The sequence below is a fragment of the Microcaecilia unicolor genome, chromosome 1, assembly GCF_901765095.1.
Source record: "Microcaecilia unicolor chromosome 1, aMicUni1.1, whole genome shotgun sequence".
Taxonomy (NCBI): domain Eukaryota; kingdom Metazoa; phylum Chordata; class Amphibia; order Gymnophiona; family Siphonopidae; genus Microcaecilia; species Microcaecilia unicolor.
Genome location: NC_044031.1, coordinates 240245057 through 240387143, shown reverse-complemented (window position 1 = coordinate 240387143; position 142087 = coordinate 240245057). Strand labels below are relative to the sequence as shown.

At 43.1% G+C, this 142087-nt stretch overlaps 2 protein-coding genes across 2 annotated transcripts in view; both read right to left on the bottom strand.

Annotated features, from left to right (window-relative positions):
- Positions 1-28196: 28196 nt before the first annotated feature.
- EXOC3 (exocyst complex component 3) lies at positions 28197-99808 on the bottom strand. The gene is made up of 12 exons (XM_030205017.1): positions 99488-99808; positions 92444-92663; positions 83871-84552; positions 78795-78912; positions 66379-66504; positions 62292-62392; positions 59966-60076; positions 51159-51309; positions 43472-43594; positions 36953-37114; positions 32460-32587; positions 28197-29186 (listed from the first exon to the last, which is right to left on the bottom strand). The coding sequence occupies exons 1-12, from the start codon at positions 99629-99631 to the stop codon at positions 29015-29017; spliced, it is 2238 nt and encodes a 745-aa protein (XP_030060877.1). The 5' UTR covers positions 99632-99808; the 3' UTR covers positions 28197-29014.
- Positions 99809-124219: 24411 nt separating this feature from the next.
- AHRR (aryl-hydrocarbon receptor repressor) overlaps positions 124220-142087 on the bottom strand; it is a 392606-nt gene continuing 374738 nt past the window's right edge. Inside the window, exons 9-11 of the mRNA XM_030190015.1 lie at positions 140450-140556; positions 139581-139722; positions 124220-125381 (exon numbers count right to left, since the gene is read on the bottom strand). Coding sequence (XP_030045875.1) covers positions 124316-125381; positions 139581-139722; positions 140450-140556 — 1315 coding nt within the window. The 3' untranslated portion in view covers positions 124220-124315. The remainder of the gene's footprint in view (positions 125382-139580; positions 139723-140449; positions 140557-142087) is intronic.

The window sequence follows — 142087 nt, the reverse complement described above, 5'->3', positions numbered from 1 at the left end:
CCCCAGCATATCAGACCACTTGTTGGCCAGAGAGACAGTCGTTGCACTGGGCATTTTTGTTTTGCCTAGGTGATACCAGCTTGAAAGCTTATTACTTCCCTCTGGCATCTGCTTAAATATCACATCTAAGGCTGTAAATGCAGGAATCTGCTTATCATTATTACGAACTGAAAGGATATAATGCCTAAGCTGCATATACGAAAAGAAAAATGATTTGGGTATATCCCATCTATTTTGACACTCCTCGAAGGATGGACTAACAACTGCCCCCCCTCCCTCTGTCCTACAAATCTACAACCCCTCTGAGACCAGGCTCGAAAAGGAGAGATACCCTGCCCTGAGGGGAAATCGGGATTATTTTGGAATTCTATGAATGGGGAAGGACCCCTAGCCTCTCCCACTTTCTGTCTCCACCAATCCCAAGCCATACTAAGCGGTTTCAATAGAGGGGACAATCTTGCCCCCTCGTCCTAGAATGAAGGGCATTGAAAACTGACCATGGATGAGCTGCATTATCCCATACCTCCGGTGGTGCAAACTTATAGTGCCCCATATATTTCATGCATCCATCGGATAATTGCAGCTACATTGTACATCCTAAGATCTGGGAGATTGACTCCCCCTCCTGCCTTGCCCGAGTAAGCTTTTGGAACCCTATTCTAGCCCGTCGCCCTCTCCAGATAAAAGACGAAATCACCCCCCGATAGGCTGCCTCATCTTTGCTAGCAATCCACAGCGGCATCATTTGTAGAGTATATAAATCTTGGGAAACAGCACCATTTTGACTAGTGCCACTCTTCCCAGGAACCACTGGGACCTCCCGCCATTTAGTACACAACTGTTTAACTTGATCCAATTTTTCGCAAACATTCTTCTTGTACATGACCGCACAGTCTAAGTGTAAGTAGACTCCCAAATATTTCATTGCCCCTTTTGCCCAAGCTAAGGGAAAGTCGGGTTGCTCTCTACATGCGCAACTAGCAGACAGTGCCATAGCTTCCGACTTGTCAAAATTTATGCTTAACCCTGAAAAGGTTCCAAATCGTTTAATAATATCTATTAGTGGGTATCCCTTTGGACGCCTGCCCTAAGAATATTAACATGTCGTCCGCAAAGAGATTAATTTTATATTCGCTCTTCCCCACACTAATACCCTGCACCTCCTCTGATTGTCGGATTTTACTTGCTAAGGGTTCCAAAGCCAGTACAAAAAGCATGGGTGACAGGGGGCATCCCTGTCTAGTACCTCTTTGTAACTCAAATGACGGAGAAAGCGTATTATTAATTAAGATTTGTGCAGTAGGATTCCTATACAAGGCTCGAATCCCCTGTAAAAATTCCCCCAAGATTCCAAACTGCGGCAACACCCAGAAAAGATGATCCCACAGTATCTTGTCAAACGCCTTTCCGCGTCTAGGCTCACTAGCAGGTTATCCCCCTGTCTACCCCCCATTTCCTGAAGCACACTCATGGCCCTTAGGATGTTAGTGGAGGCATACCTTCCTGGAACAAACCCTGTTTGGTCTGTGTGTACCAACGAAGGTAATACCTTTCCCAGGCGGGCGGCCATAATACCAGCAAAAAGTTTAATGTCTTGATTTAAGAGGGAAATTGGGCGGTACGATCCTAACAGTTCCTTATCCCTGCCCGGCTTTGGCAATACTAAAATTGAAGCATGCGTCAGAGTACCTGTAGTTCGCCGCTCTTGACAGAGTGCCTCACACAGGTCACTAAATGGGCCTGTTATCTGCCCCCCCAGTATCTTATAATATTCTGGGCCCAGACCATCTGGGCCTGGGGCCTTGGCTAATTTGAGTCTCTTTATTGCTTGCTGTATCTCCTGGCCTTGCACGGGTGCATTAAGGCCATCCCTTTGCTCTTGAGTCAATGAAGGAAGTCTTAGATCTTTAAAAAGGTCTCTCTCTGGTCTCTATCATAGTGCCCCTGATCATAGAGGGTCTTATAAAAATCTACAAAGGCTTTCTGAATGTCTTCCTCCTTGTCCACAAGCTTCCCATTTCCTCCCTTAATGCGGGTTATCACTTGTTTTGCTGCTCTACCTCTCACCATATTAGCCAGCAATTTCCCAGTTTTGTTACCCCATCTGTGAAGACGGTATTTATATAGTTGAATGTCTCCCAACGCCCTCTGATTAAGTAAGTCGTTGATCTTGGTTTTTCTCTTTAAATTTATTCTGGGCTGCTACATTTCCTCTTACTGCTGCTCCTCGTGCCTCTTGCAACTGAGTTAAATTCTCTATCAGCTCTTTTTCCCTCCGTTTGCGAGAGCTCGCTGTGTATGCTATGATTTTCCCTCTCATAACTGCCTTCCCCGTTTCCCAGAGTATTAACGGGTCTACCTCCCCTTTCTGATTATCTACTAAAAAGAGCTCCCATTCCCGCAGTATATACTTCCTGAAGTCCGGATCCCTATATAAGGTAGGGTTCATGCGCCACCCTTGCTGATTTCTCACTCCCCCTGTTCCAAGCTCCACCCATATTAAACTATGATCAGATACTACTTCCGCCTCAATTGCTGCGGCCCTGCTCACGGAGAACAGTGATGGGGAAATCAATATGTAATCTAATCTGGCGTGGCATTTATGTACATTTGAAAAATAGGTGTATTCTCTTTCATCAGGGTGCAGTGCCCTCCATATATCTACCAGACCTAAATCCCTTTTCAGAATTCCTATACCCCTCTCCTCCATTCCCTTAGGCCGGCTCTTTGGTGGTCTGCAGTCAATCAGGGGATCCGCCGTTATGTTAAAGTCCCCTCCTACTATTAATTGATATTCTTGTAACTGCATTAAGGTCAACAGTACATGGGAATAGAACTTCTTAGAGTATGTTAGGGGCATAAACCGAACAGAATGCTACCTTCATACCCTGGACCCACCCCCGCCCACCACCATACCTTCCCTCAGGGTCCTGGATGATTTTATGACAAACTATCTCTAGTCCCTTGCGCATAAGGATGGCCACACCCCTCTGTCTACTATTATATGAGGAGAAGGCTATGTCTCCCACCCAGCCCTGTTTAATTTGTGGTGTTCCGGTGCGGATAAATGGGTTTCCTGCAGCATAAAGATGTCTGCTTTCATTTGCTTTCCATACTGCAATATTTTCTTTCGTTTAATCGGGGAGTGCACTCCATCTACATTGAGCGATGTCACCCTAACACCCATTTTCCCAATCCTTCATCACTTCTCTCTTAAGCCAGTAAACCAGTGATTCCGTCAGGGATCCGTCCCAGCATCGGTTCCCCATTAATATCCCAACTTTCCCCCCTTTGCCCACGAAGGTTCCTTTGCATCCTCAATGTGTGTCATTCCTCAGTCTCCCCTTAAGTAAGTCTCCCCCCATCCCCTTCCCTTCATTCCCCCCCCCAAACTCTTCTCGAGTCGGCTTTCCACTCACCCCCCTCATCCCGATGCCTCAATGCTGCGAATTCTCTCTCATCACTCGCACCCCCACTTGACCACTCCACATTCGCTCTATCCCACACATACCCCCCGTTTGCATGAACCATCCCACCAGACCTAACACAAGCACACAACCCACCCACTTCCCCTCCCCCTCCCCTGATCAGTTGAAAAACCCATTCTCAACCCTCCCACAAACTAGACAGCAACATGCTCCCTTCCCCCTGCTGCCCCTCTCTTCCCCTCTGCAGTATAGGCACCCAACTATAGCAAACCTTCCATAATTCTTCCTCAGTAAATCCCTATCACCTAACACTTTTTAATGTACACAAAACTGTACAAAATTGCAACATAACCTACTAAAACAGCTTAAATCACTGTGCTGTACCACTTTTATGCTGCTGCTTGCTTAGTTCAAACGTTCTGCACTGAGCAGGTCAGTGTCAGGCAGGTATCGGTAGGTGCAGGCTCTCAGGGAATTTTATGGACAAGCCTTTACTGATCCAACCTCCAATCCTGCACTATTTCACAGATGAAATCAACCTCTCATACCTTGGGCCCTCTGCTATATTTGTGGCCAGCTGTTTGTTATTTGGCCAAATCAGGCTCATCTGTCCTTTGTGGTGCAAATGCAAAGTTCCAAAGGAAGGATCATCTGCAAGCCTCTGCACTCTGACACTTAGCTGTTAATTACTCAAAACAATTTAACTGCAGCCTTTTCAAGTCAATTGCTGCTCACAACCATAACTCACTCACAGTTCACTGCTCCCCTGTCTCCTTTGATCGTTCGGAACTTTATCAAGAAAGGCTCGCAGCTCCTCTGCTTTTGTCAGTGTGCAAGTGTTATTGTTGTACGTAATCCGCACTCTGGCTGGGTACTGGAAAGCAAATTTGATGCCTTTCTCGTACAGTTTAGTGCAGTACGGGGCTAACACTCTCCGCTGTTCCATTACTCTGGGTGAGAAATCTTGAAAAAGCAGGATCCTTCCGCCCTTGTACTCCACCCGTCGTAGCTTTTTGAATTTCTCCAACAGCGTGGCTTTAACCACATAACTCAGGAACCTGGCAATTATCAGTCGTGGCCTGCCTTCCTTTTCTCTCCTTGGACCTACTCGATGTATGCGCTCTCCACTTGTCCCGACCAAAGTCTGCACTCAGCCCAAGCTGCTGCGGGAGCCAGCTTTCTGCGAATTCTTTGAGCTCTACCTCTGCAACAGATTCAGGTAGCCCCCTATGCGGATATTGTTCTCTGCCTCTATTTTCTTGATCCTCTATGCGATCTCTCAGAGTGTTTATTTGTTCTTCCATCTCCCGGATCTGGCCTTCTGCTGCCAACATGTGCTCTTCCTGCGAGGCAATTCTTTCTTCCGCTTCCTGCAATCTAGCCGCGTGGGTAGTGATGCATTCCTTTATTTCATCCATGCCCTCGTTTAATTTTGCCAGCTTGTCATCTATAGTTACTATGTTCAGGGAAATTTGCACCATTTCTTCATGTACCGGGTCGGGGTCTGTGGCTGTAGCGGGGATAATGAGTTCGGTACACTTGATGGGCTCAGCGACGCCATTTTTGTTTTCAGCACGCTGCCCTTCTCTTTCCCTGTTTTGGCTGATCTAATTGGCATTCCGCTCCCCCTCCAGCCGATCTGGACACCGATCACTGCCTCCTGCTTTCCTGTTATGGCCAATACGTTTTCCACCCCGTTTAGGGTGTTGTAGATACCATCAAAAGGGGAATTAAGGCACAGGGGAAGCGAGCTTACAGACGTCCGATCAGCCCTTCAGCATCACGTGACCCCCCCATGTGGTCCTTAATTCCAATACCGAATCTCCTACACATACTGATCTACATGCTTTTAATGCTTTCTCTTCCATTCTAGTCCCCTTTTGCTTCCCCCTCTCCTCTTTTCTGCTGTTCAGATTCTCCCTACCCAAAGGAGCTAGCTCTGTGGTTGTTTCAGCACTTCCAGTATTGAACAAACTCCTTGGCTGTGTCAAGGGAGAGGTAATTTTGTTGGGTGTAGCACCCCCAATAATTTTGAAAAGTTGGCTCTTATGTCCGTACCTGCTCTCCTTTCACTATACCTCCTCTCCCCACCCTTTCTTTTACAGTTCTATGCTGAGGTTTAGCTACCAATGATCAAGCCCACAAAATGCCAGGGGCCATGGGATGGTAGGGATTGCCTCCTTCAACCTGCCAGAGAACAGACACAACTCGCACCCCAAACAGGACAGAGAAGCAGCACAACTAAAATAGTAGTGCGGGGCCTAGCAGTGGCGTTCCTAGAGGGGCTGACACCCGGGGCGGATCGCCAATACGCCCTGCCCCCCGGGTGCACGCCGCTGGGGGGGGGGGGGTGCCGCACGCCGATCAGCATCGTTCATTTCCATGCTCCCTCTGCCCCGGAACAGGTTACTTCCTGTTCCGGGGCAGAGGGAGCATGGAAACGAACGACGCTGACCGGCGCACGGCACTCCCCCAGTGGCGTGCACCCGGGGCGGATCACCCCCACCGCCCCCCCCCCCTTGGTACACCACTGGGGCCTTGAAGCCTGTGCAGTGTGCTTAGCATCTGCCGGTCTTGCCCTCTCTGATATAACATGTCATATTGTAGGGGGCAGGACTGAAATATGCTAAGCATGTACACAAAGGCTTGAAGGCCTCCTCCTGCTATTTTTTTTGTTTCTTCTTCAGGACTCTGACAGCATAGGGATGAGCAGAGGCAAGATGCTAGATGAGGGATTAGAAGGGGCATTTGGGACAGATGCTGCACGGGGGAGGGCTAGAAGAGAAGGTAGGTGCAAATGCTAGTCTATGTAACAAGGGATGATTGGGAAACATGCTGGACATGGAAAAAGTGGAAGAGGAGATGGGGATGATGCTGGGCATGGGAAAGATGGAAGGGAAGATCGGAATGCTGGGAAGGGATGAAAGGGGAGTTGCTAGACAGGGGAAAGGTATAGAAGAGAGATGCTTGACATGGAGAAGAAGGGAAAAGAGATGGGGATGCCTGACATGGTTGGAAGAGAAAGGAAAGAGAAAGGGGAATACCTTACATGGAGGGGAAGGAAAGAGCGAGGAGAGATGTTGGACATGGGTGGGGCAGAAATGGAAAGCTATTGATACTAGCAGTAAGAAGAGGAAGCTGAAACACTGGTTGGTGAAATAGAGGGATAAAATATGAGTAGATTGTCACAACTGCCTGGAATAGTAAGCCCTTGGACCAAAGCTGGAGCCAGACAAATCACCTGGGCTGGCACAGGCAGGAATCAGAACAGACTGGATTAGGATAAACTAACAGACTCAACAAGGCAGGTCAGCGGTAACTAAACACAATGGACAGCACACAAACTGGACCCAGACGAGGCAAGGAAAAGAAGGCAAAGGGCCAAAACTGGAACCCAGACAGGACAAGGCAAGACTTGGAACTGGATTAAAACTGGGACTGGGACCCAGAAATGCAAGACAAGCGAAAACACGGAAGTAGATTAAAACTGGGTCCAGAAAAGGGCAGGTCAAGGCAAGGACTGGATCCGGACAGGACTAGACTGAAAGAGACAAGACAAAGCATAACTAGACAGGCAAGACAGGGTAGGAGCTAGGCAACAAGAATAACAGAAGCAAGATAATAAACAAGGCAGGAACAGGATTCAGAATTCTCGAACAGGCTTGGCTTGGCAGGGAACTGGGACAGAACTAGCTCAAACATAGAGCAGAAGCAGAACCTGGCTCAAACACACACAGGAACAGAACTTGGCAGAAACAGAGCTCAAGAGCCAGGAAGCAAACATGGCTGGAATTAACAGACAAGAACTACACACACTGGAAACAGGTTTTATTCATCGAGAAAGGTATGATTGGCCATTTTAATGCTTTCTGACAAACCAGTTTTAACATCATGGGTGTGTGTAAAGTTAAGTTGCCTATTGTTCTCCTTGGAGCATTAATGTAGCAGTGCTGACTACAGTCCTCAACATAACAAGCAGCTATCTTTTTTTTTTTTTTTTTTTAGCTGTGGGCCTTATTCCTAGATCTCTTTTTTTTTCTCCCCCTAATGTTAATTAAAAAATTAAAATGTGTACTTTTTCATAAAAACATGATAACTATAATTAAAAAAGAATATGTTCCTTCCTTTTCAGCTGTTTATTATATTTTTATTTCACATTTGTCAGCATGGTCTCCACATGACTCTGCTAAAGGTTAACACAGCAGCACTGCAGTAATACTAGTGGAAATGGCTAACTAGGAAAATCTTTCAGAAATAATAATTAAAAAAAAAAAAAAGCCTTTCCCTCTACATTATGCAAGGTTTCAAACATACATAGAGAAAGCAGTAATACTCCCATTATGTGAATTTGAAATGTGGCTTATCTTATTATTTTAAATGAATTCCTGTAGCCTCCTAAAGGCCGGGAGCCACATTGTTAGCAGAAGTCACAAATAACCTCCTACTCCTTTACTATGAATCACATATAATGATCCTGCCATCACAAGTTGTATCACGTGCACTGCACCAGTCATCCAGTGATTTACCTGTTCTGAACTTGTCTGAACTCAGGGGAATAGCAGTGGAGTTGCTTAAAGAATGTCAAATGATTTTTTTTTTAAATTTTGTATTTCAAGGCTCAAACATCAAAGTACATCAGGGAGTAATTCTGTGATTGTGCACCTATATTTAGGTGCCCATTCTATAAAATAAAGCAGGTGCTTGCTTTGATTTATGCCATACTAGAGTTACAGGTCAAATGTATATGTATGTGTTTAGGCATAAGCACTTTGGTTAGCCATAGAGCTGGCATAAGTGTCCATGCCTAAATGCTAGAGCAGCCACTCCCAACCCAGTCCTCGGGGCACACCTAGTCCCATCGGGTTTTCAGGATAGCCATAGTAAATATTCATGATTTAGATTTGCATGTAATTGATATTCATTATGGATATCCTGAAAAGCCAATAGGACTAGGTGGGAATGGCTGTGCTAGAGATACATCTGCAATTTATAAGTTATGGGGTCCTTTTACAAAAGTGCGTTAACGGTTTTAGTGAGCACTAAAATAAGCGTTCGTTAAACGCTAGAGATACACATATATTCCTAAGGGCGTCTCTAGCATTTACCGCGTTCTAATCATTAACATGCACTAAAAACACTAACGCAGCTTTGTAAAAGACCCCTATATGCGTAAGTGTGAGTCCCCTCTCCCCATGCTCCACCCAGACTCCACCTATGTACATGCCAGTATTCTAGTCATTTACGCACATAATCAGCACATAAATGTTGGCACCTACTGTATAGAATTATCTCCTACATTATGCCAGTTCACAGGAATAATTTAAGGGTGAGGTTTAAAAAAAAAAAATGCGAGTTTTGCTATATGTAGTGTGTAACTTTGTAAGATAATTCACAGGACACATTGCCAACTGAAAGAAAGTTGTACCAAACAAAATTGGATGCTGCAGAGAGAAAAATTCAGAGTGGTGGGAGAAAGGGGGAGAGCTGGAGCAAAGAAGTCTCTATTATACAACAGCTTCCACCTGGTCACCAGCTTTAGGAATCATGATTACAGTATTCTGTAAGAAGCCCTGGTACATCTTAGCCAATGGCTGTTGCCGCATTGGCTGCACTAGATGATTTAGGAGTAGATATAGGAAGGAGGGGAAATACAGTAGGTTGTTGTAAATAAAAGCTCATGGCGCTAGTCCTAACTCTTTGGTTAAGTACATAAGTAATGCCACACTGGGAAAAGACCAAGGGTCCTTCGAGCCCAGCATCCTGTCCACGACAGTGGCCAGTCCAGGCCAAGGGCACCTGGCGAGCTTGGTTGTGATTTAAGCTAGATTTAAGTGACTGCCCTCCGCCCCACACAAAAAAGTCTACACAACGATTGCCTACGTATTTTGTAACAATATCAGTAGACTTGTTAGTCTGCTTTCCTTCATCAGTCCTAATTATGTTTTCTACCAATTGACACTTGATCTGTGTTTTGTTTTTCCTTTACAGGCACTATGGTTGGTTCCTGCTTACTTTCTGGAATTAAAGGACAGAATACTTTTTTACTTATCTGGCTTGCTGGCTTGCTTTTCCTGTTTATTAACTGCTTCATTTTGGTTCAGATGATCACTTACTACAAAAAACAGAAACAACCAAAAGCATTCAAGCAACAGTAATAAACAATGAATAGTCCTCTGCCTGATTCAGTTGCTCCTACTACTAGTAGTTTAGACAGTTGTTTTGCATATCTATGTAAATTTATTTTTGTTGACAAGTTAGATTGAGTTAAGCACACATGTGAGTGACATTATCCAACAGTGCTAGGACAGAACTGCTGTCACAGAGCTCAGAACAGAGTGTAGAGTTCTGAGCTTGTACAGCCCTTCCCACATGCAGTGGTCTCCTCAACTCCTCAGTTTTGCTTTTTTGTCTATTCAGCCAGCCAGCTGCAGAAATACTACTACTAGTATTACTATTAGCATTTATAGCACTACCAGACGCACCTAGTGCTGAACAATTGACATAGAGAGACAGTCCCTGCTCAAAGAGCAGACAGACAAGACATTACAGGCAAGGGAAATAAAGCTCTTCCATTAAACCCAGTAATACTTGTCTTTTTTGTGATGATGCTCTCATAATTTATACCTTTTGTGCTTTGCTTTTGAAACAAGTCTGAATTTTGTCTAAGCCTGAAGTGTGACAGAAAAATCCAAAATGTCTCTCTATGCCTGGTTCTTGACCACAAGCAAAAGGACTGTAAGCATTGTGTTTGAATAATGCCACGAACATGAAGAGAGCATCTTAATTGCATGAGCATTTTGAAGCTGAGAAAAAGCTCCTGGAAAAATATCACAAGAACCCCATTGCAAAGAAAGTATCTACTCTAGAGCAAAGCAATCAAGAATCTTCTAGAGAAGAGGCCATAAATCTTTCAGCGCAGTGATCCTAAGTGTCCAGTCACCCAAAGGGGAGATTCTCTTGAGGAATACAGAATCACAGTGCAGCTGGTTCTAGAGCACCTGTAAAAGGTTGAAGAGAGCGAAGAAACAGCAGATCAGTGTGGTGAAGTTACAGCGCTGTGTACATCTACTAGCGCTATAGAAATGATTAGTAGTAGTAAGCTGAATTTATTTACTGTAAACAAATTAAAAACATAAAACATGATGTTTGCAGAGAATAAATTCTGCTTAACTACCACGCTGGTCTGCTCTATTTCTTCGCTGTTCTGGATCTTGTGGATCGCTTGAAAGTCTACTTGCTGAGATTCCGTCTATCATTACCCCGATCTTCAAGACCCTGATGCAGCAGTGCTAATTTGAGCTAAGCGAAATGCTGGCCAAAGTTGGTCTGGGGGACTGGTTGAAGCTGGAATAATGACTTCAGGAGAGATGACTTTTTGAGTTTTCTGAGCTAAGTACTAACTCAGAAGTTTTTGAACTCTGCACGGTGTTGGATTTAGACATTAGAAAACATAAGCAATTCGTGTCCTTGTTGACGATATGCACTTTGGATATCTTGATGCAATTCATATAGTAATTTACACAGTAATTCTTTAAGCACTAGGAAGGTTTTTTTATGTTTAATCATTTTTTTGCAGAAAAATATGACATTACAATAACGCAATTATCACAGACTTGTTTTTATCAACATCCCCCCTACCAACACCCTCCTTTCCTTACCCTTCCCCTCCCTATCCCCCCATCCTATCTTATATCCCCCTCCCTCCCTTTATCCCTCCCGCCCTACTTATGCAAACACTAAGGTACCCTTAATAATTAACAAGTCTGCTTCTGGCAGCCGGGGTCATTGTATTGAGGAAAGGGCTCCAGATGTTCTGAAATTGTTGTCCAGCTTTGGATTTGAAGTCTGCTACTCCCAATCTTTCAATTCTCAACAATGTTATCATACGTGTCCGCCACTGGGAGTAAGTGGGATCTTGTCGGGACATCCATTCTGCTAGTATCACTTGTTTAGCTACTATGATAGCTTTCTGAACGAAAGCTACAAACCCCGTCGGGACAGGATGTATAAGTTTTGGACGCCCCAGTAGTAGGGCAGAGTCATATTTCCAATCTGTCTTCCAAATTTTTGAAATGTATTGAGTCAAGTTTGTCCAAAAACGAACCAAGCCCCCACAAGTCCAGAGCATGTGTCCCAGTGTGGCTCCATCTCCCCCACACTTAGGGCACTCCCCCCAGGGGGAAAGTCCCATGTGGAAGGCTCTTCTCGGGGAAATGTATAAACGGAGCGCAACTTTATATTGGGTTTCCCAATGCGAAGTTAAAATAGACTGCTTGCATATCGCTAGGATGTGTGCTTTAAATTGTGAGACCGTCAGATCTATTTGTATGTCCTGTTGCCACATGTCCAACATTTAGCATAATCTAATTCTTCAGCAGTATCTCTGATATGTCTGTGGTGAAATTTAAGTGGGACCCTTTGTTGTGCCGCCAGAGAAAAGGCCGATGCCAACTCCTCCTGAACATCCTCTGCTAGGTCCTCCCATGGCAGGGACTGTACATAGTGTCTCAGCTGGAGGTAATGGAATTTATCTGTTGGAAGTAATGCAAATTCTTTCTGCAGTTCTTGAAACGACTTGAGCTTTCCCTCCGAGGTGATAACATGGGATAAAAACACCATCCCTTTCCGCCTCCATCGCTGGAACGCTGGGTAGAGTAGGCCAGGCCTGAAGTCTGGGTTTCCACATATTGATAAATACGGAGTGGTTTTTGCCGAGAACTTATGAAGCTTGCAAATCCATTTCCATACTGCTTTTGCTGCTCCCATTATTCCAGTTCTTCTCAATATGTAAGGTATATGGGAACCCTTTGTGTGCAGGTAGCTACTGAAATGAGTTCCAGGGTATATCTGCAGCTCCAAGGACGTGTTTGTGTAGTCTTGCGTGTCTCTAAACCAGTCATTTATGTGGCGCATACCACTGGCCACAGTCATGTACTTAATGTTCAGGAGTCCCAGACCGCCATATTCTTTCGGTATACACAATGTGGGTAAGGAAGTCGAGGCCTTTTCTTTTTCCATATAAAAGTCTGTATGATTTCTACCAGCCTTTGTTCGTCAGTCTTCTTTAGGAACAATGGGAGAGTTTGAAACGTGTATAGCCACCTGGGGACTATGACCATGTTGACCAGAGCAATCCGTCCCAGCAAGGAAAGCGGTAGTGGCCCCAGGCTAGCAACTGCTTGCTGGTTTCTCGTAATAACTGCAACACATTCTGTTCATAAAGCTTGGACAGGTCCATGGGGATCAACACTCCCAGGTATTTCAGTGAGGTCTGTGCCCACTGCAGAGGGAAGGTCCCAGGCCATGTCGTGCGCACCTCCGGGAACGCTGGGAGGGCAGTGGATTTATGCAGGTTTAATCGGAAGCCTGAGTATCCCCCATATATCTCAATAATCTCTAACAGTTTCCGCAACGTTCTAGTGGGCTCCCTCACTACCACCAACAAATCATCTGCATAAGCTAAAATCTTTATGGTGTGACCCGCCAGTGTGACCCCCTGTGGATCTGGAGCTGCGAGGACCGTCCGTATCAGGGGTTCCAGAGACAAGAGAACAGCAATGGGGACAGGGGGCATCCCTGTCTTGTACCCCGCCCGATCTGGAACTCCGGCTCTCTAATGCCATTCATTAGTACTCCCGCTCGAGGTTGTTCATAGAGTGTTCTTATAGCTTGCATAAACCATCCCTCCAGGCCCATTACTTTTAACGTTTGAAACATGAAGTCCCACCCGACCCGATCAAAGGCCTTTTCGGCATCTAGGCTCAGGATCAAGGTGGGCACCTCAGCTTGCTGACTGGACGCTATAGCCAGCAGAGTCTTCCTAACATTGTGAACTGACTGGCGGCCTCTCACAAACCCCACCTGTTCTGGGCCTATCAGCGATGGCAAGCATTGCGCCAGACGCTCTGCCATCATTTTTGCCAGTATCTTTATGTCAACGTTTAACAAAGATATCGGCCTATAAGATTCTACTTTATCGAGGGGCTTCCCTGGTTTTGGGATTAATGTTATCAGCGCTGTGTTGGCGTATCTTGGGAAACTTCCCTCCTCAATGACCTCCTGGTAGTACTCCAAGAGTGCCGCCAGTGCTTCCCCTGGTAAGGTTTTATAGTATTCCCCGGATAACCCGTCTGGGCCTGGCGCTGACCATAGTTTTAAAGTTATAATCCCTTTTTGTAGCTCAGACAGTGCTAGGGGTTTGTTTAAGATCGCCAACTGCTCCTCCGTCAGCTTGGGAAGGCCTATCTTCTGTAAATATTCTCGCATTTTTTGTTCATTGGAGGGCGAGTTTGCCTGATAAAGGCCTTTAAAGTACTCTGTAAATGTTTGCCCTATCTTTTTGCTGTCTGTGATGAGGTTACCCTTGGAATCTTTAAGTGAGGTCACCACTCTTGGCGCACCTACATTTTTTATTAGACGTCCCAGCATTCTACCTGTCCTGTTTCCAAATCTCTGCAGCTTATACTTGTAGAACAAAGCTGATTTCATTTCTCTCTCATGGAGCAAGCTATTTAATGCTATTTGGGTGACTTTCAATTTTTCTAGAGTGGTGGTCGTGGGGGGCGCAAATGTCCTCTTTTGGCCTTTTGTAACTGCCTCTCTAATAGTAGAATGCTAGCTGTTTTCCTTTTGTTTTTGACGCTGCAATAGGCTATTATAGCACCTCGTAAAACAGCCTTGGAAGCTGACCAGAATAGTTCAGGCTGGGTATCTGCATGAATTTTATTGTTTTCTATATACTGTCCCCAGCTTTTCTGTATATGCTCCCGCAAATGAGGGTCAAAATGCAAATGAGCTGGGTATCTCCACCCTATCCCCCCTCCTGGGTCTGGCGTAAGTTTGAGGTCCACCCACACTATAGAGTGGTCCGATATTACCTCTGGGCCAATGACTGCTGTGTCTACCAGGTGAAAAAGAGAGCGAGCTAACATGATATAATCGATTCTAGCAAACGTGCCATGAGCCCTTGATCTGTGCGTATAATCGCTCTCTCCGGGGTGTAATATCCTCCACGGGTCTACCAGATCAAGGGTTCTGTTAAAAGTTTGGAATTCTCGAGCCCGCGTTCCTCGGTACTGAGAAGCCACAGTGTTTGTACAATCCTGAAGGGGGTCTATTACTGCGTTAAAGTCTCCCACTACTATCAAGTTTCCTCCCCCACTCTGCAAACATTTCCCAGCTAGAGTTTTAAAGAATGTTGCATCAAAGTTATTAGGCCCATAGAGGACCAAAAACAACAAATCCCTCCCTGACATCCATACTTTTAGTAAAATGAAATCTCCTTTGGATCCTTTTTCCAGCACTGTAGCCTTATATGGCAGTCCTTTACGAAATAATACAGCGACTCCCCCTTTCCTACCCTGAGGAGGGGCCGCAAACACTTCTCTAACCCATAATTTTTGTAATTTAAGGTGCTCTCTGTCAGGCGTGTTTCTTGTAGGCATGCTATGTCAGCTTTATACCTTTTTAGCGTAGTTAGAATTTTGGATCTTTTAATCGGGGAGCTTATGCCACCAACATTCCAGGATATTATTCTAGTGGTCATAAAGTCCAATTTTGCTGTCCTCATCAAATTTACCCCTCATTGTTTTGGCTCTACTCCCTCCCCTGAGATTTTCAATGGTCCCCCCAGCTCAAGGTTCTCTCATTCCATCTATCCCCTTTAATATTGGCCCCATTGTAAACTCTTATGACCCCGTTCTTGCCTCCTGCCCAAACTTTTGGTACCTCTAACTTCTTTATTTGACCATTCCCTGGTTCCCCCCCCCCCTAAACTCCCCCCTCTCTGTCCAACCCTTAGCCATCTGCCGGGCCAAAGCCTGGTTTCGGCTCGAGATCACCTGATTAGCAGGGAGCCCTCACCTCCATTCAACATGCAACTTCTTACTTACTGTAATTATTTTATATTAAATCGCTGCCTCACAGCCAGATCTAAGTGTGCCCTCAGTCCTCCTCAGAGATGCCATGTTCCTGCAATCCAACTTTAGCCTCCTCTGGAGTTTTAAACAAGCGCCATTGTCCTTGTATTGAGACTTTCAGCAATGCTGGATACTGGAGTATAAAGCGAGTTTGTTTCTGCGCTAATGCGCATATTGATGAAATTTTTTCTGTTGCTCCTGGACCCCGGCGGAGTAATCCTGAAACATAAGTACTGGTCGCCCCTCGTGTTTTAAATCTCCTCTGCGGATCTTAAATCCATTTAGAACTTCCAATTTGTGGCGATAATTAAGTATCCGCGCCACTATCACTCGTGGTCTTGTCTGGGTATCATTTTTACGTCCCACGCGGTGCGCGCGCTCAAGCACCAAGGGCCGCAGCGAGTCTGACAGTGCCAGTTCTTTGGTTAACCAATCTGTAAGCCATGTCACTAAATTTCTATCTGGAATATTCTCTGAGATACCCACAATTCGTATGTTGCTTCTCCGGGAACGATTTTCTAGGTCTTCTAGTTTATCTGCGTGTTCCCGGAGTTGTTGCTTTATTTCACGAATATCTGCGCTGTATCCCTGTGAATCGTCTTCTAGGGCCGAGACCCTTGTTGCCAGATCTTCCATACGTGTTTCCAATCCTTCTAGTTTGGTATGGTAGGCGTCTATCTTAGATTCTAGAACGTCCCATTTAGGCTGCCAGGCCCTCGCTACCGCCGTTGTCAATTGTTCAAGTTGCGATGTTGAAAAAACCGGGTCAGCCTGCAGCGGTTCGCCCGCCATTTTGAACTCCGGGGTAGGCACTTTACTCTTCTCTTTTTCCTTTTTCCCAGTGCGCAGCGCCATTCCGACTGGAGTTTATTTATATATTTGTCCATCTAGTCTCGCCGCGGCCAGCGATCGATTCAAACTGCTAATAAAGCGATTGCAAATGTAAGTCAAGGTGAGGGGCCCTCGAGCTGCAGCAAAACACGTCTGCTCAGCTCATTGCACCACGTGATCTCCCCGGAAGGTTTTTTTTAAAGCCAATGATGAAGAACAGATCGTTGTGATCGTCTTTAGCTCTATATATCGGTTGATCTGGAGCTCTTTGAGGCTTTTTCCTTCCTTTTTTTGTACATTCTTTTTATTCACACATATTTTTGATATTTCAGTGGGTCATTTTTTGTTTAGATGGTTTAACTTAATTGACTCCACATCCTTTTGAATTATTTTTTAGTGGATAAGAAATTTAACTCAGACGGCACCCTCACCTGCTGCTTGGCTGAACTTGATGAACGAGATGGCGATTTGCACTGCTTTTCAGTATCGGCCTCCCATTCCTCAAGGCTGCCAACAATATTGTGAATTGTGGAAAAGGTTTTTGGAACTGCAGATGACCTCTTAATCTAATGGTCAACATTTCTCATTTCTTTTTCTTTCCAGTGCTGTATGGTGAAGCTTGTGGGTGTAGAGGGGGGTTTAGATTTAGTATGGGAGGGTGGGAGTGGGGTTGTATGATAGTTTTTATTATAAAATACACCGGTGGCCCCTGTTGGGCCCTAAGGACACTGTCTCTATATTGCTGGGTAAATTGATGTTGTCGCTTGGTATTGGGTTGTTTTTGACAGCATAGCTATTGTTTGTACTAGTATGGTGCTTTACATGGTGCTATTGATGTCAATAAAGATATTTTTTTTAAAAACCCAAAAAAACAAGTACTCACAGTTCCACCACTCTGTAGCCAGTGCAGCAGCACTTCTCTACAAGAAGGTTTGAAAAATCTTCCATGCTGTGAATGGTGCTAGCTTATATAACTCTAGCAGAGGTCAGAGGTTAAGCGTAAAATAAAGGTTTTTTTTTTTTTTTTTTTTACTCAAATCAAGATGTAGTTTCATGAAAATAATGTATTCATCAAACAGGTGTGTATATAACATTCAGAATATACTTATCTACTCAGAAAAAATCTACCTCTTGCATCCCCAGCCAGGAGGGCCCACTTATTCACCTCGAGGAACCCATTCAGGTGGACTTTTCCCCTCTCTCTTCATAGGAGAAGCACAGTCATCAGACGCTGAATTTTTGCTTTCATTGTGATGAGAGTGGACACTGTGCACTTAAGTACCCAAGCAAGGCTGGATCTTCGAGCTTAGTTGTGGCTGGGGGCGTAGCACTGGGATCACCTCCCAGACTCCTCACACGCAATTCCTAGTTCTGGCAGTGCTTGATGTAGTCCAAGGGAAAAAGAGTGTCAAGATCCTCTTGGATTCTGGAGCAGGCTGGAATTTCATTTGCAAAGCTGTTCAGCATTTCAAAATCCCTACCCAGGATTTGTCTAAGACCATTCCAGTCTCTTCTGTGTATAGGAATATTCAGGGGCATCTTATAAACCCAGACAGTTCCTCTGTGCCTTAGCATAGGTGACCACAGTTTGGACATGACTCTTTATGCCCACCAGACTGTTATAATTCTGTATGATTCTGTTAGAATTCTGCTAGTTGGGAAGGGGAATGCTTGGAACCCACTCCTGATTGGTCCGTCAGGGGCTGAGCTGATGTCAGTCTGTCTACTTAAGCTCACCTCTCCTGTCAACCCCTGCTTGGCGTTTACTCCAAAGCTGCTGAAGCCTTCCTTTGCTCTGGTTGAGCTGTTAGCTCTGTGCTCATGTGCAGTTGTTACTCTGTCCCTGGTTGCAGTTTCTATGCTCTGTCTCTACGTGTGTCTAATTACCTCTCTCCCTACACCTGGGGATCTCTGTTTAGGTCTGGTGCTGTTGGTGAGTTACTTCTCGTTCTGTTCCAGTTTGTTTTCTTCCTTTCCTTCAGAGTTCCCTTCGTGCTGTTTGTTTCTGCCTGTCAGGTCATGCCCTTTGTTTCTCTCCGTGGGGTTGTTGTTTTTTTTTTTTTGTACTGCAGATTAACCTGTTGTCTGCAGTATTCCCTGCCTCTGGTTTCTGTTTGTGTGGAGAGCTGGGTTAACCCTTTGTCTGCAGAGCTTCTCTGCCTCTGGCAGTTATCTGTTATTGCAGTCTTCCCTTGGTGACTGTTCCAGTACTTCCTTTACTGTACTACCTCCTGTATTACTGAGCCTGTCCCTTTCTGTGGTAGTGTGTGACTTTTCCCTTCCCTGTTTTGCTGAGGGTCTCTGCCTACAGTATCTTATCTCAGTCCCTCACTTGTTTCTGTGTATGCCACCTTTTCTCCTTGATACCAGCACCGAGGGTGTTGCTGGTGCTCCGTACCCCATGGGGGGACACCGCGCTTAGTCTCTTTCTCCCTTCCCTAAGTATGACTCAGTTCCAGGTAGGCTGTGAGGCCTGCATGCTTGACTTCTGACTGAATTGGTTCCTGATAGGGCATACCAGGCGGGCCACATGGCCTATGTTCCCCTTTCTGGAAGTGCAAGATTGGTTGTGTGTGCAGGGATGGTAGCTGGGGTCGTGTATAGTACCTGTTCAGCCCATCTTAGGCCTTGGCCTAAAAGCTATACTAGGCCTCGGCCTAGGTCCAAGGGCTCATGACCAGACTAACAGACATTGTGAATCCCATCTTCTGGGGTTATCATGGCTTCAGAAGCACAACACAACCTTAGACTGGGAGCCAGGTGAAATTACCACCTGGAGTGAAACCTGTCTCAGTGTTTGGACCCTGGGATACCTGCTGTTACCCTAGCCAATACTAGTATTCAAGATGATTTGCCCAGACCAGTGGGATTCAGGCTAAGATGTGCCTTGAGCAGGAAGCGGAGACACATCCTTGTCTGGAGAACAAGTGCTGTGGATCTCCCACCAGGAAGAAGACTTGTTCAGGATCGAACTTGCTTTTCGCATCAAGATCCAGGCTAGGGCTAACTACATGGTTAGAGATATTCCAGAGGAACCTCCTCAACAGATGACATCTTTTACCAACCCTGAAGTTGTAAGAAGAGAGAGTCTGCTTCAGAACTGCCTCAATCCATTGATCTTGGGAATCCTTCTATACCACCCTCCACAGGAATAGTAGTCCTGCAAGTAATTGCCACCATCAGAGCATCAACCTCGGGCACCTGGAAAAGGTCATCTCTGTATGGAGCAATTAGCAGGTAGAGGCTACTAAGAGCTTTTGCATTCCTGAGTTTGACCTCAGGAAACTCCAATTCAGCAAGATCATGATGTGCAGAATCTTGTGGAGCAGGAAAGCTTTGGACAGCTTAAGAATGCCTTCCAAAATGGGTTCTCCATTCATATGCTCCAAATCCATTGGTTCAGAGATTTGCAGAGCCTCCAAGACCTGTGAACTAAAAGCCAAACTATCCTCTTATGGAATAAGTGCAGACTGTGGACAGCTTGTCCTCCTCCAATGACTCCAAGGGAGAAAGATGTTTCTCAAATTTCTCTAAAGAACCAGCCACAGAGACTGGTATCCACCAGCCAATCTAGAGCTACCTACATGAACGTTGCCCATTTGGAACTGGGCCCCCCCCCTTTCTTTCAAGCAACTCAAACAGACTGATCTCCACACAAGTCCTTACTGCTGAGGCACCAATACTCTGCATCTGACAGCTTGGAACATTAACTGCACAAACTGAGAAGAAAAATCCCTGAGACCCGGAGATGCAAAGGCCAACATTAGAGGACTTTGGGAAACTGATCACAACTCAGCTAAAGGTCTGACTCCAGAATGGAAGATTGTTGTGGCTTAGATAAATGGAGTTTCCTGCCCTATGGTGGTACAAACCTCTTCCCACTCATGCTGCTTCCTGGGCAGAAGAGACTGAGAGGCATGACCATCCAACATCACTGAAAAAATTACAAGAGGACCTTACGAGACTGGGCATCTAAATGGCAGATGACATTTAATGGAGCAAGTGCAAAGTGATGCATGTGGGAAAGAGGAACCTGAATTATAGCTACGTAATGCAAGGCTCCACATTAGGAGTCACTGATCAGGAAAGGGACTATGCGGCGCATTGATGATATGTTGAAACCCTCTGCTCAGTGTGTGGCAGAGGCTAAGAAAGCAAATAGAATGTTAGGTATTATTAGGAACGGAATGGAAAACAACAATGAGGACATTATAATGCCTTTGTATTATTCCATGGTGTGACCGCACCTCGAATATTATGTTCAATTATGGTCACCGCATCTTAAAAAATGATATAGTGGAATTAGAAAAGATACAGAGAAGGACAATGAAAATGCTAAAGGGGATGGGATGACTTCCCTATGAGGAAAGGCTAAAGCGGTTAGGGCTCTTCAGCTTGAATAAAAGATGGCTGAGGGGAGATATGATAGAGGTCTATAAAATAATGAATGGAGTGGAATGGGTAGACGTGAATCGCATGTTTACTCTTTCCAAAAATACTGGGACTAGTTGAAAATGATAAAGGGGATAGGATGACTTTCCTATGAGGAAAGGCTAAAATGGTTAGGGCTCTTCAACTTGGATAAAAAGACGGCTGAGGGGAGATATGATAGAGGTCTATAAAATAATGAATGGAGTGGAACGGGTAGATGTGAATGGCATGTTTACTGTTTCTAAAAATACTAGGACTAGGGGGCACACAATGAAGCTACAAAGTAGTAAATTTAAAGTGAATCAAAGAACATTTTTCTTCACTCAACATGTAATTAAACTCTGGAATTCATTGCCAGAGAATGTAGTAAAAGCGGTCAGCTTAGTGAGGTTTAAAAAAAGGTTTGAATGGCTTCCTAAAGGAAAAGTCCATAGACCATTATTAAAATGGACTTGGGGAAAGCCACTGCTTATTTCTGGGATAAGCAGCATTTGTGTTGAAAGATGGGTGCCCTTCTCTTTCGAAAATAAGCCTGTTAGTGGTTTGTTCTCTTGTTTCATCACCTTGGTCTTTCCCACTCATTGGCTTGCTTGTGCTGACTTTGTGGGATTGTTTGTCTTTTCTTTTGCCTTCGCACATGATTAACATACTAAATACATTTTATGGTGACCTTGATAACAAGCGCTGGACACAGACTTTTTGTATATAAATATTCCACAGAGAGAAGCTCTGGTTATTTTGGAGAAGGTTCTGAAAGAAAGAACTATGCATCTCGGGGTGCCAAACTGTTTCATTCTTGCCTTTGCTACCATTGCCCTTACTGAAAATTATCTTTGTTTCCAGAACTGGTTTTCCCCCCAACAAGTTAAAGGCACAGCAATGGGTGCTACCATGGCACCAGATATGGCTAATTTGTAAGTGACCCAATTTGAGGAGGAGTACCCTTTAATGACAAAGTATTATTATACAAATGCTACACTGATGATATATTTCTTCTCTGGAAAGGAAATTTAGAGAGACTTAATAAATTTCATGTGTGGCTGAAATCCAGAGACCCACATTTAAAATGAATCACAATTCTCACAAAATTTCATTCGTAGATATTTTGATTAGGAAAACACAGCAAGCTTTCAGTACAACCATTTTCAAAAAAAAACAACTGACAAGAATGCCTATCTTCACTTTACCAGTTATCACAACAGGAGTTTAAACAGGATCTTCCCTACAGCCAATTTTTAAGATTAAAAAAATTTGCTCTAGTGTTTGGGATTTTCATATGCAATCACGCATATTGCTGATAGTTTCAGACAGAGAGGATACCCTGAGAAATGTATTAGATCAGGATTCCAGAAAGGAAGAACACTATATAGGGATGGGTTATTAGCATGTGGATCACCCAATACAACTGGATATTGTTTGCACCTTATGTTTTTCACATCAGGATAATCAAATGTGCAGTCATTAGAAAACATTGACACATTCTAGAGGGGCATCCTTGTTTTAATGACAAAAGCCCACTCAAAAAACAATCATTGTCTATTCACACTATAGAAATTTAAGAGAGAAATTAAGCTTCTCCCTGGTTACCCAAACTCACAGAGCAGAAAATTCATACACGGGTCATTCCCTGTGTGGTTCCTGTTCAGTTTGCAGACACACATTTAATCTATCAGTGTTTACTCATCCAGTCACTAAGAGGCCTATGACACTACATCACAGTAACAACTGTAACTCTACTCATGTTATTATATATGTAATCATCTGTCCCTGTAAATTACTGTATGTTGGCAAAACAAAACATGATAAAAACAAGAATCAGAGTATAGGAGTTGCATCTCTAGAAGGGTGACCTCTGCACAATTAGTCACACACTAAAAATTGTTCAACCTCACCATATATTTACAGTTCGTTGTTAACAGGTAAATACACAGCTGGCAGCGTGGTGGGGACATTGATCGGATTTTGTTAGAGGAAGAACAAGACTTATTTACAACCTTAACACAATCAAACCCAATGGTTTGAACATAGAGTTGGATCTTCAACCATTTTTTATGACTTCCTGTCTTTTATGGCATAAGTTAATTCTTCATGATACATTTTATGTGATTATTGAAAAGGGCAATTTTGTAGCAATGACCATGCACACTGTTTTTAAAAAAATTATATTTCTTTGCAGTGTTTTAACCATATGTTAATTCATTTTTAAAATAGCACATGATTTATAAATCATTTTCATATGCATAAATATGATCTAGGTTTTTATAGTTTTTAATTTATGTATTTATGCATTCATATATTGTTTTAGCTTTTATCATTTTTAATGTAATATTTATATAGCCATACATTGTTTTTGGTATCTAAGCATATACATATATGCACATCCCATCCATGTCAGTCTGGTCATGTCTTTGTTTTTATTCACTTTTTATACATTTTGAGCCTTTTTACATTTTTAGATAGTTTTAAGGCATCAACCCCACTTTTTTTAATGTACCTTTAGCATTTGAGTGTTCTTAACATTGTGGTTGAGTGGACTATATTGTAGTGGCTTTTTTCACCCTTTCCCAAATCTGATAACATCATTTGCGTCACTAGCATGCAAAATATGGCTGCTGGAACACACAAAGGTTTTAGCATTCCAGTGCACCTTCCAAGCTCATTTGTCAATGAATTTTATTTCTAATAGCATTTTAAGGCAGGCACATCTTCCTGGACCAGAATACACACTAGTTAAGGTTTCACTTTTGAAAATCACTCCCATTTTCCATTTCTGGGCAATACTCATTTAGGGCCTCTTTTACCAAACTGCTAGTGATTCCTGCGCGGCAATGCTGACGAAGCCCATTCAAAGAATTGGGCTTTGTTGGCATTGCCACATTGGGAATCACTAGTGAGGTTTAGTAAAAGAGGCCCTTAGTTATGTATTTTCAAAGGAGGTTGGGTACACCTCTTCCAGTTCATTTTTACTTTCATTCCCATTTCCATTCTATGGATTTTTAAATTTTTTGGCATTCCACAGTTAAAAAAAAAGGGGGGGGGGAGTTACCCGTGACCCCTTAAAGCAGTTTAGCTACTGGCTTGGCCACGCTATGGCAGATTCTTCTACATATTCAGTGAAGGAGGAATGCTGTTGGTATGTTTTTTATGTGTGCTACAATTTTAGGTGTTGCTTATACTTTTTGGCTCCTCCTGCCTTTATCGTCTCAGTAATTATTTAGCTCTCATTCCTTTTCCTGTTTGTATTTGTTTTTTTTAGATTTATTCTGCTAAGGGAAAAGGCTATTTTTGTTTTCCCTAAGATATACGCCTTTTCCAAGATGTATCTCCCTTGTTATAAGTATTGTTCAGTTCACTTCAGCTTATGATATATGCACTTGCAATGCCTGAGATGAGCCAATATTTGTCAAAACTGCCACTGGTTTTGCTTACGATCACTGTGCAAGTCATATTGAAATATCAACACCTGTACTGCCCTGCATGCCCCTCACCATAATCTTGGAAGCCTTTTTTGCAAACTTTTGCATGTCAATTTGATCTAATTGTTGGATTTTCTCAACCTGAATCTTTCCAGCTTGGATAATCTGTGCACTAGTAATCTGATTCACATTGACTTTCACAGAGATCTTCATCTTGCTGCCATATCCCCCTTTTTTTTCTCCATAAAGGTCTTTCACTGTATTGCTTCTAGGCTACATGTTACTCTATGTCTCACACATCTGTTTGTATCTATTCTTATGTGTTATTTTGTATTCTCTCAACTCACACTGTCCTGCATGCTGTTGCTTATTGTTATATATTTTTTATATATCAAAGATATTAATGCAGTCTCTATTTTTACATCTATATATGTTTTATTTAGATCAATATATTGTAGACTCCTGAGGCAGGTGTTATCACTGAAACATTCCATATGTTGAATCCCTTCTATGGTCATGCGCCTCCCTCATACAGTTTTATGTAAATTTGTTTATTAAAGTTTTTAAGCAGTGCTTTGGCTATACCTGGTCCTTGGTCAGCTCCGCTGTCCCTTTGCTGTTGTTTCAATTGTGGAGATAACTTACAAACCAACAAGGAAGAAGCAAACAACAATACATTTTAACATAGTTTTATGTAACATTCGCTGCTATTATTTTAGCTAGGGCAGATTCCATGGCATCTCATTCTGAGACCTCATGGCTAAGGCAAAGGTCTTGCTCCCAGCATTATCTATGCTTTATGTCTGAAGCCCTCAAATCCCATAAGTATCTGTACAGAGCAACAACTACTACTATTTAGCATTTCTATAGCGCTACAAGGTGTACGCAGTGCTGCACAAACATAGAAGAAAGACAGTCCCTGCTCAAAGAGCTTACAATCTAATAGACAAAAAAATAAAGTAATCAAATCAATTGTGTACAGGAAGGAGGAGAGGAGGGTAGGTGGAGGTGAGTGGTTACAAGTCAAAAGCAATGTTAAAGAGGTGGGCTTTCAGTCTAGATTTAAAGGTGGCCAAGGATGGGGCAAGACGTAGGGGCTCAGGAAGTTTATTCCAGGCGTAGGGTGCAGATATACGTAATAGAATGTTTTAATTGATAGTGAAGGGTAAAGCAAAGATGAAACATACAGAGAGTAAGAGAAGTTAGAAAGTAAGGTGACTAAGTTAAAGAAAGTTGTACATGAGGTCAGAGAGATGGATGAAAAGTATCTGTACAGAGCCACAACCAAGTGTTTAGTAAAAAAAAAAAAAAAAATAGTCATCACAGATACCTTCTAGATCAGAGGCTTCATATCGGGTCATTTTCCAATAAATGTTTTCTACTATACCGTTGGTACTCCAATGTGATCAGTTTCCAACTCCTTGACTACCTTGTTGTTCTTGTTGGGTCACTGCCTCTATCTTGGAACTTTATAAGGAAGCCCTACCAAAAAAATAAACACTGCTGGTTCAACAGTGTGTTTTGTTTGTGGGGGGGGGGGGGGGTGTTTAGCATTTACTCCTTAACCAGTTCCCTGCACGGTGTCACTGCAAGTTCTCGTCTACTTATTCCACTTTTGGTTCCTGGTCTTATCTCTCATTCCTGCACCACGGTTGGTTTCTGCTCCACACCCAATTCCTGCTTGACCTGTGGCTCCTGATCCAGCCATGTTCAACCCCCCGACTTGGACCTACCTTCTCCATCCACATTCTTGCACAGTATAGGCCCTTCACAAAGGGAGGGGGGAGAGAGGAGGCAGAATACACACAAACACACACGGAGGCACACTAGTGGTTGTGGGCAACTGCTAGGAGACTGGTGCAGTTTAGGCAATCAGTGGTCTAGCCTCTTGTTCCCTTCCCTCTTCAACTAAGCCCTAGGAGAAAAAAAACAAACCCAAACAATTTGACCTCAGGAGCTCAACCAGGGCTGCTCAATTCCAGTCTTCAAGGTCCATAGGCAGGCCAGATTTTCAGGCTATCCACAATGAATATGCATGACAGAGATTTGCATGCACTGCCTCCTCCATATGCAAATCTCTCTCATGTATATTAATTGTAAATATCCTGAAAAACCTGGCCTACACGTGGACCTTGAGGACTGGAGTTAAGTAGCCCTGCCTTAGACCATTGCCTTGGAAGAGATAGCACTTGTTCCTGCAGGAGGGACAGCCCAGAGGGTGGTGCCCTGGGAGTTCTCACTGCCTAACTCTAGTAGCACTCTAGAAATGTTAAGTAGTAGTTCTCAACTGGAGGACACGGACTTAAAGCTACTGCTCTGGGAAAAGGACCAGTCACTGTTCCATCTGCAGATCTAGGCTCAGGGAGCCTTAATCCTGCTTCACCAGAAGAAGAGTGTGCATCAAAATCAGCTGGAGCCAGGTAATACTGGCAAGTAGCCTAATTACACAGCCTCTTACAGGTAGTGATAATATCACTGCAAAGCTGCATACTCTGTCTCTATCATCTGTTGGCAGGAAGATAAAAAAACTTTTGTCTAGCAGGATCAAGAAAGTTAAGTTGGACCTCTCTTTAATTCCTGTAGCAGAACTTTTTCCTCTTCATTTAGAAGGTTGGCTTTAAGACATGTCTTAAAATGTTGTTTAGTAAGAAAATAAGCTGAGCTTTGATTTCAAAAGTCTGTTATCAACATCTGAGGATACTGGCAGGAAAATATATATCAAATGAATGGAACTCTAGTATACAGATGACAATTTCAGATTTCCTGTTGAACAACATGGTAGAACACAGCATTTCTGCTTGTACTACATATGGTGATATATAATTTGATATTGTGTATTAGTGATATAATCTCACCCCTGCCAGATGAAATAGTTTGGTCAGATATGCCTGACAGATGATGCTGGGGAGGATGCAAATTAAAAAGTACATTTAAATGTATTGGAGAGATTACTATATGAAATAGTTTTGGAAAATTGTGCTGAATAAATATGCAATATTATAGAGCAGAAGCTGCCACTAGACTTGCAGTAATGCTTTGAAGTAAAGATTATGATGTTTGGGAAAAGGAATTTGGTGGTTTATTTATTGTTGGCTTCAAGACTGATAGCTACATCTGTGTAGAAATAAAATGTATTAGGTATCCTCTCCTACGCAAAGATCAGAAACATTCAAACATTTTTCCTTTTTGGTGAAAGAAGAACTGTCTTCCTTTAATAAGGAACAGCCTCCATTTCTGAATTATGCTGATCAGAATTATGTTGCCCATACATCCAAACTGAGTTTTTATATTTTGATATTGCATTTTCTTTCATTGTTAAACTACTATTTGTGCAAGATGAACCTCTGTTACTGTTTTATAATTATTGTTACTTATTAGGATTTATTTACTGCCTTGAAAGCATTCACTCAAGGCAATATACAGCAATAATAAATCAAACATAAGCCAATAGACAATTACAGCAGTAAAAATATTCAAACAATACAAAGTATGGTATCATAGTATGTTACATTACAATGTCAACACAATATACAATAAAACATTTTAACAGATAGCTTAATCTTTCCTTACACCCAATACTATTAAGTGTTTAACACGCTTTAATAAAAGGGCCTCCGAGTGTAGTATATCACAGTTATCTGAAAGTGTACGAATTATTCCACATCTGTATTTTTGTGTAAGGAAAGGTTTCACAGTGTTCTGAAGTGCTTTGAAAGTGCACAGTGAGTAGAAAAAACTGAAAACACCCAAGTACATTTTACTTTTTGGGTCCTATTTTCAAACAAGTTGTGCTTTTTTGTCATATTAAGTTTGAAAGAATGAATGAACTGTGTGGTCCTTATCTGCTCAATTTTGTCTGCAGTCCAGCAGACGTTTTGGATGGTAGCTTAGTTCATGTGCCAAAACCGATGGCATCAAATTGTGAATCAAAACATGGAAGAAAGAAAGCCAGTAACTTTTCCTATAGTTATTTTATTTCCTGTTTTATCTGTAAACCACTTTGATTCACAATTTGAAAGGTGCAAATAAACTAAACATTGCTGAGCCTATAGTGCCTTTGACTGATGATGCAATGCTCATCTTGTAAAGCAGAAAGCAAAGCAAATAAATGTTTAAATCACTTCACTCTAGAATGTGCATTAAAAGAAAAAAAGCTCCTTAAAACATATCACTCTTTTTCTATGTAAACCTTTATCGTGCTAATTAGGTGTGACCAAGAAACAAAGTCATACAGTGGTTGTAAGGAGCCAACAGCTAAAGCTCTAGGTTTCTGCATTTGACAAATGGTGGCCCCTTACAACAGAAATCACATAGAATGACTTAAAACTATCTGCACAGCTGGTCAATTAAAGCTTTTTCTGGTGAATAAAAATACATCTGAGATGCCCCATATTCATACAGCTACTCCAGGTTCCACCACATTTTATTCAACTGGCAGTGCTTCAAACACACTTTTAAACAACAGTGCAAAATCAAGTGGTTGTAAAAGTTCATCGTAGCACAAACTCTGTACATTACATATCAAAGTTCTTTTTCATTTCTCTAAAATGATATATGACAATTAGTACATTTTATAGACTAAACTTTTCTAGATTTCATAACTTAATGTTCATTGGGATTTTGAAAAGCAACTGTCTAAAGTGCACACACAAACTAGTTTCCTCATGACATACACACGTTTCTGCAGTTATTTCAGTGCTTATCCACTGATTGACGATGTAGCTAGAAAGCACAAGTATTATTGTACAAAACCAAAACAGGGCTATCAGACAGGTGTCGTCACATATCCCATTTTTAATTCACCTGGATGCTTTTTTGGAATTATGATTACAAATGTTTATCAACAGTGAAACAAATACTGTACAATGCCAACAAAGAGTTGAAGTATGCTTATATTTTCTCCTCCATGTCTTTTTTTTTTTGACACAGACATTTCAAAGGATGAAGTTTAGGTAAAAGAAGCGATAGGTGAAGCTGGGCAACAAAAGAGTTACTTGAGAAGTTTTGGCACAGTCAGTGTTGGGACTGGAATCTCTTTAAATATTGGCACATAATTTGGATTTGGTTGGTTTAAACCTTGGTCAAGGGTTTCAATGATGGTCTGTTTGATATCCCTGGTGGCATCTCCTCTCACTGCCAGAAGTGCTGCAATGTGGTCATCCCTGCACAGTCAATAGAAAAAGAGGGTACAAAATTCAGTATTACTCAGAAAATACTGCCATGAATATGTAAAGGAGGAACACTACTTATCAATTTTAATTGATTGTCCCAGAAAACATTAACACATTTTAAAATATGTAATCAGTGTTTCATACAGAATCCATATTAACATAGTAAATGATGGTAGATAAAGACCAGAATGGTCCATCCAGTCTGCTCATGAGTGATCGGTCCACTTTAAATAGATGTGCATACAAATTTCCCTACAGAACCCAATACCCAGCCCTTCTTCACCTGTATCCCTTATCTAAACCTATTGAAGTAGTAGGAAACAGAAGGTAGTGGTAAATGGAGTTCACTCTGAGGAAAAGAACATTACCAGTGATGTGCCTCTGTCCAGCTCTTTTTAAGATCTTTGTCAATGATATTATGGAAGGTCTGCCTCTTTGCAGATGATATCAAACCCTGTAATAGGATAAATACTCCCGATGGTGTAGATAGCAATGAGGAGGGATCTACCAAAGCCTGGTCCAGAAACTGGCAGCAAGAGTTAATGCTAAAAAACACAGGATCATGCATTTGGCCTGCAAAAATCTAAGGGGTGAAGTACTTCTGTGGTTTTTAAGGTGGCCAAAAAGGTGATGGCCAAAGCCAGAAAGATGCTTGGGTTCGTAGGGAGAGGAACAGCCAGCAGGAAAAAAAGGAGGTGATAGTGCCTCTGTATAAGTCTCTGGTGAGGCCCCATTTAGGGTACTGTGACCGCACTTCAAAAAGATATGAACAAGATGAAGTCGATTCAGAGGGAGACTACTAAAATGGTTAGCAGTCTCCATCATAAAATGTATAGGGACAGACTTAAGAGACCTCAATACGTATAACTCTAGAAGAAAGGCAGGAGATATGATAGAGACAATTAAATATCTCCTGGCATAAATACTGAAAGGAAGCTCTAGAATGAGAGGGCATAGCATAAACTTATAAGTTAAGGAAATATTTTTTTATGGAAAGGATGGTTGATGCGTGAGTGGCCTTCTGGTGGAGGTGGTGGAGATGAAGACTACCTGAATTCATGAAAGCTTGGAACAAGAACTCGAATCTCTAAGGAAGAGATACAGATATATAAAGGCATATGGCCTATCCAGTCTATCATCAGTTTTCTCTTTTTCTAAGTTTCTATTGTCTTTTAGGGTTGCAACTGCCATCTGAATGCTTTTATGTGGATCCACTGATTTTAGGGTTGCAAACGAGACCAAAATGATTGTAGGGAACTTCTGACCGAGACATCTCTAATCCACAATAATGTCTTGGATCAAATAAAGTGTGAAAAATATTCCAACCACTAACTTATTTCTCTAATGCAAATAAACTTAAGCAGCACTGCATCAGTGTGAGTTATCCATATTTTTTCATATTTAATTTCTATATAAAATATGAGTATTTGGTGGCTAGAAGCATGTCTCTTCTTCCTCTTGGTGACTTCTTTTGTTCTGATAGTGTGAGCACGCTCTCTTGACAAAGTTTATGCTTGGCAAGCAGCTACTTCCATTTTCTGAGTTCATACTATAAATGTTGGGCCTCTAATATATTTTCATTATGCAATTACAGCATAAGAAATTGAAACTTTGATATCTGGGAGACAAAAGGTCCTAAGGTTCAGGTTGTCAAAACAGTAACATAGTAAACAGCAGATAAAGATTCGCACAGTCAATCCAGTCTGCCCAACAAGGTGGCCAGAGCCACACCCACCAATCTGTGTGGCCCCAGACACCCATGCTTAAACGCTGGTTGTCAAGTCTCCATCATCCCAACCATATAGGCAGCCAAACATGATGGAGTCTTGGTTATACCCACAACTATATAGGGAAACTAGTGCAGCCATTTAAAGGAGCAATATTCAAAGTGATTTAAGCAGACAGGAGAGGCGCCTGCCTGCTTAAATTGTGCTCAGCGGGACAGCCACCAACACTTAGTGGCATTTAACTGGGCAGTGCCACTGAATACTGGTCCTACCCAGACATGTTGAAAGTGGGCAGGAGAGGGGCACTACCTGGGGTGGAGTAAAGGAGGAGCTGGGAGTTACCCAGGTGTCAGCAATATTCAGTGCTGGTGCCTACATATCTAACTGAGCATGTAGGACCTGGGGTTTTGCCGCAGAAGCAGCTAGTGTTAATTACTCTGGTTTCCTCTTTAATACTCGATTAGACTCTTGCTATTCTTCTTTTCTGTCCTATCTGCATTTTGTAGTTCTTTTCCTTTCTATTTAAATTTTGCTTATTGTAAACTGCTTTGATTGAGTTTTCTGTGGAAAGGTGGTACATCATTTGATGCCTAATAAAGCAAACCATTAACCATTTATAAGGGGATGAGCAATTCCCTCCCCCCCAATAACGGCGTCCCTTCCTGAAACTACTACACATGCAGAGCTGCCTTCCTATAAGCACACCACCACCACCAGATGACCCCCCTGGGGCTACCTTACATTTGCTGGTGGTCTTCCACTCACTCCTGCCCATGCAAATTCCAGCCTCATAATGGCTGCCGTGACCTCTAGCAGTAGTTGCGGGGTAGTGCAGTGAGGCTGTGGCAGCTGTTTTGAGGCTGGAGCTCCTCTTGGAAGACCACCAGGGACTGTAAAACTAGGCCCAAAGAGGCCTTCTGGTGATGGGTGGGTAGACGGTGGGAGTGCGGTGCTTTTAGAGGGAAAACTGATTTGGGGTAGGGCAGGAGGGGGTCAGCTCTTAGTTGGGCACGGGAAAGAGAGGAGCACAGACCAACGTGACCCAGAAGCCATGAGGGTGCTAGTCCATATTCAGCACCAGCACTTGAAAGGCTAAGCAGGCAAAGATAGGACTAGCTTCTGTGCAGTCCTATCTACCTACTTAGCTATATGGGCACTGGCACTGAATACTGCTGGTACCTATATAACTGCTAGCTCCTCCTCGGACCACCCTTCTACTGCTCAGATTTGGCATGGCCTATTAGCACCAATATTCAGCAGCACTATACAGTTATGTGCTACTGAATATTCGTGGCTGGCCCACTGAGCTTGGTTTAAGCGTGCAGGACCCTCTTCTGTCCACTTAAATTATTTTGAATAAGGACCTCAGAACGAACATTGCTATCTGTTAGAAGAACGTCTGGGCTTCTCTAAGTGTGACAGTAGTGGAAGTTACCAAAATGGAAGTACTCTACAACTAACTTGATATTTGTAAAGTAACAATTATACAGTTAAAAAAAAATACAACTTTCAATTGTGAAAAATATGAGTATACTACCTGATGTCTGGGTATTTACTGACAAGAGTTGAGAATTCCAGGTACAGCAAGGATGGGTCGGTAAGCTTAATCACTTCTGCAATGGCAATGATAGTATCACAAAGTCCATCTGTGTCTTCCTCTGACCCCTACCAAAGATAAAGCTCATTGTGAACCTTCTGGGAAATAAACCCATGATCAATATTATAACAGTGTTTCTTAATTTAATTAAAGTTTACAATTTTCAGATAGTTCATTCATGGGAATTATAATTAATAGCACAGGCGTTAAATGGAGTCACTTTCAATAGGTTGGATTTGTGTGTGCAGTAACACAGAGTATGATAATGACCTTTAGTCCCATTCAGTCTGCCCAAATTCATTCTTCATTCAATAGAATGGAGTACAGCTACTAGTAACTTGGGGTCCAATATTCAGCCGTTGGGCAGTGAGCGCTTTGCTCACATTGACAGCGTTATTTCCAGATATTCAAAGCCAATACCCAGTTATTTTTAAGCCAGTTAAAGACATAGCTGCTTAAGTCGATATTCATTGCTTAACCGGCCATAGGTTACTGGATAAAAATAGGACAGACTTTTATGCGCTCTTATTTATGCAGTAAAGCTGGCCGCTTAAGGGCTGAATATCAGCAATTAAACAGCCAAGTGCTGACACCACCCCCGAAATGTGTTTGATGCTAACCACAATAATCAGTGGCACTTAGCCGGTTATGGGCTGCTGAATATTAGTGGCTAGCCCCAACCAAGCAATTTAACCGGTCAGTGGCTGGCTAAATCTCTTTAATATTGGGCCCCTGGATATTTAGTTGATCTTTTCTTGTAATGCTCCAGGTAGCTTACAACAATATTAGCATAATATGTCTTTGCCTTAAAGAATTTACAGTCTAAGTTCTTCCCGGAGACGGGAAGGTGGTGGAACTAGAGGACATGAATTGAAGTTGAAGGGGGGCAGACTCAGGAGTAATGTCAGGAAGTATTTTTTCAAGGAGAGGGTTGCGGATACAAGGAATGCCCTCCCGCGGGAGGTGGTGGAGATGAAAACGGTTAATGGAAATCAAACATGCGTGGGATAAACACAAAGGAATCCTGTTTAGAAGGAATGGATCTATGGAATCTTAGCGGACATAGGGTGGCGACGCCGGTATTTGGAAACAAAACGGGAGTTGGGCAGACTTCTACGGTCTACGCCATGATCATGACTGAATAGATAGGGATGGGCTGGAGTGTAAATTTTAAGGGGCTTCGATGTTAGCTTCAGAACTTAGTACAAGAACAGTACTGGGCAGAAAGGCAAGAACAAATCAAACTCGGGTATACATATAAAGTATCACATACCATGTAAAATGAGTTTATCTTGTTGGGCAGACTGGATAGACTGTACAGGTCTTTATCTGCTGTCATTTACTATGTTTAATATTACTGAGGATGGGCAGACTGGATAGGCCATGTGGCCCTTATCTGTAATCATGTTTCAATATACCACGGGTTCACTGTTCATTCATTTCATTTATGGAGATACCTTCTTTTCTTTAACATTGCTTCACTTGTTAAATATGTATATCAGATTCGTATATATATATATATATATATATATATATATATATATATATATATATATATATATATATATATAAATAAATATATATATAAATAAATATATATATATATATACACACACATATAGATAGATAGATATAGATACACACATGTATATATGCATTATTACTCGCATATTTCATCATATTAATTTTAGGTTTCTTTTTAGTGGCTTATGCCATTTGCACTTCATTCACATGGAATATTGAACATTGTTAATCATAATCATCAATTCTGGTAGGCTGTTTACTCTGTTGGTGCTAGTTTTCATAGCTTTTATTTTCACCATGTGTTTATGTAGTTTATTTCATGTATTCTTCGCTTTTTACTTAAAAAAAAAAATCTATCTATATATACACATTATGGTTTATGTTTTTTTTTTTCTCTATTGTGGTCATGTTTATAGAATTGTCAACTCCTGAGGCAGGCACTTTTACACTGAAATGCAGATCTACGTCGAGCCTATATAACAAATCTACTTACGTTTTTGTAATAAAGACCATCTTTTAAATATTTATTCTATAAATTAATTTAGTTCACCCTCGTGCTGGAACTGGATTGGTCTTCCCCCATTTTCTCTTTTTATTTTGCTGTTATTTGTATTGGCGGGATCTTTTTTGTGTTAATGATTTGTTGGAACATCCCCCTCCTCCAGATGCAATAATCAGGCACACATTAAGACTGAGGAAATTATGGTTTGGCTGCATGCACTGTCAGCATTACATCTTAGACTAGTAAGAGACAAAATACAGTAAATACTCAACTAGATCAATCTCATTTGAAAGTCGAGGGCAGTTTGGGGACTAAAAATGGCCAAAACTGGTTTAACTTGTGTATAAGTTGAGGCCACACACATACACTTCTCCCTGTCTCACTCACACTCCTTCCTAGCCAGCATGTCCTTCTCCCTGCCTCACACCCCACCACACAGATCCAGCATGCCCTCTTTGCTGTAACCCCCTCCCCCCTGCATGTCTCTTTTTGTTGTTGCAATAGTTTTTTATTCAGAAAAAATACTTCAAAGTTAACACCATAGAAGCCAACTTTTTAGAATTACTGGGGTGCTAAACCCAATGGAAATGACCTCTCCTTTCACACAGTCAAACAGTTTCTTCAATACTGAGGATGCTCAAGCACCTACAGATATGGCTCCTAAGGTTAACATAACAATAAAGACCAAATACAAATTTTGTTTGTTCTGGAACAATAAAGTCTGTCCCCTTGAAACCCCAACCCCTCCTACACTCTACTGCTGCTGCGTACCTTCAAATCACTCCTCCTTAAGGCATTGGCACTACAGTGGTACACCTAGGCCGCTCAAGGTCTGCCCTGCACGGGCAGGACAGGCCAGAGGGAGCACCGGAGCACACCTCAGGCGGTCTAGGTGTACTGCTGCAGTGCTGGTGCTGTATGGGAACAGCGCTCAGAAGACATACGGTGTGGGAGGATGATTGAGATGCTGAAGTGTGGAGAGATTCTCGTGCCAGCGACAGGGGTGCCGGGGTAGGGGGAATTAAGTTTCATAGCGCTATGGGGTAGTACAGGTAGAAAAGATGACCCCAGTTTTTCAGATTTTTTTTTAGCACAAATTTCTCAACAGTTGTGACTCGAATGGAAAAAATTTCTGCAGGCTAACCTTGTTCAGTTTTCAACATTTTCAGTTGAGTTATCTGCTAAATTGGCTGAACAAGATACTAAAGTGGCAGTGGTAAATGAGCGATTAAATAAGGTAGAATGCCAGAGTTCCTTGCTGCAATGGGCTACTGCTGCTAATGTTAAAGATAATTTATCCATTCATTTGCAACAAGAAGGTTGAAAATATGTCTAAGGCCTCTAATCTACGACTATTAAATTTTCCTGTTACTTGCTATATATCTCCTCATGAGCTTTTTATAATGTATCTAAAGAATGTATTACAGTTCTCCATGTGGGAGAAAGCAGTAATCTTTACTGCTTATTATATACCTAAGAGCTCCAAAGAGGAAAAGGAGGAGGGTGCTTTGGACCCCCTTAGGATATAATTAGAAAGAGGGCCACTAAGTGGGACATATTTTCTTAAATTTCCTTGTGAACATTTGGTTTCTTATCAAGGTAATCAATACGTATTTTTTGATGCCATGCAGTTGGAAATTTGTTTTGTGGGATAAGGAAGTGGTAAGCTAATAGATTTTCTTTATTTTTAGTTCAGGTAGAGTATGTTAAAGAGGGTTCTTGAATTATTGTATTGTGTCTGTTGGCTACAGATGATTAGATTTAATTGTATCCTATTAAAGCTTTCTTTTTATTTAGTTCAGGCTGCTTTCCGTGATGTGGACTAGATACCTATTTTCTTCTTTTTATTGAATTATGTATCTTGTCATAATTCTTTCTTATGGTATATTCTTATATTCAGTTGTAATGCAAAGATTTATAATTAAATTTTTAAAAAAACCCCAAGAAACAAATTTCTCGACTTATAGTTGAGTATATATAGATGGAATGGGGGCGCACTAGTGAGATTCTGCAAATGATGTGTGATAACATTTTGTGAGATATGTTTTAAGCTTTTAGGGCTATGTTTACTAAGATGTGCTGTAGGAACGCTGTTTTTAGCATGCGCTAACACTAGAGTCACCCACAGGAATATACGGGTGTCTCTAGCATTAGCACGTGCTAATTTTTAGCATGCGCTAAAAATGCTAGCATGCCTTAGTAAACAGGGCCCTTAATTTGTTGCTGTGTGCTTAATATGTTTATGTGCACAGTTAAGTGTGATTCTTGTGCAAGCTGGCTTTCCTATTGATTTCTGGCACTCTATATTCCTTTAATGTTTTATTGTATTTTTGATGATGTAAACAGCTTTGCACTGTATAGTTTAAGAGGTATATTAAGTCTATTAAAGAAACATACTTATACTTACTGCAGTAAGTCTGTTAAACAAAAACTTGAACTGTTCTGCTTCTTTGATCATTCGTTCTGCTCCATCTTTTCTCTCTTCTGCATTCTTAAATGAAATCCGTTTTTGCATGATTGCTTTGATGTATTCCACCACCACTCTCCGATGGGCTTCAATAGTCATTTTCTTAAGGGATAAAAACAGTACCAGTGTTACATCATTAGCCTCAATCAACATTATTATTTTCTGAAAATTGTTTTTCAACAATAAAACTTACAAGAATTTTTTCTAGGATTTGCAGATGATATTTAATCAGCTGAATGATTAAAAATATGTCTTCTTACCCTTGAGTGACTGCACAGTGGAAATATAAGGTATAAAAATTGTCTGTTGACAAGCAGGATGAATAAGCCATAGTGTTAGCACTGGCTCTCAGAAAAATCATAAAATGTTGTCCCTGGACAATGTTTTTGACTCTCATCAATATCTTCATGAGCCCCTTAACAACAATTACCCAGAAATCCACTGTATCCTTTCACTTTTATGCAGATGATATCTTGTTACTCCACTTTACCGATCCATTCAACCCTGATATTTCACTTTTATAATCATGTATTGCATACTAGTTAGATGAATATCACCTTATCCTTAATCGTGAGAAAACCGCAGCCGGCCAGGGCCGCCGAGAGACTGGGCCAGGCCCGGGACAAGGCCGCCCCCAGGCCCCACCCCCCCACCCGAGGTCGCCGGGTCCTCTCTCCACCCCCGGGCCCTCTGCACTGACCTTAAGCGCCTCACCTTTGAAAGCACAGCAACAAGCAGCGGCAGACCACTCCTTCCTTCCGTGTCCCGCCCTCGCAGAAGTTACATCAGGCGAGGGCGGGACACGGAAGGAAGGAGTGGTCTGCCGCTGCTTGCTGCGCTTTCGAAGGTGAGGCGCTTAAGTTCAATGCCAGGGAGCGACGGAGGGCGGGCGGGTCGGACTGCGGCAGTGGCACCGGGCCCCCCCCCCCTGGAGGTCCAGGCCCGGGGGGTGGAGGATGGCGGGAGGCAGAGCTGAGGAGAAAGAGAGGAAGAGAGGAAGGGAGGGGGGCCGGGGCTGCCTAAACTTTTGATTTTTTAATGCAGAGGGGAGCGGCGACCTCGGGCGGGGGGGGGGGGGGGCAAGGCCGTCCATAAAGGATGCTCCTGACGAGCGTTTTTGCCCCCTCCCGATCCTTTAAAAAAAAAAACCAAAACATTTGCCGCGCCGGGGCTGCCTAAAGTTATGATTTTTTTAATGCAGGGGGGAGCGGGGAGCAGCGGCGACCTCGGGCAGGGCAAGGCTGTCCATAAAGGATGCTCCTGACGAGCGTTTTTGTCCCCCGTTTTTTAACATTTTACTTTTTTAAGCCGGGCAGCCCTAACGAGAAGTACAGACCTCTCATTAGCTTTTCTGGAGTTTTCCAGCGTTAGGGCAAGTGGTAAACTTTGATGCATCTCATTTCAATAGGGTTTCTACACAATTTGCTCATCTGCATTCCGTTTTCGTTTGCTGCTACTGTTGTCGGAAATTGGGCTTTAATACATGCCAGGGTTAAAAACTTGTTCATTAAAGGCTTGTTTAGTTTAGTGCATCTTGCCCAGAGTGAGATATCTCATGAGACAGTGGCAGTGTGAAAACTCCCACACATGCTCAGAAAAGCCTGGAGGACTCAAAGTCCATGTATGTACTACTAGATGACATCCACATATGTGTTTGATTTATCCTGCTGTCTATGGAGGAACCCCACTACAGGTAAGAATTGTGCTTTCAAACAGGAAAGATATCAGAGACCGTTTGCCTGAGCTCTCCATAGCATGATAATGTTGTTACTAAACAGCCACTTTAGGGGAAAGCTTTCATTCATATGGAAAAAACAATTGTTCAAAACTGCACACCTTGCCTGTTTTCCTTGAATAAGCAAATAAATTACTGTTGTGATCCCTGGGCCTTCTTAAAAACTTTGATAATAAAGCTAATACAATAGATTTAAATTCAGGAGGAAGTGATGTCATCACCCTGAATTGGTGTTTAATCTCAGTGAACCTGCTATATCCTGGGATAAAGATTCTCAATCTGGTCATTGGCTTCACTTTGGCCTGGCTTAGAGCATTATTGTGTTTATTTGCATTGTTGCCATGAGTAAAAGTGCCATGTCTGTTCAGAAAGAGGATGAAAAGTCCAATTCTCAAAATTCTGACAAATTGGCCTCCCATCACGCATCTCCAGCACTGGACCCTGCATCGGATTCCGATTCTGCCCGCTCTGCGGTGGACTTTGGCTCCACCATAAAAAAGGGCCCTCCTCGTGCACTTACAAAGTTCCAAACAGAGATCAGCAATGAAATTGTGGAATAAATTGATGCAGTGAGTGCTGATTTGTGAGAGCTTGATGGGCGGAAGATTTAGAGGAAAAAATTTGAAGAGCAGGCGGAGACTGTCTACAACTCAGACTTCTGTCTCTCATTTGTCTGACAAATAGGAAGAATTACTTTATAAAATTGATGATTTGGAGAACTGAGGGCGCAGGAAGAACTTAAGGTTTCAGTGCGTCCAGGAGGGAGGAGAGACCGAAAATGGTTGCCAACAGCTTTGCCAACAGCTACTTGCAGCCGAGCAGCAGATGGAAACATTTGTTTTGGAAATGGCCCATAATGTGCTGGTAAAGTCTCCTGATAACCCACCACAAGATATCATTGCCCATTTTGTTAATTATACTGATAAAGATCTGGTTTTGCATAATGCTCGACAAAGTGCTTAGCTCCTCTTTAATGGAGTAAAAGTTTGTTAGGATGATTCTGTTTTTACACTGAAGTAGAGAACCATGAAACTGGCTCTGGAAATTTTGACCAAGGAGCACATAAGCTATTGATGGACTTTTTCGTTTGTCCTTTGTTTTGCTGTGGCCGGTAAATTGCACCAGGTGTGTATGCTGATGGCTGCTTAGAAGATATTTCATGGGGCAGACCTTACAGCAACTTCGCTCCCACCATCCTTTGTAGTGTCAAGTCATTTGCAATGCTGGCAGAGGGTACCTGGTAGGAATAGAAGGAGCCAGACTCCCTCTCTTGATGAAGTGGAGTGAGATTCTGAATATGGTCCATCTGGACATACCTTTTCTCTTGGCTCTTAACCACTGGGATCCGCAGATTGACTATTTCTTTTCCCCCTTTTTCACAAAGGACATTTGCCTGTTTCCATTTTTATTTTCTTAATTTTTTTTTACATTTACTTATGGTGGCAGGGTAATGGAGGGTTGTCATTTGGTGGGGATGACTCAGGACCTCTCAACAACAATTTGGGCCCAGATGGTCTGCTGAATGGTGGAGATGTGGATTGGGTTAGCTGGGGTAGGGGGAATTGGAGATGGATGGTTATGTAGACATTTGCCTCAGCTCTGCATGCTAACCAGGATGTCATGGGAATGGAGGAGAGAATTACCAACTTTAGAGTTGCCTTATTTGAAGATGACGTCCTCATGACTCTTATGCAACCAGTGGTTTATTTGCCCAATTTGTTGAAAGAGATCGCAGCATACTCTGAAGTCTCTGGCTTTAAGGTCAATATGTCCAAAATAGAGGGCATGCTTACTGAAATGTCTAGGGAGAGATCTGACACTTTAAATGCTTCTTTGCCCTTTAAGTGGGTTGAACAGGGACTCCGATATCTTGGGGTCCCCTCAAGAATAAAGTATAGTGATCTTTTTTCTGCTAATTGTCTGACTTTAACTCAAGATATCTCTAGGAATCTGGAGAGATGGGACACATTAGATCTGTCTTGATTTGGAAAGATAGCTTCTCCGAAAATTAACATTGTCCCTCGTATGATGTATTTATTCCAGGATTTTCTGCTTTGTTTGTCCAGGATGTATTTGTCTAAACTGCAGGACAGATTGATTAAATTTATTTGGAATAAGCATCCTCAGCTGCCTTGAAACTTTCTCTATCGAGATTGGGGGCTTTGGGGTTCCATAAGTCTGCACCAGCTAAGCTGCTGTTGAGTAGTTCCAGCACCATCCCTAAAAACTCTAGTTCAACTCGAAAAGTCATTAGTAGGCTTTGGGAAACTGCAACATTTAATGTGGCTTCCTTGTCGTATATGAAGTTTGTCCTTAAATTTGTGTCCCTATATACTGACAACTTTCTAACATTGGGATTCTTTCTTCCCTGATGCGGACTCATTTTTCCTGCCATACTCCTATTACAAACAATGCCCTTTTCTAACCAGGGTTGCAGTTGGGTGTTTTTACTTGTTGGGATTTCAAAGGCTTGTCCACTTGGAGGCAGCAGTTTGATTATGAGACCTTTGTTTGACACTTTGGCAGTGCTTATCAGCTTCCTCACCAAGACTTGTATGCCTATGTTCAGCTTAAACATTTTATTTTTGATAAGACCATTAAAAGTAAAGTGTGTAGGGAAGAGTCTTTTTTTGGAGGATGTCTGAAGATTTTAGAAGTACAACAGGACTCATTTCTTATCTTTACTGACATTTGAGGAAAGGTATACTGCCATACCTTCTGCACCATCTGAACTGGGAAAGGGAACTGAGGATTCAATATCAAGAATATGTGTGGGACGCATTGGAGAAATCCTTGGCCAAGAACTCCCTTGAGGTTAATATAAGGGAAAATGGGATAAAGGTTTTATATTGCTGGTATCTTACTCTCGCAAGACTTCATCACATTTTTCCTGCAGCCTTCTCCGCCTGTTGGAGAAGGTGTGGTACAATGGGCCATGTTTGGTGGAGATGTAGGAAGGCCCAAGCATACTGGCAAGCAGTCCAATGTCTTGTGCAATATTGGCTAGGACAACCCCTGCTGTGGGACCTGGGAATTGTTTTATTTAATAAAACACCCCTGGGATTGACTCAGAACCAATCAAAATTGGTTAAACATGCATTGAATGATGCTCGATTGACATTAGCTAGCTATTAGAAAATGGTATTACCGCCATTGTTGATTAAAAGGCTTACTAAACTAAACTTTGGTATATATGTGACATGGAATGCCTGTTGGCTGAAAACAGGTGAATTTTATTGAAATAAGAAGGGATATGGCTCCCCTTTGTGTCTCATTGTTCTTATTGATAATGTTCCCTTCTATATTGTATTTCATGTATGTATAACTTTTCTGGGGTCATCATATGGGGTTGTTTCTTTAATGCTTTGCCCTTCTTTCTTGCCTGTTCCTATTAATTATTGGGTTTGGGGTGGGGGTTCAATATGAAAAACCTTCTTAAACGAGTAGAGGTAGGATTAAGTTGTTTCTCATTTGCTACACCCTTTTGGTGGATTTTGCAGCTATTATATGAGTTGTAACATACATTAGAAGTTTTGTGTAGTGTGTAATGCTGTTTATATTCTTTTATGTTTCATTTGAGATTCCAATAAAGACCTAATAATTTAAAAAAAACAGATTTAAACTCTGTGAATACACACCCTCTGTCTTTAAGTTATGGATGAAACGCTTTTCCAAAATCAAGGTTTAAAAAGCATTTCCTACTTAGAAACTGCAGATTTTTAAAAACTCTGTTCCTGGCTCACAACAAATCAGTCTTTTTTTTTTTTTTTTTTTACCAACACTAGCACATTCCCACACGTGACTATGAACTCAGATGGTAAAGAGAATACTCTCAATGGCTGCACAGACCTTCTCCACATCTACAGGCGTAGATTCAAGAAACAGTGCTAAAAATTAGGTACAAAAAATATGGGTGCTAAGTTCCAGTTCTATAATGAAAATTGTCATTATACAATAGAGCCTAAGGGCCCTGTTTACTAAGGTGCATTAATGTTTTTAACGTGCGTTAACAATGTATGCGCATTAACCATGTACGTGCCTACAATATCCCTATAGGCACGCTAATTGTTGGCGCGTTAAAAACGCTAAAGCACCTTAGTAAACAGAGCCCTAAGTTGGAATGTTTGCCTAACTTTAGGCATGAGCACTTACGTTATGTCAAAGGCTGGTGTAAATGGTTGCACCTAAATTATTCTATAACTTACGTGTGCAACTGCAAGACATGCCCCTGATCCACCCATAGCTGGCAGAGTGTCCCACAAGCTTTAGTTGGGGGGGAGGGGAGGTCAGCTTCTGCAAATTTTTTAAAGAGGTTTTTCCACAGCCCTGTGTGGCATATTAGGCTTACAGAGCTGTTCTGACAATAATGTGGTTTATAAATAGGTCTGCATACGCACACTGTCACAGCTCTATTATTATGTAAGTACGAGACTACAGAAGAGGGAAACTCTGCTTTTTAGTGTAAATCTGTAGAATTATAAAGCCAAAATAATTTTCACAAAGTAGACATTGTGAGACACTTGGTCAGCAACCTAACCTGGATTTAAATTTTAAATGCATTTCTGATGGCTTTCTTCTATAATTTAAACCAGCATTTATACTTGCACCCTCACAACTCAATCTCTTTGTGCCTCAGCTCTGTTTTTCAATGCTTAGGCCTTCCTGTTTCCAAAGACAGATCCTGTACTCAAAAAACTTCTTTAAGGTATTATGTGTACAAATACCTTCTTATAAGGTTTTTTAATTTTTGCAAAATCGTTGAAATAATCTTCTATGGTGACGCAGATGGTATCCACGGAATTTGTTCCTCCTAGCCATTTCCTGGTCATCAAGTCATTCAGATGTTGCTGAGAAAACAATGGAAACCAGTCAGAGCACGTCATTTGCACACCCTGCTACTTCATACCACAAGCATAAAACTGAAGCTAGGATAAACATAACTCTGTCCTTATGGCTTTAAGTGGATTATTGCTGGAAGAAGCATGTAATAAACAATGCAAACCCATCATCACAAGATGAGGACTTGTGGAGTTCAAAAACATTATTGCAAAAGACTTCACTAAAGTATTATGCTTCCAAATTTCACTTTTGAATATTAAAAAAAAAATTGTCCAACCCACACTTCATTTATAATTCAACTCACTGTACTGGACTGGCTGAGTAGAATAAATCTTTCCACATCTTGCCAAGTATGGTATTCTGTTGGGCTCCAAAATGAAGACTAAACCAGTGTTTCCCAATTCGGGCCTAGAGTATCCCCTTGCTAGTCAGATTTTCAGAACATCTACAATGAATATGCCTACAAGAGATTTGCATACAATGGAGGAAGTATATGTAAATCAAGTTCATGCATATTCATTGTGGATATCATGAAAAACTGACTGGCAAGAGGGTAACTCTAAGACTGACTTGGGAAACACTGGACTAAACTACATAGCATTTCCCCGTTTTCTTCTCCTTCTCACACCAATATATAGGCCAACTGCTGTAGTGAGTTTTTGTAGATGGAACAGCAGGGCAAGTTTCCTTCGGTGGTTCTCAATGTAATTTTCAGGCCAATAAGCCAAGCTCAAAGGGCACAAGCCAAGCCTAGGAACAGAATCCTAATCCCATTAGGTAGCCCTTATTATCTCACTTCCTTCCTTTCCTCCCCCTACCCAGAGGGACCATTATTCTCTAAGAGTGAATGTAAAAGTGGTTAAAGGTTTGCGTGCATAGGCAGGTGGGTAAGAGGGAAGGATCAGCTTAAGCGAGACTAAGCGCTCAACACTTGTTTGTGATCATTCTTTATTTCGGGGCAGTGTTCCTCAACCTCTACAAGCCCAAGAAACTCCTACATCAACAAAAATGATACAAGGAACACCAGCTTTAACAAGACATGCAGTGTGGACATGGAGGATTCACATGTTCAAAAAACAATAGCTAGGGAAGCATTGAAAGTACTACCAGATTCTTTCAAATTTTAAAACTAAGGGAGAGAAGGAGTAGAAGATACACATAGACCCACCTTCTAGTGACTTAAGTTAATCCATAGCAGAGAAAAGGTATTTACATTCTTAACAGTGTTGTGAGGAAGACAGCAATTTTCAGTGAGGCCTTCTCCAGAGATAGAGGCATGTAAATACCAAGGAAAATAAATTCAGAGGTAGAAAGGGGAGTTTTATTTAGTTGGAGGTTTTCAATGAAAATAGCTTTATTAATTTATCTAGTTGTAGCCCTTGGGAGGTAATGTCCTTGCATATCCATGCATGGGAACTCCATGAACAGGTAGATGTGGAGCCTCAAACCTTGTGGCTCTTCACCAGCCTAAAACTGTCCCAACGGCAACAGTGAGGGTGAAGTCCCTTTGAGTAGTGTCCAACCACCACTTGAGAAGACTCCACATGTTTCTGTGATAAGTACATAAGTAATGCCACACTGGGAAAAGACCAAGGGTCCATCGAGCCCAGCATCCTGTCCACGACAGCGGCCAATCCAGGCCAAGGGCGCCTGGCAAACTTCCCAAACGTACAAACATTCTATACATGTTATTCCTGGAATTGTGGATTTTTCCCAAGTCCATTTAGTAGTGGTTTATGGACTTGTCCTTTAGGAAACCATCTAACCCCTTTTTAAACTCTGCCAAGCTAACCGCCTTCACCACGTTCTCCGACAACGAATTCCAGACTTTAATTATGCGTTGGGTGATGAAGAACAGTCACAACACAGCAGCTTGTAACAAGGAGAGTCCTTCCTGAGGAATGAAGGGAGATGCAAGAACAGTATTTATTTATAACATTTATATCCCACAATGTTCCCACCCATGGGCAGGCTCAATGTGGCGTACAATAGTTAATAAACAAACCATAATACAATAACATAAAGTACAGTGGACAAGGGTCACAGGAGGGAGAAAGAGAAGACTGATGAGGGAAAGGAAGAGAGGGTGCACGATAGGGTATCACAGAGTGAGCTGTGGGCTAAAAGGCTGCGGCTCCTGCAGGACTCGTGGTAAACGCTCTGACAAAAAGGAAGGTCTTGAGATGCTTCTTAAAGGTCGGGTGATCTGAAGTGAATTTGATCTCACGAGGCAGCCTGTTCCACAGTTGAGTGCTGAGATAAGGAAAAGAGGAGCCACAGATGGCCTTATATTTGAGGCCACGGGGAGCAGGGTAATGGAGAGTAAGGTACGAGCGGGCCGATCTTCGGGAGTTCCTGGGTGGTAGGTTAACAAGAGGGTCCATGTAGGAAGGGTCATCTCCATAGATAATTTTGTGCATCAATGCACAGGTCTTGAACGCGATGTGGTCCTTCACAGGAAGCCAGTGCAGCCGCTCACGCAATGGTCTCGAGCTTTCAAATCTGGATTTCCCAAAGACGAGCTGGGCAGCTGTATTCTGGGCCGTTTGCAATTTTTTTAGGAGCATACCTGCACATCTTCCGTAGATACTATTGCAGTAGTCAAGTCAGCTAATCACCATGCTGAATCCATGGGGGGAGAAGGGAAGAAAAACAGATGATGTCCCAGCCCCAGCCTGTATAGTCTTGGTCTCTAAATTTGGACCAACAATGACCAGTATCGGGAGGAGCCTGAGCTGAGGAAGGACCTGTCATAAGTACTTCCAAGTAGACTCTGAATGTTGGTCCCTAAAATCAAAAGACAGTTAACTCTTGCAGATGATGAACCTGCATAACCTGCAAGATTGCCAAGTCTGCCACTCTGCCCAAAACACCATGGTATTGTCTTGAACTATCCCTGATCAAGCAATATGAATAATCCAACCAAAGGAGCTCCTCAGCATCACTTTACCTCTATCATTCAAAACTCACCAGCTGTTAACCTGTCCAGGTGCTATTAGGTCCCACATAGGAATGTTCAAGTACTCTCTCCTCTGCATACTGTTACCTGCAAGAAGATCACCAAGACTACATCCAGGGGACAAGAGGACTCAATCTAGAGCCACTAAATATAGTTGCTTGGAATGAGAGCAACTACAGAAAAAGATATTGTTTGATGAGACAAATCTTTGCTACAAAGGAGGTCTCTGAATTCTGTGCTTCCCTCTTATTAAAACCCTCCTTCCACCCATAGATATCCAACATTTTATTCTCTTCACCAGGAAGAGAATATAAAACTCTTGTTCTTGGTCATTTTAAGGCATCACAGCCTAAGGAGATCCGATCTCTAGCTGTCAGATCTATCAAGAAGCCCTTGGGGGTAGGGGGGATTCTAATCTCTCATGGCCCATCCAACAGCTACCTGGACATTAGGCCTTAGAAAAATAAGAGTCACTAGTTTCTGCTCCCAACCAACCTCTCCACTGAGGAACTTTCTCTTTCTGAGGAAGCAATCTCCTGCAGTCTGCTGAACCAGTTATTGCCTCTTCCTCTTGCCCCAATCAGTGCTCTAGCACCCCAAACGTTGCCAAAGTCAACCTATGGTTCCTTCCATGAAGGCACAGATTAGGACTAAGAAAGGCTCAAAGCGGACTCTCAAGGTGCTGCCGAAGCAGGTAACCCAGGATTTTATCTAATTATTCTCAGGCTGCAGAATTTTTTCATGCATCACAAACATAATCTTACCTTAAAGTTACTCTGGGAAGCTTCACTTGTATAGAGAGGCAGAGACCTATTTCTGTAGTCAAATCCCACTATTGCTACCCTAGCTGGGAGTGGGGAGAAGAGAGGAGCTCTGACATAAATTTGATGCCACGTATGAAAATATTAATTCAGGAGAGAATTTGAGTTTCGCAGGCTCTGTCATTCTCAATGGAAAATATGTAGACTTCATGAACATCCCCCATTTCTCTATCAGAGATATAAAGGGCCCAGGCATGCTTTACTTCATGTATTTTTGGTGCAAAGTGGCAACACAAAAAAAAAGCTGGGGATCCCATCAACAACAACAAAAAAAGCTGGTGATCCCATCAAAACAAGAGTGCTGACCAGATCTTATTCTATGCACTCCACACAGAGGACAGCTCAATCTGGGGAACCTCTCCAGCTATACTTATAGCTTGGTGCTAAGCCTTCACAGATTGCACCTGCCTGCCTTTCTGCTCCCAAACCAGGCCAAATGCACCAGCTAACACACTCAACTGCCATGACTTACCTACAGCATATCACTTTCCTTTCTTTCCAGACATAATGGAAACAAGTGGCGGGAAAGCAGATTACACTTGCCTAGCTGTTCCCAGGCCAGGACTAATACAGACATGTGTAATCACACACATTGGGCATGTAACACATGCATTTGAGCCCCTTCTCTAGCTCACACACTTAAGTACCCTCCTTACATTAACTGGCTCCCTGCTCCCACAGTCTGGCATCTCTCTCCCCTTCTTTCTTTCCTTTCTTTTCCTACAGCTCAGCATCTCACTCTCCCCACCCTCACCCTGTGTCCTCCAACCTTGCATTTATAGCTGGCAACACTCAAAACACACTGCTTCCAGCAGGCAGAGCCTTCTCTCAGCTGTGTCTGGCCTCCTATGACACAACTTCCTGTTTCCAGCAGGTGTGACATGGCAGAGAGAAAGTTCTGTGCTGGCTGTAAACAGCGTGTCATGAGCACTGCAGGCCACAAGTGTAAGAGGAGTGGGGGAGAGAAGAACAGATGCCATCAACTTGTGGGGGAAAGAGACAGAGGGAGCAATGCTGAATCCATGGGGGGAGAAGGGAAGAAAAATAGATGATGTCCCAAGGGGGGGGGGGGGAATAGAAGAGAAGGAAGAATAGAGAGATGCTGGCCCTGGGGTAGGGGTGGCTGTGTGGAAGGAAGAGTGAGGAGGAATGGTAGACATGTGGAGAGGGTACAAACACCAAGAAATGATGCTGAACAGAAGGGGAGGGAATGGACACAAAAAGGGGAGATGCTCAATATGGCAGGAGGATAGAGAAAAGGGAAGGAATATACTAGACAGTGTAGACAGGGATTCAAAGGGAAGATGAATGATGGTCATGGAGAGAGAGGAAATGCTAATTGGACAATGGGGCCCTGGCAAGAGGGTTAAGAGAAGGAAAGCACAGACTAGGACCAAGACAAATGGAAAAAAAAAGTGAGCAGACAACAGAAGTAGAAAAAGGAATTTTATTTTTTTATTGTAATGTACATCTGCCACAACTGGTGTTTGACAGGGGCTTGTGAGAAAAACCTCACTTTATGTGCCTTCAATCTCAAACAAAGTGGTGGTAAAACCTTCAGCTTTGCAATGGGCCACCATTGTTCTCTGCAAATGTACCAGCTGACACACTAAACTGCCATGACTTATCTGCAGTGTGTCACTCCTTTATTCCCCTCCCCCCAAACACGTTAGAAGCAAGTGGAAAGAAAGAGAGGGGGAGTGCGATCACTTCAGACCCTCTGACAGCATCCCAATCTGACAAAGCACCACAGCAGACTGGGAAAAGGTTGCACTGAAGGTTTTGGGTTTTTTTTTCTCTTTTTCTCTTCCTCATCTTCCAAAAACGTTAAATCAGCCAGCACTAGGGAATGTACCTCTGGCCCCCTCACAAGCGTAGAGGAGAACAGAAACTGCCAATACAAACCCCACAAGAACCGGGGGGGGGGGGGGGCAGCACTACCAGGTTTAGCATCCCTACATTCTGTGGACTGGCCTCCACCAAGTCTAGCCTTTAGTCTGTTCCTAAGTAGGGACAGAAATCAGCCCCAAAGGGCCTGCAGCCCCTCCCAGTCTATGCTCCACTGGGAAAATGGGCCTAGGTTCTTCCTGGGAGCAGCCCACTCTGTCCACTCATGCACCAAGCCACATGTCTGCACTGCTGAAGCCAGAGAAATACTGAGGAGCCAAAGGCAGCATCAGCCCTCTATAAGGGAGCAAAGTTGTTTTTCTCTTGACCGGTTTGGCATGGATAAGGAAATGCCTTTACTTCCCCCATCTAACCCCACCCCAGCAAAAGCCTCCAACTCCCTTCTCCCAGTCCCCAGCATCAGTCTAGTCCCCAGGCCTTAGGTCCAAGCAGCTAAGGAAGTACTTTTTTTCCCTCTTGCAGCTTGCTGCACCTCTTTCTTGGGCTGCCCAGAAAATCTGAAACATAAAACGAGGCACTTCCATGCCCCATCTTGCGTTACAAATCTGTAGGGCAGCCAAAGGATAAGAAGCATCACAGCTGCAGGAAGGAACATCACGCACCTGTCACTGTAAAGGAAATCTGGTAAGGCGGTTTTTGGCACCCATAAGCTTGTGCACACCAGCCAGTACTTCATCAGCTTGCCTTTACGATGGTCCTCCTTGAGGAAAGCCACCACATCTTTGGGAGTGACCCAGATTGGACACTGCTGGAGACATACTACTGATCTTGATGGACCTTTAGTCTGGCACATTTTTAACACTTTATGAAGAACGGATTCCAAAAAAACAAAATAAATGTGAACCATTAACATTTGCCATGATAGCTGTTTATGAATTTTTCCTCTGACCCTATTAAAATTTAAGCTAGCAGCTCTACTTTGTTAGGCTGCTTTTAGCTCTTAATCCCTTATTAATCTGTTCAAACCCATGTTTCAACCATTCTTGTAACTGTAATTCCTTAATCCCTTATTTTTCCTGTTTGCCTATCTTTAATAGATTGTAAACTGTCAAGCAGGGACCGACTCTTATAGGTTTGTGTATATCGCTGCATACTTTTAGTAGTGCTATAGAATTAGTAGTAATAGTAGTAAAACACCTTTTAAATTAGCTATTTCCAAAAAGCTGTACACAAGTAGCACTCATTTGTTGTAAGCCACTGAGATAAATGGAAAGTGGCATATAAATGCTGTTAAATATATTTTGCAAACATTTTCATAAATATTTATATGTGAACTAGCCATAACATTAGCTCACTGAAAAAAGTTCTTGCTCCTGAAAACAGTTTGTAACATATTGTGATTTTTATTTTGCTCTCAGTTCTTAAATTTGGCCCAGTGTGTTCCTAGCACCATTGTATAGAGTTAGACTTGTTTTTGCTTCAACAAAAGACTGTAATTTAGTCCAGTCTTGCAATCACGTGTAGCCTGCTCATTCTGCCTCCCACCCCCACACTTCTAAGCTTCTCAGGGTCTCAGATGATATCACTTGTTTTATTCTGATATATTCCTCCGACTGTAATATGTATTTTACTTTTCAAGGCCTTCAACAGAGAACGTCCTACTTGATTTTGCTAAACATTTTTCCCCCAACAGAATACTTCCTAATGAAGGGCATACCAATTACACCCACACACAAATTACTAATACATACTACTTGCATTATTTGGTTTAAACCATTACAAAGGATTATGACTGCACAAATAATACCTTCTGTGCTTTTGGGACACATTTATTTACGCTCTGTGTTTGGCTGTTATTCTTCACCCCCCCCCCCTCCCCATAAACAGACAGAATTGCCTGTCTCATTTTTTTCAGCACACAGTTAGTAGTAAAAGAGTTCAAACCTCCAGGTCCATGAAGACTTCATCTAGCAGGCTAAGGCATCCTTCCTTGGCGATGGTTTCCAAGGTCACATCCATATTTGAGTGGTTGGTTAACACGCCCTCTTCCATGTCATTCCTTAAATACTTCCTCTTTAGACTGATGATGGATTCTCTGTGAAAAAAGATAAACTTTGATCCTTAGGAATAATACTTGACTCAGCTTTGACAATGAGATTTCAGATCAAAATTTTTATTGATTTTAAAATTAAAATACAAAACCGCAAGAATACGAGAATGAAACCATTATGAAAATAATTGGACTGATTTTCTCTAAGGTGAAAATGGTCAGGCATTTGGGAGACTACTTAAGCGTGCCAAATTTTAAAACAGTAATTCAGAGCTTGACTACTTCCCATTTTGACTATGGTAATAGTTTGTAGCTTGGGATTCCTAAGAAAACATTGAAATCTTCACAGATTGCACAAAATGCCATGCCACATATTATTTTCGGTTTATCTAAATATGATCATATTTCTCCTATCCTTCTTTATTTATTTAGATTTTGCTCACACCTTTTTCAGTAGTAGCTCAAGGTGAGTTACATTCAGGTACAATGGATATTTCTCTGTCCCAGGAGGGCTCACAATCTAAATTTGTACCTGAGGCAATGGAGGGTTAAGTGACTTGTCCAAGGAGCAGCAGCGGAATTTGAACCGGCCACCTCTGGATTGCAAGACCGGTGCTCTAACCATTAGGCCACTCCTCCACTGCATTGGTTACCAGTCAAATTTAGAATTCAATATAAAGTTCTATTATTGATATTCAAAGCAATGACTGGTAGTGTACAGGTAGCAATTTTGTCGTTTGTATTTGTATAGCCACCTAGATCCTTGTGTCTTGCCTCAGTTAATTTATTAGACATCTTTTCACTTGGTCCGTATGGAGGAATACAGAAGCTCCATTTTTTCCATCGCTGGGCCAAAACTCTGCAATGGCTAAGATCAGTAAAGAAATTGGATATTTTTAAAGAATTCTTCAAAAACTTTTATTTCAGCAAGCTTTTGATGTCTAAGAAGCTGTTAGCGGAGGTACTAGTTTAAAGCTATATAGTCTGTCTTTTTCAAGTAATATAATGTGCATTGGTTTTGTATTGAATCATCCTGTATGAGATTTTAATGTTTATTTTTATGTATATTTTTACTGTACATCTAGAATCATAGACTGAGTGGATTATGTTTTGAATAAATAATTTGATAGCAAGATGTATGCATTGATCAGAGATTTTTTCAGATCTTACTAGAATAATGTGGTTACAATGCTTGTCCAATCAAGTATGTATAAATAGAAGGGATAGGCAGCCAGAAAATGTGTTTTATTCATTTTCATTTGGCCATTTTTTCATCATGGGAGCAAAGTCATTGAGTGTGTTCTATTTTGAAAGAGAGTGTACTCTGTGCAAATAGGGCTTTACCAACACCCTTTTAAAAATCTATTTCAATACATTTGGGACTAGTTTTCAAAAATCAAGGTCTTCTGAAATGTGTTTGCTCACCTTTGCAGGAAATTTCAGCATGTGAAGGATACACACAGCCAAACCAGTTGCTCTTCAGTAGACTACAGAGTACAGCTGAGTAAGAACAACTCCCACTGAGGAGGAGGGAGGTGGACAGTATGGTATGTTGTCCTCCACTAATCAGAAAGAACAATTACATGTATAAGGGGGACCTTATTTCCCTTACTAGATACATGCCTCACCACTGGGAAGAATATAGCATTACAACAGGAGAGCTTAAATAATTTTCTAAGGCATTCCAACAAGGATGACTGTATACAGTAGAGTTCAACCAGTAGTCAGAGTGTGCCCAAGTAAATTCTAGTCAGTTCTTGAGAGTCCGAGGAAGGAGCAGGTGTGTGTGTTGTCTTTGTAGGTTGGGGGAGGTTGCAATCTGTTAAGCCTGGTCCCAGTTTTTGGGTTTCAGCTCCTTTTGCAGTAGAAGCAGACTACCCAAAAGAGACGTTCAGGGGTGTTTCTGACCCTTGCTCTGTGTTTAAAGATATATTAACAAAGGTGTCAGAGGAGAGGAGGAAGAAGTTGTAAAAGATCTGCCTGTACCAGAAATGGTTTTCAAGGGTGACGATGCGGAGGAATTGAAAGAAACATCAGTGAACCTGGAAGATGTATTGAGCCAAATAGACAAATTAAACAGTAGTAAATCACCTGGACCGGATGGCATACATCCAAGGGTACTCAAAGAACTCAAGCATGAAATTGCTGATCTGCTGTTAGAAATATGTAACCTGTCGTTAAAATCGTCTGTAGTACCTGAAGATTAGAGGGTGGCCAATGTGACGCCGATTTTTAAAAAGGGTTCTAGAAGTGATCAGGGAAATTATAGACTGGTGAGCCTGACGCCGCTGCCGGGCAAAATAGTGGAAACTATTATATAAAGAATAGAATTATAGAACACGTAGACAAACATGGTTTAATGGGACAGAGTCAGCATGGGTTCAGTTGAGGAAAGTCTTGCCTCACCAACTTACTTCATTTCTTTGAAGGCGAGAATAAATATATAGATAAAGGTGAGCCAGTTGATGTAGTGTATTTAAATTTTCAGAAAGCCTTTGATAAAGTTCCTCATGAAAGACTCCTGAGAAAAATAAAGAGTCATGGATAGGAGGCAAGGTTCTGGTGTGGATTAGAAATTGGCAATTGGACAGAAAACAAGGGTAGGGTTAAATGGTCATTTCTCTCAATAAAGGACAGTGAACAGTGGAGTGCCGCAGGGATCTGTACTGGGACCGGTACTATTTAACATATTTATAAATGATATGGAAATCGGAACAAGTGAGGTGATCAAATTTGCAGATGATACAACATTATTCAAGGTTGTTAAAACACGTGCGGACTATGAAATATTGCAGGAAGACCTTAGGAAATTGAAAGACTGGACGTCCAAATGGCATATGAAATTTAATGTGGACAAATGCAAGGTGATGCACATTGGAAAGAATAATCTGAATCACAGTTACCTGATGCTAGGGTCCACTTTGGGGGTCAGCACTGAAGAAAAAGATCTGGGTGTCGATGTAGATAATATGCTGAAATCTTCTGCTCAGTGTGAGGCAGCCAAAAAAGCAAACAGGATGCTAGGAATTATTAGGAAAGGAATGGTGAATAAGATAAAAAAATACTATAATGCCTTTGTATCGCTACATGGTGTGTCTGCACCTTGAGTATTGCATTCAGTTCTGGTCGCAGTATCTCAAAAAAGATATAGTGGAATTAGAAAAGGTTCAAAGAAGAGCAACTAAAATGATAAAGGGGATGGAACTCCTCTCATATGAGGAAAGGCTAAAGAGGATAGGGCTCTTCAGCTTGGAAAAGAGACGGATGAGGGGAGATATGATTGAGGTCTACAAAATCCTGAGTGGTGTAGAACGAGTAGAAGTAAATTGATTTTTTACTCATTCCAAAAGTACAAAGACTAGGGGACACTCGAGGAAGTTACATGGAAATACTTTTAAAACAAATAGGAAGAAATATTTTTTCACTCAATGAATAGTTAATCTCTGGAACTCTTTCTCGGAGGAGGTGGGAACAGCGGTTAGCGTATCTGTGTTTAAAAAAGGTTTGGATAAATTCCTGGAAGAAAAGTCCATAGCCCACTATTGAGGCCAACAAGGGAAGCAACTGCTTGTCCTGGGATTTCTAGTATAGAGTGTTGCCACGATTTGGGTTTCTGTCAGGTACTTGTGACCTGGCTTGGCCACTGTTTGGAAAACAGGATACAGGTCTAGATGGACCATTGGTCTGACCCAGTATGGCTACTCTTATGTTCTAAATTACTATATTTTTTTCCTTGTGCATGTGAGACGAGTATAGCCCCAAGGTGGTAGAGGGTGGAGCTGAGCTCTTAGGACAATACTGCAGGAGCTAGAAGCAACAAGTTGTTGTGGGACCTTTTAAGTGCTAGAACTACTGAGAAATACAAAGACTTTCAAGTGATGATTGTTCTTGTAGTTTAAGACCCTTATCACAAGTTTGGCTGTTGGGACTTCAAGGGAAGAGGTTTTTTTAAAAAAAATATTTTATTTATTAATTTTAAACAACATTCAAGCATAATACTTGTACAGAAAGGCTGCCTGGTTTCATTATACAATATATAAAATCAAAGTTTTACATTTAGAAAAAAAACATAAGGAAATATTTTCACCAGCTAATCCTCAAGTCCACAATTTGAGATTCAAGATGTTACATATATGGATATTTATTTCAAATAACTAAAAAAAAAACCAAAACAGGAATTTGCAGAGTCTGATTCCCTAAAAGGTTCCAGTATTATTTACACTGAACTATTCTCACCCCTCCTAATAAGCTCCTTAGGTGTTAAAAAGGCAGTGAGTTGTGGTGGATCAAAAAAAAAACCACACACTTATTTGCTTGGTATTTAACAACAAACTTACAAGGATATCTTAGAAAAATGTCGCCTCTAAATGAAGAACTCTAGGTTTCATCATAAGAAATTGTTAGCTATGCTTCCGAGTATCTTTAGTTACATCAGGAAAAACTCTAATTTTCAATCCAAGAAAACTTTTCTCTCTATTCTGAAAGAATAGTCTCATTAACCAATTTTTATCTGGTGTTAATGCCACAGTTGCAAGTAAAGTCGATGGTATTCCCGTCTATCAGAAGCTTCTAGAATCTCTGAGAGATCAAGTTCTTGAATCTGACTCTTTCATTTTTGTTGACAAATAGTATATTTGTGAAAACGGGGGAATAGCCTCCTTGGCTACTCCCAGTATATCTCTTATATATTTCCTTAACATATCCCTTGGAGAAGTCGTAAATTGTTTAGGGAAATTCAAGAAACGAAGATTGTTTTCTTACAGCATTTTCCAAGGATTCAGTTTTTCTTCTAAGGCATATCAGATCTCTAGTCATAGATTCTTGAAGTAATTGTGTCTTTTTAACATCATTTTCATATTCCTTATTTTTATTTACTATTATATCCACTTTAGATTCAATATCTTTTGTCTTTTGCTCTAATGCTGATAAGTCTTGAGTCACTTTTTTAAACTGTGGTGACATTACTTTTCCCAGCTCTACAATCAATGTCCATAAACTATCCAGTGTTACTTCACTTGGTTTATCCAGTAATACAGGAAAAGAAGTCGTTGTTACCTCTATATTAGTAGAAGAAAGTCCATATTCCTCCCTCAAGGCTGGAGTCTCTTTCGGTGTTTTGAGAGTAGATAAAACTACTCTTTCAGCCTGGGTGTTTAAGTCTCCCTCGGTCCGGGTTTCTCCAGTTAATTGCACCTCCAAACACTCTGCCCCCGTACCACTTGTGGGATGCGGGGGGTACTACAACCCGATGGTTGAGGGGGAGGAGTTCTTACATCAGGGCTGAGCGAAAACTCGAGCCCTGGGAACGCTACGGGGTCTCCATTCACCCCAGAACGGTCCAGCAGGCTATTCCCCGGCGTTTCTGGAGCCGGGTTCCTCTGAAGAAAAGTTTGTAGAGTAAGCTGGTTGGAGGGAAAGTTTTGCCGTTGAGGAGCTGTGGAGGGCCGGCCCCTTCTTTTCGGCATCGCTATGAAAAAGCAGAACTTCAGAGCAACTGCAGGTACGTCTGACTCATACAGCGGCCATCTTGAATCTCCCAGGAAGAGGTTTTATAGAAACACAGAAACATGATGGCAGATAAGGGCCAAAAGGTTCTTAAGCCTATGTTTTATGACTGACTGCTTACCAATTTTGTAGCCGCCTTCTGGACACACCTTCTGCTGCCTGACCACCTAGCAAAAAGGCTCGGCTTGCTCCGAATGGAGGGCATCAACCAAGGTAGACAGCTGCCTCACCGAGTTCTGCAAGTGAATGCTCGTGAAGAGCTGGTAAGACTGGATAAGGGCAGCGAGCATAGCGGCCTGATACGTCTTCCTCCCAAAAGAGTCCAAGGTTCTAGCTTCTCTGCCTGGGGGCGCCGAGGCATAGTCCCTAGTACACTTGGCTCTTTTGAGGGCAGAGTCCACCACCATGGAATTGTGTGGTAACTGAGACCTCATCAACCCAGGTTCACCGTGGATCCGATACTGGGAATCAATCTTCAGGATCACTTCCTTGAGTACCTAATGCAAAGGAGCCGTCACAACTTCCTTAGGTGGAGAGGGATAATCCAGGACCTCGAGCATCTCAGCCCTGGGCTCATCCTCCACCTCCATAGGGAATGGAATGGCCGTAGCCATTTCCCGGACAAACGATTTAAACAAGAGAGTCTCAGGAAAAAAGACAGTCTCCTTTCAGGTGGAGGGGAAGGTTCAGAGGGAATCCCAAAAGACTCATTGGTGGGAAAGTATCTAGGATCTTCCTCTGACTCCCACAAACGCTCCTCTTCAATATCGGAAAGTACTTCCCTAAGGGAACTCCGAGATGGAGCCTGCCTTGACACCGAGGATCGACGTCCTCGATGGCGCTGTCGAGAGGCCCACGCCCACATGGACTGCGGTGAAGCTTCCTCCACCGACGTCAAAGGGGAGTCGACCTGGGTGGCAGCCGACACCGACAGGAACCTCACTGCAGGTGAAGGGCCAGGCCAGACGCCGCTGCAGCAGGCGGCACGGAAGGCGCTAGCACCCCCGACGCCGAAGCAGACTGGTGCAGCAGTCCTTCCAGAAGCTCTGGAAGCAGGGCCCAGATGCGCTCGTCGAGAGCTGCCACCGGAGAAGGCTGCGGGGCCAGTGGAGCAACCGGTGGCAGAATCTGCTGAAGTTCAGGAGCAGGTACCATGCTGCTAAGAGGCCGACGCATCGGCACCTCCTGTATGGAAGGGGAGTGGTCCTCCCAGCACCATGTGTCGAAGGAGAACGGTGACAGTGCTTCTTCACTTTTGCTTGATGCCCGTCACTGAGGCTCCTCGGTGCCGACGACGACGACTCCTCACGTCTCCTCGGGGTAGGGTCCGATGATGGTTAGTCCCAGGGGGGCCTGCATAGCAGGAGGCCTCGAAATAGGTGGAGACCCACTCAACACCTCACTACTCCTAGCGCGACTTGGCCTCTCAGCAGCCATTATCTCTGCTCCTGACGTTGATGCTTCCCTCGAAGTCAACACCGCTGATCTTGGTACCGATGCCGACTGACCGGACCAAGCCCCAAAATGCTTGGGCTTCTCAAGCTGCTTGGGTTTGCTTCTTCATACGAAGACACAGAGCACAAGTAGCTGGGCTGTGGTCAGGCCCAAGGCACTGGAAACACCAGGAATGGGTATCGGTTCCTGAGATGGTCCGGTTGCAAAAAAGCACAAAAACAGGGAGAAACCCGGCCACGTTGAAAAAGAAAAAAAACTTAAAAATGGGGAAAAAGAAAAAAAACTGAGGATTTAAAGAAGGAACTTTTTGTTTTTTTGAAAAATAAAGTAAAAGATGCGAAAAAAAAAAAAACAACGCTACACAGAGAAGACTCTTTCCTGGGCCAGAACACGGAGCACAAGAGGAACCTGCCGCACCTCATCACGGAAAAAGAGAAACTGAGGTGCATACTCATGCAACGGAAAGTCAGTCTGTGCATGAACGGTACGCGCTACACGCCAGAAGGTTCTAGCAAAGTTTTTGTTTTTTTTGCTCTGGCAAAATGCCGGTTTCTGGGCCGACGCACACCAACTTGTGAGTATATTACAGCCTGCTTGTCCTCGGTGAATGCACAAATACTTAAGTATTGCACTGAGACAGACTGAAGGTTCATCAAGTCCAATATCTAGTTTCTAGCAGTGGCCAATCCAAGTCACAAATACCCAGCACAATCCTGTAAGAGCAAAAGATTTCATGCTATCTATCCCAGGAATATGCCATGGATATTCCCCAACTCCAACTTAATAAACTTTTGTGGCAGGGATGCAGGAATTCAGGCTTTGAGAACTGGAAACAGGCAAGGTTTTCAGGATATCCATAATGAATTTTAATGAGACAGATTTGCATTCAATGGAGTTATTATCCATGCAGATCTAACATCATGCATATTAATAAGGGACATCCTGAAAACCTGGCTTGTGGCACTCGATGCCTGAATTTCTGTATCCCTGGTTATGGACTCTTCTTCCAGGAGCTTGTCCAAATTTAAAAAAAAAAATCCTACTATGCTAATGACTTCTATCACATTAGCAGGCAACAAATTCCACAGCTTAATTATTGTTGAGTGAAGAAATACTTTCTGATTTGTTTTAAATGTACTGCTTAATAACTTTAATAGGCGCCCCCCAGTCCTTCTACTTTTGGAAAGAGTAAATAAGTGATTCATGTCTACCCATTCCACTCAACTCATTATTTTACAGACCTCATCATATATTTGAATGAATTTACTCCTTGAATTATGCCAGGTACTTGTAAACCTGTAATGGAGACAGGATGCTGACCAGGTATGGCACCTTATGTTCTTAATTTGAGGGAAATCTTCAAAAGCTGTACTCTGTAAAACCAATGGCAATTGGCAAACCCATCTGTATTAACTTACAAGAGGGCCAATAGTTTCTAAAATATCTCAGAATCCTCCTTACAGAGTCAGGCACCTGAACTAGCATGCTCATTAATTTTCTTTTTATGAAGTAAAAAAAATATCACCCTGGTTGTCACTGGATGGCCAAGGAAACAAACTGTGGATATCCTGAAAACCGGATCAGCTGGGGAACATCCAGGACAGATTTTGGAAACAACTGATCTATGGAGTTTGCAGAAATGCTGCTAGTTTATTTACCTCTATACGTGTGGCCCTGATCCTCTAGGTTTTTGCTGGCAGAGGCCTTGTTTGGTGTTTGCTCCTATAAGTGAAACACTTACTTGAATGTCTGGCAATTGTTGATGATTGCAATCATGTACTGGACATAGCAGGCTGGATGTTGACGATTCCTCAAATGTTCTTCTTTATAGGACTGTGCTTCTTCTTTGTATCTGAAATAACACCATATTTTGATAGTGTGGCATTTATGGGGCTTTATTCGTAAGAAACATCTAGAAGTGGTATGGTCCCATACCAGACAGAGCTACAGGCTCCTGACCAGAGTGTCTAATGCACTGGGATATGTCTCAGCCTCCTGCAGAAACTAAGGGGCAGAGCTGAAAAGAAGAATGAGAAAATCAACTCGTCTCCCTTTTAATATTGCTATTCCTGAACCAGCAAAATCAGCCCATTCAAAAGGGGCAGGCTATATAGTGTTATTTTGGCACAGTCTCTCTCCCTTTCACACACAAATATCTAAGGATTTGTTCTCTATTTTAATAGGCTCTCCTATCTGTGCCAGTCTAGTAACCGTAGTAGTAAGGCTGGAAGAAGTATGTATCTGATCCTAAAGACAATTGTGGCAAAAAAGGGTTTTGTGTGCTTTAAGACCTGTACTTTCACCAATGAGAACTACCTTCCTTCATAGATCCCTGAATTGCATTGCCAGTGCTATCCTGACTTGCAGTGGCGATCCTAGCCTGCATGACACCCGGGGTGGATCGCCGATGCGCCCCCCCCCCCCGGCGAAATGATCCCCCCCGGGTGCATGCCGCTGGGGGGGGGGGGCCGCGGCGCGCGCCTGTCAGCTGAGTTCGCTAACTTCGCTGCAGCTCCCTCTGCCCCGGCCAGAACAGGAAGTAACCTGTTCCGGGGGAGAGGGAGCTGCAGCAAAGTTAGCGAACTCAGCTGACAGGCGCGCGCCACGGCACCCCCCAGCGGCGTGCACCCGGGGCGGACCGCCCCCACCCCTTGGTACACCACTGCTGACTTGTCACCTTCTGTAGCTATTTGAAGTCCCTGGATATTTTCCTTCATGACTGAAGATGTTAACCTGATTCAGGCTCTGTGAAGCCAGACAGGACCTGGGCTGGCAGTCATCCCCAGAGATTGAAAGAGTGTAAGGAAGGGGAATCAATGGCAAAGATTAAGATAACTTGGAAGCCATCCGCTAGAGATCTTCTTTGGTTCCTTCTCTAAGGTCTGCAGCAGCTGCTTTAGGGCCCAATTACTGTTTTCTCATTTCATATTTACAGGGGGACAAAAACTTACTAAAGGCCTTTAATCTGTAATTGCTCCCCTTTCAGTCCATTCACCCTTATCCCCTCAACCTACCCTAGCAGTCTCCCTTGTTCTCCTGACTACCAATCTTCCTCTCTCAACCTCCCACCCTCATCCCCACCTGTCATCATCCCCTTCCATTGGTTTCCTCCTTTCTCAATTCCATGCCTCACCCTATGCTTTGACAGCTTTCCTCCCTAAATAGTTACCCACTTCCCTAAACCAACTTTCCCCATCTCTCAACCCTCTCTCCCAGTCCACCACCTCCTAGCTGGTCTGAATCAGCTTCTCCTTCTCTCACTTTGCTGGCTCTTATTACTAATTTTTATATGCTTCTTATAAGTTAACGAAAACTACTGAAGCAGTGTCCAAATAAAGTAAGCCCACGTCCCTGCCTCAATTGATCTCCTTCCTCCTAAAAAAACATTAAAAATTCCCACCCTCCCTGTCATATCCACTCAATGAATAGTTAAGCTCTGGAACTCTTTGCTGGTGGTAACAGAAGATAGCGTATCTGGGTTTAAAAAAGGTTTGGACAAATTCCTGGAGGAAAAGTCCATAGTCTGCTATTGAGACAGACATGGGAAGCAAGTAATATGGAGTATGTAGTATGGGATTTGTAGTATGGAGTGTTGCCATGATTTGGGTTTCTGCCAGTGACCTGGCTTGGCCACTGTAAAACAGGATACTGGGCTAGAGGGATCATTGGTCTGACCCAGTATGGCTACTCTTACATACTTAGGAGTAATGAAAAAGCAACAACAAAGCTTTATTATTAGCTGCCAGCTTTAAAAGCTGTATTTATATAAAGATATAACTATATATAGAAATATTTTAGGAGTAATGATACAATCCTGTGATAAATATGAATAATATTTTTTTGAAAAAATGAGATAGAAAACCATGCAATTTTAAATAAATATTTATTTATTTGGATATGCCATTGTCATATGTATAAAGACTAGGATAAGTACAATCCAGACCATGATTCATATGCAATATATAATGCACGTGAGGTAGAATGCTTAACTGAAGTAAAGAACTGAGTTTAGCTTCCAAAAATAAAATGCTCACAAAATATCCTAGCAAATCAGTCTTATCACTCACCTGATCAAAAATGAACTCATTTGTTGGAGACAAAGCAGCAGAACCTTCACTTTCAGATCTTCACTTATTTGTGTAGCTACCTGAAGATTCTGCTCAAACATCTAAAAATACATTATGAACAGTTTGGTTACAAATACAGGCCCACCACAAGAGTAGAGACACGAGCAAAATTAACTTCTACCAAATGCATTCAGAGGCAAGCTCTCAAAGCTCAAGTTAGAAACAGGTCAGGAGTGTGTCAGCTTCTCCCCAACTTTAAAGGTAGTATTTTAGAGGCAACAAGAAGGGAAAATTAGATCTTACCTGTTAATTTCCTTTCCTTTAGTCCCTCTAGACCAGTCCATACTGATGGAGTTATGCACAGCAGATGGAGAATTCCTGACTTCTGAGTAACCTATAACTATCCCGTGCAGTCTCCATAGAGTCACTATTTCATTAGCCAAGCTGAAAACAAAGGACTTTCCCTCTCTTCCTCTGAATGCTCCACCTACATGCGACTCTACTAGCCATACATGTACTGAGATGGCTGAGATGGCTTCCTAGAGCACTTCTGCCTGAAGAAAAGACGGCTGAGGGGAGATATGATAGAGGTCTATAAAATAACGAGTAGAGTGGAACGGGTAGACATGAATCGTTTGTTTACACTTTCCAAAAATACTAGGATTAGGGGGCATGCAATGAAGCTACAAAGTAATACATTTAAAACGAATTGGAGAAAATATTTCTTCACTCAACATGTAATTAAACTCTGGAATTCGTTGCTAGAGAATGAAGTAAAAGCAGGTAGTTTAGCGTGGTTTAAAAAAAAGGTTTGGATGGCTTCCTAAAGGAAAAGTCCATAGACTATTATTAAAGTAGACTTGAGAAAAATCCAATGCTTACTTCTAGAAAAAGCAGCATAAAGTGTATTGTACTGTTTTGGGATCTTGCTAGGTACTCGTGACCTGGATTGGACACTGTTGGAAACAGTATGCTGGGCTAGAATGACCTTCAGTGTGTCCCAGTATGGCAATACTTGTGTACTTATCTTATGTACCTATGAATGGTCTTAAAGATTTGACTTTTTGGAAAAAAAAAAACCAAACACGAAGGATACTGCACTAACTTCTCGCAACTCCATCTGCACCAAACTACCCCCCATAGGTGTCAATCACCCTTCTTCCTTCCCTCTTCCCTTCGATGTTCTATACTTTGTATGACTCACCCCAGCAGTGGCCAAGGGGGAAACACAGCAGGCCAGAGACTGACCATGGTTGCACTAGGGCATCAATGTCCTTTAACCTCAACTCTCTCCTGCAACTGAAAAACCTGTTCTGGGATCGGATAGAGAAGGGGTGGGCAACCTCGGGCCTTGAGGGCCGCAACCCAGTCAAGTTTTCAGGATTTCTCCAATGAATATGCATGAGATCTACCTGCTTACAATAGAGGCAGTGCATGCAAATAGATCTCATGCATACTCAATGGGGAAATCCTGAAAACCCAAGTGGGTTGCAAGCCCTCAAGGACCAAAGTTGCCGACTCTTGAGATACAGTCTAACCATGGATCATGCCACTCTAAAGGGCACATCCAGAGAATTCCACTTCATTTGAACAACATCTCTGATTTTCTGATTTCAACAGCAGATCAATGTCCTTAGGATCCTCCTCGAAATTCAGGACAGAAGACACCTGTGAAATAAGGTCTTGCAGCTCCTCCCAATGAAAAATGAGAATGAAAGACGAATCGTCTCCTGGGGGCAATTCCTCTATCCAGAGTGTCTCCCTCAAAACCCTCTCTGCTCCTGGATCTCCCTCCATAAATCATTCCTCTTCTGACGGGGGGGGGGGGGGGGGGAACCCCCCTCCAAGAAGTTTTCGTCTTCTCGATTCAGCTTCTGTTGCTTAGAAGCAGAGGGTCTTCCCCGGGGAGGCTCAGGCTCCAGAATCGATCGAACACCAGCCTTCTTTAAACAGAATGCGTCATACTATAAACTATGTGGAAAAACTGACCCCAGAGGTATCCCCTGCTCACATTCCTATCCCTGACCTGAAGAAAAGGACCTGCAGCAACTGGTTTGAAGCCTAAGGAAGTTTCAAGATGGCAGTAGTTCCTGTTGGAGAAGTAGCCGCCACGTCCTGCACGCATTGCACACGTGATGTCCCCCTCTCCACAGGTCTCCTGCAACCGCCCAGTCACTTCAGTGCCCTTCACAATAACACAAAATTTACATCACCCAGAGGTATCTACACTCCGTCACTGGCATGCTGCAGTGGCAGAGCCTATTACCACTTATTGGGAGCCTGGCACTGGAGTGTTTCCAGCCGGTCAGAGCAAGAGGACTCTCCTCCCTACTGTTACCCCAGGTGCTACTCCCACAGCACCAGAGAAGGGCCAGGACGCACCGAGATAGCTCGTAGTAGACCCAACTGCAAGGAATCAACCCTGAGGTTGAGGTTTCTTTGTTTTACTTTTAATTCACTGAACTGCAGAAGCTAGTTCTGAAAGGCACTCGAGGCTCCCCTCCTGCAAAGAAGGGAACAGAGGTACATCGTGGCCCTCTGACCCCTAGAAGAGAGGGGAGGAGGCAAAGCAGGATGGACAGGAGAGGGGAGGGACCTAGCCACCTGGGTGTAACACTCCTGGAGCAACAGAAACTCCCTTGGGTCTCAGCCCCTAACTGGCAACAGGCAGTTTTTAAGCACTCCAACAGAGAATGAATATAATTCCCTTTCATCCCACAGGCCTACAAGACTAACTCAGACTGCATAGGCTTACTATGTCCACAATCTGATGGAAACTGAGAAATACTGACTCTCTGGAGACCGCACAGGAGAGTTTATAGGTTACTCAAAAGTCAGGAATTCTGTCTCCTTGCTGGTCTCAATGGAGAGCATAACCCATCATTCTGGGCTGGTCTGGAGGGATAAGGAAGGGTGAGTTTACCTCCTACAAGGAGTCTTTTTTCCTCAGTATGTAAACTCAGGGCTCGATGCACAAAAGTCTCCGTTAAAAGCTGCATGCATTCAGATCCTCAGTAGAACTTACTGATTTGGAAATAGCGAGCGATGCTCAAAGGAAGTCGCATGCAAATGAGCTGCATGTTAATTTCTGCTAGCAGCTCGGTAGGGAAAGCACCTAGCACATGTGCAGAACAGCCTCTCTGTAAGTGTCCCTGTTCTGAGTATGTGCTACAGCTGGTGTACTTCTTCCTTTCCCCTGCAGTACTTGCTAGTTCCACTGTCCCCCTGTCTCCTTTCCCTTGCAGTGCTCTGGTGCTGGCTCCGCCTTCCTCCTGCAGCTTACATGCCTTCCTCTCTGCTTTCACTGGGGAATCTCCTCCTTGCTGAAAGCCCACACAGCTGATATCGTAGGGGCTTTCCCCAGCTGACACGCTGTCTGCTTGTTTCTCTGCCCCCCCAGCTGACATCACAGGGGCTTTCCCCAGCTGATTGGCTGTCAGCTTGTTTCTCTACCCCTAAGCTCTTCTCTGCTCTGACACTGCTATTGAAAATAGTCTCCTTACTGAAAGCCCCCCCCCCCCCCCAAAAGCTGTCTCTTTGCCCCTCTAAGCTCGTCGACACTGCTTGCTACTGAAAAAGAAAATCTCCTTGCTGAAAGCCACCCCCCCCCCAGCTGTTTCTCTGCCCCTCTAAAGCTGTTCTTCTCCAACAAGTTTTGCTATTGAAAAACGCAGACTGCTTCTCCTAAAAGTCACCCTTACACAGCAGCTCCAGACCTGACGGAAAATTTTGCACATTAAAGGTAAGTGCTCCTTTCTGTGCATTGCTCAGAATGCTCATTTTAATACTAACAAGCTCTGTGTAATATATTTGCATAGGATTATCGTTAGATGCTACCCTGAATGGGAAAAAGCACTCAAAACTCCTTTGTGCATTAGACGCTGAGTAACATGATCAGAAGACTGGCTAAAACCAGTTTAACTCTGATTTTGCTAACATGGTAAGCTTTGAACATCGACCTCTCAGTTCTCAGCCAGCCAAGCCTAGTCAGCTACAGTACTGTTGAATTTCAAGTAATTAAGGTCAGCTCTCATTGCTGTCACTGAAAAACTCAAATCTCAAGAGCCAAGGAGAAAATATGCTGTACCTGGAAAACGATGGCTGGAAGGGTGGTCTGATAGTACCCATCCTGGTCTGCTTCTGGCTCAGAATTTTTTTCCCAGTCTTTCCTATCAGTTTCCAGTGCTTTTCGCAACCAACCAATGATGTTGGACTATAGTGAAATAAGAACAGAAAGAACAAGAGAAGTTAAAATTCAAGAATACTTAGAATTTAAGTAAGAAGTTAATGCAAACTGTATATCAGGTAATTGATCTCTCAAACTGTTCCACACAGAACAGATAATTTGAAGCCATTGTTAAGTTAGGTCCTTATGTTAACCAAGACTAAGATGCAGATTTAGCTGAACTTCCAGAATACTAAAGCACTCATTTTCAAATGAGAAGAGCATTTCAAAAGTGACACAAAGCACCAGATGAATGTTTTTCTTGCCAAAACAATCTTCATTTTCAAAAAGGCAGAATTGGGACATTTTTCACTGAATTCATCCAAATAGCAAGGGGTGTGTTTTGGGTGGTACTTGGATGGGCTTACAATCTGGACATTTTAACAGTACGTTTTTATCTAAACCTGTCTCAGTCCCAACTTGGTCAGAAAAAGGTGTCCCAACTGACCAGCAGAAGAAACAAGGAATGCCCCCCCTTAATTCCGCAGAGGTCACCCCCTTCCACCCTTCAAAGATATGACAGTAGATACTAGGCTCTATCTCCACGCATTATGGCTATTCCTAAGAAAGCAGACAACAAGTGGATGGAATCGCCTAGTGGTCAGTGCAGTGGACAATGAACAACAGGACCCAGGTTCAATTCCAGCTTTAACTCTTTAATTTCAGTAGAAATATTTGAGCCCTTCTGGAAAACAGAAATACCTCCAGTACCTAAATATGAAGTGGTGGAACTTTTGGTACAGTAGGTTTTCTCTGTTCCTGGAAGACTCACCATACAATATGAAGGGGGTTTAGGCAACATCTGTACCTGGATCCCTTTATGTGAGGTACACTTCACTGATGGGATGCTTGTGTGGCCAGCTCACTAGAAATGCTACCAGAGAAACATCCCTGTAGCTTGTTTTTCTATATTTTTCTCTGGGACTTAATTTTTCCCCCCGAAAATGGAACTTACAGATGGACATGTGCATGAAAACATCTAGCTCAATGCCATAATCAAATCAGAAATGTAGACTCTGATTTGGTTATAGCTGGGAGCTAGAGTTTTGAGACATTTTCAGCAAAACGTCTCAATTAGGATGTCATATTAAAAATGCCCCCTCTAAGTTTTAGATATTACTGAAGAAAGAGTCAATCAAAGCTGTTGAGAAATTTTTCAAAAACATTTGCAAGATGCTAGCATTTTATATGCTTCAAAAAAAAAAAAAAGGGGGGGGGGGAAGAGGGGACACCCATGTCACCCCTTCTTTTGCTACAGCGATAAAGCCTCTGGCTGCAAAGATCAGGGCCTCAGCTCACAAAGCCAATTGTGATATGGGGTGAAGAACATAAAATGTTATTATATGCAGATGATTTCAAAGTACTTCCGATGGTGCAGTGTTCTCATTATGTAGAAACATTTTTTGGTCAGGGCGTTATCTTGCGTTTCCAGGGAAAGGGAGCAGTCAATTTGAATGCCTAGGAGTTTCATGGTGGGAGAGAGATTAAAGGTCACTGGGTTAAAGGTAATTGACTTACTGATTTGGTCTGGTTTTGTGCTGAAGCATAAAAATCTGGGGGGGGGGGGGGATTTGGTACTGATTTAGCGTGTGGGCATGCATTCATTTTTCTAGTAGGTTGATGCATTGTTGAACCCTAGCGGCATCTATTTTGAGGATTGATTGTATGGGGATTAATACTGAGATATAGTGGAAGAAGTCATTTTTATCTAACAGTGAGCTTAAGGATCGGAGGAAAACATTAAATAGTATTGGAGATAGAGGGGAACCTTGGGGGACACCGCATCTGTTGCTCCAGTTTAGAAATGTCTGAATTTACTTTGACCCTGTATGATCTGCTTTCCACGAAGCTGTTGAACCATTTAAAAACATTACCTGTGATTCCCATTTCTTCAAGGTTGCATAGTAGGAGAGTATGGTCTACTAGGTTGAATGATGAGGACAGGTCAAATTGGAAAAGCAGTGCACTTTTTCCTTAACAGTAGTTGGACATGGTCTAGCATAGAGCTCAGAACTGTTTCTGTGCTAAAAGCGCATGGAATCCTGATTGAGATGGTGAACGAATATCATGAAAGTCCAAGAAGTGAGTCAGTTGTAGGGTTACCATCCCCTCCATTTGTTTAGTGAAGAATGGAATGGAGGCTACTGGTCTGTAGTCAGTAACCAGCTGTCTAGGTTGGTTGGGTTCTTTTGGTATTGGTGTAATGATGATTTCAGCCAGGCTTTGGGCAAATAGTGTGGAATGTTGGTGGGGTGGGGGTTAGGGCAGATGTCTAGTACGCAGTTGGAGGGAGCATACTTTAAGAATAGTTTGGTAAATGCAGACCACTGTGTGTTATCAAATTCTTTCCAGGTTCTGTTTGCAGGGGTGCCTTATTTTGGGAAGCAGGGACGCTAGTGAGTCAGAGTCTTTGTAGGTGGTAGGGGGGAGACCAGTTCTAAGCTTATTCACTGCCTTCAAAATGTGTAGCTAGTTGGTTTACTGAGGGAAGTTTCTCTTTCGCATGCTCTTCCGGTTTGGAGGATGGAGTGAGTTGATGATGGAGAACATTTGTTTCATATTGCATCCCCCTTTTGGATCAGCTTCGAGTAGTATATTTTTCTGGCTAGAGTTGTAGGTTTTTTTTGTTTTTTTTAATAGATGTGGACTGCTGCTCGCCAGTTGTTCCTGGATTGATTGGATTTTTCTTTAGTCCATTTGTGTTCAAGTTTTCTGCATTCATGTTTTAGTTTCAGAAGGTCTGGAGAGAACCATTTATCACTCTTCCTCCCTTAGAGCGGAGGAGTGCTATCTCATCCAGGATCTCAAGGCCGATTTTTAGCCAGTTGATTTCTAAATTGTCTTCAGGCAGTTTTACTAGCACAGCATCCCAGAAGTTGCTGGGTTCTAGTCTCTCTCTGGATGTAACGTGTTGCTGTTGTAAGTTGGAGTTTTTCTTGAAGTGGTTCCACTTGATTGTGAAAGAGCTAGTGGGCAGACCATAGTGATTTTTCCCAGCATACATCTGATAGGGTGATAGTCAGGTTCATGTTTCCAATATCACTGAAGCTGACCAGATCTAGCTGGTGACCCTTATTGTGTGGTGTGGGGGAAGGTATTAAATAGCTTAGAGAGGACAGGAAAGTAAAGAGATCAGACCTGTTGGTGTCTGACAGGTTTTGTAAATGGACATTAATGTAACCCGATATTAGATTGCAGGAGTCTTTTAGTAGTGGTATTTTTGTTGCCTACTGATCTAATGTTGCGGTAGTAACAGGGAATGGTAATAGCAGAGGAGTTGTAGATTTTTTGACATTGTATCTATAGCAGGGATTGGCCTTGGTCTTTTGATCTTAGGCTAGGTTTGTTTTTGTATCTTTTAGAGTGTTTGTGGTTGGAGGTGATTTGTATAATTTCAATAGGGCGAGGTAGGGCTTGCGTGCAAGCGATCTTATTTGTAGGAGTTGGATTCCTACTGGGTAGATAGGGGTGAGTTGGAAGATGGATGTAGTTGTATACTAGATTGAAAGATTGTGTAAGGGGCCACTGTCCACATCTTGTGAGGATTAGGAACAGATAGAGCCAAGGGCTTGGCGCCATGATTGTTGTGTGTTGTATCAGGGTTCACTGCTTTTGTGGAAAAGTCTTGTGGTGCTAATATGAGTTAGCTTGAGCCTGGGAGGATTCAAGCCTTTTTTTTTTTTTTTTTTTTTTTTGCCTAAATCACTAGAGAGATGGCCTGTGGGAACCAGCTTCTTCTGTCTTGTGGAAGAACACCATAAAAATGTGTTTAATACTGTTAACCGCCACTATTTATAATGGGGACATTGAATGTTATATATAGATGCATCTTCGGAATGATGATGGCTAAGGGGGGGCTGAAGTAGAAGAGCTGGAGCTGAATAGCCTTTATGTTTAGCTTGTTGGGGAGTCCCTTTGTAAGAGAAGGCTAAGTCGTTTTTTTACCTTCTTGTTTAAAATCAAGAAAGAATTAATCCCAGTATACATAGAGGGAGGAAAGGAGTTGGAAATCCTAGGGCAGCATGAGCAGAACCAACATCCTTTGTGCCGAGTGGGCCTCTCCTGCAGTGCATGCTCTCCGTTCTCGCATGAAGTGATTCCAGCAAGCTGTTTCTATGGTGATCTCGCACCAGGTCTGCCAAGGCTTAGCTGATCTCCCCTGGGGGGGGCCTGCAGAGATGCAGCGTTCCGTCAGCTGTCCTGTAGTCGACCACGTCACGTTCCTATCAGAGGCTCGTGCCAAGGGGTAGCATCGAGCAGCAATGAACCTCACCCTCTCTGCTACCATTACCGGCTCAGGGGCTGACGCTGACCTGGTCTGGTGGGTCAGGCATGCCGTGTCATTGGACCTCTCCCAAACAGTCTCACCGAGCCCCGAATTGAGCCCTGAGATCGGTACCGGTCATCAGTGCCGGGAAAATGAGCTGCACTGTTACTACTGCTACTACTTAACATTTCTAGAGCGCTACTAGGGTTATGCAACGCTGTACAGTTTAACAAAGAAGGACAGTCCCTGCTCGAAGCAGCTTACAATCTAAAGGACGAAATGTCAAGTTGGGGCAGTTTAGATTTCCTGAATAGAGGTGTAGTGGTTAGGTGCCGAAGGCGACATTGAAGAGGTGGGCTTTGAGCAAGGATTTGAAGATGGACAGGGAGGGGGCCTGGCGTATGGGCTCAGGGAGTTTATTCCAAGCATGGGGTGAGGCGAGGCAGAAAGGGCAGAGCCTGGAGTTGGCGGTGGTGGAGAAGGGTACTGAGAGGAGGGATTTCTCTTGAAAGTGGAGGTTACAGGTAGGAACGTAAGGGGATATGAGGGTAGAGAGGTAAGGAGGGGCTGCAGATCGAGTGCATTTGTAGGTTAGTAGGAGAAGCTTGAACAGTATGCGGTACCTGATCAGAAGCCAGTGAAGTGACTTGAGGAGAGGGGTGTTACTGGCAGATCAGCGAGGGGTCTGGGTCCAGAGCGGCGATCAGCGTCCCAGCTCCGCTTCCCTGAGACTTCCCATATGGAGGTGCTGCTTTTGGCCATCAGCAGCTGCGCCCTCTACTCGTCGCCTCCTGTCTTGTTGTCTGTGTGCGGGGGTGATACCACACCATCTCCAGTAGATCAGGGGGATCTGGTCAGGAGCGGCAGCACCACCGGCTCTTCTTTGCTCCCAAGACCTTCAGCAAAGAGACATATCTGCTGATGGCCGCATGCACTGGCGTCCTCGTGCCCTCCAGACTCAGCTCGTGAGTTGACCTGGGCCACTGCCTCTCCACCGGGTCTCCAGTTGCCTTGCCCTCTGGTCTGTCTCCTGCTGATTTCCGTTCCATTGGTTACCCTCGATCAGGGCTCCCATCTGCGGCTGGGATGATCCAGGCCTGCCAGGATCACGCTTCGGAGCTGCCTATGTAGCCATCTTGTTCTCGATCTGCCGAAGCCAGTAAGGTGTGATCAGAATCATGGTCTCAAAGCTCCACAAGACTGATCTGGAGATCTGTTTCCTGGGCAGACCAAGCACCTTGAGTGTAAAGCCCATCTACATAAGCTCTCCACGCCAGGTGAGATACATCAATCATCAGCACTTTTTATAACTGAGGAATTTGGAATGGAAGTCCCAGAGTCAAATTGGATCGAATGGTCCACTGCAAAAGGGAGCGTGCGAGCACTAGGGACACTCAGATGACATCCTCCAGATCCCCCATGGCTTGGTACCACTGAGAAGCTAGGGTCGGCAGTTCTCATGTGAAGATGTGTCATGGGCATCATAAACTGTAGATGCCATGTGGCCCAATAACCTCAACATCTGCCAAGCCATGATCTACTGAGAAGTTTGAACCAGAGAAGCCAGTGCGACTAGAGTCCTAGGAGTAAGGCTCGAACCTTCTGCTTATTGATCAGGGTTCCAATTAATTTCAACTGGTGGACAGGGTGCAGATGGGACTTGGGGTAGTTTATAATGAAACCTAGTAGCTCGAGCATCCAAAATGTTTTCCAAATGCACACCCGAGCACGTCGCTCGACATGCTCTTCACCAGCCAATCGTCTAGATAAGGGAACACAAGGACTCCCAGTCTGCGTAGCGATGCTGCGACTACCACTAGTCATTTGGTAAAAACACAGAGCTGACATGAGACCACAAGGAAACAAGCAATATTGGAAGTGCTGTGTTCTCAGCCAAAATGGCATTGTCTTCCTGTGAGCTGGAAGTATCGGGATGTGCATGTAAGCATCCTTCAAGTCCAGAGAGCATAGCCAATTGTTTTTCTGAATTATGGGGAGAAGGGTGCCCAGGGACACCATTCTGACCAGGAATTTGTTCATGGCCCTGAGGTCTAGGATGGGATGCATTCCCCATGTCCTCCTTTGCACAAGGACGTACATGGAATAGAAGCCCCATCCTTCCTCCCCCTGGTGGAATGGGCTTGACTGCATGGGCTTTCAGAAGGGCTCAGAGTTCCTCTGCAAGTACTTGCTCTTGTTGACAGCTGACATGATGAGCTCTCAGTAGACAATTTGGTGGTCTTTGTTGCCAATGCAGGGTATAACCAAGAAGGACTATTTGGAGAACCCACCAGTCAGAGGTTACAAGGGGCCACCTTTCATGGAAAAATTTCAACCTCCCCCCCGATTGGCAAGTCATCCGGTACGATCACTGTTACTTCAGTTATGATCTGCTGGAGCCAGTCAAAAGCTGTTTTTATGAATGGTAAGCTGGCCATGAACTCCTCGCTATGGCGAGGACAGATGGACAACTACCCACTGGATTTTTCAGAAGGCTGTTAGCTGCGTCACTGAAAATCCGGACCTCATTTATCTGACTCTCTCTTAGTGTAAGGACATCTATACACTTAATAGTCTTCATTCTTGTTACCCAGTTCATTTAAACTTTTAATTAAAAGGGAGAGAGAAGACTAGGATATGAAAGTGTATTGAAGTTTAATGCTTACCACTAGATAAAACACAAAGCAATCAGGTACATCAATCAAACAGCAGTTCAGAGGGACAGCACTTCTGGTAGCAACTCAGCTTCTTCTCCAAATTGCTCAAATCTGAACCTCTATTTATATAAATTCTCCCTCATTAGAAAAGCATTAGACCCATTATCTTCTATGAGAGCTTTGTCATGGAAAGTTTGCCAACCACAACTTCTTTTTCCCTTTTTTTCTATTTCTAAGTTCCTCTTTTTAACACCTGGCGTTTCCTTTTTGGTAAACAACTTTTTTTCTATTAACTGTCATTTTCAGTCATGTGGGACAAACTACTCCATTTTGTAACTGGGTTCCATTTTGTTTTCAAATTTCCTTGACCTAACTCTTCCAAAGTACAGCATTTAGGCCCAGTTCTTCTGGCCTTTCTCAGGTTTTCACATTAGGTCTTGCTTTTCCAGCAAGTCCTTACTCACTTAGCCATAAGTTTGTAGATTTGGCTAGTATTTTAACAACCTGAGCTCTAAGATCTGGCCTTCCACCCTTCCGGTGGAAGCCCAGTGAGGGCCTCTTGCTGTACCATAATTATACAAAGCTCATCCCTTGCTTCACCTGAGTAGCTACTGAGGCCTTAGGCACATTCTGTTGATGTGAACGAGGGCACTGGGGTTGAGCCTGTTGAGGCGGGTGAGAGAAGGCAGTGTACCTATGTCTCTGTGAGTAGTAGGCACTCCTCCTCAACTTGCCAAAAGACCTCCTAGCGGAGGAGGCAGATGCAGAAGGCGCCCGGTGGGAGAGAGAATGGATGGTCTCAGTATGTTTCTTGATTTGGTCAGCGACCTCCTCCACCTTCTCTCCAAAAGGTTGTACTCCCCGGCACGGGGCATCCACCAACCTCTGCTGAACTGCCGGTTCCAAGTCGGAGACACACAGCCGTGAGTGTCTGCACATTGCGCATCCTGGAAGCCACATCAAAAATGTTATATGCACCCCTGGCCAAGAACTTATGACACACCTTCTGCTGCTTGGCCAACTGGCAAAGTGATTTGGCCTGCTCTAGAGGGAGAGTGCCTGCCAAATCTAGCAGCTTGCACATCGAGTCCCTCAAGTGAAGAGCTGGTAAGATTGAATGCGGAAGATAAGCATAGAGGCATGAAACATCTTACACCCAAAAAAAAAAAAAAAAAAGTCCAAGGTTCTAGCTTCCCTGCCCAGGGGGCACTGACGCATAGTCTCTAGAACTTTTGGCCCTTTTGAGAGCATATTGAACCTCCAGAGAATTATGAGGCAGCTGAGGCATATCAAACACAGGGGTACTATGAATCTGGTGCATGGTGTCAATTTTCTTGGAGAGTACTGGGACAGGGAGGGGACTCCCAATTCCTCACAAGATCATCATGTAAGATCCGTGAAGCGAGACTCTCACAGCCTCTCTAGGAACAGACTCGTAGTCCAGGATCTCAAGCATCTTGGCCCTTGCCTTATCCTCCACGTCCAAAGGAAATGGAATGGGCGCTGCCATTTTCTTAACAAAAGAAGGAAAGGAAAGGCTCACTAGAGGAGACTTTCTACTTTCCTGTGGAGGGGAGTGGTCAGATGGTATCCCATAAGACAACTCCTCTGAGAAGTATCAAGGGTCATCATCTGACTCCCAAGATCACTCCTCAGTGGTATCAGCCAAAACCTCCTCTGGGAAAGGCTGAGACTGAGCCTACCTTGACCTAGAGGAGCCATGCCCCCGAGAGAGGCATCAAGGAGTCTGCTCCTGCATTGACTCTGGCGAAGCTTCCTCCACTGACTTCGAGGGAGCTGTTTGACATATGTAGTTAGAACTAGCAACATATTTCCATACTATGTGATGATCTGAAGCCAAATTGTGACTAGTGTAAAATAGTAAACATCTCTATTTATGTCTGGGAAAATTTTCTAATGTAGGTTTCTAATATTTTAGTAAAAAGGGGTATGCTTGCCACTAGATGGTAGTTTGCAGGCGATGTTACGTCTAGCCCAGATACCTTCAGTACTGAACAATTTTGCCCATGTCAGGAGGAAGACAGCCAGTTTTTAACAGCTCATTGAGATTATCGAAGTTTACTGCTTCCATAGTGATGGATTTGAGTAGGTGTTTTGGGCATTGATAAAGGCAGCAATTGGCTCAGGAGCATTTCAATAGCATTGATCTTACATCCTCAACTGTGAGTGGTTGAAAAGATTCCCAGTTTTGGTCAGTCTTGAGTCTTTGGGTTGTAGGATCTCTGGCGATTAATGTTGAGCTACGGGGTGGACTATTTTCTTCTGTTGCTGTAGCTTTAGATAATTTGGACCTAATTTGGAGGATCTTATTGAGAAAATGATTAGCTAGGTCTTGGGTGGCGGGACATGTTTTCTGTGAATGATCATCCTTATTAGTCAAAGCTAGTGTTTTAGGAGAAAAGTTTTTTGTTGTCAAGATCATCTTGACCTATTAGGCTGCTATAGTATTGGCATTTTGAGTCAGTTACTTTCTTTTTGTAGCTTCGGAAGGCTGACTTCCATTTGGATTTATCAGTAGTATCTTTGCTCTTTCTCCACTGCTTTTCTAGGCGTCGACATTACTTTTTTAGGATGGATAGTTCCTCTGTAAACCATGGCGAATTTCTGGATGTCTTGACCTTTTTAGTGGTAAATGGAGCAATTTTGTCTAGTATGGCTTTCACTTTGGTGTCCCAGTGGGGTTTGATTGAACCCTGTGTAGGAGGTGCAGTAGTGAGGGAATCTGTTAGCTCAGACCAGAAAATGGCCTCGTTGATTTGGTGGCGATCATTTTGGACTACTTGCGTCTGGTTAAGCTTGACATACAGATATCAATGGTGAAATCCAACTGGAAGTGGTCAGACCATTTGAATGAACTAATCAAGCTATTAGGATAGGAAGTCATGAAGTGTAACATATGGTCTTTGTCATGAGTTGCACCCTCAAAGAATGTAGTTAGAGTCCTTCAGAAAGGATTTGAAGTTGTGGACATTGGTGTCTGCATCATTTTCCAAGTGTAGGTTTAAGTCTCCCAGGAAAATTATCCTTGAAAATTGTGACATGGCAGAGGAAGTAATCTCTTCAAATAGAGGTTCTGCCTTGGACCAAACTCCTGGAAGATGGTAAATGAGTAGGGCGATTTGATTTGCTCCTTTTGAATCATTGCATAATTTGTACAGCATGTATTCTAGTTCAGGGAAAACCCCAGAACTAACTAAAGACACATGGAAAAAAACTTTTAAAGATAAGAGCAAATCCACCTCCTTTTTTACCCTGTCTTGGAGAATGAAGAATAACATATCCGGGTGGGTAGATGTGGGCCAGTATCAGACTATCAACTTCTGTGAGCCATGTTTCTGAGATAAACAGAAAGACCAGATCTGAAGATTCTAGCAGATCCCTGAGTAAGACAGCCTTGTTCCCCACAGACCTGGCATTGATATAAATGGAGGGGACAGGAGTAAGTTGAGACTTATGTTCCAAAGGGGAAAATTGTTTGGATAACTGCAAAAGGTAGCAAGGTTTTTTTAGGCCACTGCATGTTAGCCATTTGGTTCTGGTCTGTAATCATAGTAGTGTTCTGATGGTATGTATTGGCATTGTCTAACATATATCCAACATTATAATTAGGGTGTTTCTTGGTGCAGGGTTTTAGATTACGGGGATAGGAGATGGTTGCTGCCCGATGTGCTCAAAAAGGCTAAGAAAACTCATATAAGCCACTTCATGGTGATAACATTTGGAGCTAGTTGATCTTAAGCACTCCCTGGGTTTCTCTATTAGGCTGCCGTTCTTCTATAGTTAGTCGTTCAGCTTTGAATGGACAGGCCACAGTGTAGCTCTCATGGTTACAAATCCAGATAATTCTCTTATTCAAGTTGCAGGACTGGAATTACTGCAGGCAATGGAGAGAGGAGGAGGTGGTGATCTGAGCAGTTAGGTATTTGACCTTAAGCACACCTTGGAATGTAGCCAGGGGAAATGCTAATACAGTGCTGTTTGAGTATTGCGATCAAAGGTTTCCAGCAATAGAGAAACAAATGGCTGTACTTGGCACTTCTATGTGAATTTCTTTGGAGACTTAATGCAAAGGAGGTTGATGGTTGACTTTAGTTTTAAGGAATCTAACAGATTCAGAATTTTAGAAATAGTTATATAGTTAAAATAAAACTAATTCAAGGATTGTAAATATTCGCTTTGTAGTTTCTGGTTCTGATATCGAAGATAAAGTTTCCTTTCTCCAGCCAAAATAAATGAAAGAAGTTCAAAGTAAAATTGAGGACTGGTGCCTTAATAAAGACTGAGCAGAAGTCAGTAAAAGTTTGGGTTGAAAATGAGCAAAAAGTGTATTATTTAATCTAAGTTTAAGCAAAAAGTGTATTATTTAATCTAAGTTGCAGAGCTTGATGTAAATCCAGCCACCCAGGCTGTCTGCCCTCAGGTCCATTTTTCCGGGCCACTTTTGTTGGATGCTCTGTTAATTTGTTACAGTATGATGGCTATCTAGCATCATATCAGCAGGAGAGTTAAAAAAACTACCAATTTCTCAATGCCATAAAAAAATGGCTCTATATTCAGCGAGACTTATCCAGACAGGCGATGCTCCTACACAAGCAAGCCTCACTCACTGGATCATCTGGATTTTCAGCAGCACTTACCCAGATAGTGCCACTAAAAATCAAGTCTAGCTGCTTCTGCACTATCTGAATAGTACCAGGTCAGCCTAGCAGCAGAGCCCAAAGTTATCCTTGTACTACTGGTATTCAGTACCAGTATCTGGATAACTATCCTGGTAAGGCAGGTCAGCACAACAGCTGCTCAAGCTTGCCCAGATAGCTATCCAAGTACCAGTACTGAATATTTGTGGTAGCAGATAGCTTCTGGCAGCTACCAAACACCAGATATTCTGCTTCTGAATCTAGATATAGCTTAGCACTGAATAGACCAAGTATAGGGAAAAAAAAGTTTTGGTGGCTAGTGTTAAAAAAAAAAAAAATACTGCTGACCACCACAGGTTTAATTCTACCCCCAAAGATTTTCCTCCATGGCACAGACTGAGAAAAAAACTATTTTAAAAAGCATACTAACTGCCTGAATGCCTGAAAGCCACATTGAGCCTGCCATGAGTGGGAAAGCGCGGGGTACAAATGTAACAAAAATAAATAAAATAAAAAAAATAAATTCACTAAAAGCAGAGCTACCAACCAAACATACAGAACAATATCCTAAAATATCTTAGACAGCAAAACATTTTCTTTTAAGGATTCTGGTGACTAAATCTTCATTTTTTCACATGGAACTTTGTACTATCATGTTTATGCTGAGACACAGCCTGCAACCCTGTTCTTACTCACAGTGAGTGTTGACATGTATTTGCTCAGAAGCTGGTTGATCACATCATTTGAAAGAAGAGGCTGCAGGGAATTCACATCCACTTCTGGGGCTAGTTCTGGGTTTCCCATCATCTCTGCACTGAACAGAAATACACAGCTCAAGTGAAAAGAATGAAAATAAAATGAAGAACTCAAAGAACTCAATCCAAAAATCTGAAATTTCTGGTAGGATGGGGTGAAGAGGTACGGAAGTATCATTACAATCTTTTCAAGATGTGACTCTCCGTGTATACTTGGTGAAGAACTTTGTTGTTTGCACTATTGTGCAGGTTTATGAATGCCTGGAGCCACATTTTGTGTCTTTACAATAAAAATATTTGAACTTTTTTTTCAAGATTTACGGTCCTTTTACTAAGGCGCACTAACAGATTTAGTGCGTGCTAATGATTAGCATATGCTAAATACCATACAGCCCACAGGAATATAACAGGGTGCATGGAATTTAGATTAGTATACCTTATTAATTTGTTGTTAGCTTTCGTGGAATTTGCTTTTTATTTTCTGTAGTTCGATTTTGCTAGTATCTGGTCCATAAAAGTATAAATTGCCAGCTTAGTATTTGTGCATTCCCAGTTGAAAGGGTTCAATAAAAGATATCACAAAGTACTGTAGTAAAGTTCAACTATACAAGTTTGTTTTTAACTAAATCAGAGATGTTATTAGCAAGAAATGTCTAAGGCAAGAAGCTCAATATAAAAAGTTTGTACAGATGGCACTTCCTCCTTGTCACAAGAGATGATCAGTTCTCTAAATTTACCTTTGAAAATGTCAGAACAAAAGACCTTAAAAAAAGTAAAATCAGCAGTTAACAAAAAAGCCAACAGAATAGTTATGAAAGGATGATATCTTTATACTTAAATATAAAAATTTCAGGAACAGTTAGGCCATCTGAATTATAATTTTTCTGGAGGAAGCCTTAGTGATTCCAAAAGTTGAATCTAGAAACACAGAATTCACCAGCAGATAAACATTTAATTCCTAAAAATTTTAAACACACATTTGAGTACCTCAGGGGCATCTGGAAGTGCCATAGCAAAGCTCTAGATTGTCAACATTTAGTGGATGGTATTTTTCCTTGTACCAGAATAGCATACCCTACATAGAGCTTGTTCTATCCTCCGACAGCCTTGCACTAGTTTACAGGGTGACCCTAAAATGTGTTTACTGCCTTTACTGTCATTCTCACATCTAAGGATTTTACTGCTGCATTCCTCACTACAAAGATATATGAGCAATGTATTGTATGCAATGTAGTCTCACATATAATGCAGTCACCCTTGCTTGTCTATATAAAATCTGTTACTAGTGGTCTATTCTCCTGCAAAGACCTCCACTCTTTCTCAGCCAAGCTTGGCTCTTTTGTCTACCTGCTATCATTTTCTGTCATTCTTACTATCTCTGTCCTGAGAGGTCAGCTGGGTATGACCTTTCCCTCCAATCGAGGGCTGCCCTCTGGGACCATCCCTGCTACCTGATGGCAGGCTCTATCCCTATTGGTCCCTTTTCCTCCTCCTCCCTGGGCCTGTGTGAGCTCCTTCTTGGTCTCCATGAGGCATTCTCCATCTTGCTTGACAGCACTTGCCCTGCTAAACCTCTCGTCCTTGACCCAAACAATCTTGCAATGCTTCACAAATGAGTGGAGCAACAATCACATCGCTGCTCTACAGATACCTTCCGGAGATACAGCCTAGGCCTCTACCCAGATCACCTTAGACCCTACTGAATGAATACCAAGACTCACTAGAACTACATCCTGAGCCTATATGTAAGACACCTCTACAGCTCCCTCTGCAGAAGAGCTTAAACAAGGAGATTCAGACTTCATAAATACTGGGTATGTTCTAGAAATGCACATCTAAAGTAGGGGGTGGGAGAAGGGAGGGAAAAACTGTGGAAAATAGTTAAAATTGATGTTATATTATAATGGTCATTCAAATTTGACTTGGTACTGTATCCCTTACATTTATAATGGTTTGTCTTTAACAATAAGGAGTTTAATAAAACCGCCTCTATGGTAGCTTTAATCTAGCATGCCAAGGAGGATTTGGATGCCATCTCCCCTTTGCAAGGCCCATGAAACAGCACAAAGAAACAGACTTTCAGAAGGCATCTGTGACTTCCAGATACCTCAAGAGAACCCTACATATACATTCAACTTTCATGTGGCACCTGCTTAGATTCTGACCATGAGCTCTTGGAAAATACTGAGAGCAAAACCACCCAATCAATATATATAAAAGGCGAGTGTCGTACTCACTCGCAAATGCGCAGTAGAGACCTTCTCTGCCCCGCCCCTGCGTCAATACGTGATGACGGGGACGGAACAGAGAGGGTCTGTACTGCGCATTTGCGAGGGAGGGACACCGCCGTCGCTAACGCTCCCCCCACCCGGAGTCGCCGCCGCCACCCACCCTCCACCCGGTCGGGCCCTCGCTCCGCTACTGAAACAGCGAGGGTCCGGGAACGCAGCACTGAGCTCTGCTGAGCTGCCGTCGGCCTTCCTTCTTCTTCTCTGCCTGTGTCCCGCCCTCAATGACGTTACGTCACACGAGGGCGGGACAGGCAGAGAAGAAGAAGGAAGGCCGACGCCGGCTGCTCAGCAGAGCTCAGTGCTACGTTCCTGGACCTTTGCTGTTTCAATAGCGGAGGGGCCCGGCCGGGTGGAAGGTGGGTGGCAACAGCGACGGCTCCGGGGGGGAGGGGGGCAGCGGCGAACTCGGCGGGGGGGCCCTTTCAACACCCCCTTCCTATAATAGCCCGTTTTTACAGGCTCAAAGGCTAGTTCATACAGAAAAGAAATCACCTTTGGTAAAAAGGAAAGAACTGAGCGAATGGAGACCGATTCAATCATGAAAGATAAATATGGGCCACTACATGATAGAGCCTGCAATTTGGAAGTTCATAGGGTCAAACAGACAGCTACCAGAAACACTGCCCTCAAGGACAGATCCTTCATGGGGGCGTAAGAACAAAATGAAGGTTCCATTCAGGACAGACCTGTTTAGATAGAGGCCTAAGCTGATTGACAACCCTCAAACAACACACATCTGGATGTGCTGCCAAGATGTTTAACTATAACCACAAAACACAAGCCAGAGTGACTACCTAAACTTTGAGGGAATGGAGGGAAAGACCATTAAGCCCTTCTTGAAGAAAGGCTAGAATTTATGGAAGTGATGATTTAGATGAGATAAGGGTTCTTTCCGAACACCAAGATTCAAGGGTTCTCCATGCCTGAGACATATGCAGTAAACGTAGATCTTTTTTGGGTTGCACAAGAGTAGCAAATGAAGACATCCAAGTAACCTTTCTTCCTAGGTGTGATCTTTCAAGAATTATGCTTCAAGACCAAACGGAAATTAGGGAAGCGAATAAAATGGGCAATGTAATAATAATGGGTGATTTCAATTATCCGGATATAGACTGGGTTAATGCAACATTGGTACATGCTAGGGAGATAAAATTTCTTGATGAAATCAAGGTTCCACGTTAGGAGTTACAGACCTAGAAAGAGATCTGGAAGTCATCGTTGATAGGACGTTGAAAACTTCTGCTCAGTGTGCTGCAGCGGCTAAGAAAGCCCACAGAATGTTGAGTATTATTAGGAAAGGGATGGAAAATAAACACAAGGATGTTATAATGCCGTTGTATCGCTCCTTGGTGAGATCGCACCTCAAGTATTGTGTTCAGTTCTGGTCACCGCACCTCAAAAAAAAGATATAAAGGAATTGGAGAAGGTGCAGAGAAGGGCGACGAAAATGGTAAAGGGGATGGGAGGACTTTCCTATAAGGAAAGGCTAAGACGGTTAGGGCTGTTCAGCTTGGAGAAGAGGCGGCTGAGGGGTGATATGATAGAAGTCTACAAGATAATGAGTGGAATGGAGCGGACAGACGTGAAGAGTTTGTTTACACTTTCTAACAATAATAGAACCGGGGGACATAAGATGAAGCTAGAATGTGCTAGATTTAAAACAAATAGGAGAAAGTTTTTCTTTACTCAGCGCATAGTTAGACTATGGAACTCATTGCTGGAGAATGTAGTGACAGCAGTTGGCCTTGTTGAGTTTAAAGGTGGTTTGGACAGATTCCTGAAGGAAAAGTCCATTGAACATTATTAATTTAATTTTTTGTTTTGTTTATGGGTTTTTGCTGGGTTCGAGGCCTGGATTGGCCACTGTCAGAGACAGGATGTTGGGCTTGATAGACCCTTGGTCTTTTCCCAGTACGGCGGTGCTTATGTTCTTATGTTATGTTCTTATGTTATTCCCCAGACTCACAAAGTCCTCCTGCAGTTTCTCAAACTACTCATTTTCTTTCATTTCTTTTTCTGTTTTCTCCTTGTTATTGTTATTTGTTCATTTTATCATCCTGGGGCTAAAACCAGTTTTTCTCCTCCTACACCTATTCCAAAAGTCTTCTTTTCACTACTAGCATCATGTAACTGATTAATTTGAACCACACATTAGGTATGAAAATGAGCAACAGAAAGAGGCAGCACCATGATCTGATGGCAGCTGTGATAGCTACCATGCCAGTCAACCTGACTCAGTGAACTGAAAATACCACAGTCCAACCCTGTCCTTCCCATGAACATATTTTCTAGTGTTATTCCTAGAACTACCCTACACTTCTATTCTATAAAACTGACCTTCCAGTAAAAAAAATAAAAATAACATTTACTTCTTGTGTACCCCAGAAGCAGTTCTCCAGATGAGGCCTTTGTGTGCCCTTGAGGCAGGTCAGACATGGCAAGGAAAACGTCTGTCACTGAGGTGATCTTGCTGGCAAAAACACTTGGTGCCTGTGTCCTGGAAATGTCACATTCAGTCTTTGAACCAACAAGAGATATCAAAACCAATCTAATATCCTCTCTGCAGAGCAGGCTAAAAGACTGAATCTTATTTTTAAATAATTAAATAAAAACAAGATGCTTACCATGGAAATGAAACTTAACTACTTTTACTAGAAAAACAAATTTCTAAGAAAAGAAAATTCACAGTTATTCTCATTCACAGTGTCCCAGTGAGCAGCCCTTACCTCTGGTAAGTATTTAATACCCAGGTCAGGAGAGTGACAATCTCGTTGGCTTCCAGATCCTCAGCAGCCAGCTCCTGGATGCGCGAGGCCAGGGATTGATGGTACAGGCCCAGAAATTTCTTGAAGATTTCATAGTGAGGAGGGAAGCACTGTACTGCCAGGTTTTTCACCACAGTTAAATCATCAAGGACATATTTACGAATAATTTCCAAGTGACGCACCAACCACATTTTTTCAGACTCCTTGTTATCTGCCTGGGTGCTCTCAATTCGAACAGACACTGTTTTATCTAGTATGTCAAACATTTTCTCTTTCCACTGCTTGGGTCTGCCTGGAGGAATGAACCCGGTCTGCTTTTTCCTATCTAACATGCGGCGATCAATTTTTTCTTCTCGCTCAATGATCCTCACCACAGAAACAAGAAGGGTTGGATCTCGACGGACAGTCACCAGGGACCTTTGTACTACCATCCACAACTGTTTGGCCAGCTCCTCCGAGAGCTTCTGCACCTCTGAAAAGTAGATTTGGATGAGTTTCATGTCTCGGGTGTTTTTGCTGTCCATACGGTATTGTTCATACATGAGATCATCCCGGGAGCACTCCAAGTCCATGAGTTTCTGATGAGCTTCCAGAAGCTTCCCTTGCTCAATCAAATTCTGGGTGTCCCTGACTATTTCTGGAACTAAAGAAAGAAAACAAGTTGGAAGCACTTTATTCTTAAAAAAGATTGACATATTTCAACTCAGAGATTTTTTAAATGTGATACAGAGCACTACGAATGTATCCCTTATATTATAGATGTTCACATAATGAAGAAACCCATCTTTTTGTTATACAATCGTTATTTTCACAATGAGATACAATGAAATGCTAAGTGTGACTATACAAAGAGCTGTGGAAAAAAATGCAGATATTTGAATTCTTAGGAGGATAATTCTAAAAGGCATTTCCACATCAGACACTTTATATGGGGGCATAAAAGACCAAGGGTAGCAGAGGAGGTATTATTTAGGAGGAAGGGGGTGGGCTAGCCTTATTGAATATTCAATATTAATTAGCTGCCTGGCTGAAACAGACTAGTAATTGGGATGGAAATCAGAGGTGCAAACTAAGTAAGAGTGGTGGGGCAATTTTGAGCTTTGGGGGAGGTGGGGTGCTACCAGATGATATGGGAGGTACATAACCCATTTACCAGACATCTGTTAAAAGTTTGGATGGAGGTACTTCGGTTAGTTACAGGTAATTAAAAGAGAAAGTGTTTAAATTGGCATTAATTAGGGAGGATGAAAGATTTGTGGGGAGTAGAGATATGGGGGATCTTTGCAGGATGGGAGTGCAGGGCATAAGGGCCTATCACCAACTGGTAGGGGAAAATGGGTTCCTCTTTCGAAGAGCTGATAGAGTGGTATGGGGTGAATAGAGGAGGAGGAGGCAGGAATCTGCACATGCTCAAGCAGTTATAGAGCAGACCTCACAAACCAAATGACCAGGGCAAACAAGGAGTAAGAGCGTCCAAAGAATTTACTCTCCAAATAAAGCTGACCATAAAGACCCAACACGGGCTGTGTTTTAGCACAAGACCTTCTTCAGGGGTCTAAAAACACAAAAACATAAAAAATAAAAACAAAGTATAATAAAGCATAATATATACAATAAACCAAACGTAAAGTTATTGGCTATATTACAAAAGTGGTCTTCAGGTGCTGCGCTCCTCAGTGCTCTCAAGCTCCCAATTCTACATTCTATATAATAATTCTCACCACCAACGTTCTAAAGTAGCTGCCTGTGTCCGTGGCTCCTGGAGTTGCTGAACTAGGCTCCATAGCCAGGCTGACGTCACTCACAGCTGATTCCCCTGCCTGGGAATCAGCTGTGAGTGTGCCACTCAAACACTCCCTTGGTGCATCACCCAAGCCCCCCCCCCCCCCCCCCCGAAGCACATCAACCCCCTCGCCACCCGCAGCGGCCACTGGTAACGCTGTCCGGCCGCTACTGCTTCTCCTGTTGAGCAGCAGCGGCCGCTACAAAAAGAAAAAAAGCCATAAATGTTTTAAAACCTGAAACGCGGCACCGTAGACAGCCATCAGGCACTGGCTGTCGGCTCTGCAGCCGCTCCTCCTCTCACCTCCATGTCACTGCCCCTGGAGTAAGACCCCGGAGGAGAGCAGCGACGTGAGAGGCGAGAGGAGCTATTTCATTTCTACTGGCCACATTCATTACTGTAATTTTATGCCATATTCTTTTATACATTACTATTCACTTTATAGTAATTTGATGTATTGCATATATTTTATACACTTGTACCTCACAAGTGATGGTGTCTATATCATTCACAATTTCCTTTCATTTATTAATGGTTTCTATTTATTTCATTTTATTGTCTGATTGGTTAATGATATACAGTTATATGCAGTATGTTTTCATTGGTTTTTATTGTGTATATATATATATATATATATATATATATATAATGTTTTATTATATTTTGTTTTTTTATGTTTTTAGACCCCTGAAGAAGGCCTTGTGCCGAAACACGGCCCGTGTTGGGTCTTTATGGTCAGCTTTATTTGGCGAATAAACTCTTTGGACGCTCTTACTCCTTGTTTGCTCTGGTCATTTGGAATTCTCTCCACTTCCACCCTTATTTTGTGCTTACAATTCTCAGTTTACCTGCACACCTGTAATCACAACTACTATCTCAATAACTGATGCACATATATGCATGTTCAATATGATTTTTTTTATCTATATGTTTTTAAATAATTAGTTGATCGTTGTAGATTTCAGTATTTTTCATACATGGATGACTTGTTTTATTTTCTTATTTTATTGATTATGCTTATCGCTCAAGTTTATGATTTGGTTCTTGGTTTTATTTACATCCATTTAACAGTTATTTGCCCCCGACGCAGCCTTATACAGGTGAAACATGGCCATATTGAGTGTTATTACTTGAGCTTTTTGTTTTAATAAACTTTAACACCTTACCATCTGGTTTGTGTGGCTGGTATATACCCCGACTATAGGAGAGTTCCTAACAGTACATCACGTACATAGATATATGAAGAAATGAGGTACATGGGGAGAGAGAGAGAGAGAATGTTGAGAGAGTCTTTGGGAGGCATTTCTCAAATGGAAGGAGCTACCCTGTCTTTTATGGATTTTCTTAGGAGGAGAGAGTTTGAGAAGTTTAAAATATATGGAGGCACAGAAGCAAGGTCTGGGAAAAAATTTCTATAGAAGGAAACAGATCTATGAAACTGCTAGCAAGTGGTCAGTGAGTGTCCTAAGAAAATTGCAAATAAGGTACTTTACAGATTGATACCTCACCCTCTCTAGATTAAGATATTTCCAAATGCCTTAAGTGCTTAATGGAGGCAGTGTGGTCAGGAAGGGACCCTCTGACCCTTTTGGTGGAGGTGCAGTAAAGTGGTGGACTTCTGGAAAAGGGAAGGCAAGGAAATACATATATTATCTGGAGAATTAATAAATAGAAGCACAAGTTTAGCTGTTGGGTTTATTACCATGTATGCTAATTAAAAACAAGAAACATTTGATAAAATGGGGTATAATGGCAGCGAAAAGTACTATAGCAGGACACTGGAAGCAAGCGGAAGGTCCATCAATGCAAGTGTGGAGTGACCGTTTGGAGTTTATTGTCTGGATGAAGAAACTGATATTCGCTTTCAAAGATTGAGTAAAGATGCCACCATACGCTCACTGTTTTGTAGCATCTTTGTCCTTTTTAGCTCCATCAAATGCAGTCTTATAAAATTCACTCGTAACTTTCAGATACTGCACCACTCTTGGACATCTCAGATCTTCAAAATCTTAAAATCCTCCCCCCAATTTTCCCAACAAAAAGGTAGGCAATTCCACCATTAACATGGAAAACATATACCACTTTCAGGGAACTGTCCTAATCGAAATCCCCACTTTCATAAAATGAAAAAAAAGAATGCTGACATGAAAGGCCCTTCAACTCTGAAATTGAGGGTCTCTTTTACTAAACCGCGTAAGAGTCTATGTGCGCCCAACACGTGCCAAAATTAACTTACCGCCTGACTACCATGTGCCTCTTGTGGTAATTTCATTTTTGGCGCGCGGCCGCTACGCACATCTGAAAAATATTTTTGGACACACGTAGCAGAGGTGTGGCAAGTGGCATCTAACGCGCATAGGTTGTTCCTGTGCAAATTCTTTACTGCTAGGTCTATGGCTGGCGGTAAGGTGAGACACCCAAAATGGACACGCAGCAATTTTGATTTTGCGAACATCCATTTTCAGAAAAAAAAAAAGGCATTTATTTGTATGTGCGCTGAAAAATATTTCTGCTTGCGCCCAAAACCCGCACCTACACTACCGCAAGCCACTTTTTACCATGGCTTAGTAAAAGGACCCCTGAAATTCTAAGCCATGCAACAACCCTGAGGAAATGATCAGGATGCAAGTTTACCGAAGTTCCTTCCAAACTAGCACATTAACAAGATACTACAAAATAGGCAATCAAGCTACTATGCTATGCAAAGAAATGTCACTGGCTCCCCACTGAGCAAAGAATTATTCACAAGCTCTTAACACTCACCTTTAAAGCTTTTCGGACAGGATTACCATGATACCTAGCCAATCTTACTATCCAATATTCACTAGTTTGCTTGCTTTGCTCTCTAAGAGGGTCTTTTACTAAGCTGTGGTAGTGTTTTTAGCGCACGCCGATTAGGATGGGTGTCTTCAGCGTCTAGTGCATCCTAATCACTAGCACGCACTAAAAACGCTACTGCGGCTTAGTAAAAGACCCCCTAAATGACTACTGTTTGGCCCTTCCGAATCCCAAACAAGCCATTCTACAATCCACAAGACAACATGCCTCATTTTGCAGCCCCGTTTCATCGGAATTCTCTCCCCTGCGATTTCCAGATCAAACTGTCATTTAAAAATTCAAATCAGCTTTAAAGGCCTGGCTCTCCTGAAGTCTACAATCCTACTTCGGGCTGCCTGCTGCCAACACCATTCGTCTCCTCTAGCTTTTTTATTTCCCAGTATCTATCTCTTCTCTCCTTTATCCTTTCCTACTCCTTTCCTGTTTCCTTTATCTTCTGGATTTGATTGTGACAGAATGATTGACTTCTCTTTCCTGTCTTATTTTGTAGTTCCTTTTCTCCATTTATATATATATATATATATATATATATATATATATATATATATATATATTTTACATCGTAAACCACCTAGGTTTACCTGTTAGTTAAGGTGGTATAGCAAATCTTTTAAAAATAAAATACTTGAATCTTTTGGGAAGCCACTGCTAACCCCTTCTGCAGCCTGTCTTGCAAGATGGACAAAATTTGGGGTCACCGATGCCTGGAACAGTGAAATCCTCCTTTTCGCACACCAAGCCTCAAAAATTCTCCAGACTCTAGCGTAAGCTGCAAAAGTAGAGCATTTCCTGGCCTGCAAGAGAACGGTAATCACTGTGTCTGCATAACTTTTCGCCTCAGAAGTACCCACTCAAGAGCCAAGCTGCAAGACAAAAAGGAAAAAAACGATCATCCATGATGACCGGTCTATGCTGAAGAATGCCTATCCCTTGTGGCATTTTCAGACTCTCCTTTGCCTGTAAGCAAAGAAGTCCACATACTGTGGATGCCTGTGCAATGACAGTAACACTAGAAACTGTCAGAAGACAGCAGGGGACAAAAGACGGGATCCTCATGGAATCTCCAAATGTGCAGGAAAAAAAAAAAAAAAGAGGAAAGCATACCAAAAATGGTGTAAAAAGGAAGGGTCAAAAAATCTTATGTTCTCAAAATTTCCTTTAATAGGTTCAACAAAGAGTAATAGACAAACTTCTCACTCATCTACAAATAATGGTGACACTAAGGATACGACTCAACACGGCCATGTTTTGGCAGTAGTGCCTGTGTCAGGAGTCATATAAGCCAATGGTTATGTCACACAAATTAAGAAGTGAGCTTCCGTAAAAATTCAAACCACAAAAAATGCTGAAGGACATGTCAATGTGTAAACTATGATAATAATTTTCATCTAATTATCTGGATAAACAAATTATGGATGCACAAAATCAGTGGGAAGACAACATGAAAGTGAGATGCAGCCCAAGGCAAACAAAGGAAGGAACCCTAAACAGTGTCAAGGAGACCTACAAAGAAATCTTTAAGTGATGGTAAAAGCCTTGGTGAAAAGTATGTTTTCAGGGCTACCTTCAGTTTCTTAAAGGAAAGTTCTACCCAAAGTTTAAGGAAAACAGGCAGATCTGGCACAATATGAACCTGCAAATGCATAGGAATAGTAAGTAAATGTTGAAGAGAGGTATGTAGAGAATGTGCATGAGCATAAGGGAGAAGAGACCTAAAAAAAAACAAAAACAAAAACTGAGGAAGTCCAGAATGCAAGATCTGATGCATCAGTGTAAATATATTTTAAAGGAGATACTTTATATACTCTACCACTGTTTTTGTTCATAAGTAGAAAGGCTAGCTTTGATCAAAACAAAACTGAATGGATAAGACGCAACCTGGTATCTTTTTTACCCAACATACGAGTGACCTGAAAAGATGATACATTTGATATTTCAAAGCCATATAGGCCCATAAATGATATAGGTTCAAGGTTCATATACCTCACTGGATCTTTACGTGGGCCCACCAAAAGTTATTACAAAATGTACTCTTCTATAGCACCAGTACTTTAAGATGAATTTATCCAGCAAGATGTTGCAAGAATTACTAAAGCCACTTTTCCTCCATAACTGCATTTATTGAGCTTATCAACTTACCATTTCATTAAAAACAAATCCCAATTACCAAACCAGCACCTGTCCAAAATACCTGAGGGTTGGTGTCTCCTTCTTTGGGTTTTTGTCCGGAAGCAAAGATCATCAAGCTGTAGAACAATTATTTTTGGGAGCATATACAGGTGCCAAGTGTTGGGGCTTAATGCAACCTAACAAAAGTGCCACAACACAAAACTTCCAGTGGATGAAGATAGATAACAATACAGATTTCAGCTTTGATCTTCTAGCTTTCAATTTAAAATAATTTATGTTTCAACTGTTCTATTGAAAATACAACAGGCTTAATAATCACAATCTTCCTATATAACCAGTAATTCTCACCCAAGACAACAGTATAACAGATTGGATATATTCACCTACAAACAATTTCTCCCCCCCCCTCCCACAATCCCGTTAGATCTTAACAGATTCCAGCCCTAATACTAAAAAGCCCCCCCCCCATGAGAAACTGTTACAAAAACATAAGCCAACATCAACTTGTCTCAAAAGGTCTTAGCACTTGCAAGATGAAGTTGTCATAGTTCACAGTTTAGAGACAATTTAATAAAGTCGACCTTACATAAGTGTCTGTATAAACATGCAGCCTTTTGCCACATGATCCCAAGAAACTATTAAGCACAGCCTTTACCAACAGGTGTCCCTACTTCCACCCCCCCTAACTCCCTCCCACCTTCCATCCTCCCCTCCCCCTTCTCATATTACTGAATAGGGCACATTACCAACACTAAACTACCCTCTTTAGTGGTTGATCACCAGACTGCGTCCTTTAGGGTTATCTAGATTGTAAGCTCTTTGAGCAGGGACTGTCTTTTTTTTGTGTATGGTGTGCAGCACTGCGTATGCCTTGTAGCGCTATAGAAATGATTAGTAATAGTAGTAGTTAAGATCTGCAAATAAGGCATCCAGATTTGGGTGAACATTTTATTTCATTTAGGTGAAGCCCTCGCCTCCCAAGCTGCCAGAAGATGCACCTGATTTCTCCAATGCCAAAATGCTGGCGGTTCCGAGGAAAACCAGTATTGTAAAACACATTTCCTAGCCACCAAACTCAATTTCTGACACAGAAAACTGGGGTGCCAGCCTAAGGGGGTGAAAGCTCCGGGTTGATCCAGCAGGAACTGGCCCTCCATCCCCTGAATTGTTCTCCCCAGCAGCCCAACTAAAAAGGCTCTCACCTGCGTCCAATTTTTTTTTTACTGCCGGACACGACCAAATCGCGTGATAGAACGCATGGGGAGTTAGGGTGGTGGACTTTGGTCCTGGGGAACTGAGTTCGATTCCCAGCACAGGCAGCTCCTTGTGACTCTGGGCAAGTCACTTAACCCTCCATTGCCCGCCGCATTGAGCCTGCCATGAGTGGGAAAGCGCGGGGTACAAATGTAACAAAAAAAAAAAAAATAAGTCCACATTTGGAGCAGGCTGGGTCTCTCCCACTCCTAATGTGTGCCAATTGAGCCTTGGTCATATAGGCTCACAACACCACCTGATACCCGCATTCCCGCAATCTCTCATCTGTTCTGAGACCTCATATATTTCAGTGTAGCTGCCACATCCCAGGAACCAAACGATACCCCCAGATCCTCTTCCCATCTAGCCTTCACTTCTGTATAAACTCTATTAGGGACATGCTTGATCAGCTGTCTATGAATCCCCGAGACTGAGGGCTGTTTTAAAATAGTTTATAATGGAAAAGAATACTCTTTCCTTCTACTTGTCGCTCATTTAAAATCATGAACAAACATGCCAGTCTGGTTACCTGAAGAGATGTTTTTCAGATTTTCCACAGCAGCTGCCAGCTGGCTGTGATGGACTACAGCATCTTTCACTTCCTTGAGATTTTCTATGGTATTGATGCTCTGCCTCCAGTCTTTGCTCACATCAGCGAGAGATTGCTGGATGTCCTTCACATCATGCAGTGCATTGTGTAGCTGACTCAGTCCAGTGCGGACCCCATCTAATTGGGACTGGATTGCTGCCTAAAAAGGAGTTATTGCTCAGAATGTTAATCCTTTAATAAGCAGATTGTACAAATTACATCTCCAATTTCAACATTTCATTTTTTTTTTAAACCAAAACATGGACTCTGTTCTGCAAAAGGCTTGGACAGACCATAAAAGGGAATGAATTCCCATGCATGTTAAAACACAACACTGGAAAATAATCTTGAAGCGCTATCATTATGGCAATACATTCCCGGGAAAAATGACTGGTCCAGAAATAAGTAATAAAATTGGATGCATATCCTGGTAATTAATAACATTGGACCCCTTTTACTAAAGCTTAGCATGCACTTGGAGATTAGCACGTGCCCCCACCAAAATCAACGTGAGGTGGATTCTAACTTAATTTCCATGGCATGTACATCTAGATCACAAGATTAGGCATTTTCACATTTTCTGATTCTAACAAATTTGATGCCGTGTGTGCAGGAATACATCACAATAGGGCAAAATGCTACTTTGCATAAGATTTTCTACTCCCAAAATATAAAAGGAAAGTGTACTTAGATCAAATCAGATGGTCATCAACTATTCAGACCACTACACAGCACCGAGACAGTCATTACTACGTTGATAACTAAATTTAGGAGAGTGATATGCTACTACAATTTGATACGTCAAGTGCTTTCGATGTAGTAGACCACACAAGACTAACTACCCTAATAGTCAACATGGGAATTAGCGGTGCAGTGGCAGACTGGTTTAACAGTTTTCTAAGGTCCACATCATACCTAGTAAAAATGTACAACCAACTATTGGCCCCTTGGACCCCTGAATGTGGGGTACCACAAGGCTCATCATTATCACCAATACTATTCAACATAATGACAGTCCCACTTAGGAAAACATTGTAAAAAAAATGGGCTTCAATCCATTTACATATGCTGCTGTCACCACCTATACACCTTTAACAAACAATATAACGGCGATATCAACCAAGGACTGGACCTCATGGAAACCTGGGCCACCATTTTCAAACTCAAACTAAACAGAGACAAAACCAAATTCCTAGTTCTATCTAATTCGCACAATCCCATCTCTGACCAACACTCCACAACTGACCAAAATACATACCCAATCGAATCTCAAATGAAAATACTAGGAGTCATCCTTGACAAATATCACTTGAAAATCACATATCTGCAATCACAACAAAGTGTTTCAGAACGCTCTGGAAACTGAGAAAGATTAGAGACAACTTTCCCAGACAATCCTTCCAACTAATAACACAATGGATAATGTCACAAATAGACTATTGCAATGCAGCCAGCATATTTTGGATGCAAAGAAAATATACTAAAATATTTGTACACTGTGCAGAACACAGAAGCAAGACTAATGTTCAAAAAGTCAAAATATGAAAGAGCAACCCCACTACTTATTATGTTACACTGGTTCCCAATCAAGGCCAGATTTATTTATTTATTTAGAATTTGCTCACACCTTTTTCAGTAGTAGCTCAAGGTGAGTTACATTCAGGTACTCTGGATATTTCTCTGTCCCAGGAGGTTTGTACCTGAGGCAATAGAAGGTTAAGTGACTTGCCCAAGATCACAAGGAGCAGCAGTGGGATTTGAACCGGCCACCTCTGGATTGCAAGACTGGTGCTCTAACCACTAGGCCACTCCTCCACTCTGATTGTTCTTTAAAGCTGGCACGTTTATTTTCAAAATCTTGTTCAGAATGTCACCTGACTAAATGTTAGACTTGATTGAATTATCTCCTTAGAAATGCAAGTCCAAAAACCAGAAGAAACTTACTACTCCACCTACCCAACCGCAAAAACATAACTTACAAATCCATATATACGGCTGGATTCAGTTACCTAGGGTTCAAATGGTGGAAATCAATTCCCCAGGCCACAAGAAGGATTACTAATTATCTTCAGAAAATATCTAAAAACATATCTTTTCAAGAAATTCTATGGATAAACACATAGACATAACGACCTATAACCTTTGCTACGGAAAACTGAAACCACAAAACAACACTAACCTCTCATACCCACAAATTACAAGCCATACTATTCATGGCACAAAATATCTGCTACTGTAATTGTAACTGTGTAAGAATAATGTAACCCTTCTTAACTACCAACAATAATGTAACTGCTCTTAACTACCAATTGTAAGCCACATTGAACCGAAACTTGTTTTGGATAATTGTGGGATATAAGAATGCATAAATAAAATAAATAAAATACTCACATCATGTTAAAGAGGTTTATACACGGAATGACAGGTGGCAACTGTCCAAGTGCTAAGTAGGTGCTAGTATGACTGTACACTAAGCTGAAGATACATTAAGTGCTAAGAAAATGATATCCATGTTGACTTGTAAACAGGATAGATGGAAGAAACCTTGACTAACCAGCAGAAATTCCTTCTCTTATTAAAGCACTATTATTTCTTGTTCAAAGTGCTTCTGAATTATCAGAGTGAGCAGCAAGTATAAACTCTTAATACAATTAATTTAGATACCGGAGAACCAATTCAAACTTTCATCCTGAAGCATATTTAGAATCTATTCACTGAATTTCCAATGACTGGAAGATGTAATGGGGCAATCTGACAAATTGAAGAGTAGCAAATCACCAGGACTGGATGGTATACATCCCAAAGTACTGACAGAATGAAAAGAACTTGCAGAACGTTTGTTAGTAATATGTAATTTATCTTTAAAATCAAGCATGGCACCAGAAAATTGGAGGGTAGCCAATGTAACGCCGATGTTTAAAAAGGGTTCCAGAGTTGATCCGGCAAATTACACACCGCTGAGCCTGACATCGGTGCTAGGCAAAATGGTAGAGACTATATTATAAGGAACAAAATTACAGAGCATGCACATAAGCATGGATTAATGAGACAAAGCCAACATGGATTTAGTGATGGGAAATCTTGCCTCACCAATCTACTACATTTCTTTGAAGGGGTGAACAAACATGGGGATAAAGGTGAGCAGGTCGAAATTGTATATATGGATTTTCAAAAGGCATTTAACAAAGTACCTCATGAAAGATTCCAGAGGAAATCTGAAAGTCATGGGACACAACGTAGTGTTCTATTGTGGATTAAAAACCGATTAAAGGACAGAAAACAGAGAGTAGGGTTAAATGGTCAGTTTTCTCAATGGAGAAGGGTAGTGGGGTTCTGCAGGGGTCTGTGTTGGGATCGCTGCTTTTTAACATATTTATAAATGATCTAGATATGGGAATAACTACTGAGGTAATTAAATTTGCTGACAACACAACATTATTCAAAGTTGTTAAATCGCAAGAGGATTGTGAAAAATTGCAAGACGACCATACGAGACTGGGAGACTGGGTATCCAAATGGCACATGATGTTTAATGTGAGCAAGTGCAAACTGATGCATGTGGGAAAGAGGAACCCAAACTATAGCTATGTGATCCAAGGATCCGCGTTACGAACCACTGACCAGAAAGAAGATCTAGGAGTCATCGTTGATGATACTTTGAAACCCTCTGCTCAATGTGCTGCGGCGGCAAAGCAAATAAAATGTTAGGTATTATTAGGAAAGGAATGGAAAATAAAAATGATGATGATATAATGTCTTCGTATCGCTCCATAGTGTGACTGCAACTTGAATACTTTGTGCAATTCTGGTCATTGCATCTCAAAAAAAGATTATAATGGAATTAGAAAAGGTACAGCGAAGGGTGACAAAGATGATAAAGGGGATGGGACGACTTCCTTATGAGGAAAGGCTGAAATGGCTAGGGCTCTTCAGCTTGGAGAAAAGACGGCTGAGGGGAGATATGATAGAGGTCTATAAAATAATGAGTGGAGTGGAACGGGTAGAAGTGAATCACTTGTTTACTCTTATCAAAAATACTAGGACTAGGGGGCATGCAATGAAGCTACAAAGTAGTAAATTTAAAACAAATTGGAGAAAATATTTCTCCACTCGTGTAATTAAACTCTGGAATTTGTTGCCAGAGAATGTGGTAAAAACAGTTAGCTTAGTGGGGTTTAAAAGAGGTTTGGATATCTTCCTAAAAGAAAAGTCCATAAGCCATTATTAAAATGCACTTGGGAAAATCCACTTCTTATTTCTAGGATAAGCAGCATAAAATGTATTGTACTGTTTTGGGACCTTGCCAGGTACTTGCGACCTGGATTGCCCACTTTTGGAAACTGGGTTGGACCTTTGGTCTGTCCCAGTATGGCAACACTTATGTACTTATGACTTGCTGATTTATAAAAAGTAATAAACTAACTATTAGATGTTTAAAAAAATTACACACAAAAAGAATGTTGTACACACACACACACACACACACACACACACACACACACACACATAACATTAGAATTCTATGTTTAAAATACTTCGTAGAATATCTGAGTCTTGACTTGGAGCAAGTTACCAGCATATCACTAGGCTGATGTAAGAGTAAGAACTATCACATACATGAGCACTATTTTATGTTAAAGGTTTGGAGAGTGCATAGTCTGTGCTGTAACCAATGTATGCCCAAAGCAACAAGTTTTGATCAAAAAGGGAAAAGGTTTGACTAAATAGCTCTGATTCAACTCTTTAGGTCTGCTGATTTTAGTAAAAATGTCCAATCTGAAACGAAAGTAATAAAGAAGGTTCTCTTATTTGTTTTATTTAGATTAATGAATCTTAGCTACCACTGAAAAAACTGTATATTCAGATGCAGTAAGTATTTCACTTTCCCCAGAGGTTTTACAATTTGTTTGTACCTGAGGTAAGGGAGGGGATAAGTGATTTGCCCAAGGTCACAAGAAACAGCAGTGGAAGCAGGGTTTTCAGCCCCTCCTCTAATCAACAGCCTACCTCTCCTCTCTGAATATGAAAGCAGGTAACTGGAAATATTTCCTTAATATTATAAGAGGTTAGCAGTCAGCACCTCAAGGGACTGGAGGATGGCGGGAGGCGGAGCAGTGTTAGGAAATGAAGAAGATCAACACAGGAAGGGAGGGGGGCCCGGCACTGCTAAAGTTTAACTTTTTATTTTCAGTTTTTAATTTAGTGAAGGGCGGAAGCGTGGAACAACGGCGATCTGGGGGGGGGGGGGCCAAGGCCGTCCATACAGGACGCTTCTGACGAGCGCCTTTGCCCCCTCCCGATCCTTTTTTAAGGTATGTTTATTTTTTTAGTAATGCAGGGGAAAGCGGGGAGCCAGTGTTTGTGGTGTTTTTATTTTTTTTTCTCACTTTTCATGTTTAAATGTCAGCTTTGATTTTTCTGGTACAGGGGGCAACGGGGAGATGACAGCTCAGGCCTTTACGACTGGTCTGACCACACGTTAAATATGTTGCGGAAAATGATTCGGTGTAATCGTCGGTATTGTTAGTGCATCCCGAATCGCCCACATTACAATGGTAGTTACTCCGTTTTCGTTAGCTGCTTGCTTCGTTGGAAAAAGGCCTTTAATGCATGCAACGGTTGGGAATTTCGTTCGTTAAAGGGTTATTAGAGGGTCGTTAAGGTTTAGTGCATCTAGCCCTAAGTCCCCGATGATCAATGGTAAATGCATGCGCTAGAGCCCACTAGTGCCTGCATTTACCAGCTCAGAAATGATCAGAGGAGTATGGCATGGCAAACAGCGCCCGCCCCAGGGAATACCGCTGAGCACATTTAAATATTTAAATGAACTCTGCGATATTCCACCCGTATGATCAGAGCACAGCACTCTGATCGTACGGGCAGAATAGCGCCTTCACCCTACACCAGCTTGGAGCTGGTGTTTGCTTAAAATGCCTCTCTTCTCCCCCCCCCCCCCCCCAAGCCAGGCAGCCCAAGTTGCCACCGTCAGCTCTGGGAGTCCAGTGGACACCCGCACCCCAACCCCCCCCCCCCCCCCGACAAGTTTCCCTAGTGGCCTTCTCCCCCCCTCCGACCCCCCCCCCCAACACAAGGGCACAGGGGGACTGGAGGTCCAGTGGAACTAGCCCCCCTCCCAACCACCACCTCATGCCAAAAAAATGTCCCTGCTGGCCTTGTGGGCAACCTGTCCCGGTGGCCCCATGCATGCATACACGGGGGCTGTGGGGGCTGGGAACCTCCTCTTTGACAGGTTCGGCCTTTTACTCTTTTTTTTTTTTTTTTGACAGCCCAGACTTATCAAACAACTTCTGCAGGAAGAGGAATGTGCCTTAGTGGCACACTCTTCCCGCAGAAGTCCCCTGATGATCAAAACTAATAGCATGAATACATTTGCATGCTATTAGTTTAGATCATGACAGCTTTAATACCCCCCTCCCCGCACTGTTCCGACGCACATTTTCCAGAGCTGTGGGGACCTCAGGTTCATATCCCACTGCAGCTCATTGTAATCTTGGGCAAATCACGTAACTATTCATAGCTTCAGGTACAAGCTGGGATTTTAAGTCCCTTTGGGGCAGGATGATACCTCCTGTACCTGAATAATGTATCACTCGCTTTGAACTACTGAAAAAAAATGTACTTTAAGTGCAAAAATCATATCAAAGCCAAAAGAAATTGCTGACCGCCTAGGCCCTAACCCATTTCCCTAGAAGACTGTAAGGCAGCGCGCCCACCCGTCTTATTCCCATTTCTTTACTAGCAGGTGGCCGCACCAGCAGCACTAACGTCACGAACAGCAGAGCTCGCGGGCCAGATGCTGGGTCCCTGGGTCTCGTGACAGCTCAGCTCTAGTAATTGTTTATATCGTCATGTGCAAAATGCACCCAAGCTCCGGACCAGTACCACCGTGACCGTCCTGTACTGCTGGCTCCAACGGGGTTTCGGAAAGGAGGCGGTGCACGCGCATCTTCAGGACTATATTACCTTCAACCGGGCCTCGACAGATGCTTTCTTGCGGGCCTCGCGCCGTCGGTACTGTTCCACCTTGTCCAGCTGGTCCGGGCGCTGCAGCATCCCAGCCACGCGTTGCACGGCCGTGCCCAGCGCCTCGCGTTCCGTCTCCTGCATGGTGCCCGCCGCCGAGGGCCGGGGGGTGGAGAAGGGAAAGGCGAGCGCGCAAATCTCGTGCTTTGTTTAAACGGAAATAAACAGTCAACGCTGGGAATTAATATCTCCTTCTCAGACGCACCGACAGCAGTAGTCAGTACAGATCGCGCCCTCCTCCTCCTCCTCCTCCTCCCCCCTCCCAGTCAGAAGAAACCCTACGATCGCTGGAGCGTCAGTTCCGGGGGCTCTTCTTCTGCATACGGCGCGTCGCTAGGAACAAACTAATTCGTCCTACCGGCCGGGACGGATTGGTAAGGAAAGAGGAGGATCCCGATTCCCGGGAGGATAATCCTCAGCGTTAAATACATCAGCTCATAGGAGCTGCCTCTGTCCCAGGGTGCTTGAGCAATGAGCACCCCAAATATTGAGAAAATTCCTTGTAGGTGTCCAGGGAGGGGTTATTTCCACTGGGCTTAACACCCCAATAATTTGGAAAAGTTAGTTGGCTCCTATACATCAGCTGTCTTCTTCTAAAAACATTCATTTTGGAGGGTATATGTAAAATGTCCACATGTCAACGACTGGGCAAAGAAAACAAATGAACTTTTAAAGGTTTTTAAATCGAATCCGGGAGGATCCCGAGGATCCTGCTGTATCCGTCTTTTACCTTTTGCCCTACCAGCCGGGTTTGGATGAGGACTCGGGCCTAGATGCACTAAACGTTTTTCATGTTAAATGAGCCCTCAGGGAAGAATTTCCTATCCTTTCCATGCAGTAAAGCCTATTTTCCGACGACAGTAGCAGCTAACGAAAACTGAATGCTGATGAGCAATTCTTCTACAAATCCCATTGAAATGACATGCACTAACCTTTTCCGATTCGTTTAACGCAGGAGAACACCGTGAAATCTAACGAGAGTCTGTACCTCTCGTTAGGGCTGTCTGTCTGCTAGAAGTTAACAACATCCAATAAAAAAAATAACTGGGGGGGGGGGCGAAAACGCGTCAGGGGCGTCCTTTATTGACACCCCAGGTCGCCACTGCTCCCCTCTCCCTCAGCACCAAAAAAAAAAAAAAAAAAAAAAAGGATCGGGAGGGGGCAAAAGCACTCGGAGCCACATTATGTGAAGGGCAGGCAGGTGGTGTTTTTTTTTTAATGACAACTATGCTAGCTGCTTCTGCTGGTGGTCTTCTTTACATTACGAGCTGCGGGTCCACCTCGGCAGAGTGCTGTATTCTGATGAAGCGTTGTCTAATAGTGCTTTTTGGCTACTGCTGTTTAAAACCGTATGATGTAGTTCCCAATTTGTGCGTTAATCAATGGTGAAGCCTGTGTCAGACACGCACAAAATGTTCGAACAAAAGTGCCATTGTATATCTGCCTCTGTTGTTCAGCACATAAGTATTAGCCACATAAAAGTTTCTTGCACGTAAAGTTTTTTTTTTACAAGGTTGTATTTGTGCACAGAATAGACGCAGCTGTATGCTGGTGGTTTCATTTTTGTCAGACTCGCGCGAGAGACTCCCATTTGTCTTAAAAGTTGCAGGCACTTGTGGTCATTGAAATAAAAAAGACAAAACTTATTTAAACTCCAAAAACTACTAAATACTCTTCACTAATCCTCCTACGCTGCCCAGGACATGGCAAAAAATTTCTAGTGTACAGTGCACATTAGTCGATTCGTCACTTTCTTGCTATGCACTTAATCAGGGCTGATCTTAGCAAGCGTGGGCCCCCATCCTAGCCCTGCCCCAGTGGCATAGGGCGGGGGGGGGGCGGTCCGCCCCGGGTGCACGCCGCTGGGGGGTGTAGGCTCCGCGCTGGTGCACTGCCCTCTCTGCCCCGGAACAGGTTTCTTCCTGTTCCGGGACAGAGAGAGCAGTGAACCAGAGCGGAGCTGACACACCCCAGCAACGTGCAGTCGGGATGGATCGGCCCTCCCGCCCGTCCCTCGCCGCAGGTATGCGCTCTGGGGTGGGGGGTGCGCTCCAGTTGGAGGAGGGTGCGCAGTGGCGACCCGCCCCGGGTGTCAGCTCCCCTCGCTACGGCTCTGCCCTGCCCCCACCCTAGCTCCACCCCATTGATAAGATTATTCAGTTTTTAGAAAATTTGATATAGTAGTCAATGTAAAATTAAATGTTTACCCAGCAGCATAAAAGACAAAAATAATATAGATAAATGCAATAAAATAAAAATGAAATGAAAAGATATACAATAAAATAAAGTGATGTGTAAAATATAATGTACAATAAAAAACATATAGACCACCAAGGTATTAAAATTGTTTTAAAATATATACCACAACTCTCTGACTCAAGAAGATTCCTTCTGTCACTCTGTCTCTGCAGCTGGAAGCTCAAGCTGGACTGAAATTCTCTCTGCCCATCCCACGCGGCCCGCCCTTGAAGAAGGAAGTTGTTGCGAGAGTGGGCCACATCATCAGTGGCAGACCAGGACTGTCTGTCACTCAGGAGGACCGAGCAGGTCTTAGTGCGAGGCCCTATGCGGCCGCCTCGGCTAAGACCGGCCCTGTACTTAATGGTCTCATTACAATACATTTTAATCTAGTGTGCACTAACACTGGCATTCAACCCCTTTCTGCATTGTGGGGGTCTTTTACTAAAGCTTTGGTTGAGTTACCTGCAACAGGGCCCATAGGAATAAGATGGGCCCTGATGCAGATAAACTTCAGCTAAGCTTTAGTAAAAGACCTCCCCGTGTGACCAATAAGAGGAAGTTACTACTGAGTCTGTTAAAGGCACATTAGAAAACCCTGCACTCAGCTTCCGGTCTTCTGTGTACTTCTTTGCATTGAACTGATAATATTTTCATTGCCATGGGATTTAAATCATATCGGTATTGATGGAAATGTGTTGAATTGTTTTAAGGGTTTTTTAGCATTAAGATCATATAGGGCGAAGAATAATGGAGTTCTGTCTGAGAGTTGGAGTAATCCTTGTGGTATCTCCCAGGGTTCTCCACTATCACCCACCGTATTTAAATTTTTTTTTGCATTCTTGGGTTTAATACTAATGAATATGGGTTACATCACACATAGGGGCCCTTCTACAAAGGTGCGCTGAAAAATGGCCTGCGCTGGTGTAAACATGTGTATTGGATGTGCACAGGTCCATTTTTCAGCGTACTTGCAAAAGCCTTTTTTTGACAAAAATGGACATGCGGCAAAATAAAAATCAGCACGCGTCCATTTTGGGCCTGAGACCTTACCACCACCCATTGACTCTTTTTGGTAGGTTTGTTTCTCCTTGAAATCTCAAGAATTTGACTTAACCCTCTTGCATGTAAACCATTTTGAACCTGGAGGTATTAGGCGGTATAGAAGTACAAAGTGTACGTATGTATGTATTAAATGAGCTGTGTGTTGTGCATAAAGCCTAGTACACTTTATTACATCATCTCCCCTACATCATATTAGTCAATCTTGGCTGTATTCTTGATGTTGTATATGTGATACCCCCCTCCCCCCAGAAAGTGCCTCTGCTGTAGGTAGAAGCAGAAGCGGCCCAAGGTGGTCTGCTGCCTGAGGCGAAGGATGAGATTGTGCCCCACCACCTCTAGCTCCTTCTCAAAACCACAATCAGGGAGTAAGGGTTTTGGGAGTCATAGAGAACAAGCAATTAAGTTTATTATGAAATCATGAAACTACATATCAGTCATATATTTATATATTACAGTATATGCACATAAAGCCACAGTCAAACAGCCTGATGCATCAAATCACACACAATTTTGAAAAATGTCCAGTCCATTCTACCAGGGTTGGGCCTTCTGCTGCTGGCGGGTGCCACAGCTAGCTGGGGGATCGGGGGTGCGGGAGTGTCTTCTATTAAGGAGATGAGGTTCAGGGGGTCTTTTCCACCTGGAAAAGATAGACTGCTTCAGATTCCTATGTGGAACCTATATACCAATAGAATCCCTCATCTCTTTTATATAAGGAAAAAAAGGCCATCACTTAGTAAAAATTAATAATAATAATAGACTGCAAACTAGCAACAAATATGTAGGCATAAAATGAAATAGAAAACAAAAATAAGAGTGGATGCAGCAGAACCTCAAACAAGGAGAAACGGAGAAGCATTTGCCATCGGGCAAAACCTGAAGAAAATTCAAACTCAATATACATTTAACAAACAAGTCATACAACAGTAGCACCAATGCTACTATACAAACAGCAAGAACTGTACTTATTACTCCTGGGGGAATTTAGCACAAACTGAAAATTTCTGCATAAAACATTTTGGGAAATTCTGTGTGCAATGTTTAAAAATTCTGTATTATTTGTTATTTTTTTGTACAGAATTTCCCTAGTCATAAGGCCTGATCACTCCCCCAGTTTCTTTCTTCCCTGGTAATAATCACTCTGCAGGATCTATCCTCTCCATTTCTTTTTCACCCTGACTTAGCTTGAACCCCTTCCCTTCCCCCAGTTTCCTAGTTCTTTCTCTCCTCTCAGCCCCCAACACCTACCTTTCACTATTCTTCTTTCTTTGCCCCCCATCTTACTGTGCCTTTCTCCCGGATCATGTGGAATAAGAAGAAGCAAGCAGCTGCATGTCAGACCATTTCCTTTCCCTCTTCCAGTCTAGGACAACTGCTTATTTGAACCATGCAGACTCCATACAACCACGCAGTTCAAATAAGCAGTTGAGTTCAGGTCAGCAGAGGTCTGATGCAGCTGCTTGTTTATTCCTTATGCCACATAATCTGGGAGGGCAGCAGTACAAATATTACACTGGACCCTAAAACACCAAAACATATATTCAAGTAAAACAGAACAACACTGAAGAAACAAATACATTTCCTTTTGTACTGAACACAATACATAAATATCTGAGATGCACATTTCCCAAAGCTATCATATTCCAGTTAATACATTGAAAATAAAACAGATTTTTCTACCTTTGTGTGTCTGGGCCTTATTTTTCCATCACATTGGTCCCAGTTTCTTTTTTCTGCTTTCTGGTCTGTTTCCAGTGGCCGCTCTCCATTTATTTCCTCCTCTCTCCTCCTTCCCTCACTACACCTGTCTCTGACACATCAATCTCTCTTTAAGCTCCCTCCTCTGTTTTTTTAAATTTTCTCTCTGTCTACTCCAATTTCACCCTCTTGCTCTATTCCTTTTCACTTTTCATCTACTTATCAACTTTATATCTCCTTCTCTTTTCCCCTAGCTCTCACATTTCCCATCCTCCTATTCCCTTGTATCTTTTATCTGCTCTCCATTACTACATTCTACCCTCTGTACTTACTATCCTCTTCTCACTCATCTCCTTGACATTCCTCCCACGGCCTCTCCCACATGGATCCACCATTCCTAGCATCCCCCCTCCTTATCCCTCACCCCACCCTTGTAACCCTTCCACTCCCTGACATCTCTCCTTCCCTCCCTTCTAACCCATCTGACATTTCTCTCTCTCTCCCCTTCTGCCCCCCAAGTCCATCTCCCCTCTGCCTTCCCTATCCATCTCCCCTGAGTCCATCTCCTCCTCCCCCTCCCCAGTCCACCTCCCACTTCCACCTTGCCCCAAGTCCATTTATCCCTCTCCCACTTCACCACTTCAGCTCCTTTTGCCTCTCCCAAGTTCATCACTTTCTGTCCCTCCCCATCTATCCCTGCTCTTCCATCCTCCCTTTCCCCCTTCCACACCCCTGACCTCCCCAAGTTCATCTCTCCCTCTCCTTCTGCCCCACCCTCTTCATCCATCTCTTCCTCTCCTACACCCTCCCATGAATCTGACATATTTCCCTCCCTCCCATTACCCCATCCTCAAGTCTTTCATCTCTCCCCTCCCCCATTCCCTCCCTGAGTCCAACATCTCTCCCTCTCTTTCACCTTACCCCCCAAGTCTGACATTTCTCCCTTCCTTCCTTCTTTCTAGTACCCTGAGCCAAGGAAGTTAGATAAAACCGGAGATGGAGTGATGTCTAAAAGTTGAAGCTAATTAGGTTCATCTCTGTTTCCCCTTTCCCGCATAGCTGTCATTGCTGTACAAACAAAGCAAGCAAACCTATGAGCTGCTGCATCCATGTTGTCATTCTTTATTGTTGGTAGCATTTTTATTTAATCTCACATATATTTTCAAACATGCCGGCTTGTGCAGCATACGGATGTACACAAAGGAAGTATAATAACGGAATAACTTTTCATAGGTCGAGTAGTAATTTGTTATAAATCATAATCCATGTGTCATTTGGAGGGGCTGGTTATAGGGATACTAGCACTGTTATGTTCATGCAGAGATGTTTTTTCTCCTGGTAAAGTGCCACTAAAACAGACATCATGTTAAGTAGAATGTTAAGCACCTGATTCTCATATCTATTTATTTACTTATTTATGATATTTATACCCTCCATTAAACATGAATTAAGTTGAAACCTGGGAAATTTTTTTTCCTGTATCTACATAAAAAAAAAGATGGCATATGGGAACATTCTCCTTTTGTATTGTGGATTGCAGTGGTATATTATTGGTATTGAATGATGAGGGAAGGGCTTCCTGCATGCAGAAGTTCTGTCCAAAGTCAGTCTAAATGTGCCAACATTGTCCAGTTCAGCACACTATTAGTCGCCAAGTTCATACAAAGTTAATTATGTTCAATGGAAAAATATATCTGTTGGCTCAGGCTGCTTGCTATGTGAATATTCCAACACAGTTTCATTATTGCTACCATGTATTACATATTATGGGCATTTGCTTCAATTTTGTTTGTTTTAATTTGTTTATCCAGACCATTGGCCCTTGGCCTGGATTGGCCGCTGACGTGGATAGGATGCTGGGCTCGATGGACCCCTGGAGGCATATTTTCAAAGCACTTTGGGAGGCTAAGTTCCATAGGTTTCTATGGAACTTTGGGAGGCTAAGTGCTTTGAAAATGAGCCTCCTGGTCTTTTCCCAGTGTGGCATTACTTATGTTTCAACGGTTTTTATTGATGATTCAACATTTTGAACAGAATCAATGAAATCAAACTTATATATGCACATGGTTTTGCTTTTTAAATCCAAAGCTGAATTCTAAAAGTGGTTGGACAATTAGGTATAAACTGTTGTTTCTGACTTTACTTGTTTTGGAGTGCTTTGGGTCCTGCTGATCTGCACATCTGCTGTCTGGAATTTTGGAAGATGGAATTGAGAAAATAAAAACTAAATTTTGGATGTACTCTGTAGAAGTTGTAGTTTACTTTTGAAATGTGTGTATGGATGCCTGTTCTGGTGTGTGCATGTGATAATGTTTGAATAACTGTCTATACTTATGGCTATGATTTCTGAACATGCATCATCATCATTAAAGGACTGAAATGCCCAGTTGGGTATATATGCTAATCTCAACTTTGTAAAATGTTTCAGACATATCCATCTACTTGCTCCCATGATATAACTGAATTCTATTATTCTGTCTCACTGTATTTTCAAATGTAAGCCACATTGAATCCAAATCTGCTTGGGATAATGTATGATATAAATGTCAAAACAACAAAAATCCTTTATCCTCCACCTTTTAAGACACTGCCTATCCAGCTGGATGGTGATAGTACAAGGAAAGCAAGTTTGGTCCAGTGAAAACTAACTCAAAATAATCTGTTCCTTAGCTGGGCTCTAGTATTATCATATTGAAAATAGACCATACCATTCCTTTGTGGTTATGATCCACTAATAAGTTAAATGATTAAATAACCTTTGGATGTATGACTAGGAACAAAAACACACATTTATATATGTAATATCACAGTTCTTCATGTTCAGCCACAAAACATCCTTTTAGAGTGGATAGTATTCACAATGAGCTCCTTTTATTATCGACCAGATAGAGATAAGAGTTTTCAGTTTTGGCACAGTATAAGTCATCACAAGAACAAAATATAAGAAAACCAATGGACTGCATTAGGGGCTTATAGCCCATTTAGTTATGATTAAACATAAGACATCTCCATGAAACAAAATATTTATTTTTATTTTGACTTATAAAACCACTTGTCCCTGAAACATGGTCAAAACAGAATAAACCATTTGTGCATCTAAAATGTAAACTTCTACAAAACAGATGCAGATGTGATTCCATGTGCCCCAGTGAAAGTTTAATTTTACTTCCATTTAATTTCAATATATTCCATCTTTATAACACCAGGCTTCCCAAGGCAAATTACAACAATAGTTAAGATGAACCCATCAAGAAACAGGATATCCTCACTGAAATTTGGCCATCTGTACAGTGTAGAAAAATGAGCACAAAATAAAGAGTTTATAGCTGCTGTTTTTTCTACTAGCTACAATAATTTTTAAGCTGTTTTAGTGATATTCAATTTTTATTTCATGATATTTATATTTACATAGTGGAAGCTTTCAAATAAAAAGCTATCAAATAAGTAAATACAAAAATATTTTGTCCTCCACCTTTTAAGGCACTGCCTATCCAACTGGAAAAGCTTTAGACTTTTTACAGATGGATCATGCACAGGCAGTCCCTTATTTCTAATAATCTCTTTACTATTGTTTTCAGTAGCGTTTGCTATTGTTTTGGGTGAACCAGTGTGGTAGCAAAATCCGCATACTGGCTTCAGCCCGTATAATGAGCTACATAGGCTCACCTCATCTCCTGTTTTATCTAACCTTCTTGCTCCGATCCCAGCATCTTTCACACTCTCTCTCCCACCCACCCAGCAGGCCAGCATTTCCCCTCTTCCTCCCTCAATCCTTTTCCCCTCAGTCTACCTTTAATTTGTTTCAAAACTTGCCAGGCAGCGGCATCAGTTAACAGGTGCTGCCCTGCTGCTGTCCTGACATCTTTCTCTACTGCATGGCCCACTAAAAGCAAGCTTTAGGACCCTAGTCCAGAATGTCTGAGCATGGGGGCACGTCCACCATATATGGAACATGTCTCCCTCCATCCCACACTGGTGCCAGCATAAAGCTGATCCCTGGTGGAACATTTTAACTAGTCGTTGAGGAGTGTAATACCAACAGTGAAGTATTTTGTAACCATTTTCCACCAAGGCACTGGAGGTAGATACCTGGAGCAAGAAGCGAAAAACCTGTTCCCATTGTTCACAATCATAATCCCTCCCCAATGCCACCTCCCACTTTGACAGATAATACACAATAGGATTATGATATGTGAGAAGAGCCCTATAAATCTTGGAGATCCCTCCTCTCCCTCCAACGCCTGCTGAAGACAGGTTTCAGACAAACTCAAATCTCCCTTCGCTCTACAATTTATAAAGTCTCTTAACTGGCGATATTGAAAGACACTGGAGGTGGAAAGACCATATTCCTCACATAATTCTTCAAACGAATGTAGCACCCCTTCCTCCCCCTTCCTTCCACACCTGTCCCAGCTCGCGAAGGCCATGGCTCTCCCATGTACGATAGCAGGGATCCAAAGATCCTGGGGCAAATTGTGGGACAAAGTGAATAAACATATGTGTAAAATAGGCGTGATCTGGGAAAAACCTCTCTCGTATCTAACTCCAAGTAATCAGTGGCCACTGAAGTAGTGGTGGTGCCCCTCTGGTGATTTCTTTAAGGAGAAGCCCAGGAAGCCAAGGTATTGCTTTCAATGGGTAGGGATTTAAATATGTCAGCTCAATTTTATACCATATTATTATTGTTACATTTGTATCCCACATTTTCCCACCTATTTGCAGGCTGAATGTGGCTTACATAGTACCGGAGAGGCGATTGCAGACTTCGGTGTAAACAAATACGTGGAGGGACATAATTGAACGAAAACGTCTATCTCCATGGGTGTTTATCTCCGAGAATGGGTCCGTGAAGGGGCGGACCGAACCGTATTTTCGAAAAAAATAGACGTCCATGTTTTATTCGACAATTTGTGAGCTGGGCGTTTTTGTTTTTCAGCGATAATGGAAAATGAAAGCACCCAGCTCAAAAACAAATAAATCCAAGGCATTTGTTCGTGGGAGGGGCCAGGATTCGTAGTGCACCGGTCCCCCTCACATGCCAGGACACCAACCGGGCACCCTAGGGGGCACTTTTACAAAAACAAAAAAAAAAGGTAAAAGAGCTCCCAGGTGCATAGCACCCTTCCCTTGTGTGTTGAGCCCCCCAAATCCCCCTCAAAACCCACTGCCCACAAGTCTACACCATTACTATAGCCCTAAGGGGTGAAGGGGGGCACCTACATGTGGGTACAGTGGGTTTGGGGGGGTTGGACGACTAAGCATTAAGCAGCACAATTGTAACAGGTAGGGGGGGATGGGCCTGGGTCCACCTGCCTGAAGTCCACTGCACCCCCTAACAACTGCTCCAGGGACCTGCATACTGCTGCCAGGGAGGTGGGTATGACATTTGATGGTGAAAATAAAAAGTTGTGAAACATCATATCATTTTTTGTGGTGGGAGGGGGTTAGTGACCACTGGGGGAGTCAGGGGAGGTCATCCCCGATTCCCTCTGGGGGTAATCTGGTCATTTACGGCACTTTTTGGGGCCTTATTCGTGAAAAAACAGGGTCCAGGAAAAGTGCCCTAAATTCTAGCTACAAACGCATACTTTTTTTACATTATCGGCGAAAGGCGCCCATCTCTCCTCGGCCGATAACCACGCCCCAGTTCCACCTTCGCCATGCCTCCGACATGCCCCCGTCAACTTTGTACGCTTCCGTGATGGAGTGCAGTTGAAAACGTCCAAAATCAGCTTTCCATTATACCGATTTATTCGTTTTTGTGAGATAAACGTCTATCTCCCGATTTGGGTCGAAATCTAGGCGTTTTTCTCTTTCAATTATAAGGTGGATAGCGAAGTTGTGGTAAGATAACGTTCATGTGGTATAGCCACATAAGGGAATCATACTCGGAAGGGTTGTGTTATGTCCATTTTTTTTTTTTTTGCAGAGATCAGGCATTTATGTTGGATTGGTAGGGTATGCCTTTTTAAGCAGGTAAGTTTTTAGTGTTCTCCGGAAGTGTAGATGGTTGTACGTGGTTTTCAAGGCTTTTGGTAGTGTGTTCCACAGTTGTGTGCTTATGTAGGAAAAACTGGATGCGTAAGTTGATTTGTATTTGAGTCCTTTGCAGTTTGGATAGTGCAGGTTTAGGTACGTTCGTGATGATTCAAATGTGTTTCTAGTTGGTAGGTCGATCAAGTCTGTCAGGTATCCTGGGGCTTCACTGTAGATTATTTTGTGAACCATAGTGCAGATTTTGAAAGCAATGTGATCTTTGATTGGGAGCCTGTGTAATTTTTCGCGGAGGGGTTTTGCACTTTCAAATCGCGTTTTCCCGAAGATGAGCCTGGCTGCCGTGTTTTGAGCTGTCTGCAGTTTCTTTAAGATTTGTTCTTTGCATCCTGCATAAATTCCATTGCAGTAGTCTAAATGGCTTAGTACCATTGATTGTATTAGGTTGCAAAATACTTCCCTCGGGAAGAATTGTTTCACGTGCTTGAGTTTTCACATTGAGTGGAACATTTTCTTTGTTGTGGTTTTCACTTGGCTCTCTAGTGTTAGGTTGCGGTCCAATGTGACTCCGAGGATTTTCAGGCTATCTGAGATAGGGAGTGTGTAGTCTGGTGTGTTGATGATTGTGGGGTTGTCTGTGCTGTGTTGGGATGAGATGACGAGACAATGTGTTTTTTCTTTGTGAAATGCGTTTGCCCAAGAGTCCATGATATTTAAGCTGGTCTTGATTTCTTTGGTTATTTCTGTCAGTTTAGATTTGTAAGGAATATATATTGTGACATCGTCTGCATAGATGAAAGGGTTAAGTCCTTGGTTTGGATAAGGGCTAGAGGGGTTATCATTAGGTTGAAGAGGATTGGTGATAACGGTGATCCTTGTGGTACTCTGCAGTCTGCTTTCCAAGGTGATGATATGTTTGAGTTTGATTTTACTTGATATGTTCTTGTGGTTAGGAAACCTTTGACCCAGCTAAGTATGTTGCCACCAATCCTAAACTTATCTAGTAATTTTATTAATATATTATGGTTTACCATCTTGCTGGCATACTGGAGCCAGTCCATTAAAATTTGAAGGTGGGCTGTTTGATGATATAATTGAAAGGAAGGGACCCCCATTCCTCCCCGAGTGCGTAATTGATACATCACTTCCCTACGTACCCTTGGTGGCCTCTTTATTCAGATAAAGGAGAACACTCTATGCTGTAGACCCCTCATGAATGAACCAGGTAAGAAAATAGGGAGTGCCATAAACAAATATGGCATTTTAGGGAGTAAGATAATTTTTACCGCAGCAATACGCCCCAACCATGAGATTGTCAGACTTTCCCACCGGTCCATTTCCTGAAACAACTCACGGGCCTTGACTGGGAAGTTCACTTTATACAGATCATCTAAACCCCGGGGGATGTGAATCCCTAAATATCTTATATATCTTGGTGCCCATCGAATGGGGAATTGCCCCCGTAACTGAGCAATCTGTTGGGCTGGAAGATTTATGTCTAAGGCTTCTGACTTGCTCAGATTGATCTTGAATCCCCAAACCATGCCATGAAGCACAGCCGAGACAGCTGAAAATGAAGTCATCGGGTCTGTCAGTGTGAGGAGTATATCATCTGCAAAAAGCATAATTCGTGACTCGCCATCTCCACCCTGGGGGTCCCCAATATCCGGATGTCCACGTATATGTTTGGCCAGAGGTTCAACTACTAATGCAAAAAGTAGAGGGGATAAAGCACACCCTTGGTAGGTGTCTCCATACAATGAAAAAGGGCGAGAACATTGACCCGGAGAGCAGCACATGGTCTATCATGTATCAATTTGAGCCAATGAGAAAATCACCCAGAAATCCCTATTTTATCTAAAACAGCAAATAAAAAAGGCCAATGCAGTCTGTCAAATGCCTTTTCTGCATCCAGGGACAGAAGACACAGAGGGGAGTTTGTCATTTGCGCTTGCCTTCTTTTCCTTGCCTCGTCTGGATCCGGTCCCTGTTTAGTCCATTGTGTTTAGTTACCTCTGTCCTGCCTGTGTTGAGTCTGTTAGTTTATCTTAGTCCAGTCTGTTCTGATTCTTGCGTGTGCCAGCCTAGGTGATTTGTCTGCCAAAGCTCCGGCTTTGGTCCAAAAGCTCACCATTCCTGACAGCTGTGACAGTTTGAAGTGCATCTCCTGCACCAGGGCCACATCCACCCGAAGGTGGAGCAGCTTCCGGAACAGGAGCTGCCGCTTCATAGGTACATTCAACCCCCTGGCATTTAGGAGTACCAAATTAATATCAGCCATTCATAGGACAATAAAGACTGGCAGCACAAGTGGAACCACCTCTCCAGATCTCCATCTCATTGTGTCTCTCAATCCTTTTCCTCTCCCCCCCCCGCCCCTCCCCTCGTATATTTATGACCCTCCACCATTACGAGGTGTCAATAGGGGAAGTACAATCCGAACCCATACCTACTGCTAAATCCACTTAACAGCATAAACATAACTGACAGGTAATCAGTTACCCATATAACTAAGGCATCATATAAAATATACATTCCCAGCACCTTATAACCGAAACAAGATTCCAGTAAAGGTCTTCAATTGCCTTCTCCCTCCAATATTTTAACAGCCAGCTTTTACAGTTCAGTGGGATTAGGCACTAGCAATAATAACCTGTAGTGGAAAAAGAGAAAAAGGAACCTCCTGCTATATGGGAGAGTTCAAGTGATCTCAGTCGCCGAGTGCTGGCGTTGCAGGCGCTTATGAGCCTTCATTACCCTCTGCCATTTGGGATGGGCGGACACATCTGAGGCTTTCCTGGTCTGGCTTGGAGTGGCAGGAGGCTCCATCCTCCCCTCCTTTGGAATAATTTCTCGGGCCTCAGATTCCGATTTAATTTGATGAAAGTGTCCATCTTTATAGCACACTAAGGCGAAGGAATGTCTCCATCTATAGCGAATGCCCAATTCCTGGTTCCTCAGAGTGACGGGCTTCAGATCTGCCCTATGCTTAAGCGTTGCCGCAGCGAGATCCTGATATATCTCCACTTCATATGAGTCCCAATGAAAATTGTGGGCTTGTTTTACTGCTTTCAGTATCTTTTCTTTGATCTTTCATAATCTTGAAAACAAGCAATGATATCTTTAGGCTTATTATTTCGTGGTGAACCCAGAGCTCTGTGCGCCCTTTCAAGGATGATAGAGGTAGGGTCCAGAGAGGAGCCATCTGTAGTGAGCAATGAGTTTACCAGTCGTTGCACCAGTGATTCACAGTCTTGATAGTTAGGGACTTCCGGGAGACCCTGGAAACGGAGATTGCACCGCCTGCTCCGATTTTCCAGGTCCTCCATTTTATCCATCAATTGTTGCTGCCCTGCATGTAATTCCATAATTTGCTTATCCACAGAGCCTAAGGCTTCAGAGTTCTGTTTGATGTGAGTCTCTTCCTCCTCCACTCTATTGCCCAGCTCGCGGATCTCACCGCACAGATATGACCCCAGCGTTCCCAGGTCCGAACGGACCGCCTTTAAATCCGTTCATATTTTTTGCAGCCAGCCTTTCAGCTCAGAGATGGAGATCATCTCCGAGTTTGTCTGCTCCTCTCTCGCTAAACTTGTATCATTTTGTTTCGGGTCCTCAGAGCACTCCTGCTCTTGTACAGCCGCCATTTTAAGGGCCGGAGCACTTGCTGCTGATGTTCCCCTTCTGAAGGCATAGCGGGACAAATCTGCCGTCTCTGGTTGCGAACTCGTTGGATCTATTCACAGGTAGTACTTCGTTGCCAGGCACCATTTTGATGCAAAAGTAAGTTTCTAAGTGCTGGGAAAGCATTAGTTTTCGCCATGGGAAGTGGGAACTCAGTTCTTATGCTGCTATCATTCTCAATGATGTCACAACTCCTTTTTTAAAAATTATTATTTATTTTTGAAAACAAACAAACAAAAAAAAGCTTGTGAAGCCTTTAGTGAGTAGCAACTGGGGAAAATGCACGTGCAAATCCAAACCAATTAAGTGCTAATTAAGCTAATTAACCCTGATAATTTATTGTTAGTACCTAATTGACTAATTAGTTTGTGTGTGCATCTGGGATGCATGGCCAGCTTTGGGTAACCTATATAGAATCATGGGGGAATGCTGAAATATATGATTTTGACCTTTTGGGGCTTTTTTTCACTTGGAGTACAATTTTATAAAGTGGGTTTGCTGCTTGGTACATCAGGGCCCATGTTTCTTCCAAACATTTTAAAATTCTAACACAGTTTTTGTTGCCATTACTTCTGCCGATAGACTATTTCATGCACCAATCACTCTCTTAGTATTTCCTCACTCTTTTGCACCTCCCTCTTTGCAGCTGCACATTGTGATTCCTTCTTGAATTTCCGTTGAAATTTATCAAATGTATGATACCACTGAATTATATAATTTTGTTTTTGGTTTCTACCATTATGACAACACAAATCTTTTTCTAATTGATTGATTTCCTTTATTTGATTCACCAAAGGCACATGAACTATTTTCAAATCCAGTACAAAGATAAAATCAGTATAGCATAAAACTGAAATAGATTAAAAAAAAAAAATCTTATACCTGTTCATTGCATTGTATAGAAAAGCCATGCTTTTAATGCTTTATAAAATATAAGAAAATTTTGTTCTTCCCAAATCTCCAGTGGGAGCTGGTTTCATAACTTAGAACCCTGATATCAAAATACTGCACGCCTACTAAATGACAAGGGTACCTCCGAGAGTGGAGGCAACTAAAGCACACTTTGGTGTGAGGATCTTAGTGAGTGTACTGACCCATAGATATTAATATAACTGGCTAGATACTGAAGTGATCTTCTTTTAAGGGCTTAATACACCAAACAGAGAAACTTGAATTTTGCACAAGCCTCAATCGGTAACCAATGTTGGGTATGAAGCACAGGGCTAAACCTGCCATTAAACATATCACCACATTCTGCACTAACTGTAATCTTTTAAGCTAATACTGTGGTAAAACCAGATATAGGGATTGTCATAATTCATGCTTGCCAATTAGTGCCTGAATCTGTTTTTGCAGATTTCTGTGAGTCAAATATGGTTTTAGATGGTGAATCGTTCTAAGATTATTGTAACTGTTTCACCACTGTCCCAACATATGAATGCATGGTTAGTTCTGAATGAAACCTCTGTCCTAGACCCACCTTATCATCAGTTATACATAGGACTGCTACATTCAATCTGGGCAATTCCTGCAAGGGCACTCTCTTTCTTGAAATCCACATTGAAGACTTCCAAGTATTTGATATCGATCCATACTCAGTCAGCAACTATTCTAGCCCAGATTTTTATTGCATAGTTGCAGATTTATTATTATTATTATTATTATTGTTTGCATTTGTATCCCACATTTTCCCACCTCTTTGCGGGCTCAGTGTGGCTTACAATAAGATAAGAATAATGAAAATACATTTGTTGCAACTTGGTTATGGGTTATATTGTACAAGTTATGCGAGATACTCGAATTATCATTAGAAGCTTGTGGTCTGTAGCTATGGGACAGCTTATCCCAGTTTCTGAATATTTTATTTAGAGAGGTATTTGTAATCAGCTCTTTTTCTCCTAATTCTATGAATATTGATGGATTTGTAAATAAAACAAAGCTTTATCTGGAATTGAATGAACATCTCTTAGCAAGAGGAAAAAGCATCTTGGATTGCTCTGCCTTTTCTTAAGATATTAGCTTTTCAGTAAATAGTACTAAACTTCAGAGGCTTAGAGATTAATAAAAGTTTATATCTATATATCTATGTCTATCTATGTAAAATATTGGCTATTCACAATTATCGATTCATCCCCACATAACTGTATACACAAATATATACAGCTCAACAAGTCTGCAGCTTTATTCTCCATATAACTATGACACAACAATACATTTCAATAAACTGATTAAAAAGTAGTTAACCCTTTTCCAGCCCAAAACATAATATTGAACTTAAATTCAGATACTGACTAGTGTAGGGAACTTGGGTGGGGCTCGGGACCCCTAATGTTTGTATGTTCAGAGCACCCCTCTGAATAATGAAACAAGGATTACCTGTAAGATTTATTTCACCTCACCCCTACTTATTCTGTGTGCTGTTTTCAATCCTTGCTAACTAGATCAGGCTGCAAGGACAGCCATGTGACCCCACACTCCTACTGACTAGACTGAACCAAAAAAACATGTTTATGCATTTAGTGTGATTTGTTGGGCAAGCAATGGAGAATGGAAAAACAACTGTTTTTTTCTGTATTTTTGCTGACCAATGTTAAGGATATGTCTAGGGCAAGATACTGTACAAGACAGCTTAACAATTTATTGATTGTGAACTTTGATACAAGCTTTTAGAAGATATGTACATGCATATAGAATGGTCCAATGTAATTAAGATAACTTTAATGGATATTTAGATTTACATTAATCTTTGGGTCAAGATTTCCTGTGTTTTTCATATGGTTTGAAACCACATTATATCTAGATAGTGAAAAGGGGAAGTTGGGAACAGTCTGTTAGCTCAACCACAAGGTCAGCTGGTACATATAGTTTGGATATGTGATAGAAAAAAAACTACTGAAATAGCATGAAGAGGGGGCATGGAATTTGTGACAGAAGGTATGGTGGGAGAGAAGTTTCTAGTAGGTGGGTAAAGATAGCATGACTATGACTCAGAGTCAGGTGGGGTGGCGTAACTGCTATTCTAAGAATTGGGGTATAAACTGATAATTGTTAGAAGTCAGATGTGAAATAAGGTAGATGATTGGTTAGTGGGATGTGCTAAGATGGCAATTAGTTACCGGATTATTCTATAAAAATCAAATTGTATAAAAATGAGAGAAATCAATGTTCGGGGGGGGGGGGGGGCTTCCTTGTTCTAAAGGCAGCGAACTGGCTTGGAGACAAGGGGGTCTCTCTAATCATTTCATTTCTGTTTTTCAGACTTGCTATAAGCCTCTGCTTGAGCTACTACTTCTTACTTGTTTCTAGAATAAGCTTTTCTTTTTATTTCATTTCTGAGTAAGTATTATTTGTTTTATTAGTGTAAGAAACAAACTCAAGAACGTGGGTGTTCTAGCAGTAATCAGTTGGGATTTTGCTAACGGGGATGATGATCTGTGTGATCATCATAAGCAGACCCCAACACTAGACAGTAGCATCTTTGTTTATAAATCTCGAATCAGAATCTAGGTCCTCCTAAACTCCTGCGGTGACACCAGGTAGTTCGGGTCATATGCTCTCCGATTTAACTTGATGACTGGTACCCTTCTGCAGCGGTACTATAGTGGAATTATGGAACATAGATGGCCAAAGTTTCGACTCCTGCATCAGGGTCCGTGGTATCCACTAGCTGGAATTTTAAGAGCTAGATCTCTACTGCTTCATCCAGCAGTTTAAGAGATCTAGCTCTTAAAATTCCAGCCGGTGGATACCACGGACCCTGATGCAGGAGTTGAAACCTTGGCCAAAGTTGGGCCGAGGTTAGTGGTCAGAGAATGAGCAGAAGACCGGGCAGTTGTAAAGATACGTTTCTTTTCACTTTCTAATTTAAGAGCTGTTTTGAAAAGTGTGTGTGAACTTTCAAAAACAATAAAGACAGGAGGTTTTTTTGCCAGTGATGAATGCGTGGGCCTCCCTAAGGTAATTGTAAGGATTGACAATGGAGTTTCCCAGCGTTCGTTTGAGGCTTTTCCTCCTATAATAATAATTAAGACATCGATATTTGTAGATATCTCAATATATGATCTGTTTATGAACGAGTTGATATACTACAAGCTCTGGTTGAGTATGTAAAACATCTTTAACATACATTTTAAATAGTTTGACTGGAGTTAAATAATGAGTGATAGGAAAATTCAATAGCCGCAAATTGCGAGCCTTCACCACATTTTCCATAGTTTCCAATTATGAATAGATTATCAAGCTATCTTTATTAACCACAATGATAGTGGACTGAATGAATGGAACCTAGTGTAAATCAAACTTCCAGATGCTGTTCCATTTTAGAAACTCTATCATCATGCTCTGCAATTTTAGCTGACGATTCTTCTGTAAATCTGCTTAAAAGTTTCAAATTAATCTGCAGAGGAATTATCAATTCTAGTTACAACTGACCAAAGATCCTTAAAGTAATTTCACCAGAAATTGTCTGAGAAAAAACAATGTCAGTTTCTATTGAAGAGCACAGAACAGGAGTAGGTAATTTAACCATGGTCCTTGAAGAGATCTGTACTTTAGAGTCAGAATTGAAAGAACACCTCCATTGGAGTAATATCTACAAGAGTATGTTCAGACCCCAAAGGGGATGAACTCGTCATCTCCTGTAATAAAGTAGGTTGAATAGGCGGGGTTCAATCTCTCGATGAAAGCGATATGTTTAAGAAAGGAACAATACTCACTGTACCCGATGACACTGGGCCTGAAATTAATTTCACATGTTGATCCATAGGTCCCTTCATATCACTTGTCTGTACAGTCTTGCTCCTTTCAACCGTACACTTCCCCATGGAAAGTGAGGAGCAGGGATTCACACTCCTCAGCTGTTCCAAAGGGGTGGGACTTGCCCCTTTGATCATGCCCCTTCGGACATGTGCCCGCATTCTATGGCAGTTGCACAAGATGTTGCCCATTATCATTGGTTATAAGTTACATCCTGAGTAAAATATACAATCTTAACTTTGACCAATAAAGTAAAGTCCTTCATTTTGGCTACCCTTCCTACCATGCTTCCATCATCCTTTCTTATAGGCCATCATGAACCCTCTATTCGTCATTCCAACACCATCTAACTATCCCCCCAGTCCACTGTTTACATCTAGAAGCAACACGTTATTCTACATTTTTCCATATTATCCCCCACTTATGGAATTCCCTTCCAGGAAGCGTATGTTCTGAACAATCCTATATTAGGTTTAGGGCCTCTCTGAAGACCTACCTTTTTCTAAGGCCTTGTCAGGGGGTTGATGTCATGGTGTAGACTACAGTCCAATGTGTCATGCCTTTTGATCAGCAATGGCAGTTATGAAGTCTGTTCTCTTATCGCCATAATTTTGTAGTTCTTTTTCTAGATTTGATGATACTGGAATTTTTTATCTTGTAAACTGCTTTGAATTTGAACGGTGGTATATTAAGCCGCAATAAATAAACACACACACACATATTATATAATATGTGTGTGTGTGTGTGTGTGTGTTTATTTATTGCGGCTTAATATATATATAGGCTTAGGCATATATATATATATATATATATATATATATATATATATATATATATGCTTAAGCCTCTGGATTGGTATTATGTTCTGAAAGTTCATCATGATTTTCCTCTTGCTCAGAAATGTTCATTCAACTCCAGATGAAGCTCTGTTTTACTTACAGAGAAGTGTAGTTACTGTACTATGAGTACAACTGACTGCAGCATTACTTCAAATGGGGCACTGCAAAGGCACATTATTTATTATTTTCCTGTTATTCAGCAAAACAGTGTTTATCAGGACTTCAGTTCTAGTTTTTTTTAACATCTGGATTTTCAACCCTACTGTTCTACCAAAATAATTTTGCTTTAACAGCAGCATGTGGTCTTTTTTTTTTTCTTACATTTGTACCCCCCCCCCCCCCCGCTTTCCCACTCATAGCAGGTTCATTGCGGCTTACATATTATATACAGGTACTTATTTGTACCTGGGGCAATGGAGGGTTTAATGACTTGCCCAGAGTCACAAGGAGCTGCCTGTGCCTGCAGTGGGAATTGAACCTAGTTCCCCAAGACCAAAGTCCACCGCTCTAACCACTAGGCCACTCCTCCACTCGTATAATGCTTTCTTATTTCAGGAAAATCTAAGGGGCATGGAGTTTGAGATAATCTTCAGGCAGAAGATACTCGTTCTATTTACTTAGGGTCCAATATTCAAATGATTTATGCTTGTAACTCTGGGGTTCTCATACAAAGGTATGGGAAAAAGTTGCCTTAGCATGCTCTTACATGGGCCTTTCACGCACACTAAGGTAATTTCTTCCTGTAGCTGGAAAATGGACGATTTTCAATTTCTAGCACTAATGGTCACACGCTAATTTGCCATTAGTGCATGACCATTAAAAAAGATTAATGCATAAATCCTTACTGCCAGCTATTTTGTAGGTGATAAGGGCTCATGCGCTAATCACATGCTAATCAGGAATGTTGACACACTATCTGATTAGCGTAGAAATGCCCACTCTCCACCAGCAGACATGCCCCTCTGTGAAAAAAATAAAGAATTATTTTAGCACATGGTGTACACACGCAGAGTGCAAAGTTACCGTGGTACACCTCAGCATGTCTCACGGTAAGCCCTTTCAAGCTGCTATAAGTATGCACTTGTACTTACTGCAACTTAATGAGAGGACCCCTTTGAGAGTTATGCTCACAAACTGGTCTCTTCAAATATTTACTAGGGCTGAGTGCATAAGTTTTTACTCAAAATTTCACTAAATTCTTAAATTTAGGAGCATAAAAAGTGAGTAGTAACAGGGACAGATTTAGGGCGGGGAAAATAAGTTAGGAGGTTAGCACTGATTTTGAGCACTATGCTCATAAATATAGGCAAATGAATGGCAGGCCTAAATTTATGAGCATAACTTTTAAACTCCAAAATTAGAATGAATTTTCAGCTGAAAAGTTATAGTTTAGGAGGCTAATTTAGGAGCTTAGCATTTTCTGAATATTGGGCCTTTAATATTTTGGTGACTATTATGTAATTTGGTAAATAAGGGGTCCTTTTACAAAGGTGTGCTGAAAAATGGCTTGTGGTAGTGTAGGCACGGGTTTGGAGCACGCGCCGATCCATTTTTTAGCGCGCCTGTAAAAAAGGCCTTTTTAAAATTTTTCACAAAAATGGACGTTAGGCAAAATGAAAATTGCCGCGTGTCTATGTTGGGTCTGAGACCTTACCGGCAACCATTAACTTAGCGGTAAAGACTCACACAGTAACTGGGCAGTAATGATCTACGCGCGCCAAATGCCACTTGGCGTGTGTCCATTACATTTGTCCGAAAATAAAAAATATTTTTCATATTCATGTATCGGACGTGCGCCAAAAATGAAGTTACCACAAGAGTCACGCGGTAGTCGGGCAGTAACTGCATTTTGACGCGTGTTGGGTGTGTGTAGACGCTTACGTGGCTTAGTAAAAAAGCCCCTAAATGACAATAGTAACATATATCAATGGCCATATTCATACATTTGCAACCGTAAGTGATTCCAGCAAGGAGGAGAGGTACCTCCAGAAAAAATCTTAAGTGGTCAGCCTCATTCCATGCAAGAGTGAGGTTCTAGTTACCAGAGTGTCAATGGGGCCTATAAGAAGTTGCCAGGTAATTTGTTCTTAACGATAGGTTTACACTGGCTGCAACATACAGCCTTTGGGGTATATTTCTTTTAAGAGCAGAAGCACTAGCTTGTGAGTGCAAAAATAAGCTGGAATCATAAGAAATTTTTCCTGCAGTGCTTGCACATTTAAATATTATTCAAATAATCTTTGTAGCATTTATATTGAGGTAAAACCCATATGTGTGCAAAAATGGCAAATATTGGGGTCCTTTTACTAAGGCACTTAGTGTGCACTAAATGCCATGCTGTCCATTATCCCCCGGATTCTATACAGCGCGATTGAAATTGCGCGGGCAAATCTGGCCGTATTCTGGATTTGCACGTGCAATTTAATTACTTAACAAGCCAATCAGAGCTGATAATTGCCACTTAAGCAATTATTGACATTAATTGGCATTAGTTAGAATTTACTCGCACAACTTGCTAGACGTATTCTGTAATTCTAATGCATGCTGCCAAAAAGGGGGTGTGGCTGTGGGCGTGGAATGGACGCGCTGTGGGCGTTCCAAAAATCTACATGCAGGGTTATAGAATATACCTGCTGTGTGCCTAACTTAGGCGCCAGTACTTATACCAAGTTTTACTTGGCATAAATGGAAGCACCTAGAGTTAGGTGCAGGCATGGCTACTAGGCATGTTCTATAAACCGTGCCTTAATCTGGGCACGTTTTACAGAATACACCTAGGTGGAAATATTTTTGGCACCAATTTTTCAGGTGCCATATAAATATAGAATCTAGTCCTTTATTCCTATGCGCTGGATGACATTTAGCACACGCTAATCATTAGCATACATTAGTAAAAGGACTCCAATGTGTAAAACTTTGGAAATGAGGTTATATGCTTAACATTACATTTTTTAGTGCATTCTCTCATTCGTGAAGCTATTGGTAGCTTAGTACACTGACCGTTAATTTGCTGATTGGGAAAGTTAGAAAAAACATACCTTATTTATAACTGGAGCACAAAGACATCTAGAAAATAAAGGGGCTCTTTTACTAAGCTGCACTAAGAAATAGGCTTAAAGTGCCTTTAAGTGGGTCTTTCCCATGAGATATGACCACTTCTTGCACGCCCTGCAGTAATCAGTTAGGACTAGGTTCTGTATATGGCGCCTGAAAAATCCAAGTGGAAAAAAAATTACACCAAGGCGTATTCTCTAAAGTACACCTAGCGGCTTGACATACAACCAAATGGTCGTGTCCATTTAGGCCACATTTTCCTTGGTGTAAATCCCGACACCTAAATTAGGCACAGATCAGGTGTATTTATATAACAGTATGCATAGATTTTAGAAATGCCCCTGGCCACATCCCCTTTTCAACTATGTGATGTAGAATTTAGGTGCAACATGTTATAGAAAACAGCGAGTTGTGTGCGTAAATCTCAATGCCAATTAGTGCTGATAATTACTTGTTACCATCCAATTAACAGCGCTGATTAGCTAGTTAACCAATTAAGTTATGCACATTGTTATAGAATATGCTTCAGTTTTCACGTGGATTTTTAGGCACCATATATAGAATCCGGGGATTAATGTGCGTTAATGTGCACACGTTAACTGGTTACATCTTCCATGCTCACTCTCTGCCCATTCTCTGCCCGAACACACCCCTCAAAAACTTACAAAAAAATAAATACCATGGGGCTGATATTCAGACCATTGAAGGTAACTGGGCTGCCTCTTGCGGTCAGCTCTGAGCCCGAATATTCAAAGTCGGGTGTTTTCAGTGACTAGCACTGAATATCCAGTCTATTTTTGGCCGGTTTAAACATAACCGGCCAAGCTGATATTCAGCGCTGGCTGGTTATGTTTAAACCAGCCAAAGATATTCCAGGGTTTCATGTGGTCAAATATGGCCGCCAAACTCACACTGAAAATCAGCGGATAGTCGCTAACTGGGAAAATTCAGTGGGAGACAGCCAGCTATCTCCCACTGAATAGCCAGCTAAGTACCATTTAACTGGCCGGATTCCGTTCCTCGCTGGTTAAATGGTTTTGAGTATCGGGGGGGGGGGGGGGTGTTTAATGCATGCAAATGCCAAAAGTAACACAGTGCAACTTTCTAGCCACAGTACCCTACTGTATTCATTTATCTAAAGCCTTGAAATATACAGTCTTATTAAAAACACTCTGTTCTACTTTACATCTCATTATTGGTTTTCAACATGCATTGCTACTGGAAGTGCATATGTATTAGGGAAAAACAATGAAAATTACAGTGAACTCAAACCAAAGAAAAAACTTATTTACAGCACTTGCAACTGGAAGGCCCTTAAGTTGTAAATTCTTTCATATTTTAAGAGCACACTTATTAAAAGCCATTTAAAAACTGCAGCAATTATAGTATACATAAGCATGATCCCAATTGAAATAGTGCAATTTTGGTTTTCAGAAAAAAGCTACTGGAAGAAAGTGAACTCCGTTGTTTTATGCAGCACAGAGCTGGGCAGTGTGGGTTTCTTGAAGATGAAGTTGTGGCCACTGTCAGGCCAGGGTGGAGAATCCAAAGGCTCTTGTTTGATGGCTTGGGCAAGGCTTTGGACTCTGAAGTCACACTGCAGCTTGCATGTCTGCTCATTCAGACCCTTATCATCTATGGAGCCAAGCCCAAATAGCTGGTTGCTTTCCAGGTATGTATACTTTGAAGGATAAAATTGGCCCATATCTTTACTGCATGCAGCTTTAAAAGGTCTACCCATGCTGACAGAGTTGGTGTGAGTGGAGGATGTCATGCAATGGCCTTTATGTGGTAAGCAAGGACTTTGCTTTAGCTTTTGACAAGGGGATGCTAGGTCACTGAAGTCAGTCTCTGTCTTGAGGTGCAGTCCATCAGGGAAGCCAAGCAGCTGCTTCTTCAGCATGCTGTTCTCCCCTGGCCAGGTCTGGCCTTGTGACCCTGAATAGTACTCTGCTCCATTTTCAGAATCAGAATCATATTCCATTTTGATGGGGATGTCCTGGGGCATCATCAGGTCATACAAAGTTTTAGGGGTTACCGATGCACTTTCTGTTTTAATGTTGTCCATAGCACAGCTCTCCATCGCAAGGTGTTGCATGCTTGAGTAAGTCTGGAAGTGGTCTGTGCCACCATGTTGGGGACAACAGCTGGGGATGCTTTGGTTTCCACCACAGAAGGGATGGACTGCTCTAACTGGAAAGGTGCTGGGATGATGACTCACTGGTCGAACACTGGAGGCATTTCGCAGTGCCCAGCTGTTCATGCTGCAATGAGTCTGGGCACCTGAAATTGGTTTACAAAAATTAAGTGGTTCATCCTGCACTGAACAGCTGTCACTTTTATTTGGTTGCAATTTCAATTTGATGTCTTCCTTCTCATGTTTTGTCACTGCCCAATTAAGGTGCTTTGGTTGTCCTCTAGGTTCATGGGTGCAGTTGTACAATGGGGCTTCCTTCAGACCTAGGATGCTGCTCTGCTTCTTCAGATGTTCCTCCTCCCCTCTGTCACTAACAGAACAAAACACAACACAGTTAAATACTAAGAATATGCTCACTTTACTCATCTCAAAGGCTTAACCTATGAAAAGACATCTTTTATAAGTGGTCCTACATCTTATCGTGAAACTATCTTATAATACAAACTGCAATATTTAACCTCTCAAGAATCATTCTGCAAAACGGAATTACAATTTAACACATATTCCATTACTGTTTAAAAAGTAAAACTTTTACCATATGTTCTCAACCGATCCCTATGGAGATCCAAAGCATTTAGGACTTTTGTTTTAGAATCCTGGAATAAGCTGCCCATTAATGTAAGACTGAAATGCAGTCATTTATGTTGTTATGACGTGCTCACCCATTCTCAGGGTTGGTGGGGGGTGGGGGGAGCATAGATAACAATATATAACACATCAGTTACCATATATGTCCTTTACTATGCCACTGCTGTATATTGTTGCAAACCTAATGTACTGCTTGCGCTGTTGTAGTATGTCAGTAATACAGTATTCTTGCTGTAGCTCTTGTAAGCCACATTGAACCTGCATCCAATGGGAACATGTGGGCTATAAATGCTTGAAATAAACTGAAAAATTCATATGCACTGAATGTGTTTTCCACATTATTTAACACAGTCCTACAATCCTCCATAATTATAGAACCACACCATTTCTACATTCCAGGCTGCAAACTATTTTCAAGGTGGCTATTGAGCCCTTAAGGCATGCTGACAGGAAGGGTTTGTGGTTACACATGCTACTCCAAATTATGTGCAGGTGGCTGCAGTGGAGTAGTGGTTAGAGCACCAATCTTGTAATGCAGAGGTTGCCAGTTCAAATCCCTCTGCTCCTCCTTGTGAGGTTAGTCAAGTCACTTAACCCTCCATTGCCTCAGGTGCAAAGTTTCAGCCCTCCTGGGACCATGAATGTAAGTCACCTTGAGCTACTACTGAATAAGCTGTGAGCTAACTCCAATTCACAAAAACAATATACATTTAGGCCCTTCTGTACCTGTGGTATTGTTTTGTAATAGTGAAGAATCAAACATCCATCTAATGCTTTGAACATTGGTTGCATTACTACAGCATTGCTCAATGTCAAACGATGGCACAGCTGCCTGCAACATCTTGGTGGACCCCACCAATGAGGTTTGGTTGTGGGTGAGGGTGTTTGTTGATCAAACAGCAAAGCTCATCTAGGCGCTACCTATGGTTAGCTCCAAGTTTGTAGTTGGCAGCTCACTAGTGCTACACAAGAAACTTATGTACACAACTGTGTGCTCTGCAGCTCTATGGTAAAGGGGGGGGGGGTGAGTCTGGATGGGCATAGCTGTTGAACAGCACAAACGCCCACCCAGTCTCCCCCCCTTACCATACAGCCATGCAGTTTGGAAGGAACAGGTGGCCTTCTGTATGGCCACATATCACACATATATCCCATAAGTTTCTCTGTCACAGTTCACCTGTCATGCAATCGATATTGCTGCCTCCTCTCACATAAACCCCAGCATTTGATAAGATAAGATGTAGTGCACAAACAGACACAGACACTGTTATATGAAATATAAATAACGTATATTATCTGAACCCCCAAAATAACAATTTGCATTTCCCCCTCCCCCCCAAATATCATTCATGAGTGCCCACGTCGTCCTCCCTGAAGGGCCGTACGCACCAGGCTAATGAGCACCACCAGGAGCAGCCTCCCTGCCCTTTGGTGGCGCTGATTAGCCTGCCACATTGCCCCCATCTCCTGCCTCATTGCTGACACCTCCTGCAGCAACTGGTTTTGGGTATTCAGCAACTGCTGTTGGCCCTCAACCAGTTGCTGCAGGAGGCGCAGTGCTGGGGCAGGGGATGGGGGGGGGTTGGGGATGGGGGGGGGGATAGGGGTGGGGTGGAGACAGCAGGGGGTGTGGGCCCCTCATCTTCCCCTTTAAGGGCGGGCATTTCAGGGGAGGGCATCTCTTGCTGGCCCTCCTCCTCTTCCTCCTCCTCCTCCGCCGGCCCCTCTTCCTCCGGCACCTCTTCCTGGTGGCCCTCCTCCTCCTGCCGCCGCTGGCGCCCTGTGTATGTAACAAGATTGTGTTAGAGATCAGCACATCCAACATAGCTTACATAAGTGCAGGAGCTGGCTGGCCTGAGGCAGGGGATGGGCTGTGAGATGCATGAGATGAGATGACAGGGAACCCCTGGATGCTTGTTTGACCCAGAGTACACAGGCAGACCACAGTCATTGCTTAGCAGCATGTTTGCATAAAGATTTGTGACTCTGCCTGGCTGACCATTTTGGGGTTTTCTGTTGTTTGGGGGGGGGGGGGGGGGGAGCTCATCACTTTTATATGAGGCAATGATATCCAGTAAGAGTAGGACCAGAGCCAGCACTACCATGAATGAGTATCCACCCCACCCCAGAAAGGGGGATACAGAAGCAAGGCACGTCATCTCATTCATCTCAGAAGAGATGAGTTGGAAGTTGCAGCCACACTCACGGGAGGGTAGCGGCAACCTCAGGCCTTGATCTGGGACAGAGGTGTTTTGACTTACTAGTTGCCTATTAGCCTATTGTACCGGACATATGCATTATGAAGTCATTTACAAATGAGTACAGATGGCCTGTTTATAATACTTACATTGATGTGTGATCCGCCGTCTCATGGCCTGGATCATGTTGGGCCTTTCCAGGCGGATGCGACGGTACCTGCAGCGGAGGGACTCCAAGTCCCTCCTGATGCCAAATCTTCTGCAAGATATAAGTTTGTAAACCAGGCGTCAGGGGATGGCCCTTCTTGCCTTCAGCACACAAATAATCATTTGGACATCAAATAGAAGACATTCTGAACAGTTCGGGGGGGGGGGGGGGGGGGAACATACCATTGGTACAGATGATGTCATACAGGTGGACGTGAGGACTGCGAAATTTTTGTGTGCATTATTGTAGGGATGTGGGAATGTTGTATCTTTCTACTACCTGGATTCTATTAATGAATGGGCATGTATACATATCAGTGATTACCCTTGAATGAAGACTACAGTTTGTGGTTACACTGCTGAGGGAGCTCTTAGATGTGTAGTTGCAGGAGGGGAGGGGGGGGGGGGGAGAACACCTACCTCTGTAGCTGGTCTCTGATGTCAGTCCAGGCTTGTATACAACGATTCCTGGGGGGCAGGTGGTGGTGCCTGGGGAAGATATGACGCCTGTACCTTAGGCACAGGGTTACCTAGAGCAGGTTTTCCCCCACCAAAAAATTTGGCTCTCTCCTGACACTCATGTTTCGGTATAACCATTATGTGGCGTCCATTGCCTTATATGGCCAGCCATCACGCATGGCCGGCCTTACGTGAATACCTCCATATAAGGGTGTGTATCCCATATATGGATAGCTGAGCATGTGCACGTTTTGCTATGTGTAATGTCTCCGGCTTGGCCGGCCATTACGCATGGCCGCTCTATTGACTCACCATGCGTGCGGGGCCTACGTTTTGCGTCTCGGACCTACGTGTGCAGTTTCCCTTATATGGCAGTTTCTCTAATATGGATCATTATCAAGGGTGCGAACTTCATATGTACACAATACAATTATATTTCCCATGCCTACATATTCCGCAAGTAGAGTGCAGTGCATGTAGGTGTGGAAATGCAGGTACGGGGAAAATATCAGCATTATTCAGAAGTACACTAACGCCTTTCTCACACACCTGCTATTTTTGTCTTATTCTTTGGGCTCCCCTAAATTAGGCGGCTTCACCTGCGATAATGGAATGCGTAAAGGCGACCATTTTCCTGTAATTTGGCTGGCCCCTCATTTGGGCGGCATCGACCGTATTATCAAAACACAAGATGGCTGGCCATCTCATTTTGAAAATACGGTCGGTCTCATCGCCGGCCTGTGAGCTAGCCGGCCATCGATTTGGCCGGCGCTTTTCGATTATGCCCCTCTATACCTCTCACCTCTTCTGATACCCCCACTGCCTTCCCAGAACCCTCTGTTACTCCCAAAACAATTGTCTTTTAATCCCCTCCTTTCACACAATCTATTATGTCGTAATTTGATCCAGAATCTTCAGCATGTGTGATTCCTACTCTCTGGAACACCCCCCCCCCCTCACCCTTCCCTTAGAAGAATCATTTACACAGTTTAAGGTGGGCCTCAAAACTTTTCTTTTTAAAGATGCCTAAAACTCCGCCCGAGTATCGTCTGGGACCCACATAAGATCTGCTGGCCAACATAACTTTATTTAGCCCTGGATATTCAATGCTGGTGTCTGGACACAGTCCAGCATTGAATATCTGGGGCTAATTCTGCCCATAGCAGTCAGTCTTTAAAAAAAACACTGACCACCGTAGGCTAGATATTGGCTGTCAGTGTCTAACTGTTATGTGCTGATTGAGTGTTTCCTGGACAAAACAACTTCCTACCACCACCTGATGGGAGCAATGAAGAAATATTTTGGAGTTTATAAGTATGGTGCATTAACCTGTACTGATTGAATTCCTATGTCACATCTTAGAGTTGATGAATGTTTAATTAAGTGCTGGCTGATATTCAGTGTCAACACCTGCGTAGCTGAGTGGGCAAAGATAGGACCGCACAAAATTCAGTCTTATCTTCTATGCGAGCATCAGCACTGAATATGGTCAGTGCCTGTATAACTACTGGCTCCTCCCAGACTCCACCCACAGACCACTGCAGCAGTAATTGCATAGTGCTGTGACAATCAAAGGGGATACTCAGTGGCACTGGGCAGTTAAGTGCTACTGAATATCTGGGGACAGTCTGCTGAGCAAGGTAGAAGTGGGAAGGAGCCTCTCCTACCTGCAAAAACCCCATTGAATATCTACCCCTCTAGACCTACAAGATTTATAGAATTTACTGTTTGTGTCTCCATATCCATTGCTAATGCTATATCTGTGAATAAAGTACAAAGAGTTACAAACTGATATGAAAGATATCAAACCCCAGATCTGTTCATAGCAATGTCAATTAAAATTGCCCAAGTAAAATCCAAGCTTCCCAAGTTTACAATCTAAAATCATTAGGGAGGGAAGTGTGAAAGGGAAGACATATAACAACACTGTGAGGAAAGGGGGGCAGAATTACAATTGTAGATAGAAAAGTGTGTGTGGGGGTGGGGGGAGAGAATGTACAAAAGGTATGATCTGTGTCTCTCTTGGATATGAAGAGAGTAGTTTAGGTGAAAGCATCTTGAAAAAAGAACATTTTCAAATCATTTAAAATTGAGTCAATGAGGTTTGAAGGCAAAGACGTATGGGCAGCGAATTCCAGAGAAGGGGGCAGTGTCGACAAGACCGATGCTATGAAGACATTGGAGTAGAATAGAGTGATCAAGGAGATCAAAAGCCATAGAAAGGTCAAGGGGCAGAAGAAAAACGCTTTTAGAGTGCTCGAGATGATAATGGATAAAGGTGATGATACCACAAAGAGCTGTTTCCATGCTGTGATGCTGACAAAATCCAGTCTGGTTTGGATGAGGAACATATGTTGTGTTGATGAAGTCAGTTAGTTGTTGGTGAACTATAATTTCAGTAATATTTGCAACAAAAGGTAGATTGACTATAGGCCTGCATTGTTCATCTCGGAAGTAAGTTTGGATGGATCTTTGAGTTTAGGGTATACGGTAACTGTTTTCCATGCAGATGGGACCAAGCCTTCTGTAAGGCTGGTATTGATCACAGTATGGATAAATGGAAGGAATGTGGTTAAGAACTTTTTAATGTATAGTGAAGGAAGGGGGTCAATAGGGGCAGTGGTGGTGTGAGAAGCTCTTATAATCTTATGTAAACTAGCCTGTGCCGGAGGAATAAATTTGTTAAGAGTGCTACATGGGAGACTGGTGTAAGCAGATTGTATAATGGGGTAATTGCCCGCAGTGTTAAAATGGCTTCATAGTGTTGCAATCTTGCTGTGAAAATGGTTGGCTAGGGATTGTGGGTTTGTGGGAGGGGTTGTTAATATGGGAGAGGTATGGTAAGTGTTGTCAATCTTCACACCCAACAAATAGTCCAGAACTAACAAAAATTATTATCAAAGATCTGCTAACTGAAAAGTATACTTTAATGCAATCAGTATGAGCCTTACTTATGATTTATTGAGAGAATTGGACAATAGCATTAATAACCTGATGCAAGGCCAGATTCCCACTTACTTGGTTTACTCAGAAGCAATGTGGATCCTTTGCAGAAATAATACTGAACTCATCCAGAATGTCAACTGCTTTTTGCCATTTGTTACAATAAATATTTACTTGCATGGGAATGTTTTCTGTCAATGTACTTTTTTGCCAGTAAACAGAGTGGAGTCGGGACAAAGAGTTGGTAAAAAATTCCTTAGACACTCGCCTGCAGATTTGGGGAGTCATCCTGGGTATAGCCATAATCCCCTGCAGATCTGGGCTGAACTCCGTGATTGTGATATTTCTCTACAGAATAGGGGCTGTGTCCAAGATTGTAAAACCAGTGGAATGAAAGGAACAGATCACACAGGAAAAAGTCCTTTGAGAAATACTTTATTCATGTAAGATGAGTTGAAAGTCGCCTTGGAGGGCTTGAGATCTTATAAAACTTGATTAATTTTTCACTAGGTCTGGATACGTTGTGAATCCTTGATGAGCCAAATATTTGGTAATCACAGTATAGAAGTATCCATTGTATTAGCATTAGGGTGGCTAAGATTGTTCTTGTTGTAGTTTGCTCTGGTATCCAAAGTGGCTCTCCTGTTGTATGTTCAGCTGTACCTGTTTTCATATCAATGTTTTTACTGTGTTTGGTAATGGCACTCCCAGGTATTAGCCTTGTGTGTTCAGGAACTGGTGGCTATAAGCACCTGAGGGCTCAATCTGAGGGGAAGGCAGATACTACAGGCAGAAATCCATATTCCTTTTGTTCCAGTGCTGGGGGGGTGCCCTGTCCCATAGTTCTTCTGGCCCCTATCGCACTGCCCCTCCCATCAATGAGGCTCGTCACATCCTGCAGTTCATTGATGTAGCCTGAGGAAGTATGCAGCTAACTGCAACTTTCCTAATACCCGGCCTGGGAAGTCCAGGATAGGTAGATTGTGGTGACCTCCAGGATGATAGCACATTACCACCACCATCCACGATGTAAATACATGCTCTGAAATCCACCAATTACCTCTCAACCACCTGATCCGCTGATGATCTTCTTTTCTCATCATCACCACCACATTAACTCTTACCCCTCTGGACTCTCTCCATTGCCCCCTTCTTCTGGCTTATCATCTAGGTCTGTAATAGCACCTCTGTACACTATTTAATGTTTTGACCATGTATAGGACAAAGTGGGAGATCAGAAACCTCCTCCTGCTAACTGATGCAGCATATTGCCAATGTTGTACAATAAAGCTGGTATCCCCTTACCATCACCACCATGGACCAAAATTTTGTGTTGGAAGCATATGTTTATGTCTGTAAAGGACCTGATATACCGCCTTTCACAACCAAAAAATTAAAATCATAGAAATAAGAAAAGAACACCAGCATCAAATAGGACAGGGGAAAGAAACAATAGCATGGAGAAGGAAACAGAGACACCCAGTTAGATACCAACAACCTGCTCTACAAAAGAAGCCAGTTAGAGAAATATCTGAGAGAACAAATGTGCTTTAAGACGACTATGGAAACGAGGAAAAGAAAGCTCTGATGTAATTGGCGATGGTAAAGAGTTCCAGAGAAAAGGAGCTGAACAAAAAATGCCGAAGTGCCATGTAGAACTAAGTTGGGAACAGTGAACAGAAGGGACAGACAAATAACAATCAAATGCAGAACAAAGCTCATGGGCAAGAGTGCATGGAGTAATAAGACTAGCTAAATAAGGGGGAGTACCCAAGTGTAGGGCTTTAAAAGTGATCGTCAAAATTTTATGAATAATATGGTACTTTATGGGAAGCCAATGGTGTTCTTTAAGAAGAGGCATGACATGATCATAACGTCGGGCACATGACAGAATGCAAATGGCAGTATTCTGTACTGTCTGCAATTTACAGAGATATCTCAGGGAGACCAGCGTATATAATGTTACAGTAATCTAGTTTCAAAGCAACCAATAATAATAAATGCTGTTCCATGGTTTGCCTTTAAAAAAAAATTCTCTCATGCATTTTCAGTGGTAGCTTAAGGTAAAATTATGTATCATACCTGATAATTTTCTTTCCATTAATCATAGCTGATCAATCCATAGACTGGTGGGTTGTGTCCATCTACCAGCAGGTGGAGATAGAGAGCAATCCTTTTGCCTCCCTATATGTGGTCATGTGCTGCCGGAAACTCCTCAGTATGTCGATATCCAAGCTCCATCCGCAGGACTCAGCACTTAGAGAATTACACCCACAAAGGGACACTCTGCCCAGCTCACCACCGCCGAAATGGGGGAGGGGAATCCGTCCAGCTCATCCCCGCGGAGCGGGGGAGGGACACCACACCCGCCGATGCGGGGGGATCTGGCTTATCCTGCAACCGCAACCGCGGGAGGAGCTGACTGACCCTAACACCGCCGAAGCGGGAGGGGTACAAAGCTGCCCTACAACCGCACGAAGCGGGAGGGAACGCCGGCAGAATTTAGGTCTCAATCCAGCCCCGTAAAACGGAGGGGAGAGGAATGCAGCAGCTCACTGTAACACAAACTCGTCTCAACTCTTGAAGAATCCAATTGAAAAAACTTGAACACGAAGTCCTGAACTGAAGACTAAACTTGCACCTGAAATGCAACCAGAATATAAACAGTACAGATATCTGGGAGGGGCTATGGATTGATCAGCTATGATTAATGGAAAGAAAATTATCAGGTATGATACATAATTTTACCTTCCATTTCATCATGCTGATCAATCCATAGACTGGTGGGATGTACCGAAGCAGTACTCACCCAGGGCGGGACATAGCAATCCCTGACCGCAACACTGAAGCTCCAAACTGGGCCTCCGCCCGAGCAGCCACAGTCAAGCGGTAATGTCTGGAGAAGGTATGGGCCGACGCCCAAGTTGCCGCCTTGCAAATCTCTTCCAAGGAGACGGGCCCGGCCTCTGCCATCGAGGCCGCCTGAGCTCTAGCGGAGTGAGCCTTCAGCTGGATAGGCGGCACCTTCCCTGCGGCCACATAAGCCGCTGCAATGGCTTCCTGCAAACAGGACAAACAGATGATCCGATTTCCGGAAATCATTGGTCACTTCCAAGTATCTGATGATGACTCGTCTCACATCCAGATATTTGAGAGCAGAGTATTCCTCTGGGTAGTCCTCCCTACGAAAGGAAGGGAGACAGAGCTGCTGATTCACATGGAAGCGAGAAACAATCTTGGGCAGGAAGGAAGGCACTGTGCGAATAGTCACTCCTGCCTCAGTGAACTGCAGAAAAGGCTCTCGACATGAGAGCGCCTGGAGCTCGGAAACTCTTCTGGCTGAAGTGATAGCCACCAAAAAGACTGCTTTCAACGTCAGGTCTTTCAGAGATGCCCTTGACAAGGGTTCAAAAGGCGGCTTCTGCAAGGCTCTTAGTACCAGATTGAGATTCCACGCAGGCACCACTGAGTGCAGAGGAGGGCGCAGGTGATTAACTTCCTTGAGAAAACGCACCACATCTGGCTGCGAAGCCAGGGAAGCACCATTCAGGCGACCCCTGAAACAAGCCAGAGCCGCAACCTGGACTTTAAGGGAACTGAGCGACAGGCCTTTCTCCAGACCTTCTTGCAGGAACGCCAACACTGAAGAAATTGGAGCAGTGAAGGGAGAAAGTGAGCCTGCTTCACACCACGCTGCAAAGGTACGTCAAACCCTGGCGTAAGCAGTAGAAGTAGAGCGCTTCCTCGCTCTCAGCATAGTGGCGATGACCTTGTCTGAGAAGCCCTTCTTCCTCAGACGCTGCCGCTCAATAGCCAGGCCGTAAGACCAAAGGGGGAGGGATCCTCCATCACCACGGGACCCTGATGCAACAGGCCCTGCTCCGCTGGCAGTCGCAGAGGTTCGTCCACTGAGAGCCTGAACAAGTCCGCATACCAGGGACGTCTGGGCCAGTCCGGACCCACCAGGATTACCCGGCCCGGATGCTTTGCCACCTGGTCTAGCACCCTGCCCAACATGGGCCAGGGCGGGAACACATAGAGAAGCTCCTGTGTCGGTCACTGTTGGAGGAGAGCATCTACTCCCAGAGATCGAGGGTCCCGTCCTCTGCTGAAAAAGCGCGGCACTTGGCAATTGGCCGATGACGCCATCAGATCTAGGCTCGGCTGGCCCCAGCGCTTCGTGATGTCCAAGAACGCCTGAGCCGATAGCTGCCACTCTCCGGGATCCTAGGTATGGCGACTGAGAAAGTCCGCCTTGACATTCATGACTCCGGCAATGTGGGCCGCTGACAGCTGTTCCAGGTTCGCTTCCGCCCACTGGCAAAGATTCATAGCCTCCTTGGCTAGAGGGGCGCTCTTGGTACCTCCCTGGCGGTTGACATAGGCCACAGCCGTGGCATTGTCCGACAGGACCCGTACTGGCTTCAGCACCAGTACCGGGAGGAACTCCAAAAGCGCCAACCGAATGGCTCTGAGTTCCAGGAGGTTGATAGACCACTTTGCCTCTGCAGGAGACCAGAGCCCCTGCGCTGTCCTTCCCAAGCAGTGGGCTCCCCAGCCCAACAAAGAGGCGTCCGTCGTGACCACAATCCACTCCGGGGTCACAAGAGGCATTCCTGCAGACAACTTGTCTGTCTTCAGCCACCAGCTCAGCGCCTTGCACACTGCTGGGTCCAAGGGAAGGCGCACAGCATAATCCTCCGACACTGGAGTCCAGCGCTGCAGCAGAGAGTTTGAGTGGTCTCATATGAGCCCTGGCCCAGGGCAGTACTTCCATCGTGGCCGTCATAGAGCCCAACAGCTGCACATAGTCCCAAGCCCGAAGAGGAGAGGCTACTAGGAACTGGTCCACCTGAGCCTGAAGTTTGACAATCCGATTGTCCGGCAGGAACACTCTGCCCACTTGGGTGTCGAAACGAACTCCCAGATACTCCAGGGACTGAGTCGGGCGCAGCTGGCTTTTCTCCCAGTTGATGATCCACCCCAGGGAGCTCAAAAGAGCAATCACCCGGTCCACAGCTTTGCCGCACTCTGCATAAGAGGGGGCTCGGATCAACCAGTCGTCCAGATAAGGATGGACTTGGACTCCTTCCTTTCTCAGGAAGGCCGCGATGACCACCATTATTTTGGAGAAGGTCCGCGGAGCAGTAGCCAACCCGAACGGGAGGGCTCTGAACTGGAAGTGTCGGCCCAGGACTGCAAAACGCAGAAAGCGTTGATGAGGAGGCCAGATGGGAATATGCAAGTACGCTTCCTTGATGTCCAAGGATGCCAGGAACTCCCGTCTTCACTGCCGCTATAACAGAGCGGAGAGTCTCCATGCGAAAGTGCCGCACTTTCAAGGCCCGATTGACCCCTTTGAGGTCGAGGATAGGCCGGACAGAACCTCCTTTCTTTGGTACCACAAAGTAAATGGAGTAACGTCCCTTGCCAAGCTGATTTACTGGCACCGGAACGACCGCGCCCAAGCGGATCAGATTGTCCAAAGTCTGCTGCACTGCCACAGCTTTGACCGGAGACTTGCAGGGAGAGAGTACAAACCCGTCTCTTAAGGGTCGGCAGAACTCTAGCTTGTAGCCGTCTCTGATGACTTCCAGCACCCAAGCGTCTGAAGTTACTCTGGTCCACTCGCCCAGAAACGAGGACAGCCGTCCTCCAATCTGCACTGGGGCGTGGACCAAGGCCCCGTCATTGGGTACGAGACCCTGGGGGAGGACCGGAGGGCGCACCTCCGGGACGGCGGTCTCTGCGAAAGGAATGCTGCTTGGGGGAGAAGTTCCTCTTGAAGGAAGAGGGGGCAGAAGAGCCCGACCTGCCCGGGCAGTACCGACGGGCTTCCTGAAACCGTCCTCTGGAGGTACCGGGGCGAGTACTGGCCCGAGCCCTGACCTCTGGTAACCTCTTGCCCTTAGACGTGCCGAGATCGGTCACAATTTTGTCCAGCTCGACCCCAAAGAGCAGCTTGCCTTTAAAAGGCAATTTAGCCAGGCGGGACTTAGAGGCGTGGTCAGCAGACCAATACTTCAGCCAAAGCCACCGCCGCGCAGAGATTGTCTGAGCCATACCTTTAGCCAAGGCTCTCAAGACATCATACAGCAAGTCTGCCAAATAGGCCAAGCCCGATTCCAGGGCCGGCCAATCAGCCCTCAAGGAAGGATCCGAGGGGGAAGCCCGCTGCACCATAGTCAGGCACGCCCTAGCCACATAGGAGCCGCACACTGAGGCCTGCAAACTTAAAGCAGCCGCCTCAAAGGACAACCTTAAGGCCGCCTCCAATCTTCTGTCTTGGGCGTCCTTTAGGGCCGTGCCACCTTCCACCGGCAACGCCTTTTTCTTAGTCACCGCAGTGATTAAAGAATCCACGGTAGGCCACAGAAAGGCCTCACGTTCACCTTCAGGCAAAGGATAGAGGCGGGACATAGCCCTAGCCACTTTGAGGCTCGCTTCCGGGACATCCCATTGAGCCGAAATCAAGGTGTGCATGGCATCATGCACGTGGAAGGTTCTAGGTGGGCGCTTCGTCCCCAGCATAATGGCGGAGCCAACAGGGGCTGAGGGAGAGACGTCCTCCGGAGAGGAAATCTTCAAAATGCTCATGGCCTGCAATAACAGGTTGGGCAAATCCTCTGAGCGAAAGATCCGCGCTGCAGAGGGGTCATCCGCTCCATCCGAGCGGGGATCCGTCTCCTCCAAGGAATCCCCAAAGGACCGTTGGGAGAACTCAGATACGCTGCCCTCATCTACATCGGAGGAGACAAAGTCCTCCAAGGCCTGGGAATCCACCCGAGGGCGTTTACTTCCGGGGGCCTCAACCTCTTTATCAGACGAGGGAGCAGGGGCAGCGTTTTGCATAAGGAAGGCCTGATGCAGCAGCAAAATAAACTCGGGGGAGAAACCCCCCAGACTATGCACTTCCGCAGCCTGGGCCACAGCCCTAGACGCACCCTCAACCGGCGCTCGCAAGAGCGGGGGAGAGACATGCTGCGCATCCAAGATGGCGTCCGGCGCGACACTCCGCGAAGGAGCCGCGCGGGAAGAACGGCGCTTAACTTTAGCCGCTTTTGTGCCGTCGCCCAAATCAAGGGCGTTCATGGCAATAGCGTCTCCCACCTCAAGGGCGGCCCAAGAAGAAGCCGTCCGAGCCGCGTGGCCGGCCAAGATGGCGGAGGCGAGGAGCGGGGGATGGGCGTTTATGGCGGGAAAAACCGCCACGCCGGAGGAAGGACCGGGACATTCATCGGTCACGAAACTGTCACCCAACAAGGGCGAATCAGGCTTTAAGACCCCCGCATCCCCTCTAGAAGCGCTCAAGCGATCCGGGGAGCGACTCTTTGCGCCCTCGCCCTCCGACGCCATATGCCACGAGGAGAAGAATCGGGGAACCCCCTGCCCGCTATAAAAAGGTAAAAATTACCTGCTTGCCGCTCCGAGCTGTAACGACCTGGTGTCCCAGTGAGTAGCTGCAATGAACGTTTAAATAAACGTCGAAATAAACGCCTTTAAGGACGTTTAAAATTTTTTTTTTTTTTTAACGGAGCCAGCGGGAGGGGGGGAGAAAAGGAGGGACCTGGCACCACCAGGTTTGCACTTGCTCAAAAGAGCCCTCAACCCCAGGCCTCAACAAAACCTAAGGATTAGGCTTGGAGGCCTAGCCAGAGCTGCTGCTGTGTGTGACCACCACCTGCTGAGATAGAGAACATACAGAGGAGTTTCCGGCAGCACATGACCACATATAGGGAGGCAAAAGGATTGCTCTCTATCTCCACCTGCTGGTAGATGGACACAACCCACCAGTCTATGGATTGATCAGCATGATGAAATGGAAAGTGAGTTAAATTTAGGTACAGTGGGTATTTTCCTGTCCCCAGGAGTTCATAATCTAAGTTGATGGAAATAGGGGGAAATTTGCTAATGTGGTTACTGTCCTCCTTTATGAATAATGTAAATACACAGTCATGTTCAATGTTTGCATAGTTATGATCACCAAATTTAGTGCAGGTATCCAACCATGCTGATGACCATGCTGCTTTATGAACTGACCCTTTAGTTGATTTTGTACATTGATTCTGGGAGTCTAGAGGCTTTTGTGGTACCAAATGTGGTCAGATGCTTACCTCTGTACTTGTTGTGGGACAATCACACACTCAGAACATCCGTTTCTGTACACAAGTGGAGTGCTGGCTTCCACCCAGACCCACTGATCATCATTCCTTCGTGCTTTGAGCAAAGAGATTCCACTTTCTGCACTATTCACCCCTGCCAAAATTGAAAAGATTTATGGTTAAATGTACCCTTTAAAAGATAGGGATCGATATACTTAAAATAGGTGCTTTCTGGACTTCTCATATAGACATCCTTTTACAAATATGCATATTTTCAGCAAACATTTTGCCCACAGAGGACTAGATTCTATATATCACGCCTAAAAAATTGGTGCTGAAATAAGCCTAAATTTCTGTGTGGTTTATAGAATATGCTGAATGCCCATCCACGTGACTAAATTTAGTCGTGGGCAGTTACGCCAAGTAAAACCTGGTGTAAATGCTGACACATAATTAGGAATGGATTGGGTGTATTCTATAAGAATATGCATAGATGTTGGAAACACCCACAATCCGTCCATGGCCATGCCCCGTTTTCAACTATGCAACTTAGAATTTATGAACAACACATTATAGAATACACTTAGACAGTTGTGCACATAAATTAGTGCCAATTAGTGTCAATCATTGCTTATTAAATGGCAATTATCGGCAGTGACTGGCTTAACTAATTAAGTTGTGTGCAAATCCAGAACATGACTGGATTTGCACATACAACTTAAGTTGCGCTATGACTCAGATGGAGAAATTGGGTTTTCAGGCCAAATATATTTGATGGATATTCATTCGGAATATCCTGAAACCAGATCTTTCTCTTAAGGACTGGAGTTTCTCAGATTTGGAGGTGTCTTTATAGTACTAGAAAGCAAATGTGTACATACACTTTATCTGGCTTTCTGCGCAGTGTAACATATCAGAGAAAGAAACACCATGGTGACTGGTCCTACCATGCATCTCTGCTTCACACAGGTCTGAAAAAGGTTTTGCTCTATAAAACAAAAAGAAGCATCAATAAATTTTACACTGATTAATCTTCCTGGCTTGACTGACCCACATTCATGACTTAGAAAAATTTTTATGGCCCGAATCCCTGGCTCTAACCATGCAATATACCATCAGCTTCATCATTATGGGCCCTTTTACTAAGCTGCAGTAAAAAGGGCCCTGTGCTAGCAGCGGAGGCTGTTTTTGCTGCGTGCTGAGGCCTTGATTACTGCAGCGGATGAAGGATGAAAAAAGACATGGCCATGCGGTAAGATTGCTCTTATTACAATGGCCATGTGGGAGGGGGCACTTACCACCACCCATTAAAGTGGCTGTAAGGGCTCCCGCACTAACCTGGTGGTAAACGTGTAGTGCGCGGCACTGCCTAATTACCACTGGGTAACTACTGTGCTAGAAAATAGGCAGCTATTTTCCCTAGTACAGGAAATGGTGCACACTGGGGCTGGAACTACCGCTGGCAGTAGCTCCAGAGTTGCATTCGGTAAGCCCACGTTGGGCTTCCTGCTGCTTAGTAAAAGGGCCCCTATATGCACAAATGCTTTATGCAGCAGCTAGTTCAGGAACCAACAAGAGCGGTGATAGCAAGTACTGGTGCCACTTGACAAGAGTATTCACAATCTGATCAAATTTGACTGGAGGGAGGACAACAAGGATAGCTACTGCTTTAGGACTCAACTTTCAAAAATGAGACTATGATATCATGAGCGAAATGATTTGAAAAAACAAAATAAAAGGAGAACTGAAAAAAAAGAGTTTACATCAGGCACGAATGTTGTTTAAAAATAGTTTCCTAGAAGATCAGAGCAGACCAGATGTATTCCATGCATTAAGCAAGTGGGGAAAACATTCTGAGTGTGTGTGTGTGTGTGTGAATCCCTGTTGTATGTTCGGCACATGTTTTGTGTGGGATAGCTCGGGGTGGTGGGGAAGTTTGCAGAAGGATAGTTATTTGGGGGGGGGGGGGGAATTGAGGGGTGGTGATGATGCAGTTGCCGGAGGGGGGGGGGGGTGATTTTGGGAGCAGGACCAGCTTGCAGGATGGTAGGGCAGTTGCAAGATGTAGTTTTTAAAAATGTAGGCAAGGTTTGAATTTTTGTTCGTGATGGTCATTTTGCAGGGTGCTGGGGCTGAGAAGAATTTTTTTGCGGTGGGGGAGTTTTCAGGGAGTAGGTACAGGGGTAAGTTTTGGGGCTAGGGCTAGTTGTGGAGGTAGTTTGGGGTGGGGCAGTTTGTACAGTGTGGGCAGTTCCAGTGGGTAGTTTTGGGGGTTGGGACAGTTTATGGAATGATGGGCAGCTGCAAGTAATATAGTTCCCGGCATGTGGGTCAGTTTGAGGGGTGGTGGGGGTAGTTGTGGGAAAGTAGTATTTTTGTCAGTTGGGGATACTTTTTTGGGGTACACATAAGAATAACCTTAGTTCAGACCAATTGTACGTGCAGGACGTCAGACTCACAGAAACAGGTCAAGAGGGTCATCGGCAGGGGTCATCAAAGTTGGTGGTGGTGGTGGCGGC

What these genes read in the sequence shown, in the direction of transcription:
- EXOC3 (XM_030205017.1), bottom strand. Translation starts at nt 99,631, where the DNA reads ATGCAGGAGACGGAACGCGAGGCGCTGGGCACGGCCGTGCAACGCGTG. An exon ending in GTATTAAATACTTACCAGAG is followed by an intron (nt 78,913 to 83,870) that starts GTAAGGGCTGCT and finishes ATTTCTGTTCAG; the next exon opens with TGCAGAGATGATGGGAAACC. An exon ending in TGTTTAACAGACTTACTGCA is followed by an intron (nt 32,588 to 36,952) that starts GTAAGTATAAGT and finishes TATCTTTGGTAG; the next exon opens with GGGTCAGAGGAAGACACAGA.